Genomic DNA, 144179 nt, shown 5'->3' on the forward strand with positions numbered 1-144179 from the left:
CAGCAATGCCAACCCAGCTGAGGCAAAGCTGGCATATGGGGGAGCCACACGTGGCCAGCTATACTGTGCCTGGTCGTTCACTTTCTCATCTTTTGTGCTTGCTGGTGGGAGTCAGAACAAACAGGTGGGACTGCAAAGCCCAGCCACTCGCACATCCTGCTGTTAAATTATCCTAGGCGCTATTTTAAAATGCTGAACAGAAACAAGTAGCTTCTCATAGTTTTATGAAGCAAGCCTAACTCACTTCGAGTCACAACTGGTCAAAAAGAAAATTAAGAAGTGGTTTGGCTTCAGCCTGTTAGTGCTTCCACAGAGACAAAGTGGAGCGCACTCTGGGACTCTTTAATCTAGCAAGGGATGGTCTAACAAGTTGGAGGCTCAAGCCAAACACATTTAAGTAATGAATTAGATGGGCTTTTAACAAAAGGATTAATCATTATTACTAATGGGAACCAGTTACTAGGGGAAGCAATGTCTTTGTGGCTGCTTTCCTAGAAGGCAGGTCATAGTCAAACCAGTTCCCAGTCCCAGTGCCACAATACTTCTGATTGATGGGGGATGAGACAACACAACGTGTTGTTCCTCACCCTGCGTGCTCTGGGAACCCACAGACCCGTGGGTACACCACTCCCACTCCAGAGCAGCGCAGGAAGGTGATGGTGACGCTTGTTCCTCCACGACAGGACGCGAGGAGCTCCCACTCAGTTCTGTAAGGAGGAAGAGGAGCGCTTTCCCCGGCTGTTGAGTTACACGCTAGCACGAAACTTCAGCGCTTCCCTGGTGTAAGTGTGGTGGAAAAACCTCTGGAACACATTTGCAGAAGAGGCTGGTAGAAATGCTTCACTTCTACAGTTACAAGATGAAAAAAATCTTAAAGTCTGTTAATTTCTGACAATTTGAGTGGCCATGCTCTGAAAAACTAGACCCATTTAAGGCATTTCTGATTGAGTGACCTAATTTTGAGTATTCTGACCACTTTTTACATACATTAATATAATTTCAAGCTGATACCTCTTTCAGAGTGCTTTGACTTCAACTTTTTTTGGTTTCTCCTATGTTCCATTTGACATGTCCAATTCCAGGTTCTAGCATATGCCCCCTTGGTAGGCATATGACCTTGGCAACTGGCCTGTAATCATCCAACCTAATTTTTGGCACCCAGGTTTCCTACAGAACAGTTAATAAAAGTGGGCACCTCTTAAACCATGATTCTTTGCTTCTGTTTCTCAAGTAGTCTGCCCCTTCACACAGAGAAGGCAGATACTGGCGTATAATTTTGGCTGGTATTTAGAATTACAGAAAAGTAAACTTCTTTTGTCCTCAAACCCACCCTCCCCAAGACCTATAGTTCATTCCCAGTCCTCTAAGGCTTTCCACCCAAACTGTGCTCCATGCTACAGAGCTACAACTCAGAGCTTGCCTCTCCAGGTCTTCTTTCCATGAGCCAGTAAAGACGGCTCTCAGGAAAGAGTTACTCCTTCAGACAGGGGTGCACCTGTACACGAGTTAATGTGACTGCTTGGATGTACAGTCATGCTCATACACTCACTTTTCAAATACACCAGCAGCTCTTCCTGCCTCTCTCCACCAGATAACATGGGAGATTCTGATACTATACAAAAGCTGGAGGAGTACAGGCAGGGAGATGGTGTGGTAGGTGCATGTATTTCTTTACAGGAGAAGAGGAATGATTAATGGAACACATAAATATGTTCAAATGGGAAACGAGGGGGCAGAAGCAAAGGAATGGCACAGTTTATTTGTTAAAGGCTACAGGAGGCTCAGTGCATGGACAAGCTGGGTCTGTGGATGGTCTCATATAGGAGAACTGGGGACAGCTTCTGCTGTTTATGTGCAAATGCATATACCCATTGGGGTGAGGGAGAATCATGTTGTGAATAGATGTAATCTTCTGATCCTCTCTGGGCACATCCTCTGTGAGCCTGACAGCAGCTGGATGAGACAACCAACAGAAGATGAGGTCAGGCAAGAACTACTATGCAGACTTGGTTCATTTAACACTTCCTGAAGGCTGGAGTTAGGAGAGTGTGCATTAGTGTCTTTCAGAAATCTAGTAAACAATTTGTCAGAGCCACTGCATTTCCACTGCTTCCAGAGACTTTCTGAAGCTTCTCTCAGAAAGTTGCTCATGGTACAGTTCTTGGAATTTCACCAACAAAAGTATGAAATTGTCACTTCTGTCTTTGTACACTTCACTACAGGAGGAACCAGCAATATGAGCTCTTCGGAGAGCACACAAGTTTCTAAATGTGTGGCTTATACCTTTTCTTGTACCTCCTTTCCCTGCAACATCACTTTCATTCCACTTAATTCTTTAATCTCTCTCTTTTTCAGATTATTAACAATTGACCTCCAGGAGAGCTAACTCTTAGCACATCAGTAAGAATGTGTATGTTAATCTAATTAGACTCAAAGTCCCCTGAAAAGGCAAAGAAGCATCTGAGGGGATTATCAAAAGCTTCCAGGCAATGAAATATCTTAAGAAATCTGGCTTTACTCTTCTGGGTGTGGACTGTGGTTTGTATACATTGCTGAAATCAGCGGCAGGTGTCTTGGAATGCTACTGCAAAGAAAATACACAGTGGGGTCTAGTTCATATCACTTCACATCCCCTCCTGAATTTGCACCTCTTTCCATGTTCAACCACTGGATGTTTTTTATAGCTTATTACATTTTGAACTCGACACTGCAAAGATCAAATAAGCAGCCAGTCATCAATTAACTTTCCAAAGAGAATACTTCAATATTCACAACACATATGCGTTGCAGGCATAAATGTTAGTGTGTGTGTGTGCACATGCAGAAGAAACCAGGGGAATGGACTGCTCATTTAACACACAAGTTTCCAAACATGTGAATTATGCGCTCTTCTTGTACCTCTTTTCCCCACAACATCTCTTTCACTCCAGGCACACGCAGATACACATAAACACACATGCTCACCTTTGACATAAAATTGGGGCTGACTCTTGCTGTGAATGTGATTTTCTTCTGCTCAGTGGCTCTCGTACAATCCTCTGTAAGTGGTCCAAAGGGGCCACAAGGTAAGGAGAATTTTGGCCCACGATGTTTTAAACCTCATCACACATTAGGGCCAGGAGCAGCAATAGCTTCTCATTGTAAATTGTGCCTGTTATTGTAATTTATCAGGATCAAACAGTTGCTGGCAGCCCTTTCCATAAGATCCGGTTGCAGTGTCTATATCAGCATCAAGCAAAATCAAACATGGCTTGCGAACAGAGGTTTAGCGACAAATAAATCACTCAGGGAGCTTTAGAGAAACAAGTCTTCACACACACCAATGTTATGGTACTTGTCTTTATTTCTCTTCCAGCTTTCTTTTCTTTTCTTTCCTTTCCTTTTTTTTTTTTTTTTTTTTTTTTTTAATTTGATTCACAGTGTTCCTATGACATGTGTTTTGCCTTATTCAGCCATTTGGAATACAGGTGCATGACTGTGTTTTTGATGGAGTGTTGCTATTCTGGAGTGCTCCATCCAAAACACAATCCCACACATGTAATCCAAACTGCTGAAGATGAGTCAACCATCTTCCCGTTGCCATGATAATTAGACATATTTTCATTCAAAGTTGCATAGTCTTTATTATTAGTTGCAGATGCCAAGCTTAAACAGTATTGTTGAATCTTAAAAGGCTTTAGCACCGGGCTATTCCATCTCTCGGCATGGAGGAAATGAACAAAAAGCCCAAGCTTATCTAAACTTAAATTAAATCAAATCAAATATTATTACACTGCAAGAAAGCAGTGACACCTAAATACTTTTATTATACATGTAAAAATTGTAGCTTAATATGCTATTAAGTAAACATAGCCGCTGAACAGAGAGGGTTTGTCGTAATTAAGGGATTCACATAACAGCAGCTTCCAGTCTTACTAATCCATGCAGGCCACACATCTAAATTTCTTTACTTTGAAAACATTTCAGTTTCTTATCACATTAAGAAAATGACCACTTCCCAAAAGCCTGAAACAACAAAAAACTTCACTAGGTTTTAAATCCTTAAGCTAGGTATTACTTTCAAGACAAATGCTTGGAAAAGGCAGTTTTCACAGGTCTTAGTATACACTGTCTGAACCTTGGGGCTGCTAGTGTTTATTTCTGGTACCTTAGGAGCTAATAGGTGATTAGTGGGATAGATATGGAGAGGAAGAGAAGACATGGGAAGGCAGGTGTCATGGGCCTTTGAGGCTAAGCTTTAAGGCCTATTTTAGTAGATAGACAAGCTGATCTCTTGGTGGCATTTTTGGTACGAGGTGGGTGGCAGACAGACGTCAGATGTACAGCTGCTGAAAATCTCTAAGTAATGACAGGTCATATCCCTACCTAATGCCCTCTTTACAAAAAATAAAATAAAATACAATAAAAAATCTGCCTGACTGCATTTAAGAGCTTCAGGGTACCGAGGCTTTCCTTTCAGTAGAAACTATTTGTCTGGCTTCTGTTTTCTGTACACAGAAAACATACACGGAACATCAGTTTAGATTATTTTATTTCCAAGTATAGAAAAAAATAAACTGAAAAGGAGGGCAAATGCTGACTCCAGAGAGGTTTCTTGGATGGTGGAATGCCAGATCCCTCTGTAGAGCCCTTCCAGCACAGGACGACAGGAACAGCGGGCTCTATGTTTGCTGTAGGCGAGGTGTCTACCTCCAAACAAAACAACCCCAAGCAGTGCTGGGGATGCAACAGCAGTGGAGACGATCACAGGTCTCCTCGACTCCTCCATCCTTCGCATCTGTGCTTCACTACAAACAGCGTGGGGCCAGCGTGGGGTCGATGGCTTCATGCAAGAGGGGATGACTAGCGAGGCAGTTCCATTAAACTGACACGCACACTCGCTCTGCACAGAGAACAGACTTGTAGCAGGCGCCCTTTTCCTCCCCGTAGATGCTGGTTAACATGTTGCAGGGTTTTTGCCATGTGAACCTAATTTCAGGGGGGGAAGGAGGTGTTACTCCTTCTGTGGCCAAAGGAAAAAGGGTTCTGGAAACGCTCATTGGCTTTTCCCATTCATCAGGGGCAAAGAGCTCCCTACTCGTTTACTTTGTCTGCCCATGGACCAGGTGCTGGAGCAGAACTTTTTACTGGTAACGATTCTTTGCAAGGGTCTAACCTTGTCCCTTTAGCCTATAAGACCCGATACCAAATTCCCTGCGCAGGAATGGAAGACTGAGCCGCAGAGCACAGCCTAAAGGAAAACATAAAGGTGCAGCAGATTAATTTAGGATGAAATTGTAATGAGAAAAAAGCTTGAGAAAGAAGATAATTGGAATAAATTTTACACTCCATCTCTCCTCTCCAAAAGTACACTATAACCACTTCTAGCCTGCTCAAAATACCACAGAAACACCACTAAAAATCTCTTTGGTCTACAGGAATACTGTTTATAACAGACACAAAGTCAGGAAAACTGTGGAATGCATTATTGGTTAAAAAGTTAAAACAAACTTCTGGCAAAAAAATTAACGTACATTCCAAATTTTCTTTCTGAAAATGTAGGCTAGTATACAGCAAAGCAAGTGATCCAATAACAAAGTCATGACCTTCCAAGACAGAAGAGAATCTTGTCCAGTAACTCACTGCTTAATGAAGTTATTCCCTCAGTAGCATAATTACAGCAAGCCTTTTGCCAGAAACCAAAGTCCCGTAGACCCACTAGATTCAATGGTAAATGCATCAGGCTGCAGTGCTTACAGTACAAAAGCCACGCAAGCGTGCTGAAATCCTCAGCCCAGTGGTGTGAAAGGCACTACGTATCCCGAGCTCTGATTACAGCAAAATTCAGCCCTTAAAATGAGACGTTTCCTTTGCAGTATTACGGGAATAGTAGAAAGAACAAAACTGATCCCACGGGCAATGCAACCATGGTGCCTGCTTTTTTGTAGCCAGGCACGGACCGGCTGCCATGCCATCAGAGCAGATTTGTCAGGGCAGAACCATCAGCATCAGATGAGCATTAATTGTTGTGCATATATGCACCTGCCACTATGCTCCACGTCTGTTTGGGAAAGACAGACCTGCAGTTATGGGAGACGTTTCAGGAAGCTAAAGGACAGGCAGGAGCGAGCATTCACAAAATACCATGTGCCCCGGTACAGGCATTGCTGGTGCTGGCACACGTAGCTGCTGGTTTCAAGTAGGAAACAGTCCCGGCCTCTAATAGAGACAAATCTTAATGTCATGGTTGCAAAAGGATTTCAAAAACGCTTTGAGTGATCTTCCTGAGAAGATGCACAAAGCTTTCTTTCTGCCTGTTCATTTCAGCAGACTCTGGCCTGAAATAACCATCCTGCATTGAAAGCAGGAAAAATAAGTTCCTTGGCCAAGTGGGTGTTCCAGGTTCCCACCACTCTAATAACAGATCATTTCTAAATCAACCCCCAAAAACCTGAAGACCTCCCAGTGACACTCAACACGACTGTTTGATCATTTTTCGGCCAGGAGGATAAAATATAATGTTATTGCTAGCCGTATGTTGGTGAGAAATCTACTCCAGTAGTCGTAAGGCTGCCTTACTTTCAAAGGAAAATTAAATTGCAAACCTTTCACTTAAGATTTCATCCTATTTCTGTACTGACAAATGTACTTGCACTTGCCATGCTGAGACTTTTTGGACACTTATTTGCAGAGAAATGATGTTCCCCTAAATAAGCTCTTTAACATAAACACATATGCATGTGCTGTTTATTATACTTTAAAAATACAAAAAAAAAAAAAGAAAAAAAAAAGTTGAGCTCAGACAAAACTTTTCAAACTGCATTTGGAGAGTGACCTAAGATGTGGGAAAGTTGTCTATTGCTTATGTTATTTTTTCACCCACTTTTGAGTGCTTTGAGGCTACATTTCCCCTGAGTTATGACAGATATTGCCACCCACCTTAGTTCTTCCTGCCTCTGCCCTAACAGAACCTCTTTGTTGTTTTATCTAATCAGATTCAGAGGCCCTGCTAGAGTTGGCTCTTTCAGACTGTTCAAAGCTGTTATATTTCTTATTTCCCAGGCTTCAGAAGAACTAAAAATAACCAAGTGAAAACCTGAAATGCAAAGCTAATATTCTTGCCAGTGTGAAGAAGATATGTTGGCAGGATTAACAAGAGATTCTACAGGTCTGAATAATTTTAATAAATGAGCACACTTAATTTTTCCTTGCTGAGTTTTTGGAGCTTAATCTTTGCTAAGCCACTAAGAATTTTTTGTAAAAATATTTATCTTAATTTTTTTCTGAACCAAAGATATGTGGTGTGTCTTCATGCAAAAAGAAAAATTTATTACAGCTTTCTGTATACAAAGCAGAATATTCAAGGCAGATGAGGGTTTGCAGTTCAAACAACTTTGGGGTGAAAGTTTTGTTTCCCCATCCCTGTGGAAAGTAAGTCTTAGATGGGCCAAGCACTGAGGACTCTCACTGGCAAAGAAGGACGTGCAAAAGGCATAGGATGGAATTGTTAAGCTTGTTCAAATGCATTAGGGTTGGTCAAATCTACCATGCTTGTATCTGTCTTTACACAGTAATGTTCCTAGGATCTGTCAAAAGTGAAAGCTCTTAATTGAAGGGATCTTGCTCCTTGGGCTGGATTACGTAGTGTAGCAACATTTCCCAAAAAGTTTAGAGAGGATCGGGAGATGTTAGAAAAAGCAGTGTTAGATGCTTAACTTCTAAGTTAAGAGAGTGAGAAGCAGCTGCAATTACTGAATGCAAACATTCATCCTCTTGAAGGCACTTTTAACTGCTTCTATTTGCTGGCAGTAGCACAGTTTTCTCCATGATGGAGAAAGGTTTACTCCTGCAGCTAGTTATTACAGGAACTTTGTGCTCCCCCTGTTGCAGAGGAACTGAGACGTTGGCAGCACAGGGTGCAGCATTAAGGCAATTTGACATTTACATAAATGAGGCAAAAGGAGGATTCATTTTCAAAAAATCTGAGAAACAGTGCTGTAGACCATGTCTGCAAACTTACAGAAACCTTGAAATGACCAGCAATGTGACAGCCTAGCTTCCAACTTGCAGCTCAGTTTGAGGGATGCACATACAAAGCAGAAATAAGGTTAGTGAACGGTTTAAGCTGCTGGAGCAATTTAAAACAATACACAGTTTATTTCTCAGCTTGTAGAGAAACTGCATGACGGAAAAGACCTGGGGGATGAGATGCTAAGCTGAGTTCAGGCTAGCTACTGTAACACAGTCCACCGTAAATCTGGCCCTGGGGATTTGAGGACTATGGTTAATCAGCAATGGAGCAATGTCAGATCTGCAGTGACACAAAAGTGAAAGCATTAAAAATATCTTTTAATCTGAAATTATAGTTAGATGAACTATTTTCTAACTAATCCTAATTTAACATTTTTTATTCCTCACAAAGAAATACAGTTCCACATAGGAGAGCATAAGAACATAGAAGAACATAATTCTTCTGTTTTCTATGAAACTCTTACTTTTAAGGACGGCGCTTTTTTTATCTGATGCATATAGTGGAAAGATTTTTATTGCATAGTCGTGTAAGGAAGTATTATCACAGTGGGCATGAACAGAGAATGCAGTTTAAAGAAACTTCTTAATTCACCACTGTTTGTTTGCTTTTCATTCAGTATGAAACTGTTAACCTTTAAAAAAACATAACCAAGAATATGGCTAAATATTTATTATCATAATCTCATATTTCACATATTTGCAAGTTCAGTACTGAAATACTATCTAATGCAATGCCTCAGCCAAAGTGGATGTGGCAGACGTTTTGTTTCCTTTTTATTTGATGTCTTTTTCCTCATCGACATTTATGGACGCTATGAATCTGAAATAAGACATGCAAAAACAAAAGTATGGATATTTTATCCCTTTTAATTTTACCATTAATAATTTGAAATCATTATACTAATATGCAAAGCCTTCTATTTTAGCAATCTGACGTAAAAATGTCTAAGTGTACACATGCCGCATTTAAAAGAGAAACCAGTGACTACAGTGGCAAAATCTGATTCCACACAAGTCAACAAAGGTCTCCCACCAATGTCAGTAGAGCCAGAATTTTACCTTGTAATTTGGGGCTCTATCCAGCAGGATCTATTTCAGAATTTGTGACCACACTTCAGCTTTATTAGCATCACCATGCTAATGGCCAAGTTCCTGGCTGAAATTCATGGCTATTCCTGCTCTCAGTTTTTTAAGCTTCACTGTTAAGAGCTCTACAGAAAACTGCTCCAACTGGATGGCATCAGAAGGAAATGAAAATCTTTTAAGTGGCTATTGTGCATGTCACTTGAATGCACTGGATGACATTTCAACACTAGGCAATGCCTCCTCTCCACAACAGTCATCAAGAGTGGTTTGGTTTTTTTTTCCCCCCCATATGGGCACTGAGGTTTCCAACAGCATTGATCCCTCTGCACATTTTTCTATACTTTGTACAAGCCTCTTTGAACATACTTCTGCAAACAGAAAGGCTTCAAATGTGCAACAGTTTTTAAGCAGCTTGCAGGACGACTGAGCCCTTGATGTGATTATTTGATTATATATGAAGTAACTCTCATGATCGATGAATGATGTCGCGGCTATCACTTTGAAGTTAATAGCAAAATTTGCACTGGCTTAAATGTGAACAGGATCAAGGCGCGCAGCATCAGACTGACATATCTTAATTAATTTCCATATTTCTCTTTAAGTGCTCATGCCTCACTCCATGCCTCTTCATGACATATGAGAGAAAAGAGCAAATGCTGGAAACTGATGTTTTCACCAGCATTAGGCTGTCATGCCTAACAAATCGTTCCAGTGTATTAGTTTATATGGGCATCCTGTCCTTGATCAGCTCCCACATTTCCCATAGACAGCAGCAGAAGTTGCACACAAAGACAAAACAAATGACCCATACTTTGCAAATGGAAATACAATACTCCATCTGCAGACAAAAGGCCTGATTGAAAGAAGTGCTGCAGCACCTTCAGCAGAGTAATTTCTACTGACTTCAATGGAAAACGCACAGCCCATATTTCTTTGCTTCTTTGAATATAAACTATAATTTATACTTGGATAAAACAATCTGGGACATATAAAGGCCATATTGGAAGCACAGTCTTTATCTCTCAAACTAACAGGAAATGAGAGACAGTAATAGAATTTTAACTAGTTTCTCACTTGCGATGAGTACCCAATGCTGGCTGAAGAAAACTTCCTTTCAAAATGTTTTCATTCTAAGTCTGCTCAGCAGAGGATCCAAATGTGAGTGTGTGTGTGTGTGTGTGTGTGTGAACAACGTTCATTTGTATTCTTAAGTGAGCTTGCTTTATTTTGCCATTTACTAAATGCTGGCGTAAAAATTCCTGAAGCAACGTGACTCTCACAACAAACAAAACTGACAGACCCTGGCTGGAGAGCACATGCAGGCACAGACTGCAATTGTTCTGTGGTTATTTGAGAGACAGTGGTCAGGGGAACAGGGGTCATTAATTCCTCTGCATATTTTAAACATTTCCAGAGACGCGCTAAAACGCATTAGAAGCGCAGCAGCCAACATCTAAAGCAGAAACACGAGAAAAACTTCAGGAGGAGATTTTTGGGTAAGAACGAGGAGGGATGCTTTGGGTTTGACCTTTGCGTTAGGGAAAGCGATGTACTTTTAACTCATTTTGTCTTGCTTTGGTGAGGCTGAAGGGGTGCACCCTTCTGAACTTTCAGGGAATCAGTGAATATGCAGAGTTTAAAAGGATCTAGGAGGACCACCGAGTGCTAGTCCTGACCCCAAAGAGGGCACTGTAAGGATTACAGGATGCATTAAAGGGTGCCTCCAAGGGCATCCTCCAGACACCACCGGGCTGGGGGCACAGCTTCTGCTTGCCGGTGGCAACATTTGCCCCGAGCCCTTCTGCGAGCAGGCACGAAGCTGCTCCTCGCCAAGGACCCGCCATAGCTGCCACACGGAAAAAACGAATTCCGCTTTAATTTGTGCGGAGAAAAAAAGGGGAAACAAAGAAGGCACAGAAGGGACAGCAGGCTGCCGGGACTGGCGCAGGTGCGCGGGCAGCTCCTGCGCTATCCTGCCGTGACCCCTCATGGTGGAAGCGGTCAGCGCTGCCGCCGCCAGCCGCGCCTTCCTCCCCTCCCTCCGCCTCCTCCTCCTCCTCCGCCTCCTCCCCGCCCCGCCCCGCCGCGCGCCACGTGACCCTCGCCACGCCCGTAATGGCGGCCGGGTGCCGCCTCCCCTCCTCTCCCCGCCCTCGCGCCCGGCGGGCCGGTACGGTGGCCGGCACGGTTGCCAAGGCAACCGCGGCCAAGCGCGGGCGGCCTAGGCCTAGGCCTAGGCCTCGGCCCCCGCCGCCCTCCCGAGCCTTCCCCACGCCCTGGTGCCCTGCTCCGCGTCCCAGCGCGTACCCCTGCCAGGGGCTGCCCCGGATTTTGTCTCAAAGTCCTTTGCCCGCCTCCAGTTTTAAAGGTATGACGGTAAAGTATATTCGCGAAGGGTTGCGGGCGCGTGTATTCCGTTGTGGAAATCGCCTGCCTTGTCCTTTTGAAAAATAAACTTGTACGTTGTTAGCGTTCAGAGCCGCAGCTTTAAGGGAGACAGAAGTACAAACATACGGGAAGAATCGATTTGCTTCTCTAGCAAAACAAATTAATCATTCTCCATTCGTTTAAGTACTTGGCATTAACAGTTTAACAGTAAACTGTTAACAGCATCCAGTGTTTGCAGTGCCCTTTGATGTAAAAATATAAAAGGATAATGGATTATGTGTGTCGTGAGAGGTTACATTCTTAATCTTCTTACCATCTTTTCAGAGATATTGTCCAAGTGCTTACATAAGGATATCTGATTTAATTCAAAGTCTGGGCAGCCTGCTATAACTGTTTTGTGTTTATTTTATTTTATTTTACTTTATTTCATTTTTATTTTATTTTATTTTATTTTTTAACCGCCAAAGCCGAAGTGTCGGGTGGTCTGCGGATGAATAAGGAGTGAAAGCAGGAAGCAGTTGTCACCACTCACCTGTCAAAACCCATTTACTAGGTAGGTAACAGTCCTGTGTACTGAGAGGGCTCCATTTGGGAGAAGTTTTATTTAATGGTAAAAGCATTTCTGTGAGTGTTGAGCCCTTTTATGTTTATGTAGCTCTTCTCAGCCTGGAGGATGCTAAAGTAGTTTAATACTGCAATGTGTATGCGGTTTTGAAGGTAGCCATATGTGTTGAGCATTGTGATATGCAAAAGCTTTGTAGCATTTTGAGTGTGGGGCATATTTTATACCTGAGAAATCAACAAAGACTTTGGGGAATGGGAGGAGGGCAAGTGCTTTTGGTTTTGTGTTTCGGGGCAGATCAAACTGAATGTCATCCTCTAATCTTGAAGGTTTTTATGTATTTGTTATTTACCGAGCCGTGAACGCAGCAAAGACTGTGAAGAAAAACTTACAATGCCAGATGTCTCCATCTTTAGAGAAGAAACACAGAAAGGAATTAAAAGCCCTTAAAAGGGATGGGAAGTATTAATGCTGTGGATTCTTCAGTTATCGTAGACAGAATTCTTAATTGTAGGTAGCTAAGAGAGATGTCTTTTGAAGAAAAACGTAAAGGTGGTGAAGAGACTTGCAATTTCTTTATCCATCACAATGTAAATGCTGAAGCTGATGTTCTGGAAATTAGTATTTTTATTATATGGAGTCTGAGTAATGCAAATATGTTTGCATTGACTCTCTCATTCAGTTAATAATGTAGATTTGGGTTGGGAGGGGAGAAATTTGACATCTCTCTGGAGATTTTTTTTGCTTACAGCCCTGTGAAAGCAGCAAATCTCTAGGTTACCTCTAATTTTAGAATGCTTTTAATTAACTTTATTTTTATTGTTTAGAAGGTAACATCCAGTTGCAGATGATGGCTCATCGATTTTCAAAAGAAGAACTAGATGAGCAGTTTGAAGAGTTTCTGAAAGAGGTATGTCTCAGAGCAAGGTCACATCCATTTTCTCCATTAAAACACAGAAGAAAAATTGAGTATGAAATAGAAGATGCAGCTGTGCTTCTGTCATGATTCATGTAGCTGTCTTATGAGTGGGTCCTTGCAACGTCATAACTCCATTGCTAAACTGAATTCATACTACTCTGCTGTACTGAAATCAAGAGAGGAGTTTTGAGATTAAATATGAGCATTTTGTCACTGCTAGATTATACATTTAGAAAGAGCTGTTGGTTCTTGCTTTTGTTTCGATATAATTGTGTGTGTGCGTGTGTTATTCTATACTTCAAATTGATATTTAACTGAGTAGAGATAATCAGATCAAAATCTATATGTAGCTGCAAGGTGCATTTTAAGAATGTCCTTATTTTTCTGTGTAATACCTAATTTCACTGAATTTTATTTAAACACTCTTGTTTTAATTGTAACAAAATTAAATATGTTGTAGTGACTGGAAAATTTTAATTTGAATCTTTTAATTGCTCATGGTTCTTGATGTTTCTGCGTATAAGCAAAATCACGCACATCAGTGGATTATGACTTTAGCTAGCAATTATCAGACATGGTCAAAATGTTGTAACTTGGTGTATTTTTCATTGGATAGAGCTTTGCAATTGCAGAGTTTGCTTTCTGGTATATCAGACACACTGTGGTAAGCCTAAGATACAAATACCACACATGTAAGGCCTTTACTGGATGCTACGACAGTATGTAAGTGTAGCTAGCGATTGCAGATATTTTTCTTGGGGTCTTTGTTGTAAGCAACGAATGGTTAAACTGTGGATTTTGTACAATGTAATTACTTGTGAGAAGTTTTATGGAAGCTAGCACCTAAACTTTCACTTCTTACTGTGTAGTGGAGAACTGTAGTAATAGGAGGCTTCTTTTCCATGGAGATTTCAGCTTTTCCAAGTCCCTACTTCTGCCTTGACCATCATGCGGCTGCTTTTACAAACACAATGTAGATGTTACTTAATTGGGCAATACAAAATTGAGAGAATAGAGAACCAATATGCCATCCGAATATTAAGATTCACAAAGATCTTAAAGGTAAATTTTGGCCTTTAATTTCATGATGTAATTGACTTTCTTGAATTCGCTGGAGTTATTAATCTAAGTAAAAATAGAAAAGTAGGATTTGTTTTTCTGTCAAAAATGCTTCTTCTATTGTTATGAAGGCAGTTGCTCTGGGGAGGATAAGAGATTTATTTTTTTTATTTATTTTGCGCATCTGACAAAAGCCTGTATATGACCACTTCTCATATTTTATTCTTCATTTACATGTTCTTCTTGCTCGTCGGTTATTGTCCACATTGAGAACAGTTGAGTTAAAATAATTCAATACAGCTATTTTGTTGTGTTTTTTTTTTTTCTAAGTGGCATTTGGCATGTTTCAGAGAAAGCAACTTTTAACAGCTCATATCTTAAACTTATTTTATCGTTTCAAACTAAAACTGTTTTTAAGCAAGCTTAAACACTTTACACATATATACTGTCAACCTAGTCATTACAAATGTTTTATTTTATGTTTTGCTAGCTAGATACAGACCCAAATAATGACATTATTTATGCTGTTACTTTATATTCATACATCTTCCACTCTGTTCTTCCCTGTGGTATTGTTTTTTTCATAAGAAGTAAGCAGCTTTTTAATGTTAGAAAGATGAGAAACTGATGTGCTCCATTGTTTGAAATGCCTGGCTGTGTAGGTGATGTTTTTTTTGTTGAGAGCACTAAGCAGGAGGCAGTAGCGGGGGCTTTGGGGTTGGAAAGTTTCTTATTAGTTGAAGGAAGACTTGCTGTTGTTTAAGCAAATGTTTCAGGGAAGAAAGGGAGCAGGACATTTTTTCCTTTTATGTAACTCTTGCTTGCAGTTTGTGAAACTACTTTTATTTGGGGAGGATTGTATGCGTGTCTGAGATAAAAACACAAAGTTGAAAGATCGTGGATACAATTGGATGATGCAGGTTTAGTATGTGGATTATACTGAAGAAATCTTTTGATCTATGCAGTGAACTTCAGAAACTGCCAGTGACGTGGATTTTCTAGGCTTCTGTCATTACACAGAAGGAAAGAGAATTACTTCATACAGAATTGGCCTTTTAATAATTCTTCTGCATGATAATACTTACTCCAAACTACTTGTTTATACATACATAGACAACGAAGGCAGAAGAGAAGAATTATGGATGGCAAGAGCTTGTTGTGATCCTTCCACTCGACTTCCACTAGCTTCAGTGTACTTCCCCTACTGTCAATTTAATTTCCTTTAAGTATCGCCTGTCATATTGGTGTAGCTCGTGAGTTTTGCGTGTTGGCTGTGCAGTTCCCATGGGACATGCTATGGAAGTTCTTACACCCAGAGCTTTCATTTATTTGCATTTTTTTGATGATACTTCAAGCAAAACAAGGTTAGAAAAAAGCTGTTACCTGCTTCTAGACTTCTAGGTTGTTTTCTGTTCTACATAATATTCATTTACAACTGAGAAAGAAGACTGGAAAGGCTATGTCATCTTAATTAGGAAATCTGTAGAGTAACACAGAATAGTAATATTTCACATTAAACCATGTGAAATGTTTTGAAAAAACATTTTAAATTTTTTATTAAAAGATCAAATATATTAAGATATTATAATTTGGAGTAGTCTTATTTTCTTGAAAAAAAAGACTTATTTCACGAAATAATTAGGGCAGCTGTTCATGAAAGTGTTCTGGATCCAATCCTGTATTTGCTTATCTACTTTCTTAAATTCCTTCTCCTCTATAGGAGATGGTAAGCTGATTATGTGACATAGTGGTCCTAAGTCTTAAAAATGACTTTGCTTTGATTTAAATTGAGATTAAACAACTTTTTTTTTTTTTTTTTGTTACTGTCTCTGTAACTGAAAGGCTGAGAGGCTCTTTTGTAGGGGTTAGGAAGAAATTGGTACCACTTACTGGTACTGAAAATCCATTACCAGTCCAAAAATTTGATATATATTTTTTTTTTCTTTTAGCAAACAAACAAGAAAAATCTAAGTTTCACTGTTGAGGCTGTTGACCTGTTTGAAAAACACTAGCATTTTTGTGTCAGTATTTCATCTCCCAGCTGCTGCAACTTTACTGTCTGCAGTCGACAAGATGGCTGGACATAGAAAGTTTCCAGAACTTGAGAGCAACATCTGGGAGTTTCAGTTTCTTTAGTTACAATGCTCTAAGGAGTACGAGCATCACTGAAGCACTCTGTTTGCAGAGTAGACGATGCTGTTAGTCATAAAAGAAGCAGCAAGTGACAACAGAGCTTGCATCGAGCACCTGTCAGTACTTGCAGACAGACCTTTGGGGACAATGGCACTAGTACTTTGGTAGTGACTAGTGTAAGGAAGTTGTTATTTATAGGGCATTTATTAAAAATGTAAGACACTTTTGTTCTATGTCACTGAGCCAACATAAAGAAATTGCAGTACATCCTGTTGTCTAACAGTTCCATAATTTGCAAAAATTGTTTTTATTAAACTGCAAGACTTGGGGTACTTAAACTGTGACAGGCATTTAGTTTTTTAAGGTGAAATTTTAAACTCTGAAGATGTTATTGTTCAGAGATATTAATAAGATTTTTTTTTTCTTAAATGGTGCTTTGTGATGATTGGTGTTTTATGAATATTCTGTTAGGCACATATAAATTGAAGCATTGGATATCAAGTAAAAGTAGCCTTTTATGGCAATGCTTTTTATGCAATAGGAGTCGGGCAGTGGACTACGGAGGAACGTTTTAATAAAACATCCTGTTGCATTTTACGTACTCAGCATGCACAATCCTGTTGCTTCTAGTATTCTGTTTGTACTGTCACGTTTTCTTATTTGTGACAAGTATAAAACTGAAGCTTTTGAAATCTTCCTGTATGATGTATTCCATATGTGAATTCTTTGCATCCTATGTTTCACGGGTTTTGCTAACTCTATTACTGTATTCTTTAAGTCTCTTCAAGACAATTGATTTCAAAAGCTAGGGCTAAAATAAATACATAAATAAAAATAAACAGTATGCCAAACCGCTTAACCCTGTGCTTACTGAATTTAAGCACGGGGACTTTGTAACACGTAAGCTTGCAGTGCACTTGCTTGATTCTTTTAATCAAAGAGGGAGCCTCTTTGGTGGTGGTAGTGTAGGTAGAGAACATGGGATTCTGCCAAGGAAGGAGAAAGGCTGGAAATGTCATGTTTCCTGTGTAGTTCTTAACTGTTCTTAAGTTATATTTCCTACACAAATATATTTCCTTGTTCAGTGTCTGGACAGCTAGCTAACTGGGGCTCTGATACCACTATAAGCCACAGAGAGCTATACTAAAAGAGATTTTCTTTAACAAGTTGTATCGCTTAAGAAAAGTGCTGTTGTTTTATGAAGGGTTTGTAGGTCTTTTCCCGTTACTGTTTTGTAACTAAATTCCTAGCCTTTCTTCTCCATATCATAGCCTTTTCTTCTCCACTGAATTAAGCCATCAGTCAAATCAGTATAGGTAACTAAAAAAATACATAGCAAAGCTTAATACATTGAGTCAGGTAGAAAGGGATTTGGTGTTTCCATTCATTTCCATGAATACATAATACAAAGTGAGCTTCTGAAATCTGTTTCTGGATTGTTTCTGGATGTTTCTGGGAGCTAGAAAGTTGCTTGTGAAGGTTCACTTTTAGAATATAAATAACGTTGCTTGTATAAAAAGCCTGGCCAAGCAAAACAGCTTGTATGCTACTTTATTTTTTCTTTAATCTTTAGGGATGTAGGCAGGATTTTGTCTGGTTGTTATATGTTGTAACTAATTGAAAAAGGAGGTGATTATACTGTTCTTTCGAACATAAACTCCACAAAGCAGATAACTTTTAACACTTTAAATTCTGGCAGTGGTGTTACACTATAATCTCCAGTATTGCTCCACATGAATATAGTTACTGTCTGTTACTCATTCTTTTCATGCATATACAAAAAAAGCAGATGGGAGGAGTAAAGACAGACATCTGAACCCACAAGTTCAAGAACTGAGTGGCTGAAATACAATTAAACAATGTTAAACGGTTAATGAGAAAAAGTAAAAGCTAACTTTAATCTAGTATGTGATTTGATTCAGTCTCTTTCAGATGATTCACTTGGAAATTCAAAAAAAAAGTCCAGCATTCTTGAGACGTTGGGACAGCCTAGAAAAAAGAAATGAAGAAAAAGGATTCAGTGCCGTGGTGGATATCTGAGGAAGATTCAGATGATGGTGGTAAATAATGTTGTTCTGCAGTTTTTTGGCCACAGGGTGTCAGGCTAGTTCTTTCCCTTCACGCAGGCTTGGTTTCAGATGATGTCAGTGCAACTCAAATACTGTAGAACATTACAGTGCAAGTTTGCAAAGGATAAAACTCAAATGTAATTGTATTTTTTAAGAGAGATCATATTCAAGCTGTGAGCAAGCCTTCTGCTGTTTTTTTTTTTTTTTTTGTGTAGCTTTCAGGTTACTAAAACTTGTAAAGAGTAAATACAGAGAGTAAGGTAATTAGAAAATGTAACTTATGAATTCTACTGAAATATTTGTAGTTATGTTTCGTAACCAACCTGTTCTTATACTGATGGTTTAACAACAGCAGCTGATTCAAAAACGTCTGCTGTCAGTATTTCCCTTACCATAAACATGGCTCAAGGAGAAAAGGGCTGTGATAACACAGTCACTAGTTCAGTATTTACTAAGTCATGTAGTTAGGGAGGGAAGTGTATTATATGCAAGCTTTCCACCTCTGAATTTCCATTCCTTCATTGTTTTCCTATTTGGTAGCAGACCCTAGGGGTAGTTAGTTTCCACAGGGCGATTGTCTCTTCTTCTTGTAATAATCACTGTCCTCTTATTTTCATGATTTGTGTAGCTTGTAACGGAGCTTAACAGAAAATCCCAGAAATCAGGTTTTCATATGATGAAGCTAAGGTACTACTGGTAGTCTCTGATTTTCAGAATATCTCTGTCCTGTTAGTGTTGTTATAGTTCATGTCAAATCTTAGTCAGAAATTGTGCCATTTAGGCACAACCATTAATGGATGTTGTCTGGACTCATGTGTCCTTGGCTTTTAAGATGTTGCTGGAGATCTCCAATGGACATGAGAAAACTCCTATCAGTCAGTGCAGGTAGTTATGAAATATTATGATTTCCTTACTGCTTTTCAAAAAAATCCTGAAGAACAGTGTGGGCATAGCACGAGAATTAAGCAGTTAGCATGACCTCATTTCTCAATGTTTTTTCAGTGAAAATTTTCAGGGGTCTTCAGAAGTTCATCATTCTTCCATGATTTTTTCTGAGATGCTTGAGTCAACCCATAAAGCGCTTTGATGATTCTCCTGCTACTTCAACCAGAAATACTGGAATAGGTACCTAAAGGGCAGCCTAATTAGAATTTTTGGAGAACAGTTCTTATATGGGTTAAGTGCAAAGTAGAACCAGAAGTAATGTGATGATATCAGGTGGTTCCTGTCCAGACCAATTCAATGGTTTTTATTTTTTAAGCTAAGAATATCTTTTCAGCCCTGCAGTTTAACTAGAGGAAAAGCAACTAGAACTGAAACGTGCTTGATCTTCATTTATTGACATATGAAATATAAATAAATTTCTAGTAAACTTGTTAAGGTCTTGTATTGGGTTTATGTGGCAAGGTTTTGGTAGCAGGGGGGTGTAGGGGTGGCCTCTGTGAGCAGAGCCCAGCAGCTGCCCCATGTCAGATCAGAGCCAGCTCCAGCCACCTGCAAAAGGGACTTGCTGCTGGCCACAGCCGAGACAAGGAGCAATGTTCATTGGGTCTCTGGCAGATTTAAGGAAGGGAAAAAACCTGCTGTATGACAGCAGCTGGGAGTGAGGAGTGAGAACCAACCCTGCAGACCTCAGGGTCAGTGCAGCAGGAGGGCAGGAGGTACTCCAGGCGCACAGCAGCAGTTCCCCTGCGGCCTGTGGAGAGGCCCCTGGTGGAGCAGGCTGTCCCCCTGCAGCCCACGGGTCCCACACGGAGCAGATCTCCACGCTGCAGCCCGTGGAGGAGCCCCCGGTGGAGCAGGTGGATGTGGCCTGGAGGAGGCTGCGGCCCATGGAGAGCCCCCGCAGGAGCAGGCCCCGGGCCGGAGCTGCAGCCCGTGGAGAGGAGCCCACACAGGAGCAGGGGGTCTGGGGGGAGCTGCCGCCCGTGGGGGACCCGTGCTGGAGCAGTTTGCTCCTGGGGGAGGATGGACCCCGTGGTACGGAGCCGTATGGAAGCAGTTCTTGAAGAGCTGCTGCCTGTGGGCAGCCCCCGCAGGCTCAGTTCGGGCAGGACGGCATCCCGTGGGAGGGACCCCGCATGGAGCAGGGGACAAGAGGGACTGTGAAGGAGAGGTGGAGAAGTAGCATCGGGGACTGACTGCAGCCTCCATTCCCTGCTGCTCTGGGGGCGGGAGGTGGAAGAGGGTGGATGGGGAGAAGGTGTTTTTAGTTTGTTTGTAGTTTCTCACTGCTCTAGCTTGTTAGTAGTAGGTAATAATAAATTATATTAATCTTCCTATGCTGAGTCTGTTTTGCCCGTGACAATAGTTGCTGAATGATCTCACTGTCCTTATCTCAACCCTTGAGCCTTTTCCATCATACTTTCTCCCACTTTTCCTTGGAGGAGGGGGAGTGAGAGTGGTTGTGGTGGAGCTTAGTTGACCATCAGGGTAAAAGCATCACAGATATCTTAAAACAAACTTATCTTTTAATGTGAAAATATGTAGAAGGTAAATCTACCCAGTTTTGCAAGCATGGATTCAATTTACCCATGAAAGAAGTGAGATTGTTCATATTCATACTCTTCCTGAGGGACTGATATGCTTCTAGAACTGCTCCTTTTTTTCCTTTCTCTGTCTCTCTTTGTGTTGCACGCTTCTGTGCTTCCATCAAATACAATTTTGCTAGGTCTAATATTCTTCAGTAGATGTGTGTTATGAATTATGTTCCTCTCGTGTATTAATAATGGATGAAGGCACAGCAGCATTGCAACATAAGTTACTGCAAGGGATGAAATGAGGAGAAGAAGGTGATCTAGTTTTGTAGCTTTTTGTAAGGTTATTAAATGTGCCGTAAATAGCAAAATAATTGTCCTGCTGAAGAAATAGTAATATTGCTCTGATGACAACAAATATGGAAGTAAGCTGAGTTTAACTTCTCAGAAGTGTAAATTTAGCATTTTTCAAAACTTTGTGCAGTTCCTTGTGAATTCTCATAAGCTTGAACCTCCATGTTGTTTTGCAGATAAGACTCTTATTAACAGGCTGTCAGGTAGTATAATTATTATTCTCTAAGTGTTTTGTTATCGTGAATTAACATTATGTAAATGTATGAATCTCACCTCCACCCCCAGTGCAGCATTACAAATACGTGAGCTAGCTCCATATGAGTTGATGCGTTTGAATGGCACCATGGAGAGAGATTGTGATATTAATGAAGTGCAAAGTCTAGCTAATTAGCTTGAGCTATGCACCACGGTGATAAACGTTTTCCAGTTTGGGGTTTTCATTTTGAGCTGCTTTAGTATCTATACCATGCTTTCCTGAAAGACATGAGACAGGTGACTGGAGGACTATATATTTCTGCAAGTATTTGTTGTGTGAATGTTTTTTCCAAGGCGTCTCATTGCCAAAGTGTTGGGAAATAGGTAGCAATTTGCACTAATGACCTCTTTTCACTTGGTTTTGTAGGCTAATGGTAAACAGTGTAAACTACTTCTGTTCTTTTGGCTAAGCATAGTAAAGTACATTTTAAAATAACTCTGCTTATTATTCTAGGCACGTTTGAACTCTGTTCTTCAGCTTTAAGCTGAAATGTGTAAATTATGATTCAAGATACGGTCTTCCATATTTGACAGGTTAAAGACATATCTCTAACTAATCTGATGTCTACTTGTTTTTGCCATTTAAATGATAAAGAGAAATTGGGTTATAATAACTCCTGTCCTGTCTTGCTTGCCTGTCTATTCTTGCTGTTTGTCTTCTCAAGATTTTCAAACAAGATTTGTTAAAGTGAGAAAAGAGAAGAAAAGGATGGAAAGCCATGCTGAAGTAGTGGAAAACAATGAAAAACAGATTCCACATTCAGATTTCCAGTCTGGTATTTGATTAAATATGTTTTGTTCAGTTTATTCAATATCAGCCTTATATTACTAGTACATTTCCTGTAGAAAATCCTTTGTAAATAGTCCTTTTGACCTAGTTTTCTCATGAAAGCAAGCTGCCACTTAATTTGTTTGTCATTTCCCAAAGAAACCAACAAATGTGTGAACTTTTGCTTAATTGTTGTTACATCATTGATCACTGTACCTAGCGATGTAGGTAGGCAGTCAGTATTGAATGTAAGCAAATGCAGGAGGAAAATAACCTTGAAAGTCAGTATCAAAGATCGGTATAGTTAATAAACAGAAAATATCTTTTCTGTATTTCCTATTCAAGAAATATTAATATTCAGTGTTCTATTTGTTGAAGCTGAAAAACTCCAGTCAGATAAGTATTAATATTATTTTCCCTCTGCTGTGCATGCTGCCTCTGAAATGGAAACAGTGCAGTTGGTATCGTAATGACAAATTAGGTTATTTAATCTGAGGGATTATTTTAGTCAACGTAATTTCAGATTCAGCCGTCTATATGAAGTAACTATTAATGCTATCTGAGAAGAAACTCCAATAATAATTAAGAACTATAATTGTTGCTCTATGAAACACTTTTGTGTAAAGTATAGTAGCAATTAACTTGATATATATATATATATACTACGCTAAATGTAGCTTTGATGTTGAATTCAAACAGATTCAATAATATTTTGGAGATCCATGACAAAGAAATATTTGGCAGTTGATCCTGTTTGTGACTACGAAGTCTATAGATCATTTTCCTTATGGTAGATTTCTAGAGTGTATGTCCTGTTTTCATAAGCCTCCTTTGTGCAAAATAGCTATAAAGCATCTCGGTCTGGGATAAAAACATTAAAATTGACTGTCTCAAATTAAGCTTAACATTTGAAATGTGAGCAATAGAAGAAGTTTGACAGTTATGTCAAATTACCATTTTAAAAGGCACAGGTGTTTGCATTATTTACAACTGAAGGCATGCTGTCAACATTTTTGGTGTTTCTGTAGATGTGGGAGAATGAAGGTAGAGAAGTGATGCCTCATTAGTGGTCTTGGCCATCAGTCAGGGGAATAAAGGACCCATATATTGTATCTGCAAGGGTTTTAGAGCTTTTTCTTTTGACTTTAGCCTGCATCTGTCATACGTTTATCTTCCTTTAATCATCTTGCATATTTCTGAGTTCTACGAGCTTCTGGTCAGATCTCCTCATAGTCCTCCTGTTTGTAGACAACAAGAGTGCTTGACCAGATCCCCTAGGCAGCCTTTGCTCTCTCATGTGTCAAGGTAAATTTGAACAATCTGTAACTAAGAATTTTCTCTGAATTAGCCAGTTTAGGAGCACCCTACCGCCCCTACAAAGCACATACAGAAACACACATGCTTGATGGTTTGGACAAGTCTCACGCAGTGCATCTGTCTAGTCTAGGGTAATATAAAGTGTATAGTTTGACTATCATCTAAGTCTCATGAGAGAGCACAGTTTTCAGCAATGGTACTGTTATCTAAAATTTAATTAGTGGTAAAGTGAATAGGTGTTTGGTTTTATTGACCACTAAGCAAGTCCTCACAGGGGTTTAAATAGGCAATATGCAGTTCTTGTAACTGCCAGTGATAAAGGCAGTAGTAATTCACATCTTGCCTATGTTTTTCTGCTTTTCTTTGAACTGATCTAGATGCTTTCTTTCAAAACCTATAGTACAAAACTTCTTTTATTGTTGAATTAGTTTTCTTAGTTTTCTTTTTCTATGTTTTCAGTTAGTATATACATTGAGCAACAATAGAACAATGTATTTGAATGCAAGGTGTATATGGAGTAAGAACTAATTAGTAATTTTTCTTTTAAAAATTAAAGGAAAAAAATTAGTGTTAGCATTCTTAAATGCATAACTTGTTAGTTTTTATTTATAGCTGCAAAATTTTAGATAATTCAACAAGAAAATGAATTACATTATTTTTTCGGAATTGGCAATCAGAATACTCACACCCTATTTTTCTCTTTATTCCCTGTCCATTGTATATTAAAATTCGTAAATGTTTGTGTACACCTAAAAGTAGTTCCCCCTAAACCTTCTTCCAGTGCATCTCGGAGCAAGGCTTTGTCTAAATTCCAAATGCTGGAAAAATTTCATAAGGACAAGAAAGATTCGTATTTAAACAAAGAAGAAGAAAGCATCGCTTCTGACAGTCCAGACAATTTGGAGGGTAACAAAATTACTGTGTTTTATATGATATCAAAAAGAAAATTGCTCAATTCTGTAAGTCATGGTCAAATTACAAATAACAGAAGTAAGTGTTTGTCATCATATCTAGGTTTAAGCCCTGCGTATTTATGTTCTTAAAGTTTTTTCTGCAGGTGTGATAAAATATTTTTCTAAGTGAAATTCAGGTTCTTACTTTAATTTATTGTAAGGGGCAGTATACCACGTATCATGAGTCTTACAAAATATTGCAAGAATTAACAGTGTAAGGCTATGACTAGTAAAATGAAACTGCTGCTCAAGAAATCATTTTCACAAGAAATAAAAATGCCCCCCCATCACCCTTGCAAGTCCCTCAGAAATCGATAAGACTATTCAAACAGTCAAAAAACACAGTGAAAACATAAACTTTGAAAACCATCCAAGTTGATGTTGTTTTTTTCCAAGTTCAATAGGTTTCTCAGAGTTCAGATTGTGTAGGGCTAGTAAAAAGATGTTCTTGCCTTCAGCAGCAACAGTAGCATCCCCTTGTAATCTGGTGCACATATCTGGGAATTGGGAGTGGCTGAGTTATAAACCTCAGTGGCTGTAAAACAGCATTTGATTTTCAGATTATAGTTGGAAAGTGCTTTTTAAAAAGCTCAGGTCAAATTTGAACGGGAAAATTACTTGAATATTATCAGTTAAAAAAATTGTGAAAACTTCAAGAGCAGTGCAAGTCTGTCAGTTTATTGAGCTTGAGATAATTAAAATAAAATTAAGGAAAATGTTTTGGTTTTTATTATTTTGTTTCATTAAAAATTGAGATTGCAGTTAATCTAAAGTTAATCTAAATGCTAAAGCAAAAAATTTGTGATCCAGCTGAAAACAGACTCCCATTTGCTGTCTTGATAGCTAGAACAAAGTGCCCATCTGGGTAAATCACTTTAAATTACTGCATTTAGCTATCAGAGAAATGGACTATTCATGTTTTTTTTTTAGCTTCTGTACAGCACAATGAGTTTTTCATTTCCTAGTTTTCAATGTAGTAGCAAATAGGTTTTGTTTAGGTAGTAACTGTATAGAGGTGGAGCTTGGCCTTAAGTTAGTCTCCAACATCTATTTGTAGCATGCAAGGTAAGTCAGAGCTCTGTATCAGGGAGGGAACCAAAGTTAGGTACAGGAATGGAAGTCATTTGCAAGATGTAAAATCACATGTATTTAGCCTCCCAGTAAAACATGTAAGGGGACTTTGTCATTGCAACTCAAGGAAAAATACTGTACTACTACTTAACAAGAAGGCTCTTAAAATCAGAATGCACGTGCTAAGGGCTGGCCATTAGGGAAGGAAAAGATGTTCAGACTTCTTTTTCCCCCCCCTTTTTCTCCCCTTCCTCCCCTCTTTGCCTCACTCTGGTACATTTTCAGTATTGAAGGGAGGGGGTTCTCCATTGTCATTATATAGGCAAGTATGGCATTTGTTTAAAGGAACTTAGTTGGACTTGTATATTACAAGGACAGAATAACAGCCTAGAGCTGATGCACTTGATCAGCACATGGGAGACAGGTTTAGTGTTCTTGATGTGCAGGGTTATTGAGGTATGCCTCTCCTGCAGTCCCCTGCCAACAGGAAATGAGCTTTTGTCAGTGTCTTCACCCCTCCTGGTACATTCAGTACAAGCACACAGCTACAGTCTAAACATCCTTTGGAAAGACAGAATAAATTCTGAGTTTATTTTTGCTGACTGAGATTCATTTTGGAAAAGACAGACGTGGTAACAATCCAAGCATAAAAGTGGATGTTGCAGGGGGAGGCAGAAGGGACTTAGTACAGCTTATTTAAGTAGTAATTTACTGCAATATTTGGCTTTTGGTTTTTGGTAAGGAAGTAGGTACAGCAGCATTCTGTTTGAGAGCAGAATTCGCACATAAAGTTAGTGAACTGCCTTCGCAATAATTAAGTTACAGTAAGGAGAGCAACTGCATATTGCAGTTACAAAAGCACACAGAATGGAAGAACTATGTGTTTGTCAGCAACCTCTAAGTTTGGTTACTTTTTTTTTTCCCCCTAAAGCGTTTAATTTGCAACAAATGAAATGTAGCTGTTCAGCCAATGGCTACAAATTTTAGAAGTCTGGTGCTTTCTCGGGGATAATTAATCAAACATAATTAATAGATTTTCAACAAGGAAGTGTTAGTTTCTCTGTTCTTTTAACAACAACAACAAAAAAAAAAGTTAATTGTTCTCCAATTGTTCTCCATGAGTAGTGTTACAGGAAGTCGATAACAGTTGTTACATTTATCCCATGCTGAACTTTAGGCTTGGGCCTAAATATGTAGGATGGGAAGAAAATGTTTATAATAGGCCAGTTAACTCTAAACAAGGTTTTACATATCATAACAGAAACAGAGGTTAGAAGAACACAATTTGTAAGATTGTGCATCTTTGCAGTTGCAACAAGATCAAAAAAGGTGGTTCTGGAACACGACTGAAGTGTCATACAAACAGTTTCTAGGTGGTAGTAATATTGCAGCTTCCTTCCTAGGAATGCTTGGATCAAGTGGAAGCATTGTCAAGATACAGAACGCTTTGCAGCTGATGGGAGGAACTGATGAGAATACGCACACAGAAAAGATGCCTCTTCAGACAAGTAATGGGATCGCTGTCTCCTTAAGTAGAGACAGCCTGGAGACAAATGGTGAGAACTGAGAGTGCAACCACTTCAGGAAGTTAGCTAGATCTAAACCTAAATTATTATTACAAAATGTCCTCTAATTTATTGCAAGTTGAGATTCTTCACTTCTCAGCTGAAGCTTATGGATTGAAAGTTCCTTATATTAATTTGTGATAATTTGATACCGTTAATAGTTTGTAAGTCTGTCTATAGTTGTAGTTAACTGTTATGACTATTATGTGTAGTCATAGAGTGCCAACACAGTTAGTTTATTCTGTTTTCTCAAATTTAGATTCAGTGGTAGCCTCTGGGCCTAATCAAAGTATCACAGGAGTTGGATTGGATACCCTGGAAGAACAAGAAGAAAAAGAGGTCTTTTTTGCCAAACTCGAACAGGAAGCTTCATCAACTATTGATTATTCAAGATTAAATAAAGAGCTGGATTCCAATGATTCTGTAATACTAGCACCATTTGTTCGGTAATTTAGAGGGAAGAAAAGTTGCAGACTATACTAGTGGGCACATATGACCTGGGCGTCTGAATACCACATTTGGGTATCCGTGAGACAAGATCCTGTATGTTTTTCTGGGTGTGGATGGGTTTTGTTTTTGTTGTTGGTTTGCTTTTTTTTTTTTTAAAGACAAAGAAAGTGGGTTTAATAAATAAAGAAGTAAGGCAAGAGCGTGGCTAGGTGATGAATGAACATAGCTACATCATGTTTGTACAACACAATAGTTACAAGTTGATTTAATGTTCTTAACTGTAAGGTGTAGCTAAATGACAAGAGTTAACAACTGATAGTAACTAGGTAGTAGACCAAAAAATATTCTGTTTCCCCCTTGGATGAATATGGAGGAAAGACAGACTAGGGAAATCCATTTATAATCAGTAATGTGAAAACAAGTTCAAATATCTGTGAGAATAATGGAGGAACAGGCAGTTCAGTCTGCATTCATTAAAAATATTAAGTGTAAACATCCAATGTGAGAACAGCTGGAGAGTCAGAGTTCTGGAGAGTTTTAAGCAAGAAAGGGGAAAGAGATGATTTTTTTGTGTTGCTAATGCAGAATGAAAAGGTCAGAACAGGAAGGAAGCCTGATGATAAATGTTTGTGTGAGAATCTGGTGTAGATGTTGGAGGGAATGGAGAAAGGAGGTGATTTTAAGAGTTAGATTGAGAATTTTAAGTATGGAGATATATTTATTTCCATTTCCATCATATTGTATGATAAACATACATATTTATTTTAATAAGTACTGACATTTACCTGACTTTCTTACCTATGATTTGATATGATGGAGAAATTCAGGTTTCTGGTACTTCTTACAATTAGCAATAAATGTGAAGTTTTATGAGTTAAAAAATGTATTTATTTACTCTCCAAGAAGAGACAGTAAATTTTTCATTTTGTTTCTCAGAAATGAAGAAAGTAAAAAAGGAGAAGAGGAAGCTGCACATGAAGAGAAATCTGGTAATACTATCAAGCTGTTCATTTGAAGATTTTTTTTTTTAAGTGCATGTGCTATGAATTGCAATAACCTCATTAAGCAATAACAGAAATAAATTTGTGGATTAGTGCTCCTGTTCAGATGCAAAGTCTTCAGAAGACTTCATAGCAGGGCATCAGAGGATGCCTTGTGCTTTTTATTTTGATTTGGATTTTTAATCTATTGCGACCAAAACGTATGAGACGGGAGGGGAAAAAAAAAAAAAAAAAAAAAAAAAACAGAGAAAAAGGAAGAGAAAAAAAGGGGAAAAGAGTTCTGCCTATCAAAAACTGATTTAAAAAAAAAAAAAGACCCTGATCTTGAAATACCCCTTAACATTTGAGTTACTCCAGTGTTTCAAGTGTCATCTTCTGTATTTTTGTTCTGTCTTTTCCTGCCTGAGCTTGATCTCTGTAATTTGCAGTATTACTCTTACCTGATCTTTTTTTTCCAAGTTTCCATGCTATACTCCTTCCATACTACTTGTCTTTCTGTATTCGTATTTCATTTGCCTTCTTTATTTCACTCTTCATTCCTAATATATGATAAAGATTTAGCTGAAGTTTTGAGGGATACTGAGCTTGAATTTCCCAAATATAGAGAGGCCATATTTGTAAATCACAGGAAATTTCTTCAGAAATATGATTGATCAATAGATCGCAGATCATGGTAGGTGTCGCAGAAATACTATAGCAACTTTGTAGCTTTGCATCATTTCACCCTAAAGTGAGAGAAAATGATTGAATAAAAACGGTCAATTCAAGTAGGTCACAAGGTGACAGAGTTAATTTACATCTGTCATACAACAAACTTCATTTGTATTTGGAGATATTATGTGTGACTTTTACTGTAGTTTTTCTACTATACACAGTATCAAAAACTTTCTGTTTTTGTGTAACAAGTAATAGTGGTAGTAGCTGTTCTTAGCTGAGAGATTGGGACAGAGGAAATAGCTTTTCCCATACTGCTTTATCTTTCCTGAATATTGCATTTGTTTGATGTTTATTTTACTCTTCAGGCAGCTACAGTGAAGATTTTGAAGAAGAAACAGATGCTAATCCTGGCTTTAAGGCTGAAGGAAATCAGGTAAATCAAAATATGATGTCAGGAGTGAAAGTGTTTAAGACAAATATAACTTTGCAAATGTTTATATTCCTTTCATGAACTGTAAAATCTCTCCAATGTATAACTGTGAATATACTAAACCCTTGTATTATATGTACTGTCTGAAAGAATATAATGATCCTAGGACTATATTGTTTTATTGAGGATATACACTTCCCTGTAATGTATCACTAAGCATTAAGTTCTTCACAGGGTTGCCTACCTATTCCTCCTCTGAATTAAGAGGAGCTCTGCTTAGAGCCTCAGCCTCAGGACGAACAGTGATTAATTTCTCCCGTGGAGCTATTAAAGTGGTGTCTATGCTAGCAAGTGACTGAGACCAAAAGAAGCAGATCTGTATGGAGAAGCAGTTCGGACAGAGAACGCAAAATCTACACGGCTTTGGGAATATTGCTATCAACCTGCTTCGTCAGGTCTTTTGAGATGGAGCATGTGTGGCTGGACCACACCAGGTGCATTCCTGGAGCATGCCTTCTGGTTTCGATTTTTAGGAAAGGAGTCTATAGAGCACTGTGTTCATCTATAGTAGATAATTTGTAGTTCTTTTTAAGTTTATTGGAGTAATATTTCTAAGAAATGTTTGAAAACAAATAGAATGGAACTGTAATATACTTACTGCTACATTATTTTATATTCTGAAATTACAGTAGAAGACAACCAGGAAGGTGTAAATATCTTATTTCATTTATGCAGAGTATCATTTAGTTCCCAGTCACTTACAAGAGGGTTTTTAGAGTACAGGGTGTTGAAAGAGGAGAGCTTTAGAAAAGTGCACATGCTTGGAACATGAAGAACTGCTTTAGTTCTTAGGTTTTGGGCCAGCTTTTAAAGTTTGTCCAGATTTTTTTCATGAAATTCCAAACGTAATATTTTCATTTGTTTATTCTTCACAGGAACCAAACACTGGCATGCTGGCTAAAGGTAAGATACAAAATTTCATCAGTAGAAGAATATTAAATGTACCTTTTTGATACTTTTTCATCTGATTGTATTACTTGGATTTTTTATTTTTTTTTTACTTAATTTGGTTGTGTTCTACTGGAAGTCTGTTGGACTGAAATGATTAAAAATAAATCTACGTGTTAGCACTTCAAAGTAATTACTAATTTATTTTTTTATTTTACTAGACAGTATTTTTGATGCTTATATTTAGAGTTACTAATATTAATGGCATTATAATAATCTATATGGCTGCTTTTTTGGCACATTTAGAGCATCAAGATAAGCTTTGGTGTACTCCTAATTCCAGCGTAGATGGACTATGAATAAGAGAACTGTGTTTTCTTTAACGTTTATCTTCTTCGTTTTAGTTGTGTTACTTGATTCACAAGATTCAACTACAGAACTTCAAAAGACTGTTGAAACATCAGATGTAGCACTAGGTGAACATTATCTGCCTCAAGAAGTTAGTGGAATTGAAATGAAAGAAACAGGTAAAGATTTTTATTTATTTTAAGCAAACAGATAGTTATGGAGTCTTCATTTGTTCTTAAGTTGCCAGTGAACATGACGCCCTTGGCTTTTATTAACGTATCTTGAGAAGAGAAGGAATTATCTCAGTAAAAAGGTGTCTTTTTAGCATAAACACACCTTTTTACCCTTGGTTACTGTAAAGTTGCTGTTGACATTGCAGTCTGATTTAAATACAATCTCTTTTAGTTATTCACCAGCTAAAATTCTGCTTTGGCAGTGTTCAACAATAAAATACACTGTTGTACAAAGCTCTGTAAGAGATTGTACCTAGCTGATAACCAGAGTATGGCTCTGATGGCATCTGTTAAAACTGTTGTTTCACATACACTGTTAGCTTTAGTAATGAGACAATAGTGGGGGTAGGGCTGGGAAAGGTATGCAAACTGTAGATAAGGCTATTTAGCTCATACTAATTAACTTGGTAACTGTTTATTTTTGTAGCAGAAATGAGACTTCTTTAGTTTTTCCGTACTTGAAAACACTGTTCTCTCCTGATAATAGTCCAGGCTTGTAACTGAAACATGGGTTCTGGTGATATGTTTCCCACGCAGAAAGTCCTGTAGTAGCTCTTAAGGGCTTGCATTTTTCACAGGCACTTCCTATGGACAAACTACCAGTGACATCGAAGCATTACGCCAGGCATATCATCACATTGATCAGTCTTTGGAAGACACTGATGAGCAAAAAATACATGATTCTGCAATGGCAATTTCAAAGTGCTTATTGGAAAGTGTTACACAAAATAATGATATCTATTCAAAAAACGTGTCAACCACTGAATCAGGTAAATACCTTAAAGGAAGGTGTGCATTGTACAAGCATGTGAGTGAACTGGTAATATCTTTAATATTCAATTTATGAAACATTTTTAAATGTTGTCCTTTTTACAAATACATTTTCTAATCTTTTAAAAATATTTTTATTACTTTGCGCTAATTAGACCTACCTACTGTGGAAGAACTGATGAGACCTATTAAAGGAGACTCATATAATGCCAGAAGATTTGATTTGGAACCTGAAAGGTATTTATTTCAGAACGTGTTTTAAGAATTGTAATAAGTCCATTAACTATTTGTGAAAAACAGCTTACAAATGACTCATCTGTCTTTTTCACATTTTTCACTAAGACTGAAATTTTACCGTTTTGCATTGGCATTATGGCATGTTGCTGTGAATTGTACAATGGTTATACAGTTAGTTGCTTTAGACCAGGATGCCCAAACTTTGTTTAGGTGTTAAGCAGCAACATTTGCCAGTCATTTGGATGAGCCTTCCTCGTGCTGACAACTACTACAAATAGGATCTCTGCTTTTTGGGACTTCTGCTCATCGTTCCCCTCCCCTGTCCATGGCTTTCAGCCCACATCCTATCCTAGTTCTCCGATCTCCACAGTCTGGAAAGAGATCACATCTTCTTACACTGCTTATTACTCTCGTAATTCCTACTAACCTATGCTCCATACCTGCTTTTGTTCTACTCCAACTGTTATGCAGAGAAGAAAGCACAGCCATCAGAAATAGGTTTTGCTTAACAAATTATTTTGGGGAGCTTAACACTTTGCAGAAATTATCATTTGTAGTTTTATTAACGCTGACTGCATGCTTGCGGGTGTTCATCTTATAGCCCAGTTTGGTGCCTTCACAAAAGCAGTTACTGCTGGGAAATGTCTCTTGTTTCACAGTGTGAGAGTGAATCTTCAGCCTAGATTCTTTTTTTTTTATATAACTAAATCTGCAAGATTGTTCTTAAAAAGAGCCTAGTGACTCTTTCAAGTTCAAGCAGTCTTTACAGATGTTATATAAAGAGAAAATGGCCCACTTTTTTGAGAGTCGCAGAAAGGCAAAGGGCAAAAATCTTACTATATAGTGAGTAATTTATTATTTATTTATTATTTATTCCTTTTTCTTGTAGTCCTGTGAAACAGACAGGCAGCACAGGAAATGAACTAGTCAATCACTTGCCCTTTAAAGAGCACCAGAATAATACAGTTTGGGAGACAAACTTACTTGAAAAATCTAACAAAGACGAGAGCATCTTTCTGCAGATGGGTGCAAATAAAAGTAACCTTCAGAGGGTGACTGAAAAAGAAATTCAGACCAGTGAAGTTCAGCCTGATGTACTAAATGAAAAGATGGTAGAAGACTGTCTGCTTTCACAAGGCCGCAAAACTAACCAGGTAAGTGGTATCAAATAGATTTTTATTATGTGAAAATACATTCAAAATGTATACGTCTTTAGACTGCCTGTTATTTGATTATGCTCTGATGTCTAGAAATTAAGCTTGTTGCTGTTTTTTCTCGAAACCTTCATGTTATGATTACTATTGTTAGAGATATCCACATCCAGTGGACTTTGGGACTGGCAGGACAGAAAGAATCTTAGCCCAATACATGCGAGGCTGTTGCAGTTCCGTATCCCCACCTCAAGCTAGCAGTGAGTCTGAGCATGTATTCCCATTGAGGGGACTGTGTGAACACACACAAGGCTCAGAATGGAGAGTGTACCCACAGAGTGGATAGTTAGAAATACAGCTCATTAAGAGCGTAGATTAGACTGTTCAGATGTAGGGCTTTTAATCAGGCTAGCGTGGTGACTAGCAAACCAGTCAGCTTCTCTAATCTTGTTTTCTATTTCCCACACTTGTTTCTACCTAATCCATGTGAATCCTTCCTTTCACCTAATTTGCCATTTGTTTAGTTGATTCATTCTGGTGGGCTTCACACAGGGCCAGTAAGCTAATCTTTCCCATTTGCTGTTCCTGAGAGTCAAGGGCTCTGTTTTTAATGATGAGGTTTAGGAGGTTTCTCTACCTGCCTCTGTTTCTATTCCTTGCTTGTTTTCTTTGTTCACTGTGATTTAGCCTTTAGTCAACCTGATAGCTACACGTCTCGGTAAACTGAAGATCCTGTAATATAATAAAACTTCCAGAACAATGAAACAGAACCAGTGCAAATACTTGTTTTATATAAACTTCTGAAGTAGGAAAGCATAATAAATTCTGCAGGATGTCATGCTACTCACTTGGCTAAAATTAAATCTTAAAACTAATTCCCTTGTTTTTTTCTTCCCCTCCCACTCAGTAGTCTTATTGCTGTGTAATTCTGGTAACTGATTCTATGTTTTTCTGGTAGCAAAAGTTGCCTTCAGATCACACTAAACCCTAAATCCTGTTTTTAAATAAATGTGCTCTGTCATAGGCTCTTCAGTCACATTCCACGAAGAATGAAAGATCAGAGTCAATGACAACTAAGCAAATGTTGTACAAGAATAACAGAAGTGCAGCACCTTTACATAAAAAGAAGTCTTCGTATGGTACTCAAGGAGTGGTTAGAAGTTCTGGGTATGGGAAATCCACTTCACACTCAAAACAGTCTTTTCCAGCTACTGAAAGGAAAATGCCAAAAGAAACTTTCAAGAAAAACACTGTGAAAGCCAGAAGTCCTTCAGACAGAGCCAAATCTAAAGGTAATTCTATCTTAAGAGGTCTGAATTTTACTTTTTAGAGCCAGAGAGCTTTGCTGTTCATGCTTCACATCCTCTTTCTCCCCTAGGTTCCACGCGCCCCCCCACCCCCCCCCCCCCCCCCCCCCCCCCCCCAAAAAGTAACGTTTCAAAATGGTGTAGAATCCAAAGCTAAATGTGATTAAGTAATTATTTTTTTTTCTATATTTTTCTGTATATATATCACCACTATATTACTATATTTAGGATTTAGCTATTGTTCACCAGTAAGTCCAAAACAGCTGCTATTCAAAAATGAATCTCTATACGTTACATTTTTAATTACACTAAATGCAAAGATTTGCTAATAGACTAGCTTCTGCACATGATACTGAATTTATATTCTTAGCTTCTTTTTTCATCTTTGTTTTTCTAGAAAACAAAACACTCTAAAATAAATAAATGAATGTCCTCTTTCCTGTTCATGTCTCCTGTTGTAGCACTAAGGAATGAACAATACCTATGTAGTCCTGTAAATGCTGAGCTGCAAGTAGAGGACTTTATTTATTTATTTTTGATGACTGACCTCTTGCTGGAAGGGTTTTCTGAGATAATTCAGCTGGCCATCTTTCACCAGGCCACATTTGCAGTCTCAGAGGCGTGCGAAGATAACTTTTTGGATGCCGAGGTTTTAGCAAACTTCTACCATGTAATGCTTTTGAAAACCCTGCAAGTAGTGTTGGGAAAACCAGTTGAAGATTAAGTTGCCTGCCTTAAAGAGATGCTTCAGTGACAGCTGTCAGACTAAGAGACCTTGTTCCTTACAGCATTGCTGTAGAGCTGGAGATGGTGCAAGTGTACAGGCAGACAGAGGTGATGGAAGTGAGAGACAAGTCCTAAGAAAATGAGGACACTAGCCTCACTCAAACATGCTTTTCTCTCTCTGTCTAAACAATTCTCCCACAGCGGTTTCAGAAGTTACTTTCAAGAGAATGCATTCTGCCTCTGTAGCTAAGAAGAGAAAGGCGTTGAAGCAAACAGTTCCCTAATCATCAGTGCTGAGGGAGCACCTTTGTGAGAGGAGAGTGTGGAAAAAATGTAAAAAGTATTAAATTTGGAAAATGATAATTGCCTGTTTGTTTTTAGGTATGATATTCCTAAGGAGAGCTCTTAGCTTAAATCATTAAAGGCAGAAATGAAGTGGCAGTTGTAGTTAGTACTTGTTTTCCAGAAGACTAAGTTGTGCATAGTTCCATGTATGGTAGTTACTTTCTAGGGGGAGCTTCCTTGGTTTTTACTTTGTGGTCAGGTTGCTACTTGATGCAATAAATAGATATTGCATCTCTTTGTGTGCTACCTGCACTCCAAATTTTGAAAATAACTGTGTCTTACCTTCACCATAGCTTTCAATATGTTTTATTTCTGTATACATAAATAACTGGTCCCTTCCCGAACAGAGAACTGAGGTGAATCTTGTTTCATAAAGGATTTATTATCCAGCTATTTATCCCAGTTGATCTTGTGTTGGTTTGTTTTATTGTTTGTTTGTTTTTTACCTTAAGTACAGAACTGATGCCTGCTACATTTTCTGTAGTGTCTCATTGCTCTGAAGCTTCTATATTTAATTCAAAATACAGGTTGTAGAATGCTTCAATTGCCTGTTAAGGGTTGGATCACGTGAATAGATTTTTTTTTTCAAGGACTTTAAATTCTAAGTTTTAATTTTGTTCTGTTTTCCTTTCTGCCTGATGAAGAAGTCTTATTTGCTACAAGGATAATAAGATCTGCAACAAATGAACCAGCTTCTAAGGAGGCTATTAACAGAGTTATGTCTGGACAATCAGCTGTTCATAATCTTGGGCACCAGGTTGTGGATTCTTGCAGAGAGTATCAGCATGTAAGTAGTAATTAATGATGCTCCTAATTATAGCATGTACAGCTTGGTTTGCAAACCTATTTTGTCAAAACTTTAATAATATTCACAAGATATTGAATAAAAACTTTTTAGTCAAATGCTTGGTTTTGCTTTTAAAATCTGTAAGAATAATACTGATTTTCAGTTGCTTGGATAATTTGGTTGCTTTAGTAATTCAAGGTACTTCAAGTTTTAAAGCTTATTAATTTCTTTTAAAAATATGCTGTAGAATTGGGCATAGTTTAAAATAATTTTGTTTTCTTTCTTAAAAATGTTCTGCTAAGGATCTTAAACAGTACTTGTATTTGTTTTTCTACCTGAGTTACACTGAATATTTAATAGTATGTTTTGACTCCTCTAAGATGACTGAACCTGCAGTACCATGTTGGATTTTCCTTCTTCCTTACAAATTGTATGAAAATGTACTGAATGCCTAAATCATTATTGCTTTTCAAAAAAATGTATAATGGAATACAGTGGCTGTGTAGTGGCTCTCATATGAGAGGTGTTTGTTTCTAGCTGTTCTTTGTTTTGTTTTCCCCATGCATTTTTAGGAAATAAGAAAATAGCTCATTAAAGGAAAAATTTGCGGGATGTTTTGATACTAGAATGGTGTTTTATTTTCCCTTCAAGTATCCTATGTGGTTTCCAAGAGCCAGATAAGCCAGTTAAATAAAATTGATGAGAGTAATTTTCTGTAAACAATCAACTCAGTTTAATGGTTCCCTGAATTTCTCTCTTCACTAGCATTTGCCATTTTCTCCTGTCAAAAGTTGTGAGAGAGAACTATATTTGCTAAGACGAGCACAAGTTGCTGAGGAGGACCTGAACAGAGCTCGTGATTTGATTCAACAGCTAACCAGCACAGTTTCACAAAAGGAGAAAGAAATGGAGACAAAGATACAAGAGTTGAAAACACAGCATGAAAAAGAGCTTTCTCAGTGGGGTCAGGAAAACTATGTTCTTCAGAGCAAGGTACTTTATCACTTTGTATCCTGCTAATATAGAAAATGAGAAACATTACTTCTGAAAGTTGTTATTCTGAAAGCATGTTATTTTAGATGAGTTGTTAATGAGCAGAAAATCCACACATACAAAGCAGTAGTGTATGTGTTCAAATGTTTACCCAGTGCTTCATTTATTACCTATAGGACATGATCTTTTTCTCTATAAACTGTCTTGTCCTGAATTCACTTATTTTGCTATTTTGAGATTTCTGCAGCATTTTTGTTTGTTTGTTTTTCAAAGATTTAACTTGGTCTTATGTGTTTAAAAAATGGGTAAGGGTAATAGATACCACTTGTTGAAAAAGCAGAAAAGTATGATATGTTGAGATACTGTTTGTTTATTTGATGCACATTTCAATGTTGTGTTTTATCTATAAGGCATATTTGCAGGGTTATTTCACTATAACTTCCAGTCTAAGTAAATAAGAATAGAAAAGGGAGGGTATAATTAAAAATAATAAAAATTAAGAATTACCAAAATTTTTATACTTTGTTGCTGTTTTGTATTGCTTCTGTTAAACTCCAATGATAGCATTGGCTCATTGATCTACTTTTATATCTCAATGTGTAGTAACCTATGTATAATATAAAGTGTAGCATTGTAGAGGATTTCATATGACTAACAAATATGCATCAAATCATTTCTATTTCTTTCTGAAAGTTGAGAAGCATGGAAGAGCTGACTAAAGAAAAGAGGTGGATCCATCATACAGCAACAGTTCCTGTCACTGAAGAAAAATTGTCACAAATACAAAAAGAAATTGAAGATCAAGAGGTCATTATTCAAGGTTATCAGCAGGTATACCACACAGCATATCATGTTGTGTTCTGGCCAGTTTCAGAAAGAAAACTATTTAATGGTTACTACTGTTCTGTTGAAAATAGTTACCTTTCTATCTAAAAAGTGAATGAAATTTAGATGTGAAGGGCACAGATAAATTGCACGTTAAGTGTTTTCTACATGTCTAGTTTGAACTAACCTTTTTGCCCCAAATGTAGTAGAAAACGTATACTTACAAGTAATATTGGAAGTCTGTAAGATTCTGTTTTAAGATGTTTTTCACAGAATATGAACAGCTGATTACAAGGAAACCTTGTAAGTGTGCCTGATTTATTACTTAGTCAAGCATAGAAATAGATGAAGCAAGCTTAATGATCCCTTTGAATACTTGCAGCTGTAAAATAAGTTAGTTTAACCAGCTTCCAGCTGGTGCTCAGCAGCATTTCTTAGTATGTTTTGCGTGCAATGTCATCCCATTGTGGCTGTAGGTATGGCAAATCAGTAACTAGTTTTGTTTACAGAGCTGGAGCATGGGCAGGTTGAACTTTGATCTATCATCACTCATCCATGTATGTGCTTTCAGGATATAGTTGGGATAGATTTGCAGAGGAGCTAACCCAGGAGGACTGGTACTCCAGAGTGAGCAGATACTTGGGCAAGATTTTAGAGGTCACTAGATACGACTTCAGCGTAAAGATAATGAAAGTAAATAGCCTTTTTGGAAATTTGGTAATAAACATTTGCTGTTTGCTTCTGTTTCAGTGTTTCAGGAGGGAAACTTGTTTTTGAACTAGGTAGAACAGTAATTTATGAACATTCTTTATCAATTAACATTAGCTTTGTCTGTTTCATCTTAGGAAAATGAGAAGTTATACAAACAAATGAAAGAGCTGCAAATCCAAAACAAAAAAAATGAAGAACAAATGTTTAAGGAAAATCAGTGTTTAATGTCTGAGTTAATAGCCCTAAGGTAAGCTTAATTAAACATCTGACCTAAAGTCTCTAGATTTCTCAGGTGACTTTATTATTTTTGTTTATGAAGAATCACTGCAAAGTCTGTCAGATGCATGTTTTGTGGTGTTTCTTGGATTTGTGATTTTTTTTTTTTCTTTTGAGAAAATTTAGATTTATACTGATTATGGGCATTTAATTCTTGGTATTTTTGCTGATCTTGCAGACCTATGGGAAGACTAGAGGCTTCATTTGAGGAATATTTCAATTGTAAAATTCAAATATTGTTATTCAAATCAGAATGTTTAACACATATACTGCACTTGTTCTGGTATTTCAGCTCTGCTCAAATCTGAATATGTTTTGATACTGTTGTAAGATAGACAGTAGATCAGGAGCCACAAGGGATCCTGGTAGTGGAGGAAACATTAGATTCACAGCACTGTAGGCCCTGTAAGATTCATGTCCTATGTAAGTAACGAGGAGGAAAAAAAAACTGTCAACTGTGTATATTCCTAATCTATAAATCTTTGCCTGGGAGAGGCCCATAGATGAGTTTCATTGATGAAAATACGTTTTCTTTCCTCCTCTCATGTAGCAGATTTCCCCCATACAGGTAAATTTTTTTTGGTATAAGGATGCACTGTGTGGTTGCTTTTTTTTTTTTTTGAGCCTGCATGAATTGACATTTTATAGTACCATTTGGAGGGTTCTGTGTTTTGCTTTCAGTATGCCAAGTCATCACATCGCAAAATTGGCCTTTTTTTTTTTTTTTTTTTTTAGAGAAAAGATAGAAGAAATTAATATCCAGTCACGAATTGTGCAGGATTCTGAACCACCCAGGAATCAAAGTTTCACGGAATTGATTTCAGAACTTCGAGCAGCACAGGTAGGTATATGCCAAGCCTGTTTGTCACATGGGGGGAAAAAAAATCAATATTGTAGGCTAACAATATAAATGAAGAAGGTAGTTGAGCATGCTTCTCTTTTACACTGCTAATTATTTGCCATGCTTCTGAGAATTCGTTTGATACATTTGTAATATACAAGTAATCCCTTTCTCATCAACGCACTCTCACAAGTAGTCCCTTAAAACACAGATTGACTGAAAGTGTGGTGCTTGTGTTTACTGACAGTCCTGAAATACCTTGTGTGAGATGTTGCAGAAAGTAGCAACACTTCTGTAGGTTTCACCTAAGACAAATCCGGAGTACTGTTTATCACTGCTCTCTACCAAGAAGGTTTTAGAAAAGAACGTTGGAGAGAAAATGATCTGTTATAATTTGCTCATCTCACTCTTCTAGTACTCCAGATGCTTCTGTTTTTGAGGGAGAATGTTTTGTACACTTCACATTAAAATGAAAGGCTTCCAAGAGCTTTGGTTGCTCTATGTACTGCAAGAGGAGGGACTGTTATAGTACATACTTGCTCTGATGATCAGGCCAGAAACTAAAAGGAGTTTTGTTTTGTTGTTGTTTTGTTATAAAATGGTTAAGTCAATGATAAGGGAAGCTGGATCTAAAGAGTTTCATAACCAGTGGAATTGTTCCTGGTCCGATACAGCTGACGTTGAGCTCTAGAGACTCTAAGGGCTCCTCTAGTTTCAATACAGCCGTAGTGATTTAATCATTTTATGGTGAAAAACATGTTCATATTGATGTGTATTTAGTTTTCATGTCTTACCATTTTCTCTAAAACTCAGAAGGAAGAAAATAAATTACAAGAAGAGATAAAACGTCTTAAACAAGATAAACAAGCTCTTGAGGTAGACTTGGGGCAAGCAAAGAAAGAGAGAGATTTAGCAAAAGTCCAAATTGCATCTACATCAGGTAAAGCACCTGCGTTTTATTGAGTAATTGTGCTTATTCTTTGCATGACTACACAAATATACAACTAAAACTTGCTTCTCCATATAGTATGACTTTGGAAATGATCTGGATACGTTTGACTAATATTGTCTAAACTTGCAATAGAAGTATACAGTGAAGGAGAGACAACTGTACATTTGGCATTCTATTAGAAAGCCTTTTATTGTATCCAGCCAAACTCTTTATTGCATATTAAGCTTGATTTCTTGCCTGTCTCTCAGTGGACATGGAAATCATACAATTCCACTTTTACGACAACTCTGTTCATAAGAAAAGATTGACTATGTTGCCTTATTCTAGTAGGTAGCATAGAAGAGTAGATCCCACTGGGATTCTGTTTTCAATACATTCTATGGCAAACTGTGAACTACTGACTACTACAATATATGAAATAATTATTATTCTATGGTTTGTTTGTTTGTTTTTTTAAATATTGTTGCATTTAAAGTCCTAATTTGCATCTGATTTTAAAACTTTACTGCAGTGACAGGATTGTCAAACTAGTAAATGTATGAAATGTGCTGAGAAGAATAGTATTGACTGTCCAACACATTCAAATACATTGAATTACGTATTCTTCAACACATAATTACTAATAAAACAATAATAATGGTGTTTTATTCTTGTAGGTGAGAAGTCTTACGAATTTAAAGTTATGGAAGAATCATACAAACAGGAAATTCTTCATTTAAAAAGAAGACTTCAATGGTATGCAGAAAATCAAGATCTTCTAGATAAAGATGCAGCCCGTCTTAAAGATGCAAGAGAAGAAATTGAGAAACTAAAACTAGAGGTGATAAATATTTAGCTTTATTTAAAGTGCTGAAACTTAAAATGATTTCTACTGATGCGTATAATGTAACTTTGTCCTTCATAACGCTCCCACCTTTTTGAAGAAAAACCACATGAAACCTTCATAACCTTTAAATCAAATGTGGATATCTTTATAATCAAAATATGAATTACTGCATATGCAGTCAGAATTGCAAGTGCATATTGCTTAAAACTGTTTTTGCTTGTGTTTGACACACTAATGATACTCCTGGAAACAAAAGTAACGTGACTTAAGACTTGCAAATTTCTTGGCTAAGAAAAACTGACCCTGAATTCATGTACTATAATGTAGTACGTTATATTATTTCATATTAACCAAGCCTGCATACTGGGAGAATGGGAGGAAAGGAAGCAAGTTTACTGGTTTGCAGTCAAGAATTGTTCCCGAGTGAAAGTTTTCTTCTAGATTTCTGTGCCTAGTTTCAGTTTTAGCCCCATGGATCTTAATTGTCTTCAAGAAGCTGTAACTTAGTTTAAAAACATAAAGAAACGATTAGTGTAGAAATAACTATTACCAGTTCTTAAGTTGTAGAACATTTCTATGATTGTTTTTATTTGAAATGCTTACTTTTGTACTACAGGAAAACTTCTCTGAATGTATATTTCAGTTTTTCTCATAAATTGGATAGGTTGAGAAGCTCAGAGCTGAAGCTGGAGACCAGTGTGTGCAACAGAAGAAACGTTTGAAAGACAGAGCAGCAGATGCTAAAAGAATTCAGGACCTTGAGCGACAAGTATGCCATAATATAACTGTGTTTCACTTAACCTTTATTTTAGATAAGGTCACTTACAAGGTTTACTAGCCCTTTCATAAGGGTAAAGCACTGAATGAAGCCCTGTGACAAAGTTATTTTTATACTGTAGAACACTCAACGCAAAAAGCTGCAATTATTTAGTTACAAAGGGCTCTCCTGCTACTGTGTTCTAATAAGCCATTTACCGACAACCCGTTTAAAATCCTTTAATGTTAAATTACTGTTCAGATTTTCTTGGAAAAGAGCAAGAGGGCAAAAGCACATGCAAGCTTCCTGTTTCTCTTCTGAGACTCCCTCTGAATTTAGTAAATCCTTAATATTTTAACCAAGTTGTTTCAAGAGAAGACATTGAAATTCCATTGAGTTCCTACAAAAGCCATGAAAACTGGGAAAATAGAGAACTTAAAATCCATGTTTCTACTGAGGAAAAAGTCAGGAAGAACTGCACCTTCCTCAGTTTTTGGAGGCGGCGGTTGGTTAGCATTTCACTCCAAAATCGTTCAATTTGCTGTGCTGGGGGAGAAGCAGGGATGTAGGAAAAATAGGAAAGAGCCTCTGCAGTATTCTAATGCAAAGAATGCAGAAACCATCTTACCATAGTTTTAAAAAAAATAAATAAATAAAACTTTTTATTAGTCTTGCACACAAGGTTTTAATTTATTTTGGAGTTTGCAATGAAATAAAAAATGACATTTAATCTGTTACTGAGAGAATTTCAATGCTGTTATGAAATCTCTCTGTAGCAGCTAGAAAAGTAGAGTTGAACGTGAAATTGTGAATGGGAAATCCAAAAGAAAAGCAACTATTTGAACGGCATTAAGAGCCTTATACAACTTAAGTGCTAAGAAAATAAATAAAAGGTATTTGACGTAAGACCATCTGATGACCAAATCTATTCTGTTTAAATCTGTGATGTTGTATAAGAAGTCAGTTACTAAGAGATGTTTACAGACAAGCAAGACTCATCAGTAACAAATGTAAACAATGCAAAAAAAATCATTATAACAAAAATTCTCAAAACACATCTTCTCGTTCTTATCACAGCTTAAATGGATCTTGTTTGTCAATGTTCTGTCACTTATTTCAGTTCATTTTTCACTAGAACTTTCTTCTTTTTGACTTCTGACTTAATTTTCTTCTGGTAGATCAGAGAAATGGAAGGCATTCTAAAAAGAAGGTATCCAAATTCTTTGCCTGCTTTGATGTTCGCTGCTGCTGCTGCTGAGAAAACTAACGATCTTTCAGCTAAAACAAACACAATTGATTTTTTGGAGAGAAGAATAAAAAAGTTAGAAACAGAACTTGAGGGTAAAGATGATGAAGCTAAAAAAAGTCTCCGTGCCATGGAACAACAGTTTCAAAAAATAAAGGTAAAAGATGGATGCTTGTTGAGTAGTCTGCTCCACAAGTAACAGTCATAAGGCTATTGGGGTCTGCCACAGACCAGTGGTGAAAACTGAAGGCCAAGAACACAGTGAAAAAAATATTAAAAGAATTTATTGCTAGAACTTCAGCAATTTGGGCATCTAAAATGTAAAGAGCATTTAAAATTGTTAGGGTACTATCAAAACTGAGAGGACAAGTTCCTGGGGCATAATAACTTAGTTCTTACAACTATGTGGATATCATCCTGTGGGTCAGAGCTGCTGCTTACCTACTTCCTTGCTGCACGCACAGCAGGTTGTGGTTTCCTTCTGCAGGGAACACTAAACGTTCTGTCCAAAATCTATATGATAGCAACTCTTTAAGATTTGTGTTACGAAACACCGAAATTTGGCATTTTACTTCACAGAAAGGTAAGCTTCACAGGTTCTTAATTAGCAGGAAAATTGTACTTCACATCTTAAAAATTATGTTTGCAAGCATGGCAAACAATGGTAGATTTTAACAAAAATAAAAATTTCTTGACATATTATGATATTATTTGTCCAAGTTGTTTACACCTGAACAGAACAAAATTACATGAAAAATGGTTTCTTGTCCATTTAATTTTCTTTCCAATAGCAACTCTGTTCACTGTGAGTAGATGAATTTGTCGTAAATGTCTTGAGTAATTCTGTTCTACATCAGACTTAGCTTTGCTTCACATTTTTTTCATTAATTTCTGAACTGTTTGAGTAGTGTTGTTAGTAACACTGTGTATCCTGTCTTAAAAATCTTGCGTCAGACACGCAAGAACTTTAAAGAGTAATAGAAAGAGGTATTCATAAATGTACAGTTAAAGAAACTACTCCCCCCCACACCTTCTCCCACCCCTACTCCAGATACAGTATGAGCAAAGACTTGCAGAGCTTGAGCAGCTGCTTGCCTACAAATTCATGAGTGAATTGCCAAAACCGAATGTTGATAAAGCCAATTCTACCAAACTTGAAGAGGAGCTTCAGAATCTGAAGAAGAGCCATCAGATCACCGTTAAAAACCTCGAGACAGAAATTGAAAACCTCAAGAGTCAAAATTCCGAATTAAAACTCAGAAGTAAAAAGGATAACAAAGACTTAAAATTAACAGATTCTCAAATGAAAGAAGGTAACACAAAAGACAGACTGTTAAAACTAAATCAAGAACTGGTCACAAAAAATAAAGAAATAAGAGACCTTACAAAGACTGTAGAGAAACTTCAAAAAGAAAGGATGATGATGTTGTCTGATAATAATTTGAGAAATAAAACTGATAATAAGGAAAATTCTCAAGAGATCTTGAAAAAGAATACCTTAGCAACAGATAAAAGGAATTCCAGCAACAGTGAACCCTTTCTGGGCATTTTTCATGATGACAGAATATACCAACCTCATACCTTTTCTGATCCTAATATCTCGGAAGTTCTGCAAGAAAATGCACAGTTGAAAGAGGAGCTAGAAAAACTGTCTCTAGAAATGAACCAGCAGAGGGTGAAGTCTCAAGCAACGCTGGCTTATTCTGAAAATAATATACGAAGGTAAATGCTCAACATGTTCCTTTAAAAACCTTGTTAATGATGGGTGATGCAGGATCAAAATGACACGTCAGCCACGTGTGAAGCCAGGTTATACTTGACCATCATTCTCTGTAAATTTCATTTTTGCTGTTTGATTTTTCACAGCAGTGTACAGACACAATTATTCCTGCAGGAAAACCTATCTCAATCCTTTTTCAGTACTACAGTTTGTCATGGTTCTGAGTACAAAAGATCTCAGTATAAATCATTGTATCATAAATGCTTTGTGTTGCATAGTATTAATGTTTGGTACATATTTTGGTACTTTGCCTCAAACTGAGGCATGCTTTCACTGGGAGTCACTTGACCAACAGTAGAAACTTTACACTTCACATAGTTTCCCTTAGCTCCCTTCATACTCAAGGTAGAGGTAATAAGCACGTTTAGGTAGCAACCCATTTTATTCTAAAATAAATACCTGAAATAGCACAGCTAAATTGTGATTTAACAGCATCTATTTTCTCTCCCTTGATTTTTATAAGAGGAGCCTAAAAAGGTGATTGGCTGTGTTTTCAGTATTCTAGCTGCCTCTAGTTAAATGAAAGACATAGCTAACATTGTAGGTTTCCCACCCTCTCATCTCTCCAAAGTGGTGGAAGTACTGGTGGTGGTGCCTCTTGCAAAGTATTATGAAATATCTAAGATGTGCTACCTTTAACATTTTTTTCGTATTTTGTGTTCAAATGAGAAAATTCACTGCATTTCTGAAGAACTGTCTAGCTGCTTTACTACATGTTTTGTTCTTCTCTTGTCCAGGATACAGGAAGACACAGCAGAATACATTGCATCTCTGAAAGCTTCCCATCAGAGAGAAGTAGAGAACATCCTTTGTCAGTACGCAAAGGAGCATTCTGCTTCCAAAGTAGCTGAACTTAACAGCAGAATTTCAACACAAGAGGTAAGATACAGTAGATACATTCATTACACATAGCAATCTAGAAACAAATAACTTCAACAGGTATCTGTAACTTTTATTTCCCTTTTAAGTAGGATGTATTGTTTCAGAAATGGGCCTGTGCCACTGTATTCACAGAATCGCAATGGGTGAGGCTGGAAGGGACTTCTGGAAGTCATCTGGTCCAACCACCTGCTCAAGCAGGGACACCCAGGGCAGGTTGCCCAGGGCCATGTCCAGGTGACTTTTGAAGATCTCCAAGGATGGAGATTCCACCACCTCTCTGAGCATCCTGTGCCAGTGCTCAGTCACCTGCACACTAAAGAAGCCTTTCTTGACACTTAAAGGGAACCTCCTGTCTTTGAGGTTGTGGCCACTGCTTCTTGTCCTGCCACTGTGCACTGCTGTGCCAGAGCCTGGCTCTCTCTTCTGCACACCTTCCCTTCAGGTGTTTATATACATTGATAAGATGCTCTGAGCCTCCTCCAGGCTGAACAGTCTCAGCTCTCAGCCTTTCCTTATTACAGAGATGCTGCAGTCCCTTCATCATCTTTAGTTGCCCTTTGCAGGACTCTCTCCAGTCTGTCCAGGTCTCTTGCACTGGGGAGCCCACAGCTGGATACAGCATTCCAGGTGTGGCTTTACCACTGCTGAGCAGAGGGGAAAGGATCACCTCCATTGACCTGTTGGCAACACTCCTTCTAATGCCCTCCAGGACACCATTAGTATTTTATTTAACTTGGTGTCTACCAGGACCCCCAGATCACTTTTTGCAAAGCTGCTTTCCAGCTGACCGGCCCCCAACATGTACTGGTGCTTGGGGTTGTTCCTCTCCTGTAGACAGGACTGCGTAAGTCCCTTCATGGAGGGTCCTCTTGGCCCATTTCTCCAGCCTGTCCAGGTCACTCAATGACAGCGTAGCCATCAGCCACTCCCAGTTCTATATCCCATCAGAAAACCGGTGGACAATACACTCTATTCCACCATCCAGGTCACTGATGAAGATGTTGAGCAGGACTGGACCCACTATTTATCCCAGGGGTACACCTTAGTTACCGGTCTCCAACTAGTCTTCATTCCACTAATTACTGCCCTCTGGGCCTAGCCATTCAGTCAGTTCTCAATCTCCCTAGCTGTCTGCTCATCCAGACCTTACTTCATCAGCTTTTCTATGACGGTCTTATAGGAGACAGTGTTGAAAGCCATACTGAAGTCAAGGTAGACAATATCCACAGTTCTCCCCTCAAGCTAGTTGTTTCATCATAGAGCATTATCGGGTTGGTCAAGCATGGCTTCCCATTTTTGAGTCCATGCTCACTACTAGCAATCACTTTCTTGTTTTTCATGTGCTTGCAAATGGTTTACAGGATTAGTTGCTCTGTCACCTCCCCAGGGATCAAGTTGTGAGGCCAACCGGCCTGTAGTTCCCTGGGTCTTCCGTCTTGTTCTTTTAAAGGAAGAAGTGACGCTTGCACTCAGCACTCACGGTAGCACCCCATCAGGGTCCATGGGTTTCTGTATGTCCAGTTTGCGTAATTATTCTCTAACCTGATCCTCTTCCACCAAGCGTACATCTTCCTTGCTCCAGACTTGCCCCCTAGTCTCTGCAGCCTTGCATTCCCGGAGGCTAGTCTAGCTAGGAAAGACAAAGGCAAGGAAGTCACTCAGTACCTCAGCCTTTTCCTGTTCTGTATCACTAGGGTGCCTGACCCACTCAGCAGCAGGACCACATATTCCCTAGCCTTCTGTTTGCCACTTACATACTTACCGAAGCTCTTTGCCTTTGTTAGTCCCACCAGTTTCAATTCCAAGTGGGCTTAGGCTTCCTTATTCACATCGCTGCATATTTGGATAGTGTCTCCATATTCCTCCAAAGTTACCAGTCCCTGCTTCCACCTCCTGTATGCTTCCTTTTTGCATTGAGTTAGGCAAGGAGCTACTTGTTTGTCCATGCAGACCTGCTGATGTTTGACTTGCTGCTTATTGGGGTGGACTGTCCTCATGCTTGGAGGAGGGTCCTTGGCTATCAACCAGTTTTCTTGGGCCCCCCTTCCCTCCAGGGCCCAATCCTTTAGACTCATCCGAAAACATCCCTTCAGAGGCCAAGGCCCGCTCTCGTGAAGTCCAGGATTGTTACCTTGCTTTTTGCCATTCCCTGGTGGATCCTGAATTCCACCATCTCGTGGCCCTTGCGGCCAAGGTTGTATTTGGCCTTCGCATCCCCAGTGAGTCCTTCCTTGTTTGTGAGTTTGATGCCCAGCAGAGGATCTCTTCTAATTAGATCCTCTCTCACCCGGGTCAGGAAGTTGTCACTGATGCTCTCCAGGCACCTTCTGGGTCACTTATGCTGTGAAGCCGATATTGGGGTGAGTGTTGTCCAAGAGGATCTAGGTCTCCAATTATATTTGTGCAATAAGATTTAGGGAGAAAATGCCTACGGTATGAAGGTAGGAAGCATTAATGGATTCAGATTCTCTCTCAATATTTTTTTTAACTGAGGGAAGTAAACTGAAGAATGAAATTTGTTTTTGCATACTGTATATGTACATGTGTGCTGTGTAACAGTTCAGGTAATTTTAGAGTCAACAGTAGTTTTTAATATATGCATTGCTTGTAACTGCAGTACTACAACACTGTGATTATATTTCTGGTGTATTTTTCCTGTATAGGTTTTCATATGTTGTCATGAGAATTTGTTAGTTAGACCACGATACTTGGTCTTTTTTTTTTTTTTGTAGATATTAATAAAACATCTCCAAGAACAAATCAGTGAACACCAGAGACATCAGGAAGCCCTTCTAGTTTCACAAATGCGAGAGGAACTCCTACAAAAAGAGGTATATTTAAATTTGGATTCAGGGTACATTACAAAATTGTTTTCTTTTTCATCCTTGTAATGAAATACCTCAAGTAATATATAGTAAAATGAGCCTTAGAAACAGTATCTTTAACAGTATCTCCTACACCAATTATATCTGAGAATGCAATTTATTTATTTTTTGAAGAGGGTTAGTGCTCAGATATTGGATAAGGGGACCTAAGGTTTATGATAAAAGACTGTATAACACTTTCACTTTAGTTTACTCATACACATTAAGAAAGTGAACAAAAAACCTTAGTATGTTAAAAGAAAAAATATCAAGTTGAAATAGGAAAAGAATAAGAATAAAGCAATAGAGCTTTATAAGAAAACATACCTAAATTTCTGGAGGCTTTGGAAAATCAATTGCAAGTCATCGGCTGAGCTGATTTGACCTGCCGGTTATTAGACCAAAGGGGTTTGATCGTGTGCGTTAGCAGCATGTTTTTTCTTAATTTATTCCTTAGAAATGAGTTTCACTGATGCATTTTATATTTGATCTTTATCCAGTGTGTATGAGGAGAAGAGAGTGTGAGAAAGTTTTAATCATATTATCTATTAATTTTTTAGTATATTTAGAAGTATAAAAATTGACTGTGAATAATCATGACTCATTACAAACAGGATTGGATTTATCAAAAAAGGACTAGACTTTCTTATCTTTAGGCCACTTCATACAAATGAAAGATAAAGTCCCTGAGCCCCTGTTTAAGCTTTCAAATAAAGGAGAGATTTCTCTTTTAAGTCTTCCCTTCTACAGCTTTTGAATAGAGTCATTAAACAACACAAATACACTTTGAAAGGCATCTGTTGTTATCACAGTGTTAAATACTGTATAAAATCTTCATCAATTATCTGAAATTTTAGGTGGCAAAATTGTTGGAAGAACTGAGAGAGGCAAAGGAGAGCCAGAGTCCCGAAATGAAGCATTTCTTGTGTCTGGAAAAGAAAATCAAGCATATAGAGACCAGACATGCAGAAAGAGAGCAAGAACTTCAAAAGGTACACCACAGCATATTCTGCATTTACTGCTCGAGGGCAATTTATTGTTTGAACTGTAACTTTATGGTATGTGCACGGGCTCATATACCCCATAGTGGAGATGGGGGCAACTATTTTTTGATACAGTCGTGGTTTGGTCTGCTGATGCAATTAATGTGGTGCTAGTCAGCAATTCCTTGCTTCAGTTACACCATGAAAGCTGGCCATTGAAAATGTGACAAGAGTTTGTAATTTAGTTTATTAAGATGTGATACATTCCTCAACTAAACTCTTAATTTTACTATCTAGTCCTAGAAGTCCCCTTCAGGAAAGCTGCATATGAAAGTAGAGAAACATCCTGCAGCTGTCCATTACATTTACAACCCTAAACAACAACAACAAAAAACCCTTTATCATTTACACACTAAAAATTCTGGGTAATTGTCTAATGTTTGTTTGACAGTTAGCTCTTTGACACAGCTCCTTGTGTCTGACACTTGTATCACCTGAATGGGCAAAACAGTTCTGCTTTTTGTTGTTTTGTTTTTCAATTTTATGTCATAGCCTCCAACCTGATCTCTCTGTCTGGGGGGAGCTGCTATCATCTGGAGACTGTTTTCTAGTCCATGTAAATTTCTCAACACTTCCATCATTTCAATGTTTGAGTGTCTTTCATTATTGTTTTAACTTTGGTTTTACTTAATTACATGAAGTCAAAGGCCAGTTGAACTAGGAGACAATCAAAACTGTAGCAGTTCATAGCTTGTGGAGTTTGTTCTACAATTTTGAACCAGATTTCAAGGAATTCCCAGTTACGTACGGAATTGTTCATGGTAGAAGACTTTTTTTCTCACACATTTCTACAACAGATCTTTAATTCCAAAAAAGAACTGTGCATAAAACAAGCCTGTAGATCAAGAACAAACTCTACAACCCCTGATGACTTTTTGTTTGCATTCTGTCCTACTAAGGCAACTGTAATGCAGTTACTTTTTTACACTATTCATTTGCTTTTGTATACTGTGGTAACTTCCTGCCATTTCTGTAAAATACCATCTGCTGTCTAGTCTGTGATCCATCCCTTCTGAAATCCTTACGATCCATACTGTTTACTTTTTTTAATGTATTATTTAAAAAACAACAACAGAAACACAGAAATGATACTATGTAATACAACTACTACTAGGTAATTTCATCTTTTCTGCTGTTATTAGCCTTGCTATGCATGAAGCTTTAGGTTTTATTTGCTCTAGTTTTGTACCCTTAATCACATGCAGTGGGGGAATCAAACAGGCCTCAGAACAAATGATAACAAACCTGAACTGAACAATGTATGGAAAAACTAATTGCTGAACAATGCAGTAACAGGTTGTCCTTAGTATCAAACTACAAATGGCCTTTAAGTGATAGAGCTTTAAGAATCTATTAGAGTTCAATAGTGGTGGGTAGTTTCTGATTTCCTGTGACACTTTATGTTGGGTAATTCAATAGGATCATGCCATGGATTCATGTGAAAATTAATTCAACCTTGTATCTGCAACAGCTTCAGACTTAGTCACTGATATTTTCTGGTAATTCATACAACTGGTGGCTTTTAAAAGCACAGCAGTAGCACAGAATATGTAATTCAGATTTTGTTTGTTTCTGCTGCAGTGTTCTTTAATTAACACATTTAAATGGCAATTCAAAAAGCTCATTTTGATTACAAAGGGCTCTATGTTATGTGATCAATTTTGTCTAATGTATTCAAACTTTTAATTGCTGCTTTGGAGAGGCTAAGTCAAATTCTCCTGAGGCTCATTAGTCAGTGATGGCTTCTACCCTTCTGTCATCAGTGCAAATATCTAAAGGCATTATATTGCCATGAGAACAATTTTTTGTAATGCTTGGAACAACTTGTTCCCACTTAACATCAGCACTGGGCTTTGAGACTGAGCATCAAATAAAATGAAGTGGTATATTTTTGCAAAGGAGCAGTGGTGACTGAATATTTGACTAGAAAATCCCAATGCTGACTTGCTTGTAATTTGCAGGCAACACAACTAACACAACATATTACTGAAGCAAGGCAAACCCATGAAGCTGAGAAGTGGAGAAAACTTGCACAGCGGAAGAATCAAGAACTGGAGAAATTTCGAGTGGAATTGGATTCAATTTTAGATGTTTTACGAGAACTGCAGAAACAAGGCGTTGTTATTCCAGCACCTAATTCCAGCGGATTCAGCATAACAGATAACTGTTGGAAGACATGATCAGATAAAATTCTGCTTGTGTAATCAACTTACAATGTTCAGTTATATATAGGAAATGTTATGGGAAATCAGTGATGTAATGCTCGTGCATTGAATTACATTGATCTTATCTGAAATCTTGCTGCTTCAAAGGGAGAGCTTTGAATTAAGCTACACTGCAAAGTGTATGTCATATTTTGTTAGTAATAAAGTTCATGCATTATTTTTTTATAATATGAGGAACTTTGAGGTTATTCTATTGAAAAATTCCATGCGACCTTTTCAGATGCTATAGAACATTCCTGAATATTCTTAATGCCTGTATTTTTAGTGTATAGTGTTACCAATAGTTTTCATCCAGCAGGGCATGGAATTTTCTTCCACAGTTTTGCTTCTCCCCCTCTAACTTATAAAACTTTCCAGTTTCTTTAAGATCCCTTTCAAGTTCTTAAATGCTTGAAGTGTTGCAGCAGAGTAGTCATTTTCCATTGCCATTCTGCTGAAGTGGTAGACAACATAGCAGGTAAGAAGCTGAACGTTAGAGATACCACCACACCTTCTATCCTGCTGGTGTGCACACACCTAAGTGTACTTACTGCCTGTAAAATAGGGGCTAATGTAGGAGGCCTTCCTGCCGTATCACTAGTGTGTAACACGGGCTCTCCTGCTCCAGCAGGAAACGGGGAAGGGAGGAAAAGAACAGCTGTTACAGTTATTGTCTGAAAAAAACAACAAAACTCTATCTTGATAAGAGGGTAGAAAAAGTAGAAGAAAATGAAAATACAGTAAAGAAAATTGAAGGTAGATATTTAGTGGCTGGAAGAATGGGGTTTTGAACAATAAAATCAGTAAATTACTAGTTTGATAATGTGAGTACTGAAACTCCTTAAGAATTACACAGGACCTAATCTAAGGCTCTAGCTCAATCAATGATACTTATTTAGAGCAAAGACAAGCTAAAAGCTAGAATGTACACCTGAGGTCCTCTCCTGTAATTGCATTCATTCTACACTGTATTTTGTGTCATTGATTTTACCTTATGAAGCTAAGCTTCAAATCAAAAGTGAAATTGTTCAGACCTATATGTATTTATATGTCACACTTCATTAGGGACCAGTGGTAAGCATGCAGTTTGGCTTATACAAGCATGTGACAATGCATAAAGCACAAAATAGTACCACTTGCACCGTATAGGCACAGGCAGTTATTTACAAGTCACAATTAACAGTGCAAGATTTTTGAGTACACACAAATCTAAAATGTGTGCACATATATATTTAAAAAAAAGTCAAGGATGAACATAAAACAACCGTAGTTAGTATACTAAGCTTTTTTCAGTATGAGTTTTTTCCCCAAATAATGAAGTATTGGCCTATATTCATAAGATGTGTAAATACAGCACTATTTATATATAAAATATCAGCTGTATATATAAATATGCTGCCTTTCCTTGATTTGGGACTGTTTTGCAAATAGGTAAAAGTGAAATAATTTTAACTCAGCCCTTAATAGTGTTACATGTACAGCAAATAGTGTGTAAACTGAAGTGAGATTTTCAAATCATAGCAATTCTTGGGTTCCCAAAGAGGCAGAGTACTGGAGGTAGGTATGGCTAAGGCAGGGGCTAGGAGAGGTAGGTCTAGGGAAACATTTCTAGTTGCTGGAAACTCACCCTTCCAAACTGTTGCTTCCAATAATTTCTCAGAAGTATAATCTCCAGGTTGTCAAGTGTTTGTGCAGTTCGTTCATGTACCTTTTAAAATTCTTATATTCAATTCTCAGCAAGTGCTGGTGTCTCTCTTATAATGTGAAATTCAGTTCAAACAGTAAGTTCTCTTTCAATTTTTACCTTTACTGTAAGACAGAATATGATTTATACTATGTTCTCATAGGTGTTTATGTAGTTGTGCATTCACTGAAGCTTGTTTTTTAATTTGTAAGGCATTTACCATGAGGAAATCAAGCAGGCCTTCGGTGACTCAGTGACCTGGATTATAGATAAGACAGCTGCTTTGATAAAGGAGAACAGCACGTGCAGAAGAGTCATAGCAGAGGTGGCAGACACACAAGCACTGTTCTCTTTCACATTCTCTGAAACACACCAAAATTACTCATGTAACAAATTAAATAGGTTATTGTCATGGATAAAGACTTTATTTGATAGTACATAATACATTTTCAACTCTGCCCCTCTCTCATCTTTAACCTATTCTGGAAAAAGAATGAAAACTAGACTCCTATTACCACTAAATATTCAAATTTTGCTTTACTCCAATTGTGCCTGGACTCTTTGAACAGTTGTCTGTCCAGCGTGAATTGTAATGTTTAGCTTTACATACTGTTAACTATATTCCTATTGTCCAAAAAAATCAAGAAAGCACAGGCCTCCAACTCTTGCTGGAATAATGCATGGTGAAAGGCTCGGTGCTGTCCTTGCCTGTCAGTACCTGAGGCTATAGCATGACTTCAGGTGAGATCACCATGGCTCCAGGTGACCTGGCTTTATCATCTGTCATTGCCAGAAGGACAGGATTGAGTAGAAGAAGAGCACAGTTTAATACCTCCTTTGCCACGGGCTTGTGAAGGGTTGTATGGGGTTCTTTTCCTCACAGAATGACAAAAATGTCAGTATTAAAGAATTCAGGAGCTGCAGCTCAGATGTATAAATGTTAAATAGAATACCATTCACATCACTTACTTTGCCTTTTAGCCTCATAGACAGTACATCATTAGGTTTCAGTAGACAATTCATGGTTTTACCTTTCCCTTTCTTTTCTCTGTCAGCAGATGTCTCCTGATTTCACTTTTAGTTAGGTACCCGTAAAAAAAATCAAACTTGTTTATACACAAAAACAAATATTCACCTTTGAAAACTGGAATACGTAACTTGCCCTAGTAAGAGTTGTTACACAATACAATGCATACTTAAGCAAACAAACATACACAATTTTCCCTGTGAAGTTAAATCTACCACAGGTGCTGTACTTACAGTAAATTTTGAGAATAGGCTATAAAATGGACAGCCCAAGCGGTTAGAAAGCTTTCAATAATTCCATTTTCAGACATGAAGATGGGAACACCATTAAGTTCCAAGTATTCCTTTCGAACAATTACCCTGGTCAAAACACTTTTCATTTACTTTGCCTGATGCTGGCTTTCTGGGGAAGAATGCGCTTTTCTTAAAAAAAAAATATACCATACAAAGCTGATTATTATACCAGTCCCTTTTCTCATGAGAAAAAATCATGTCTATTAGTTCTTAAGAAGGAAAAAGAAAATAAGAACAGATTTAAAATAATTGCTTTTGAAGACCACAAAGTTTGTATTTGTTTTTGACTGTTCTAATGCACAAGCAGAGCACAAGCCTGAATCAGAGTGCATGGTTGCCACAGTGCTTCTCAAGTCACATCAGAGCTGTGCAGAGTGCAGACTGCCAGGTTGTTTACCTGTAAAAAGGACCTTGAAGGACATTGTAAAAAACAGAAAGGAGGTACGATGAAGAAGTAGAACAGAAGCAGGATCTGAATGTTTAATTACTCTTACAGGATTAACACATGCTTCAAAAGGACACTAAGAATGCAATTCAAATGTGTAGCATGTCCAGTTGGTATTAACCCTCGGTCATTTTATTAAATGCCTTTCATCAAGGCATTAAGTGTCACCATCTTCCATATACATGAACACTTTTCCCTTCTCCCCAAAAGCAGCAATTATGCTCCAAAAAAAAGGCTTGAGGATTTAAGGTGGGGGAAGAAAAGCTTAGACCACAGTGAATAGCAATCTTTTCTTTTTCTAGAGCCCAGCCTGCATGACTGATACCCAGCTTTCAAAATAAGCTTCATTTCCCAATAGCAAAAGAGATGGGTAATTTCTTTTGCACAGGTTTTCCCTGTGCAAAAAAATTGCTTTAAGCAGCAATTTGTTTTCAAGATTGGCAAAGGGGGGAAGAAAAGACAAATTTCACTGCAAGCAGCTCACTCCTCCAGAAAAAGGTTATAAAAGCCACATTTAGAAGCAGCAGAGTTTGCTAGCAAGACCACTATTCTATCACATTTGAGCTTGAGTTCAGACAAAAGCTCATCCATTAGACAGGTGAGATGCTTGAGCTCCCTCAGCAGGAAGCAGCTACCACATTCAGAGCACAGCCCTTTTCCACTCACCTTGAACAGTTGAGCGAAGAGGAATTACACTCTGGAACCACCTAGGGTTTTTCTGCAGAGAAAGACAGTTGATTGCCCTAGCTAAGGTGATTTTGGCAAGGCACGTTTACACATATACAGGCTACAATGAAAGTTTTGGTCTATTCCAAAACTGCATTTTAAAACATTTGGGATTGAAAGAACTATACTCTGCAAACTTTCTGACTTCATTGGAGAACACATTTAAGAACAGCTGTGTGAGACAGCTGTATAGATTTTTGTCTATTTGTCAATAGATATATTGACAGGACAGACACACTTCCAGTGCTCTGGTGCTTTGGGGACATATGCAGTACCAATGCTAAGGAAAGGGACAGGAACTAATCTGGGAAGAAAAAAAGAAATGGAAGCCCACAAAAGCTACAGCCTCTGTACTCATGGTTAAGTACTTACAGCGAAAGGAGGCCTTTTCTGCACTGTAAGATACAAGACACCTCTGTTGCAATCTGTGCAGCTGTGCTCATTTAATACAGACTTTGCTTCAGGCTTTTCTTGGGAAGTATTTTCAACGATAATCTGCCAGTTTTAAATAGCCCATGCTTTTAACCCCTACTTAACGTGCAAAGAAACAATGCAAGAAATTACATTTGAAATCAGGAAGCGTAGGTGTCAGTGGTTTGTAATAAAGGCAAGGGAGATGGAAAAAAAGAGGCTTCCCCCACTACCTATATTCTTTAAATGCACAACCCATTCATTGCTTTTTTCCCCTAGCTGTCATTTGAAAGAATGAATTCATCAGAATTTGCATCTCAGAAGAGTGTATCAGCAGGCCACTGCTACATTTTCACTTGGACAAAACCATGTTGTATGCAAAGTAGATTACTTTCAAAAGAAAAAAGAATCCAGTTAGGCTGGGATCTTGAGCCCCCTAGTTTGATACACATTAAGAGCTTCCTGCAAAGCACTGTTACTCCAAATCCAGCAAACCCGGTTCTTCTGCCCTCCAAGTGCTTGCTCTAAAACCATTGAGCCTCTAGCTAACCATCTCTTCAAGAAAGCTGACAGTAAAAATGGCTAAGGTTCAGAACCTTATTTCTTCTCTAAAAAAGAAACAAAGATTGAAATTACACCTATTTGTTTTCTTAACAATCCCTTACCTGGGAAATAGCTGCAGTTGCAATACCATCCCAACTGAGTACAGACAGATGGAGCAAGTACAGCTCAGCTATGCTTCTGGAGCTGGCCCCCCAAAGCCTCCTAGCCCTTCACTAGCTATCTGGTCAAAAAAATGCAGTTTCTAGAGCCAAAAAGCATAGGAAGGTTCAGCTGATAAGCAAAGCATGAATTACATACAAGTAGTGGTGGTATGTTAACTCTGTTGGCAAAAGAAGACTTTTTCATCTAATTTCCTGTGATCTAGCTACTGAATTCTGCATTACCCAACTGACAGTTCACATCAACAACAAAAATCAAATTAATGCGTGTTGGACACTAATTCCAGGGCATCACCGTGCACCTGACAGAATGTCACTCTGAAGTACCGTAACTACAGGCACCAATTTGCTTTTACCAGGCAGCAGGTGGTGGTAGCAGTTTGTAAACACAGTAACCGAACTATTTAATATACAAGGTATTCCCTCTGGAAGCTTGTAAACTGGGTCTCACCTGCACCTAAAAGCATTTAGGCATTAGAAGTACAAATTAATGCCATGCAGGTACCCATCGTGCTGCTGTTTCAGACGTCCTTTTGGGGAGCAGCAGAAGCTGCAGAATCTCCCCAGCAGCTGCCTGCTTACTCCTTGCTCCAGCTGTAGTTTGAGTTCACACTTCTCTTGGCGGAGGAGTTCTCATACACCTCCCAAAGCCAGGCTCTGGCCTTCACAGTCCCCACAAGTCATGGTATCTTCAGAAGCTGGACATAAACAGTTATTTAAAACCAAACTGAACAAAAACCAAACAAAAACAACAGGGAGCAAACCCAATACTGGACAAAAGGCTTAGATGACAGAAGGCATTGGAATAAGGCATTCAATGTTTTACTTCTCATCTAAACTGTTCTGTCAGCACAGCCATTCTTACATACAAATTAAAGAAAAAAAAGAGGGTCTGAAATACCTTCTCCCAAAACAACCAGAAGGCTTCCAACTGGACAACATCAGGATTATTTTTTTTTTTTTTACCTTAAAGTAAAAATTTTCAGTCAAGGATCCTATGAGAAGATTGCATGACTGATTTGCTTTCTAAAATGATAGGTGGCTCTGAGATAAGGAGATCATCCTCACCTAGTGAAGAGTTCTGCTCAGTGTTCACAAAGTTCGGAATATTAAATTTTGTAAGACAATTCAGGTCCTCCTCAAACGTTCCACTGCTCCTGGGAACTTCCTGGAAGCGGATATTACTTTCCAGACCTGGACCTTTCTGACTTGGTTTTGCTTTGTCTAAGTGTTCCACTTCATTAATGCAGAAATGGAAAAGTGATCGGGATTCTTCAGCTATTTGATGAGAAAAGACTCTCTCAGACTCTAACGGTCTTCCAAAATCTGCCACAAAGCTATTCATCCGGAATCTTTTTTCAGAAGGTTCTGTATTGCTAGAGAAAAGACAAAGAAAAGTGAGAGCATGAAAGTAGAATTATTGGTATTCTTACCATCAAATCAAGTTTCAGCAGCCATTATGATCAGGAAGAAAGGAAACCCTACAGCTTATCTACAAGGGACTTAAAAAGCCAGCACTATTTATTTTCTGCTGAAGCTATTTTAAGTCTTGATTTGTAGTGGTAATTTTCCATGGGAGTAAGTTATCAATACCCGTACTCTTTAATGGCACTTCTAGCAAGCAGTATACTTTAATAACCAGCTCAGCTCACTGAATGAGCCTACAGAATTTCCTCTTAGGTAGCTAACAAGCAGTAGCAAGTTCAAGAAAAAAAGTTCCATAGAATGCTTTGAGAAAAATCTTTAATAGTGAAAACCTTTGAGAGACATTAGGTAACTCTGCTGTCACTAAAGGAGTGATGGGGTGGTTGGTTGTCCAGACATCAAACCATCTTTTGCACTGACCTTGGTCAATGTCATTCAAACTTCCAAATTTAAACAGATTACTATAAAGACTGGAAGGCTTAAAGAGTCAGAAACATAGTCCAGGAAGGAAAGACATCTTGACATTTCTCTTGGAGTTTTCTGTAAGTGTTAGCTCAGAACAACTCCAGTCTACACAGATTTGTGCACGAGCCACAAACAGCTGAAGGTAAGAAAAGCTCAACCCAGACAAGAGTTAATCCTAGAAATCCCCGCTTTCCAAGTGCTAGTTTACTTTTATGACATTACACAAGAATTAGAGCCTAACAAAGTCAGTTACGCTGGCCTTCAAATCAAACCAGTCCTCTAGTTTGTCAAAACAATATTGGCTCATTCTGCATTTCAAAGTGAAGCACGCAGAAGCAGCTTAATGTTTAAACTGATGCAGGACACAGGATTAGCTAAATAATAATCTACTGGATACACAGCAGGAGGCAAACACCCAGTCACTAAATATCCTGGGTCAGAAGGGACCCGCAAGGATCATCGATTGAAACAGACTGGAATAATGCCACAGTAACCTTCAGAACAGGTAACTGACATTAACATATTTGTAATGCAACTGAAAGCACCACTGAGCTGCATATATGGTTTTGCAGAAAAGGAGTTCCTCTATGGTTTTGTGGCACAGAGTAGAGCTAGCAAGCACATTAAGAATAAACATTGTAAGCCTAGGAAGAAAGTTTTAAAATGTATCCACTCGAGAAGCAAAGTTAGCTTATAGGTGCAGAAAGTCCTTTATAACACAGCCAGGTATGAAGTAGCAAAGGCTTCCTGCACAGAAGGGCACCCAGGACTGGCAACAGCAACCTGCTCTAAATGGAGGAATAGAAGATGCAGAGAAATTTTACAACGGCCAAGTTTTTGAGGACTTATTATAGAGAATGATCCTGTGCTGAACAGGGAGCACATGATCTAGTAGTATACAGTCATATATTGTCAGATTCTGAAATTCACCAACACTATCTTGCTGTATTTTGGGGAAGACTTTTAAACTAGACTAAAAACTTTTATAGTCTTGCCCACTACAGTATCCAAGTATACCTCAGTGTACATCTTTCCAGAAGACTGATAAAACAAGAGAAGCAGTTTCAGAAATCCCAGTTCTGTATTTGGAGAGCCGTGGCAGAGAACAACCTACTTCTATTGCAGTATTTGGGCCAAGAGGATTCCGAGTCCCAGAAGCTGCCACTAAGAGCGGGATGGTGAACACCAGACACCTCGAGCATCACACTTCAGGAAAACCACTCAAACAAGCAGTCACCAGTGAACTAATGCAGGAGAACTAAGCTCCCTTCTGGGAATTTTCTGGCCTGTGATACTGGGTTCTGGTTGCAGCACTGAGCTCCGGCCTCTGCCCAACGAACTCAAGTGTATCGTCAGGGTACAGTTTGTAGTATACCCTTCTACTGACTTGGGACTGTCACTTCAGATTCCTCTGTAGCTTAAGCAACCCTTCTCCCAGCACCATGGAAAGGAATAAATAGCCAATCCTCCAAAACAAGCAGGGTTGGGCAGCCTGAAGGGACCTTGTGGGATTTAAGCAGCTCCTTAGTACCCATCTAGAAACACTGCCCTGAACCTGAGAATCTTCCCTACGTTTTTCAGCAAATGTACAAAAACATCTATAGGTGTTTTTGGTTCAGTGAATCAGTATTTCTGAGTGGATTCCCCCCAAAGAATCGTTGCCCCAAACCAATTCTTTTCTTGGGAAACAAAAAAAGTCATTTCACCTTTACTGCAACTAATTGTACAGCCTGCCTCAATACCTACATGAAGCCTTGTAATCGTAAGGCAGAAATTTCAGAAAATTTCAGGCAGAAATACAGAAAATAGATCAATCTCTTTTTGGACAAGCTAACGTTCTACACCTACTAATACAAGTGAACAAAAGAAAAGTACAACAGGTATCATTTCCGTTACTAATTACATTTCTGCCTCCTCATCCGTGTCCTGAATCTCCTTCTCTTGGGCTGAGGATGTACCCAAACCTGAACATTTTGTACAGTTTTAAAAAGAACACGCTATCATACCCCTTTATATTGAGCTAAGAAAAGCATATTACTAGAAAAATCAGAGCATTCTACTTTGGATCCATCCATCTGAACCCAGTTACACTTCTCTCTCACATTAATGGTACTTTAAAGAACAGCCAGAATGACTTCCTGAAGTCAGAGACACGTCCATCAACCAGGATGGCTTTCTCCCAAGACCTAGGGATCCCATTAACATCTATTTCTAAAGGACAGCTGCAAGACAGCCCACTAATGAAACTATGAGTCATGAAGAATCCAGTGAGCTGTAAAGACAAAATGCAGGCAAAATAAATCCACAGTCTACACTGTTTTTGCAAGTAGGTATTTATTTCTCCAGTTTTTATATATATGCAGCAAAAAAAAGATAAATCAATAGTATTCGCTGCCCTTAGTGTATTTCTGGATGGTCTTTTTCCAGTACTGTACACAGCACGTTATCAGACGTCAAAAAAAAGCTTAGATTTGTTAAAGGCACCAACTCAGCATATGAAATAAGAGGACAAATATTCCAGCACACAGCTCTCAAAGCTGCCAAGGAATTTTAAAGTAAGTACAGAAAAGAAATGTCTAGGCTGTGTTCAACAACTGAAGAAAAAATATATTAAGATTTAGGATGGACGGGACCCCTGAAGGTCCCTAGTCCAATGCCCTGATCAAGGCAAGACCAACTGTGAATTCAGGTCAGGTTGCTTGAGGTCTTATTTGGACACAGAAGTTGACCAAAGTCGGAGGTTTCACAAACTCTCTAGACAGCCTGTTCCGAGAATATTGATGAAGAAAGCAGAAACGCATTGAGATATATTAAGCAGCCCTCTGCTACTTCAATGTACACTTTTACAAGCGCACAAACATTTTGACAAATATCCATGTAAAATTCTCATTGTCGTGTACTTGACACACCATCACTGCATCCCCCACCTTGTATTACCCACATATGTAAAGACTTGGATGTTAAGCAAAGAAAAAAAAAAAGATCCCCAGGGAAAAGAGACAGCACACCAGTATTTACAAAGCCTTTAAATACATTTGGGAGCAGAGCATGGCTTTTTTGTTTGTTTTGACAATACAGAAGGGAGGCAAAAATCCCAGCTATGAAATCAAGTCAGTTGCGGGAAGCTGAATTCTTCTGCCTGCTTCCTTCTCACAGGAGCAAAAATGCAGGAGCAGAGCCAGGAGCTCACCGTACCCGCAGGTCCTCCCTAACACGCACCTGCCTCTAGAGATAAGCTGTTACAAACCGTCAGAGGCAGCCTTCATACGAGTAACCAGCACAGGGCCCTCAGGAGGCAGAGACAGGCCGGCTGCGTCAGGAAGCGATAACGGCAGACAACTGCCTTTCACAATCAGCTTCTCATCACTGCTACCTGCCTGCGAGCCTTCTCACCCTCCGGAGAGCCTTGATTTCTTCTTGATGACAAGCAAACCTGGGAGGAGATGTGGGCTCAGACTTTCTCAGAGGGACACTGATAGCCTGCGTGCTGCACAACTGCTTTAAGTATCAGAATTGCAGATAAATGCTTAAGCCAAGACATGGTCTGCATATACAGATCAGCCAGAAGGAGGTGGAGAAAGGCTCCGTTTGTGACTAAAAGGACGCTAGTGCAAGGAAGTAAGGAGCTGATCGGGACTTCCCCATCTACTGCAATTTTTCAGCAGAAACTAAGATGCTTGGAGTCTCGGTGAACTACAGGGTTAAGGAAAGATCTTGCAAGTATTACCAACATCTACGTTTTGGACTTGAATACAAACATGCAAAACCCTTCAGACTTCAACATTCTTAAGTCAGTATCTGCCTTGTATTTAATTTGTATCTACCCTGTCAATACTCGCGTCTTTTTCAAATGCTTAGAACAAAAGAAATATTTTAAAGGCACGCAACAGCCTTTCCTAAGAATGGAGTACAAAAAAAAAGTGCTGAGCCAGTGCAACATCAGCACTGCCACTGGTCGTTCGTGGGCTGCAGGACACCACACGGGACACCGAGGCTGCACTTGTTATTCCAGTTTTTGGACTCACTCTTGATGTGGCGCTCCAGTCTTCGTCAGCAGAGTCAGGACAAAGAACATGAAGATGACAAAGACTGCAAGACCAACCCAAAATCCAATCACAATGGAGTCTGGTGAAAAAGAGAAAAAAATACGATCAGTATTTTACCTGCACTTGCAGGAAGTCCCCTTCCACACACAGTATGGGACTACAGATCCCCAAAAACTTGGCATCTTATTCCTGATTGGCAAAATGGGAAGAATAAGATTTATTTTTATTTTTGATTGGAAAGCTGACACTGAACCTCTCATTTCTAGCCCAAATTTTACTCACATCCAGACAAACCAGAAACATGCTGAAAACAGGAAGGGACTGAATTCTCTGCTATTAAACTAAAAGCAGCTCCCTTTGTTATGCCTGGCCCACGTCCAAGCCCACGTCCAAGCACTGCTTTGGAAACAATTCAATACTAGAACTCGGATAACAGGATTATTTGATTTTCAGCAAAAACCTCTGTCCCTATATAGCACAGAACTCCTGCTATTTTTGAATGATTTCTGCCTGACACCACTGGGGTTCCAGGTTTTGACGGATCTCTTTGGCACAACAGGCTTAGGAAGATTTAGCTGTCTTTCAGTGGTACAAGTGGGGCAAACAGTTCCAAGCAATTAATTGGTAACCACAGCCCAGAGTTACAGAGCACCAAGACAAAACATGACTTGGTCTGGGACCTGCAGTCTACAGGTGGTTTTTCACCTGTCCTTTCAGTTGGTTATTTTTAGTTTATGCAAATAGTCAAAGCCTGCACTGTAAAAGTTTAATAAATTAACATATAGACAAGCCAGAGGAAAGTCTCAGGCAGGACAAGCTCTCATCACACAGCCACCACTGAACCTCAACAATCCCCAGTGAACGTAGAGCTCCTCGACGAGCTGTCTGAGCCCGTGCAGCAGGCAGAGCACCGAACGTTTACCAGTACCTTGAACACTCAGTCCCCTACAGGACTGACTAAAGACACCAGAAAACAAGGAACCGGCCCTCCTGCCTGGTACTTGGCCCCAGTGATTAATCACACTCCCACTGTGAAGCATCTTCCACATAAAAGGCAGATCTGGAAACTAGAAATCAATTGAAACCATTTGCTCTTTCTGTGCGTAGAAAAAATGCCTGCTGCAACTCGACATTTTCTCCCTGTAAAAATACTCCATCATAATCAAGTCACTCCTTAATCCCATTTTCTGGTAAACTAAGGAGGTTAAGTTTCAAGTCTCTCACTGCAAGTTTTTTTCCATCTCTCCTCAACATCCTTTAAAGTAACTGGAGGTAGCTCAAGTATAGGTCTTCGTGATGAGTAGAAAATGGGGGGAAAAAAAAAAATCACCCCATACTGACACTGTACTCTTTCCAAAGTTTGGAGTATTTCTTTTAGCTTCAAGCATACTGGTAAGAGTTTATTTCTGCAATTCTGTGCGTTGTGAGCCCTAAGTTATTTTCAGAATCATTCTGTATGTATAGCCTGTACTCGGTGTTTCAAGATCCACCGTGCATTTCACCTTATTAATACAAGATAGTTCATGGTTATTTATCATCTTATTAGACTTTGCAGTACCTGCAAATTTGATCTGAAAAGAAATATTCCCGTTAAGCAATTTACTACTTAACCAATTGCATTGGTAAGCAGAACAAAATACGATCAAATAGGATGCCTTAGAAATACATACATAGATCATATTGATCAAGTTGAAAAAATGAATATCAGATAATCTTGATTTTTCTTAATTGACAAATCACTACTTCACACAAAAATCACATCTGCTGGCACTGTGTGCTCCCATAATTCATGATTAGCAAGCCTTCCTCAGGGTTTGTTTGGTGTTTTGTCCCCTGGAAGAGAACTCCTGCACTTACTGAGCATAAAGCTACATGTTGCTTGCTTCGCTGTGGCTGTTGGCACTTCTAACCCTCTGCTGTACCAATAATGTTCTTTGGGTTTCTTTAAAATTAAAGCAGCAGGCCAGAAATCTCTTCAGTATTTCATGTAGGTCTCACTAAGTGAAATTATCCAAACCTATTAATTTCTAAACATTTATTCAAAATAAGTGACACGTCAAACTACTCGTATTCAAAATAAATGCTAAGACTACATTTATAATACCAGCCAAGATCCAAATAGATTAGGAAAGCATCCCACCACCTTTCTAACTTTTAGTATCAGCCTTCCTAACACAAATTCATAATCCTCTGATCACTCCTACCTACTTTACCTCTCTCTGATGTTACCAAGGCTTCTTCTGTTCCAAACGCACAAAAAATTGTTTGCATCTCTATCAGTCACAGATAACTCCTGGTTATCTTTGTCTATTTACTTTAGAAAGTTTTAATTTATAAAACATCTGATGCCTACATTTCTGGATTTTCTGATTTCCAGTTTCTGCCTTCACTTCTGCTCAGGCAGAATGTGCTTTCAGCTTTTGAAACAGATTTTTTTCATATTTGAAAGGTCATTTGGAATTTAAACAGCCCTTCTTCTCACCAACCCCTTTTTTAATTATGATTTTATTAAGTGTTTTCTGTGTATTAGATTGTTTTGTCAGCTTTTCTCTCTACAAATCACTTTACATAACTTTTTCTCTGCTTTCAGAAAGCAGGCTTCTGAATTTCTTTTTATGTACGCTGAATTAGTAGGAACCTCCATTTGCCTGTAACTAAGTCAGCATTAATCCCAAAGAAGCCTCCAACTTTCTCTTGCAGAATTCATCCTAGCTTACGGTTCACCACAGTGCTTTCTCACATTGGGTGAAATAACTTGGTATATCAAAAATTCAAAGAAATCACACACCTCTAAGTTTAAGAGGGGACAGTGATGTTTTATAGCTGGCAGTGTGCCACTGCCAGCCTGCATCACCTGAACTGGAGTCCACCCCTAAGTTTTTAACGTAAGTTACAGACATAGATGCCCTCTCCAGTTGGACTGGCTTCTTTTCCTGTGGACTCATTTCTGGACTTTGGTGGAATTTACCTTCACACATCTACCAGCATTCAAGGACTGTTGTACCATAAAGGTCCTTCCTGTTCTCAGTGCAGAGTAATAAGAAGGGCCCTTCTCAGCCACTTCTGATTTTCAGTGCTCCAACCAGACGAGCAGGTGTTTTCCACATGGAGTGGCACCACAGACATTTTCTCCTTGCACCACACACCTCCCCATCAACAGTTCAAGCCATTTATTCCTTTGCTTTCATTACAGCTCCCTGTACAACATACAGATAAGCCCAGAGCACCATTTTAACTTTACGCTGTAAACCAGATCACCAAAGCAGAGCCTCGTTGCTTTCACATTGGTTCTTTTATCACTGATTTTGATTCTACCTTTACTGCAAAAATCTTAGAATAGCACGGTTGAGGAAGATGGAGTATTTCCAAGTGGGAATACGTCCACAAAGCCCCAACCTCACCATTTATGATGCTTGCCTCTACAGAAATTTAAAATTCTTTGTTAGCAAAAGCCGAATATCAGTCTGAATGCAGCTGTGCAAAAAAAAAAAAAAAATGAGATTTAAGATTTCTTATGTGGCTAAAAAAAAAGAAGGAGAGCCAGCAAATAAAAAAAGTGAGGACTTGTCAGTATTCAAAGTCTCCATGACAATGTAGCCCTAACATAATCTCCTCTCACACATTCAGATTTCAGTGAGACTAAGTGTCTGACCACGTTGCTTCCACAATACTCAACAGGCCCAACTCAGCCGGAATTACCTAGAACAAGGAATTTATTGAAATATCATTGCATACACAACAAAGACAGACTGTTCATTTACTCACACACCTTTACTAGATTAAAATCAACCCGTTGAGAATGCAGTAACACCAAGGTAAACAGAGGCCACTCCAATCTATCAGTTAAAAAAGTGGAAAGAAACACAAAAACAGAAGGGACTTCCTAAGCAACTGATTCAATACTGCTGTTAGCCCCTCTCTTTCACAAAGATATCAAGCTCCACCTGAAAAGGTGATGTTTCTTCTGTCCCATTCTCTAACAAGTGTTGTCCAGAGCCCTCCTGCTCTACAAACGGCACAGCCAGACAGCAAAGCCGAGCTGCCATACCCAGCACGGCAAGCAGCTCAATGGCAATCCGAGATTCGTTTTGCCACTAGACCTCCAGCAGTTCAGAGGTAAGTATCATTTATATTTGTTCTCCCATCACACTGACACACAGAGCTAAGAAGATAGTGAGTACACACATGGCAGCTCATCTCTGTAATCAGTGATCTCTGTAATCAGGTTTGGTCTCTGATTAAGTGGAGGGAAGGAATATAAATCGGAAACATGATAAAAACTAACCTACATTTTTCAAGTACCTAACATTTGTAAAAACAGAGAATAATCAGCAGACTTCTATAAAAAATTAAAGGTGAAGTATAATTCAGGCCAAACAGTAGCTTCTGGTCTAGCTCTTGTCTTTTAGAAGTTGTAAGAACTTCTGTGAGTTCTTCTGAATCTCCCAGTGCCTCCCCAAAGCCTCACGACTGTGCAGAAGCAAGGCAGATCAACCTTTCCGAGCTACTGATAGCCACGGCAAGCACTCCTCCTTCCCAGTCTGAATCCCCACCACATTTGAAGAGGCAGGAAGCATGGATCCCACCCTGGACCAGCACCCCAGTACTGGATGGTGGGGACCCTGCCCCGCTACTTCAAAGACTAGCGCTCAAATATTTGCACAGTGAGAAACAGTGGGACAAGATGGTTTGCTTCTCTTTAGCAAAGTGCTTGCAAGACACATCCCAGAGTTTTGAGTTAGTTTGTTCCTTTTTTTTTTAAAAAAAAAAAAAAAAACAACTTCACCTTCCCCCCCTCCCCCCCACATAAATTTTCTAGAAGTCCAAGTTATTGTCACCAAGTTTATTGTAAAATAAATATCGGCCTGGTTTCACTAGCTTGTCCTAGCTAAATTTCCTCTTGGTTCCTACTAATAATTTTCATCTCTCTGATCTCTATCCTCCACTTTCTACTTGTACTGTAATTAAACAGCTCCAGCACTAGTACAATGCTAAATTAACACAAGCATTCTAGGCAGAAAATTCTAATGATAATAGTTTCTTCAGAATAAGAAAATTCTTCTTTCAAGTCTCTTGAAAGCTTTATACTTATTTTTTATAAAGGAAAAACAAAAGCAGTAAGGCTGCCCACCAATGTCCTTTTCACATTACTGGGAACAAGAACAGAACATGGATTGCAGCAAGTAGGCACCAGAAGCAGCAGGGGCTGCACTTGCTGTTACAAACAGTTCTTAGTAGTCTGCTATTCTTTAGTACTGAGAAATTCCTACTAGACTCAGGAAACCCATGGTGCTCCTATATAAAAGGAAAGCAGTCAACAAAAAAACAGAAGAAGAAACAATTATAATAATCCAATAAAGAGGCTAATAACTAATTGTTGAGAAATCAGAAGGTTCAGAGAGATTTTTGTACAATAATCGGTTACAAGTGAGGAGCAGTGAATAAGATGGGGAAGCTCAGCTGAAATAAAATATGTCTGTACTGAACTTACATTTATGAGCCTTCAGGCCTTCAAACGACACCGGTCCGTACTCATAGTACTCGTACTCCCAGGTGTAATCAGAGTTAGACAAGGCCTGCTGGGAGGTTCTGTTAGAAATCAACCTCAGGGCAGACATCTTGCACTACAATAAATATGACCCTGTGGATACAAAACGTGTTAGTACAGAATACATTTTTCTAATACATCTTTTGATTTCACCCAGCACCTTTTCTTACTTACAGGATTCTCTCTTGCCACTGTTCCCAAGATGAACCGCTCATGCTTACAAAGATGCTCACACCATTAAATCCAGTATCACTGCCCATCAGGCAAGGCCATCACAAGCCCTCTCTCCCTTTCCTCAGTCTTTGCTGGCCAACCACCAGCCAGCACAGCTTCTCTTTAATGGATAGAGAGAAGCTATGCTCACCTCCACAGAGATGCTTGTAAGTATAAAAAGCATCAAAACCAGGCTCCTCAGAACGTAGCTTTCATAGCTGAAAAAAAAATAGTAAATACCAAAGACCTCAGCAGCTTAGGATGAATGCTGCCATGAAAATGTGGGCACAGAACTAGCTAGAATGCCAGGCTCAAAGGGTTACATCACTCGAAGTCCAGCAGGCAGCTCGTTACCAGTGGTTACCAGTCCCTTTAGGTACTGATGCTGGGCTAATACTGTTTTAAATCTTTCTTAAAGAGCTGGATGACGAGACAGAGGGCACTGGCAGCAAGTTCACAGATTAATGGGGGGGACAGTCCAAAGACTGGAGGGCAGACTGCTATTCAGGACCCAGACAAGCTGAAGAAATCAACTGATGGGAACCCAGCTGACTGCTGGGGAGCAGCTCTGCAGGAAAGGACCTGCGGGTCCCCCCAACAACAAGCTGAACACGAGTCCCCAGCATGCCCCTGTGGTAAAGAAAGCCAACCATTTAGTAGCCTGAATTAACAAGAGCGTAGCTAGCACATCAGGAGAAGCATTCCTTCTCTATTCAGTGCTGGTGAGATGGTATCTGCGGTACCACATCTGGGTTTGGTGTCCTCGCGAGAGGCTGAGGGAACTGGGTTTGTTCAGCCTGCAGAAGAGAAGGCCCAGAGGTGACTGCAGATGGCTCTGAGGTCTAAGTTACAAGACGGCATAGAGAAAACTGAGCCAGACCCTTCTCAGAGGTGAACAACAACAGGACAACAGGCAACAGATACAAGTTGAGACGCAGAAAATTTCAGTTATATAGGACAAAAAAGACTTACCTGACCTAGCTGAACATGTTTTGAGCAAGAGGTTAGACCAGATGACCACCAGAGGTCCCTTCCAACCTAGATTTTTCTGTGCTGAAAGAGTTTCAATATGCCACTGCAGAAGGAAAATAAGACAGGAGTGATTTTCCCCACAGATCAACAAGACCTGTAGGGCAACATTACTGATTATTAAAGTTAGCCTGATAGATATTCTGTCATTCCAACACTGCGCCAGGGATTTGCATTTTGCAGAATAATTTTTCAGTATTAGACGATTCTACACACACCAAAAGAGAGCACATCTCTGCGCAAAACATCTGCTGCAGCAACTGGAATCAGAACATCTACCCCGAGGTTTATTACAAAACAGCATTCCATAAGAAACTGTTCAGTGCTTTTCAAAAAGTAAATTGAGCTTGGGTAATTTTGCATTCAATTCAAACCCAGCAGGGTGAAGACTTCATGTGGTTTGTAAAACTATTGCAATTAGCTGTTCTGTGGACATTGAAACTCCTTAGAGTACAAAATCAAATCCAGGTAAAACTTCTTGGGGGAAAAAAAAGGACCCTAAGTACCCATGTCACTCAAATTAGCTGTAACTTCAGTCTTCTGTTAGATTCAATAAGACCGTATGCAAGTAAAAGGCATTGCTCAAATGCTAGGATGGCCACGCGTAAAGACCAGGAAATCAGGCAAAGTGAGAAACAAATTCACCCCAGAAGTATGAGCAGCCTTTCAAGTTCATAAAAAAATCAAAGTTATCTTTCTGCAAAAAGTGATAAACCATTTAAAACAAGAAACTGATCTATTTTTCAAACTCCAACCAGCTTAATTTTCAGGATTAGCCATTCACCCATGTGGGGATGTTAGAGGGGAGGACACTTGCTTGAGTAAGGATCAGGTGCTTCGTTACCCTCACCCTTCTTCAGCCACTCACAAAGCTCCCAACTAGACTAAACAGCCTAAAGCACAGAAGGTGAGGAAAAAGATGCTTTAGTGGCTGCAATGTACAATCCAGTTCACAGCTCAGGATGTTTCCCATCCTCTACTTCCTTAAGGGTCTGGAAGAACATGACAGAAAAAGGTTAAGTAATTTCAAGTGCTTGTGTTAAAGTTCCTCCTTTGCTTTCTCAGTGACTTGAAAACTTTCCTTATTTCCTGGAATAAGAGAGAATGTCTAATTAAGCTTTAGGCAGAGTTTTTCATGTTTTCTAAAATCAACTAAGGTAACTGCTGCCTTCTGGAAAAAGCAAATGGCACAGAGGAAAAACTATGATTCTTGTCCTAGTTTGCTCCCAGCACAGCTCTATCAGCTGTCTCCTACAAGCTTCTGCATTTCATTTTTGTGACTGACCCCTGAGGGTTCCCATCATCTTTTTCCCTTCTCCTCAGTGCTTTCTTGATGATGCATCTCCTGTCAGATTTTATCAGCACGTTCCTGTCTAAGCCTGCTTTTCTCTTTTGCAGCCCTCTAGAGGAGTCTCTTATTTAGGTATTTCTCATACGGCTTCAGCATTCATTGTCACCGCCTCTCTTTTAGCATAATTATAAATCCGCAGGCAGAAAACTTCCGAGTAGGATATAGGAACAGTCCAAAAAATGTTTCTTCATCTACCTCAAATGCAAGGAGATAGAATCATAGAATATCCCGAGTTGGAAGGAACCCACACGGATCATTGAGTCCAACTCCTGGTTCCGCACAGGACCACATAAAAAAATTTAAAAAAATAAATAAAACCATTTCTGAGAGCATTGTCCACAGGCTCAGGGCTGTGACCACTGCCCTGGGGACCCTGTCCCAGTGCCCAACCACGCTCTCGGTGAAGAACCTTTTCCTAACAGCCAGCCTGACCCTCCCCTCTTTCAGATCCACACTGTTAACTGGGTGTCATGCAGATCCCTCCCCGCAGCCTAGTCACTAGTGTCTACTTATGACCTACGAGGAGAAGAGTCACAAAAGAATTTGTCCTGGTTTAGCTGTAGGTTCAAACTCAAAATTCCAGCATATCACCACTGGCTACAGGCATTTCTACACTTACTTCAGGTGTGGATCAGCCACTATCAGAGGCACAGGTGCTTACTGGAACTTTGGCCCCCCAGCTCCCTGCCTAATCTGTTACTCAGGTTTTGCAGGACATAAAGCATGCCTTTAAATGATCCAGTAGAGCTAAGCATAAGCATTGTCCCAACCAAGCGTGCACCTCACTTGTAAGCTTTGTCTGTCCAAATGTCTCTAAAACCTTGGCCTGAAACACATTAAAACAAACCTTCTATTCTACATGCCTATCTGTTGACTCTGATGTATACGGCTCACACTGGCTCTTTTTCTTTCAGAAACAAGTAAATGAGCAGTAAAAGTTTTATTTTGCTCATTCAAGAAAACCCACAGCAGGGCTGTGCTCAGTGCTACCAACCAGGAGGTCCAGGCAGGTTAGTCACCTGTCAACTAAAAAGGACAAGCCCTCACGGCTTTCTTCTGGAGCACTGGCTTGGTGTCTCTGAAGCCTAAAGGTTGCCAACAGGCAGCAAGACACTCCCCATGGAGACTCAGCTGCGACTCCTGGAATTGAGTTATACCTTCATGAGAACACGTTCATAACCTTTGTGAAAGTCTGTAAGGTCACAGCTGCTTGCCAGTGGTACCCGTGCAAGGTAGTTTGACTCTGCAGCGCTGAGTCTGCACAAAATCCACATCTCTGAATTGCAGCAGTGGGGTGCAGACACCACTAAGGTTCGACTATTTGAACATCCAGAGTGTTTATCAGCACATTTGCTCTGCACAGCCACTTACCTTTCAAACTGACACCCAGTCGCTCTAAGGGCAAAGCTGGGCACACGCCATATCTGAAGCACAGCTTTGTGGTTCACACTGCCACTGGGGCCACAAAGGCAAATCCGTTTTTGTGTGCATCTGGAACTGGTCTTGGATGTCACCTGCAACAGCCACCTCCAACTCCGACCTGCATGCAGAAGAGTAAATCCATGCGGACTGGTCAAAGTAGTGTTCATTTCTGGAGCAAGATAAACTACCAATATGGTAGACACAAGCAAGGAGGTAAGTTTTCAATCAAAAACCACATTAATTTTCCACTTTTCCATTCTGCTTACTTCTGTAGAGATCGAACACTTTACAGACTTCATAGACTAAACAAATTGTTGGTCCCTTGCAAATGGTGAAGATCCCATAATCCATGCAGGAACAGAAATCAGCAGCATTTCAAACTGATAAATCTGAGAAAGCTTAGCACTGCATCCCAATGCATCAGCTCCATCGTCTAGGCAGTACAATTAAACCAGAAGTGCTGGCCACAAGAAAGTAACAAACTCAGGCTGTTCCTGTGCCCTCTCAGTCCCCATACTACCAACAATATTCTGCTTGCTGGGGGCAAGGGAAGCAGCCATCACACCACTGCATTGCTTTTTGCTCCATCCCAAGGCAAAGTCACAGAGCAAGAATTGAATGAGGAAAGCAAGCACAAATCTGTTTACTCTGCACTGCAGGAGCTAAAACATAATAGAGATCTCATCTTTCTACAACCGTACCACACAGCTATTGCTTCAAACAAGCTGTGCCACTTCTGAGTACTGATGAGAAAGGAGTCTGCAGCACACACTTGGCCAAATGGTCCTTGCTTCTTTCCAGTTCTCAAGATCCTAGATGTACAGGGTTTGAGATCCAGCTTGAGGTCTTGTACAGGGTATACCCAATCTTCTCACCTGCAATAAGAGAGGAAAGCAAGCAATACAAAAGCAAAATTTAGCAGGAAAAATAGCATGATAATTGAAAACTGACTGTACAATTAAAATCAATCATACACGCTAACTTTGAGTACATAGCACCTGGGACTCTTCTTGGAAAGAAGAGAAAGTACCCATATTAACAACTCAGAACAGCATCATCTGCATGAGCTACTGCACTACAACAGCAAGAATAAATTTAGATTCATCACAAAAGGGCTTTATAACAATGGTACGGAAAAACACTAATTTAGTCTAGGGGAACTCAGGACAAGAAATGAAAAATCACAGGCAGCTGTGCTGCATGTATTGCTGCATGTATTACACATCACATAACATACATTTTAATATCCTTGCAAATGTAAACTAGACTCCAGCACCTGCTTATCCAACATGCATATGAATTCTCACGAAAACATCTTATTTTCCACGAACTAGCACTTAATGTCTTATGCTGTTCTGCTGCAGTGTAGAAGGTCTCCACACCATTATGTACAATTTGCATGCTAATTGTATGGCTACTGTTTGTGCCTAGTTTAAAAGAAATGACTTCATGAATTTAAAGTCAAAATTAACAAATAAAAGATGAAAACAGTTTGTCAAGTACTTTCCTAAGACGTCAATCATACATGCAAACATTAATGCCTGCTTAGTAGTTCAACTCAGTCGGGGCCACCTGAAGCTTGGCAGAAACTAATATGAAATCACATTGTGCTATGAGTTCACAGACAACTACATGGGTTTGAAAAAAGACAAAGAAACACTACGTATGCTCGCTTTTAAGTCTTGTCTGGGAAGAAAGCTGAATTATACCTAATGGGACATCACAAAAGCTATATATTCCTTCTATTCTGAAAAAGTTTCAAACCTGAGCTGACAACAAAGGGACAGGGAACTGTCAGTTAGTACAGAGCTACTGGAACTTGCTCCCAAACCACACACTGAAGCAACAAGCTTAGTTCAACTCCAGTATCAAAAGCCTTTAAAATTACAGGCAGAATATACAGTCCTAAGACAGTATTAACTACAAACAATAGAGAGATATTAGCCATAATTCCATTTGTTCTCTGCAGCTACGACAGAATTACACAATCAATCAGAGCTCAACTTTGAATCCTGAAAACAGATCAGATTTCAGCATCCCAAACGTCCAAAAGGAGTATTATGAGCACACACACTTCCACTCAAATAATATGTCTCTACAAAAAACACAATTTGACAGTTGATGTAGTCATTGGAGAAAACAAGGCCAAACCTCCTCCTAAGCAAAGAGGAAACAAATAGAGAAAAACATATTTGAAAAACAGGTTCTCATCTCTGAGCAGCTTTAAAAGGAAAAAAATAAAAAGGGTAGCTTTTGCTCTTTACTAAATATTTTTTTACTAGCTCCGTTGCCACAAAAAGCTCAGTGCTGAAATGGAGATCTGGATTCCTTGCTAACCCTGAAACCTGTTAATCCAATGCCTTATTCTGAGCAGAGAGAAAGGAAAGATTCCCCCCTTTCCATACTCTTACTGATCAGCCCACCCCAGGTCAACTGCAAGGAGCTAGCTACAAGAGTTGTTTTTAAAATGCCTTCTCTATGTGTTATTACGTAAGAACTGATAATAATAAATGATAATAAGAAGGCAACTTCAGTAGTAGGGCTAGAACAAGTGTTTTATTTTTTATAACCCAAAGATGATATTATATTTGATAGGAAAAAAAATCTCTGTGAAGAGAATTTCTGTCAATGCATATAACTCTATTCATAGGGTTACTAGACTACAGATTTACTCTAACAGGCTAGTTTGCAAATCTCAAGGAAACTGCAAACTTGATGCTGAGTATGGCCAAAAGAGCAACTGAATCCAAGAACAGGGGCATCAGGGAGAATTTCAAACAACCACATCTACGCTGACTGTTCATAGCAGGGGTGAGGCTTAAAGAAGGAACTGTTCTCGCATCACTGCATCAGGGAACTCGGCGCTAATTAAGGGACTCTAATTAAGGGACTCAGCCCCTTTGCCGAGATGCAGCACTGCTGCCTGTAGGGCTGCATATCTGAGGAAACAGAGAATTGTGCTCACCCTTCATTTCACAGCTCTCTGTCAGCTTTGCAGCAGTGAAAAAGCCAGGATACTGCAGCTGAAAAGCAGAGTGGAAACTGAGGCCACCTCCCCTCCTCTGTAACAAAATGAGCCCCTGACCTTCACACAGCACCCATCGGGTGTGAAGCACAGCCATGCACTTCACTGCTCAGCAATTCTGTCCACAGAAACATTTCCCCTGCACAGCTCCTGTCTGCCTTCAAGGCAGCAGAAGATAAACTGGCAGAGCCGAACAAAACAGGTATGATAAACCACTCGCTCAGAGTTGCATCCACTCTTGGATATCTCACAGCTGTGGTTTGGCCGTGCTGAGGTGGAAAAACGTCTACAGGTTAAGATCACACCCACAGGGTCTGTAAAGTCATAATCTTTCAGATGCGAAGCAATGCTTGAGCTTTTCAGTTTGAAGAGTCAGCTGTATATTATGTTTTCTCAAGAACAAAATAAAAAATACAGCTTTTCCTGAAAATTTCCACACTGCACAGGTAAATGTTTTCTGAACTTTTGCAAGTCACTTACAATACAATCAGTTCAGCAAAAACTTTGAATAGCTACTGAAATAGATCTTTACTAAAAGGCAAACTGGTTTGGGACTTTTCCAAAACAGAACTGATTTTTTTTTTCTCCTGCCTTTAGGTTTAGTTCTTGTCTCTACTGCTGTGGAAGAAGCAAACAATTTATTTCAAATTTCTTCCCAGCAATACACTACTCATAAACACACATCTGAACACTCTCATCCTTAATCCCTACCATGTCTCTGTGCTACACGAGGCAATAAACAGGCAACGAGGGACCAAGGAAACAGTATTAACAACAGCACAACCGAGGCCCATTGGAGTGAGCACGCAGAATAACACTTCACAGGTACTAAAATTTTGCTCACAGTATTGGCTTAAAGATTGGAAATTTGATTTAAACTGTTTAACGAGCTGCAAGAGCATCATCTGAGCTTCACCTTATAACCTCTTCCACCACAATGTGTACGCAAACAGTGAAAGAATAAGCACAGCAATAAACAATTTTGACAGCTCTTAACACTCTGGATTTTATTTCTTCAGAAAATTAATTCTCTGGCAATAGTTTGACTTTAAACATCTTTTCTCATGATTGATGCAGCCAGAATGTTTCATTATTTTAGGCAAGAAGGGAGCCAGACTGCCCTCAGTCAACGGGGAGTTACCATCTAACTAGCATCTTGTCATGTATTTACTCCTGCGGCAAGAATTTACCTTAACTCTCTGATTAAGAACCTGAATAGGAAATCGCAAGGGGACCAGAAAAACAAGCAGCATTTGAGACAATTACCTGATTATCTGAGAGCGGAAGCCAAAACATCTATTTATTTCCACACCGGTTACATAAATCTGCATCTCTGAGGAGCTCAAAGGAGGAAAAACAGAAAACAACAGAGGCAACGGCTCTGAAACAGAGCGGCAGGTTGGAGAACACAACTGGCAACAGAAGCGCCCTAATGTTGTGCCAAACAAGCCCTGCCCAGCCTTGCTGGGGCAGCATAAGCCAGCATCGCCACTGCTGTCCCATCCCTGTACAAGCCCTGCCCAACACAGGAGTACTGGCAAACTATCGGTGTGTACCCACGCATCCAGTCACCACCCGGCATTGCAAGCACCTACCAATGCGGACACGTCAGGACGAGCAAGGCAACCATGGGGGAACGGAGGGAAGCTCTGCCAGCTGGTCTCGGAGGGGATGAGCTCCAGCAAAGGGAAGGGCAGGCAGCTGAGGACAGGGACCTGGTCCTGCCACCGCCAACAGCCGCTGCTCACCAGAGGGACCACTGCGGGATGGTGGAAGAAAGCACCAGGCTCCCCTGGGAAAGGAGGAGGGCAAGGCTGAGAATGGGTAAAGCCATCCACGGCAGAGAGCCACACGCCACCTGGACAAAAAGAGAACAACAACAACAAATTTATTCTGCCTTTTTTTTTTTTTCCCCTTGCAAAGGTTTTTAGGTTGGATTTTAAAGTTCGCTCGAATGCACTGCAGTCAGGGCAGAGCCAAACATACAACCCCGGGGAGGGAATAAAAAGTTTTAACGCCTTCTAGACGAGCCACAGCAGGGGTTTAAGGGCTGGCTGGGTTGCTTTAGAAGACGTGTGCTCCGGAGCACCAGAAGGAACCCTTCAATTAAATACCGAGGCAAGACGCAAGCCCCTTTTGCAGGCAACAACCCCCCCCCCCCCCCCCCCCCCCAGCACCTCAGCGAGCCCCGCAGCCCCCCTGTTTATTAACAGCCCACAGAAGCCCCGCAAGCACCCAGCCCGCCCCCTCACAGCTCCGTCCCCCTCCCGCAGCCGCCGCCACCGCCACCGCCCTCACCTGGCCGGGCACCGCCCCGCCCGCCGAGCGGAGCCCCGCGCCGGCACAGCCAATGAATCAGCAGCAGCATGGCACAGCCACCGGCACGTGACGCCGCCGCCCGGGCCAATGGGCGGCGCGGGCGGGAGCGGCGGCGCCTGGTGGTGCTGGTGTTACTGCTGCTGCTGCTGCTGTTACTGCTGCTACTGCTGCTGCTGCTGCTGCTGCTACTGCCGGGGAGGCTCCGGCGGCGCGTGGGCGGCCGCGGGCAACGGCCTCGGCGGGCGCTGAGGGGGCGGCGGCCATTTGCCGTTAGCTCAAGGGGGGGAGCGTGGGGCTGGAGAGACCTCTGAGAAATCAGTGTGAAATCGATGCTGCGCTCAGCTGCTTGTAGTTATCGGAGCATGGGGAATGACAGAGTCGTAGGGCTCCTGGAGGCTGGCTAGTCCTCGGCTAGAGCACGTTGCTCAGGACATACGCTGTGGTTTCAGTACCTCCGTGGGTGAAGGATCCATAGGTTCTCTGTGGAAGCTGTTCTGGTCTTTGACCACCCTCACTGCAAGAATTTTTCTTCTGCTTAATGGAAGTCCTCCCTTTCAGTTTGTGCCCTTTCCCTCATGTCACAGAATCACAGAATCATCTATGTTGGAAGAGACCTCCAAGATCACCTAGTCCAACCTCTGACCTAACACTAACAAGTCCTCCACTAAACCGTATCAATAAGCTCTACATCTAGACATCTTTTGAAGACCTTGTCAGTAGATACCACTGAGGAGAATTAGCTCCTTAATTCCTCTACCAGGTGTTTATACACATGGGTGAGAAGCCTCTGAGTCTTCTCCAGGCTAAGCAGCCTCAGCCTCTCCTCATACAACAGGTGCTCCAGTTCCTTCTCCATCTTTGTGGCTTTTATTCATCGTCAGGGCAATTGGGCAGTGTCCTTGAGCTGCCTCACACACCGATCCAACAAAGCCATTGGCCTGCTGTGCTACCCGCCCTCAAGTGTTATGTTTACCCTTTAGCATCACCTTTGCCATATGGTTCACGTCCATTTGTCTTCTTCCACTTGAATACAGGTCATGTGCAAGTAAGGGCATCAGTGAAACCACTCTATTTCATCTGTCTCTCTTCAGCCCTTGGACAGGACTGTCTCTTTCTATAAACAGTCATAAAAGCTCTCAATGTTGTCATCTTCATCTCAAAAGTATTAAACTGATGCTTATGTATCATCATAATCAGAAAACTGAATAAACAAAATGGAAAGTCAGGAACCTGCCTTCTCCTACTAATTCCATTGATGTTGAAAAGGCAGCGTGACTCAGACTTTTTGTTTGTGTTTCTTAGGTTTAAATAAAATTTAGTGCTCAAATTCCCTCTTAAAGAAGGAAACCTCGTGTAGCTTCCACCTCATCTCCTGTGCTTTCGTCCTTTAAGGAAAGATTAGAGCTGTCTTTGATACCGTATGCAGCAGAGACCAAACAAAACCAAATCACAGCTAGACTAGTGAATCAGAATTGTATCTTCTCAAGACTCTTAATGTCAGTTTCTAACACTTATTGGTGAAAATGCAGAATTGGTGATTATGTAGTGCTCTTTCCAGATAAGCTGTGGATCTCTGCAGGTGCACAAACTCCCAGTGAAGATAAAGATATTTAATTATTATTTTTTTTTTTTTAAAGGATCTTTTCCCCATTGCTCCTGTCATTTCATTCTCTGTCTCTTCGTCCAAATCATTAGTGTGTCTTCCTGCTTACAGAGCCAGCGGTGGGAACTTGCAAAAGGCAAAGGAATTCAGCTGAGGGAAGTGGTGAGCAGCATGCATTCGCATTGCAGCTGACCAGAATGAGGATGGAGCTTCATCTGCAGCATCTGCTCTCTTCTGGCTCAGCAGCTGTGGTGTCAGCCCAGAATTTAGTGAAACACAGCTAGAGACTACATTTACAATTAAAGCACAAATTCTGCAGAGAGTCATTCTACCCATACTTCTTACTTGCCAGATCTTTAAATTCATGTAGGCAGTAGCTGCCTGGGTTTTAGCAGCCAAATCAAAGCAACTGCAAACAAAAAAACCTCTTCACTGTAGCCAAGTCATAATAGACCACACTCTCACACATCCCCAAAAAAATACAGTTTTGAAAAGGAATACTATTAGAGTTAAGAACCTTGCAGTTCTTACATATCTCATGTGGTTTAAATGGAAGGCAACAGAGGGACTTGCCTATACCACTTAAGACAAGTAGAACTATGTTGCAAGAATAAAGTTGTTGGGTTGCACTTGTACCTTAGTAAAAATGTTATAAAGACACAAACTTTGAACATATTTACCATTTTTCTGTACTACATTCTCACACTTCTCAAAGTTGCAGATCTGTAAAAAGGCTGCCCTAGTGAGCTTTCCAGTGCTGTTGATGGCTAAATGTACTAACAAATTCAGCATTCAATGTCACAAAAAAATAATTTTGATTTTTCTCTCAAACAATGCCGAGCTCCACAAACTGTCATGTTTTAAAAGAAATGGTATTATAGGGGAAAAAATATTTTATCCACCTTACAACATATAACTAAAGTAAAAGGTAAAACTTAAACATTCAGGAATAGATTGAAGTTTTAACATAAGCCACCCATGCATGTTTGATTTCATTCACATTAGTAGAAATTAGGTGTAAATCTACAGATAAATGTAACAATAGAAAAGCGGTTGAGTAACGAACTATATTTGTATCTTTTAAAAAAATATACCACTTTCTTAAGTGATTTTTTTAATGAAATTAGTATTAAGTTGAGGTTGCAGGAAACTATTGGGAAGCCTTGTACTACGCAAGTGGAATAGCTTTCTGAGATACACTTCATGTCCACAGTAGCATTAGGAGAATTCACTTCTTCCATTGTACCACGTCAGCACCCTTCTGCTCACCTGTTACTGAAAACGCTGTCTCCCTTCCAGTTTGAGTTTGAAGCTCTTAGTACCATTCCTCTGTTAGAATAAATAAATTAATAAATTTCATGGTATATTCTATTACAGTTGTGTATTTACAATTAACATTCTTTGGATAAGTTTCATTGTCTTGAACATTGCATCTGTTAGTGATGTTTTCTTTTGGTAAAGTAAATTTCCCTCCTATTATAGGTAGATCAGAATTTAAGCATTATTCTAGCATCAGCGACATAAAAGTTAAATGTCAAGTATCAGCTGATCCTGAGTATTTCCCATTTAAGGAAGGCATAGAGCTGATAAAGTTCTTTCATAACATCAGTTATGTCCTTTACTGATAGTTTTGCCCTATAAAATTTATTCAAAATGACAAATTTCTAGCATATAGTCCTTTTTTCTTTGTGTGACCTTCATTCTGTGTTCCTCTCTCAAAAGCCTGAATGTTCTGAATTACCATTTAATAATTAAAAAATAAATAAATCAAGAAAGATCATGCCTATGCCAGTTTACCACCCGTAGCTGTTTAAAATCTGAACCAGCTCAGACCCCATCTAAATGCTTATTGGCTTTTTAACGTGAGTAATTTTCTTACCTGAACACAGTGTAGATGCTACATGTAACTTGCAGTTATTTTTATTCACCAAACTTATAATCTAATTCTAAAAATTCTTTACAGTTGTTAGACATGCCCTAATTCCCTTAAAAATACATTGTGATATTTAAGTTTGGAATAAACTAATGCTTTTTTTTTTTTTTTTTTTACTGTCAGTGGTTAAAATGCACAACTCTCTTTGTCAGCCAGTAAATATCCGTAATCAAATTCTTGAACAGTTGTCCCGCCTCCAACACTTGCAGTTACCTCTCAGTCAATTTTAAATTCTGAAAAGAATAAATTGCCTCCAATACTTAGAGTCTGTCCTTTAATTTGGTACCAGATTAATCTTGTGACAGCCTTTATGGTCTTTTGCACAGCTGTGGCAAGCTACCTAGCCTAGATTTTCTCATCTTGTCCTCTTGCTAATGTGTTAGCACAGCATTGCTCTTCCTTGGTGTGTTGATCACAGAATAAAATCTTTACATCTGGCATGTTTCACCCTAATTTATGGAGCACCTTCCCTTGTTCCCAGCACAGTTCCTGTTTCCCAAAGGAACAGAGTTGCAGAGTTAAAAAAACAACAACAAAACAAAACAAAACACTCAAAAGATTTGCAGTTTGTTATTCTATGCAAAACAAGGAGGGGAGGGACAAGAAGACTTCGCTCTAAGAAATTCTGGGTACTGTATTCTAAGCATGTTAGTTATGAGGCATCTTTATTCCAGCAAAACTATTCGTAAATCACAGGCATTATATCCTAGTTTATTCTACAGATTACGATTCTATCATTTTTAGCAAAATACTCTGCAGCACTTGCATAGCACAGCATCTCTAAGTAACAACACAGAAATGTGCTCCATGTCACTGAAATTTGATAAGCTACAGCATGTAGTTCAAAGCTTATCAGAACGTCATGTTCATCCCCTATACTTGATATGCCACAGCAACTGCTAGAAATCACAAGTATGACTAACTGCCCTAAGCAATAGCTCTTCCAGGTTATGTATTGTTTATTTTACAGACTAAGAAACAGATAAACATAGATATAATTTACTCTGACTGCACTGAATCTGCTGTGCTGTGCAGAGGACCAGTGTAGTTGAATTTGAGGCAGTTGTATCTTTCTGGGAACTCCATACTGAAAAGGAAGCAGGGACCCTAACTTCAATTCTCCCTTTGGATATCTGCTCAGGCTCACAAGTGCTCACAGACCCTGCCACTGAAATTCAAGTGTCCCTGAAGTTGTCTGTAAGGAACTGACTGTGGTGAAGCTGGAGGAAAGGAAATCTTTCCACTGGAGGCATCACCACACATCCAAGTGCAGTTCTTTCTGCACCTCTCTGTTCTCCCTTCATATATATTCTTCACTTTGATGGGAAGAGCTGCCTAGCATATTAATATTCGAATGCCTTGCAGGTATTAACACAGATAGTCTTTACTTCACCCAATTCCCTGTTCAGTCCATGTTCTGCCTCTTTGAACTGAAGTCATAGTTCAAGCAGGCCTGAAAGTGGTGCATTCTCTTCTGAGAGGATAAATGGGAATGCGCTCAGACATGTGGATCACTGCAAAGACAGGAGATGAAAATAATTCTTCACTCTCAGACATTGCAGAGATGATGTTCAGTCATTCATTTGTTGGTCTTATTAAAAAGCTGTCATATTCTGATTGCTCCTTACTTACAGTAGGTTGTAAAGCTTCAGTCAAGCCCAGAATCTGTAGTATTACCTGTTGGCTATTCCTTTTGGCTTCTCCTTAGTAGTGGAAAATACATAACCTACAGCATATATCACTCTCTGCCAGAAACATGTTTGCTCATAGAAGATTCACAATAACATGATCACCGCTGTACAGAGGATCTTTACTAACCAGGGCTGTGCCTCCTGAGAAATAGCATCATTTAACTACTACACAGTTCACCATACAAAATTATTACAATACTTTCTGTGAGGCATCTTAAGCTGCGTGAGAATTTCTTTTGTTAGATAAGCAGATATAATCAGAACAGGCAACCTAACGTGCACAGAGCATTTCTTCTGGTCTGAAATAGATAGAAGCTACATCAAATCTAACTACAAGCTGAATGAGATTTTACCTTGATTGACGTTAATCAGTTAAATGGTTTGGAAGAAAAGGTGACTGATACCTGTGAAGTAGAGATGGATACTACAAAGAGATAAGGTTGCAAGGTTAGTAGTTCTAAAAAAAAAAAAATATATATATATATATAGTATTTACTCTCTGGTAGATCTATAAGGGATAAGACAGGGGTGGGAGGTAGGCAGAAACAGTATATACCACAAAACCAATGTTCTTTTGAGTCAGTGGTTTTCAGCGTTCAGTAGAGTTATGAACTACACTCGCCAGACTCATTTGGTTAAGGTAGATAACTTGAAGGTCATGAAAGAGGTGAAGGGAGCACTTCTTTGTGAAAATATTGACAAGATGAAAATATTGTTCTGTACTGATTGCACAGTAGCAATTTGGTCCCTTTAAATTTCATACACAAACACAACCACTTCTATAAAAACAGCAACTGGCCAACATAACCAGTACAAAACAGTCATTGTAAAGACAACATTAATGTAAGAAGGAAATGCATCACATTTTGGGGGAGTCCCTTAAATACAGCTTTATTTAAATACAGCTATACTGCAAAAACAGACCCTGTTTATAATACCTGTGCAATTGTCATCTAGAACTCCACTGGCAGGTGCATGGAAAATGATGCATTCAGAAGTGAATCACCATCTCTAGTGAAAGAAAAGATCCTTGAGGGGAAGAAATCGCCTCCCTACCTCCAGGTGATTCATAGGGACTCCTAAAATGTTAAGGGTTTCCATTTGTTTTAGACACTTACAGTACCAAACATAACTTTAGAACTCATATCTCATTTAACCTCCAATGAAAATGTTGCTTTTTAACAGGTTTGCTGTTTTTATTTTTTTTAATAAATAAATAAATAAATAAATAAATAAATCCCCAGTTGGTATAATACCACAGCACACTGAATTCTGAATATAACATTTTGGCTTTTAGCCACCTTCAGCTTTGAAGAAGTTTTCTTTGATAGAACTTCAAATATACTTCCACAACGATACTTTTTTTAGCCTTTAATCCTTGTGAGTCATGTCTCTTCAAAGAAATAATCTTTCAGTTTGGACTACGATGGTTCTCAGAAATAGCTTTTAATACTTAAGTAAGTGGTATTTGAATAGCCAAGTATCTTTCATTTGAAAACTCAAACTTTCGGCCAGCTTCAAATCTGACTCTTGATTTCAGCAAAGTGTTTTTAAGCTGCTTACCATGCCAGAGAGAAGACCACACTGTTTTATCTTCTGCATGATGAGAACCAGAGTACCCCAGAGGCCAAACAATTTCAGCAGATGGAGAGCGTGGAGAATAGGTATGATCAATGTAGGAAAACTGCTGGCCAGTAGAAGGGCAGAAAGTCAGAACATTTTACCAGTAACTAAGTGATAAGTATTCATTCTTGCTCCTTCAAAAAAGGCTGCTCCCATCATAGAGGGCTTGTTTCTAAATTGGAAATGCTGAATGTGCTAACCTGCAGGCCTTTCTCCACTGAGGATTTGGCACTGGGATCATCCAACCGTACAAATATGATGTATGGAAAAGTTCTGCCCTGCAGCATTGAAAACGTTGCTGTGCAACAGGTAGCATGAAGCCTTATTTCAGTTAAAGTATCTTTTTGGTCAGAGACTCTGCAAGTACAGAATTTAAAAGTCTGTATTCAATAAAAAGATTTTGTGTCCATCCGAGATCTTTCTTTGGTAGGGAAAGAAAGCTCATTTTGGTCAGTCCACTGACTTTGCCGGAGCTAATAAAAGCAACACCTTTGTGTTTCCAAGTCAGTAGTGTTTCTGCAGTGCTCACTGGCCACTTGTTCTAAACTGGAACTTAATGGAGCAGAAGAGAATGGACAGAGGGGGATGCCGCAAGGTTCAAGAACAATTCAGCCCTCTGTGTGTTCCAGACAAACACATCCATAACCCTTCCCAAGAAAGAGTAAAACAAAAACCACCACCACCACAGGAACATACTATGGTCAAATGTACGGTTTAGAAAACTAAGCTAAAATGTGAATACCAGGTATGTTTAAACTGTTAAATATTTAAAAGCCCTCCTGTGACAATAGGCATGATATGCTAATTCTCATGCTGGGTTGGTCTGCAAGAAGGGAGTGAAGTTCAAACTGCTCAAATAATATAAATAACAGGAAGCTTTATGGAATCATACCATACACCCTATTAATCAAAAGAAAATCAGGTTTTAGTACTTAAAAAGACATTATTGTCCTAAATTGGCATCAACTTGACAGGGATACAATTGTGAAACAATTCACAGTGCTGGTTTTATGATTAGTGTGGGTGGAAATGATACGCCTGAAGTCTCCTTGTGAGAGACACGATTAATGTTGAGGTGCTTCTCACCAGCAAGACCTTATTATTAGCTTCTTCTCCCTTTTGCTTATCTTCAGGAAGAATAGTTTTTGAATTACACGAGAGGAATTGAAAACAAAACTGTTAACAGCCCTAAGTCATTCTTACAACTCAAGTTCCTGGCATATGTAAAATGTAATAAGTAATTACCTTTTAGTAAGTCTGTAATGACGATAATCAAAAGTGGTGGATGTCCTCTGAGCTTGTAGAATACAACGTTTAGGAGAAAGCTTCACATCCAAGAAAAGAAAGCCAAGGAACTCCAAAAAAAAAGTTGAAGAACTTCTGTTCCTTTTTTTTGTTGTTGTTGTTTGGTTTTCTGTTTTTTTGTTTGTTTTGTTTTTAATATAAGCCTTGGCAGTAGTTGCAGATTTTGAAGTTTCATTGTGTGAACATACTACGAGTCCAAACAATGGGGCAGACCCTGTCCTGAAGTACACAGAGATTAAATGGGGCAGGGGAAAAGTTATAGCATGATGCCCAAATAGAGAATGAGAAGGCCAAAGTTGAAAAATATAGTCGCATTTTGTGTTCAGGGAAAGACAGACAGACACCCCAGCTATAAATCACAAAGGAGAAGTATGAAAATGTACTAGAAAGTCTCTACCTAAATCTTACCTTGTGAGTATGATTAAGCCTTCCATCATTAGCAGTGAGAAAACAAATTGATGATAGATGTATCCTGTCAAGGATTAGTTTAATTTGGTATCAAGTATTTTTCTGACTTTCCAGGAGGAAAAGCAAGTCCAATATAGAAATACAATATTTAAACTTAATTTTCTTACCATCTTTACAGAAGTAACACGGGCACAAAAGCATGATATGCTGGGAGAGCAGAAAACTGAAGATACCAGCACAATCCCATGGCTAAGAACACCTCCCAGATTTTTTAAGGGCAGATAGACTATCCTTTCTTTCTCTCTCATCTAAACTATGATATAGCTGCCTTTGCTGCAAGCCAAGCCTGATGTTGAGGAAGCCTAACTACCTCAAACCTGTGGTCACAGACATTTACACCCCAAGTCTGAAGCATCGCTTCAAGCTCACTTAAGAGTCTCTGCACTACGAAAACTTTGGCTAATCTGTAAAATGCTGACTTGAAATTTCACTGCCAACATTACTGGACTGAAATGGCAGCTTCCACTTCAAATCAAGCTGTGTGAGTTTCTGAAGCACTGGCTGTACATGCCAGGTAAGTGAAACAACTAGAAAGAAAACAGAAGCTAACAATGTTGATCCCAAGTTACAAGCTCTCCACCACTATGCTTACACTGTTCATAATAAGCATATTTCAGCTAGCAAAACCTGATCTGGTAAGTACACACAGCACTAGTTTCTATCCCCAAAGTTGTGTCTGTGTGGCATTGAAGCTGATTCATTAGCCTTGTCTCTTATGTGGCTCATAATTCCTAACACAGAGCCATACCAGCATGGCTGCAACATTTTACTGTCACAGAGGTAACTCATTCCACACATACCTGTCAATATTCTCTGCAACATCTGATGGTATACTAATCCCTAGCATGTATAAATAGTGTAGCAAATCATAAAACCTGCCAATAACTCATATAGGACTGGATCTTACCAGTACAAAGATGGTACAAAGCATCTGTCTTCAATAAAAATCATGGAGCTCATGAAAATAAACAGGCATGGCCACATATGCAGAAGTTTGGGTTCTAACCACAGCCGTGAACAGTGACTCTCAAAGCCCTGGTCTTCAAGTGCTAGCTGCTTTGGGATGACCAGTCTAGGGATGCCAACATGTAGGTCAGAGTCATGCAGGAAAGAACGTTTTCAAGTACTGTCTGTTTTCGGTTTCTGGCTTAGCCATGGACTACTTGGGCAAAGCACTTCAAATCTGCGCCTCAGTGGGAGAGCTCCACAGTGAGGCTTAATATCAGGCTCAAATAACTTTACAGACTGTAACTACAAATCATTTTCTTCTGTGCTTTGAAGATGACTTGCCCAAATTGCATGCTGAATGAGGGAGGAGAGTGAGATCTCTATCTTTTTTCCCAAGTCCAATGATAAATTTTCCCCCTATGGTTTCATTTTTAAATTAAGGCAATTTTAATCCATCAATTTTCCTCTTTCTATTTCATTTCCAGCCTCTTGGCATTTTCCTTTCATCCTTTTTCTATCTTCTTCCAAATTTGTTATGGTTTTTACTGTCTGATTAAATTTATTTAGGGCTCCACCTATCACTTGTTTATTGTCTGACTCACTTGCTCTCTTCACTCTCCTATTATTTGATGCTTAGTACACATTGTACTTCCCAGCTTCAACAATCTTTTCTCCATCTTTCCTGGCTATTGTCCAGTATTTTGCGTATGAATTGTTTTCATTCCATAAATTTTCCCAGTGTCATCCATTAGTGTTGGAAACCTTTCAGTATGCTAAACTGGATAGGAAAACTGAAGAGTCATCATAGGATGGCTGATAAGATTCTCAGCCAAGAAACAGGCTTTGTACAAACACTCCCCCAACTTTCAGTATGCCAGTTCAGCCACTACATTTGATTCTTTTCTGATACCAAACGCAAGATTTGAAAAGACTTATCCCAAATATATATATACGTATCTCAAAAGATGCAAGGAAAATGGGAATAAGTTCAAATCAGGTCTCAGTGCAAGAGAATTTTAGTGGATTATATAACTGGCTGTATCCTTGCGTGGTGGTTTTACCCAGCTGGGGAGCTGAGCTCCACCACAACCACTCTCTCACTCCCCCTCCTCAAAGGGAAAAGGGGACAAAATATCCCCTTGGACTGGGAGCTCAAGGGTTGAGATAAGGACAGCGAAATCACTCAGCAGTAATCATCACAGGCAAAACAGACTCAGCATAGGAAGATTAATATAATTTATTACCTACTACTAACAAGCTAGAGAAGTGAGAAACTAAAAACAAAAAACACTTTCCTCCCATCAAGCCTCTTCCACCTCCTCAACCCAAGCGGCGCAGGGCAATGGGGAATGGGGGCTGCGGTCAGTCCCTGGTGCTTTGTCCCCGCCGCTCCCTCACGGTCCCTCTCTGCCCCTGCTCCACGCGGGGTCCCTCCCACGGGATGCCGTCCTGCCCGAACTGAGCCTGCGGGGGCTGCCCACAGGCAGCAGCTCTTCAACAACTGCTCCCACACGGCTCCGTACCACGGGGTCCATCCCCCAGGAGCAAACTGCTCCAGCACGGGTCCCCCACGGGCGGCAGCTCCCCCCAGACCCCCTGCTCCTGCGTGGGCTCCTCTCCACGGGCTGCAGCTCCGGCCCGGGGCCTGCTCCTGCGGGGGCTCTCCATGGGCCGCAGCCTCCTCCAGGCCACATCCACCTGCTCCACCGGGGGCTCCTCCACGGGCTGCAGCGTGGAGATCTGCTCCGTGTGGGACCCCTGGGCTGCAGGGGGACAGCCTGCTCCACCAGGGGCCTCTCCACAGGCCGCAGGGGAACTGCTGCTGCCTGCCTGGAGCACCTCCTGCCCTCCTGCTGCACTGACCTGGGGGGCTGCAGGGCTGCTTCTCTCCCATTTTCTCACTTCTTTTTCCCAGCTGCTGTCACACATCAGTGTTTTACCTTCTGCTCTCCCAGAGGCCCATCCAGTGTCACTCCCTGGCTCAGCTCTGGCCAGCGGTGGGTCCCATTTGGAGCCAGCTGGAGCTGGCTCTGCTCTGACATGGGGCAGTTGCTGGGTGCTTCTCACGCAGGCCACCTCTGCAGCCCCCCTGCTACCAAAACCCTGCCATGCAAACCCAATAAACCTTACTGAATACAGGTGTCTTGAGAACTATGAGAAGTGGTTTCCTCTGCAGGGAAAGGGGAGGGAATCGTGGCATTTAGTGCCTAGTGGAGATGTGTCTGTCTGCAATTGGGTGAAACATGATCCGCAGGCACCATTTCCCATCCGTTGTCCTTTGACTCTAAGCCATGATTACCTGAACACCCTGGAATTGGTTTCTGAATAGTTGAGGAAGATGAATCATGCCTCTCACCTTTCTGTCACCCCAGCTACCTCTGAAGATGGAATACCTTTCCATTCCTTGGTGATTTACTTTGAAGGCAGAGCAACAATGGCAATCTACTGAAAAAAAAAAAAACAGATGCATGGGTGTGGGGAAATTCCCTTTCCTACATTGCTTAACTATGGGCATAGTCCCAGTTTTGGGGCACTCTTAATTAGAATCTGAGTAAAAAATTCAGGCTTACAAACCATGTGATAGCAAGCAGACTACATTGCTATGCAACAGATGAAGTGTTTCAGTTCAAACTTTCCTTATAATTTTTCTTACCCAGAAGGGAAGAGTAGTATTAAATTTACTTCTGGATGAGGTGGGATTTTTTGGTTTGGTTGGTTGGCTTTTCCCCTTGCTGTTAGGGATATTATAACACTCATAAAGGAACAGGGAATGTTGTACAGCTTACAGTTTTCCCCTCCCAGTGTGAGGGAAAAAAAAAATCTTAAGTTGAGATGTAAGCAAAAAGAAGCTGCAGTTCTGTTAAATTATTGCTTTGTTAACAGCAAGAGCATCCTTTTTGCCTACCTACTGATGCCAAGTTTAACTCACAGATACTTAAAGTTTACACTCTGGGCTTTTCAGCTACTAGACTCATACACAAAGATATTCTGTCTAATTTAACAACAAATAGCTGTCTTCCACTCATCTGCTTGGTGAATATGGTTATTTATCAGCCAGGTTAATGGATACTGGTGTAACCCAAGCGTCTGAGTACTGACTAACATATAGCAATGGCAGATTTGTGTTAGTTTTTAGAAATAACTACAGCATACAATTTATAATAGATCAGAAAAGTCTTAAAGTCAAAATCACCTGATGAAAAGGTTGTGTGTGTGTCCTGGTGCTCAGCACATTTTTCACTATTTCAGCCTTTCCTTGCCATCACCCCATCTCTTTGTCCAGACTCCTTTGCTGTGTCTGCTTTGTCCAGACTCCTTTCTCCTTTGCTGTGACCCTTTTCAGTCTGGAGAAGGTTGTTTCAATTACAAATGGGAAGGGAACATAGAAATCAAAATTGATAGCAGTAAGTCCCAGGAAAACGCTGACAGCTGCATATCTACCCCAAACTAAGGGTCACCTCATCACTGAAGGCTCTTTGGGGAACAGTATTCAAGAACATTTGGCTCCAGTTTGGCAAGACTTTATAAACACAATTTCAATAGTCTGCACTACAGGAAATGATCACTTTGGAAAAAATATCTCATCTTGAAAGAGGACAGCTAAAAGGAAAACTTCCTGCAGATCTCTTCAGTGGCAACCTACCACAGTTTGATTTACCAGGAGTATCACACACTGCACAGCAGATGATAGCGATTTAAATATAAATATCAAGCTGGTGTTTCCTGAACAGCAATAATAGCAATTCCAGCCAAGTAGTTTTATTTACCAGATGTTTCAGAAAGTGTCTTGCACACCTAAGGAATAAAACCTACTATCAGACAGTGAGAAGAGGTGCATAGTATCAGTGATAAAGCTGTGACAGTAGGTTATGGAAGCAAAGAGCAACAATAAGCAGAGTCTTGACACATTTGATCTGTTAAGTACCTTACTGAGAGAGAGTAACAAAACAGAGTCATGTAGAGCAGTGGGAATAAATATAATACAGCTTTCTGGGAGGTATGACTGTACCTCAGAAGGAAGACATTTGGAATCTAGCCTCTTGCAGAGGCATGGAGGCTATTAAATGAGAAAAGGAACAATTGTAGGTGGACACGTTGTACAAGATACACACCTTAAACTTCCGGGCCATTTAATAGATCAGAGCTTCTTGACAGCCAGTATAAAACAGAATGTTGAAGAATAGATGTAAAGGTAAAGTAGAACCATACTACAGGAAGAAATCTTTCACCTCTCAGCCCAAGCATGCCTTACCACTGGCTGTGGCTCTAGGTTGCTTACTGTCTCTTCTCCAGCTGAACATAGTTTAATATGATCTCAGTGCAATAGCAGAGACTTCGTTTTAGAAGACGATATACATAGAAACTGCTTTCTGCAGGTACTGTATATACAGCTCAGATTCTTGCACCTACCTGCACCAAAGCTGAAACAAAGGTCCCACACCCACTGCTCCCTGGGGTTCGTGCAGATGGTTGTGTGTATGCTTGGAAATGCTCCTTGGGGTGAGAGAATTCACTTGCCACCAAAGAGCTGAATTCATTTTAAGAAGTCTGTGCTTCCTAGGTAATGGGAATGCTTTTAATCATTTCTTCCTTTTCTTCCATGAGAAAAAGGACTTAAATTATACCTTTCAAAGAGCATCTGTGGTAATTATACTTCTGCAATACAGAACAGATTATTTTTAATAAAAACTACCTTGTCTGTGAAAACAGTTCTAATGTTTGTCTTCAAGAACAACCTAGACTTGAAAAAAATGCCACTCTTAAAGAAGAAACAAGGAAGATTTCAAACAAATTAGTAATTTGATTAAATTCTTTCATGCCAAAAATCTTTTTCCCCAATGGCAAAAGGGGAGGAAGAAGACATGCATTTATTGCTTAGGTTCATCAAAACAGTCCTTTGCAGGCCCAGATGACAGCAAGAGAATGTGCATTCAGGGCCTGACCTCAGGATTATAGAAGCTGAAGGAGAAAAGAAAAAGCTAACATTTATCACCTTGGCATCACCCCTGGATCTGTGCAGGCACATTACAGGATTACATGCCAATTTATTAATCATTTATTAATCATTTTATTTTAAAAGCACTTCTTAGGGCATCACATTCATATCTTTAAACATCCTTGTGAACATGTCAGCGAAATAACACCCACTGGTCAAAACATTTGCATTCATTTCAGCTCTTTTCTCTGGTTATCAAGCTTGGCATTTTTTCCAAGAAATGCTCCGAGGTTCTGATTTCTGTTTTCAGACAGATACTGAAGAGCCTTAGTCAACTTCAGGTAAGTGCACTGCAGCTCTCTTTGTTGTATCGGGCTAGTTTTAGCTACCAGCCAGCCTGCTAAGTACATTCAGTGCCAGCACAGACATACAGTCGATAGTGTTTCTTCAAAAAGGATTCACCAAGATCAGTGTGCTCAGCAGGAAACGAGCTAGCTGATAATGCTATAGATGCACACGAAACTGAGCCCTCTCAAAAGGCACTACATGAGGGAACACCATGTACCCTGAGAGTCACAGCCATGATACTTCACCTGAATTTAGTTCTCCGTGTCTATGCCAGCACAGTCCCAGGACAGAAGCCCTACTTGCACTGCCTTAAGCTCATGGGCTAGTCACTGCTGCTCTACAGCTCTGTGGACACAAATGCTTTGAGAAACAGGATATTCCAACCCTGCTGCTACACAAGCAGAAGAGACTGAAGGATGAAGCATTTAAGAATGATGCCCTACTCACTAGTGGCTAATAGGTTTCTTACCCCACAGGAGTAGCATTTTCAGACTGAGCAGTGTCACAAGTACTAGGACAGACACTAGCACAGGGCCAGCCAGAAGTAGTTTTCACCAGTGCCTAGGAGTTGACACTCTAGTTGCCTGTGTTGCTACAACCATTTTCACTGTCTTGCCTCACACAAACCTGGGTTAGAAAGAAGAGTTCTCTCACTGAACCTTACAGTCAGGAGCATCCTTTTCAGTTTTGAAGGGATGGATGACTAGTGGACATAGAACTAGGCTAAGGCAGTTATCACTCAATTTGTTCTTCCAAAAGTCTGAAACCAAAGCATCTGCTGAGGCACAAGAAACATAGGTTGCATTCTTATTTGGTCAGGATAAACCCTTTCTGAAAACACTTCCAAACCTCAAGCACACAATTGTAAAGGAGAAACCCCTGTGCCTGAGTGATGGGTTTATTCTTCATGAGCCATGCTCACCTATCAAGCAGCACATGTTAAGAGATACTCCCAGATAGCCCTTCTTTTCTGGGTCTAGTTCTGTCAGCCCTTTCTTGTAGTGTTCAGGTTGTGCTCATGTCCCTGTGCACAATTCACAAGTATTGCTGCCGTGCTTAGAATTAGATTAGCTCTTAATGGCTTTTCCAAGAGGAGATTGCACTACACTCAAATACGTATACAATCATTAGTTATTGATTAAAGTTTCACTCTTTGGCTTTCACTGTACACAGCTTAGAAGAATAAAACTTCTGAATTTACCTTTCATGCATACTCCCTTGAGTAAATAAAATTTATTTGCACACACCACCACAATACCAGCCTACGTGGAAGAGAAAACAAAAGCAAACATGCTTTTACTTAGGAAGCTGCTTGGACTGCCAAGAACACTGCATGTCATTAGCAATACAACTATGCCCAGAATACAGACAAAAATTGCACTATGTGCCTCTTTCTGTAGGAGTCTGCCCACCTGAGACATACTCTGGTCTTGGCAGTGTCCTGTTCAACTGAGCACAACACGCTTCTTTTGACTTTATTCCCAGCAAGAAGTATCTAAAATACGCGTTGTTCTGGGTGGCAAACAAACCATTCCTGGCACGTTCCAGCTATGTTCTCTCTTAAGGTGCCTTAAGACACCTTAAAACCAAAAAACTCTGGTTTGTACAGTCTGTCAGATCAGGACACCTCACTGCCATGCCCTGACACGCTGTTTGGCTTTCTAATAGATCAACCTGTTTTAGTATGATCAAACCTGCCCCGCTGCCTCAGATTATGGCTTCCAGCATAAAAACTGCAGCTCAGTGACACCAGGAAGCCAACCACTGTGACGCAGCACAGACAAAACCAGGAGCATTAAATCTGCTGCCCAGTTTTGCTGGAGGACATGTTGGACTGTCAAAGCAGAGTTCATCTTAAGTTCTCTCAATGCGAGCTGATGGGCTGATGGATCTCAACAGGGCTTTGTAGTAGTCAGTATTCATCAAAAGCTTAATAACTGATGGAAATTTGAGTATTTCAAGCAGTTCAGTTATTTTTAGTGGTCCTTAGCTAGCAGTATAAAAAAATCACTTTTTTTCATCTGACTTGAAGAATGAACAAAATTAGATTTTCTAATTGAAAAACAAGCAGTTATGCACAGGATTCATGGGCTTTATTCACTTCCAACAAAGAATGAAAAGGGAAAGGGGACACACTCAATTCCTTGCAGTTAATCTGAACTACTCATAATAACAATAAGAAAGAGACTACATAAAAATTTGGTCTCTTGCAAGTTTTGCTATCAAATCTTCATTAGTTATGAAAGCCTAAGTCATTTTTGAAAGAAACAACATAGTACTGAGAAAACTCCTCTGTAGCCATAGATACACACTGACATTTTATTACAATATTTTTCTTATTTAACTGAGAGAATGCTACATGGATTTAAGTGCTTACCAAGATGTTTTATCTTCATTACAAGGTGTTATCAAGATAGAGATTGCCAAATGTCTTCCTTATACAGACAAGACACCCCATTCTTATGTTCTCAACATGCAACAAAGGGTTGTTGTTTTTTGTTGCTGTTTTGTTTGCCTCTTTTTTTTTTTTAAATCTTAACAAGACATGGTTTGCTGGAAGAGTGCAGATGTTTGACGTTTTCTTCCACTACTGACCACCTTTCAGTAAACACGAGAGGAGGTGCAAACATTTGGCAGGGTCCATCTTTATTGTATTCACCAAGACCAAAGGTGGGTAGGTACCACTGCCATAGCACCAGCATCCCTCACACTGAGAGCTTGAACAGAGCCAAAGCAACCCCCACAAAGCTGCATGGTTTCCAGAATGCAAGACTGGGATGGCTGACAAAATCCCTGGCTGTTACTGAAGAAGAGGACACAGCACTAGTTTGCCAAATACTGTTTTTAACATGTAGACTCTGAAGCACTGATGGCAAGGTTTCTACAGCTTGTGAAAAGAACAACAGGGAAGATACTAAATTATTAAGCTTGTTTCACTGGTTTCAAAATATGTAGAGGAATTTCTGCATATAAGTCCTACTACCCAGGTAATCTATTATTCAAGACTTCAGTATTCAATATTCTCTACAGGAAAATAATTTCCTAGGACTGTCTGCACAGAAAAAGAACACTGTTCATTTAGCAAGTGTACTGGAGACATCCTATTAATAGACATATTTGTCGTAAGAGAAATGGCATGGAATCGATAGGACTGTAGATGGATTTAAAATGTTATTTAAAAACTTTTTTTTTTTTTAATTTTTCTACTTTAACGTGCTACCTTATAGGATCTATTCTGCTTTTACTCATTCATCTTGCTGAAGAGCCAAAGGTGGTGGGTAGGGAAAGACCACCTTACATAAAACTGCTGGAGGTTGTGGCATTTAGGAGCAAACCCCTCTCCTCCAAACAGTCTGAGATACCACAGGCATTAGCTGCACTTCTGTCAAGTAGTTCAGCCTGCTATGGATGTAGGACATAGCTGTTCCTTTAGGCACAAATGGCAATTATTCAAGCTGGTGGGCACTGAGATGGGCACAGATGCTCCTTTTGTGCCTCATAGAGTTAGCTTTTATGCCCTCCATACTCAGGCACCTACCTTCAGGTTCCTAATTTTTAGAAATCTTGACCCAAAAACGTAAAACACAGTTACATTTTAAGTATCATTCTGTCCTACCAGTGATCTAAGGGCATCTGTGGAGTCCTTTAATTATTTACATCATTAAAAAATTGCATGAAGCGTTCAATATAAAGGCTTTTTTTCCTTTTCATCTCCCCAACTTTTTACATTTAGAGCAGTTACTCTTATATCCCTCGTTGCCAACTTGGAGTATGCATCTGAGCAGCCCTGTCTTGGCTTTTCCTCGCAGCGGTCACCATGCGGGGTGTAATTATCACAACTTGAACTGAGGCAGATGACTCCTTTCTAAAGCGTTCCGTCTCCGGTTCATCTTTCTTGGAGCTGATGCTTGAAGTTGCACTCTGTGTTCTCGCGTACTGCCCTGCAAGTCACGATGAACAGAGTTAAAAGCAGGGGAAGCAGGACTGCTCCCTTCCTTCTGCCAGCCGTGAGCCGTGCAGTCAGCTTAGCAACTTTCTTGCCTCTTTAGAGGGAACGAGGCAGGCATTTCTTCTGACTCTATGAGGAAAATGCTTTCATCATGCTGTGCTCACAAAAATGTACCTGGTTTTAAATATACATTACCAAAAGCTTCTCTTGCATGACTAAGACTCCAGTCACTTTGCACAGCATGCAGTTATTCCTCTGCTACAATCTAGACTGTCATTCCCCTCTCTCCTCCTTCCCTTTTCTCCCAGGTGTATATATACATATACATCTCTCTGTATTTTCCCACAACCGAGTCAATCTTCTAATTTTACTTGCTTTTAAATTCACTATGACTCTCAGCGCATTTTATATGGGTTCTTTACTTCAGGGAGGAGAAAGCACCTCCAAAAGGACCTGGTTTTCTCCCTGCAGATACGGATAGGATTGCCAGCACATATTTCAGTTAGAAACATTTGCAAGTTGACTTCAAAAAAATGAAATAAAAATAAATCAAAATAAAATTTCCTCTTTAACTTCTACAAGCCCAATCATCAATAACAGAATCAAGAGATCTACTGAGAAGTTACAAAAGAGGACAGACATGTGCTCTTCATGGTTAAAAGCATAAGGATATGAAGCTGGGGCTTGGAGGAATATTTGTCCATTTTAAGGGTGAATACCCTTAAAATCTGTGTCCCAGGGAACTCTTCACTCCCTTCTGGGGCATCTGGCACTGGCTCCCATCAGATGCAAGGTGTCAACTTCCCAGCCGCGCCAGCTCGGCACTTTTCTGCACCTAACAGAAATTCTTACCCGTGTTTCCACAGCAACCCAGCATGCCCGATTTGTTTGGAGACAGTAATCTGTTTCCATAGGAACAAAGCATCCAGGCCTGCCTTGAAACTTCAGCTTAAAACATGAAATTCTGCTAATAAAAGGAAAACCAGAGAAAAAACTCCAAGGAGATGCATCCAGACTACAACTGCACTAGCAAACATCTCTGCTTCAGTTCACACACTTCTAATCAGATATTTTTATTTTACGTTACTAGTGATCAAAGACCTAAATAATGAGACAGGAGTTTTAATGATGTTGGAAATTTCATTTCCACACAAGGAGGATGGCCGTACATCCAATTGTTTGCAGGTTCGGCAACAGCTTATGGATATTTTTGAAAAATTTTTCTGTCAATGATAACAAAATACGGTGGGGAAGCTGGTAGTTCATCTCGTCTCAAACAGAACGGGGCTGCCACATCCCTCCCTCACTAATGCTTAATCCTATTCAAACTAAGAGCAAAACCAAACCAAACCAAACCCCCAAAAGCCAACCCACAACGCAGGACCCACAACCCAGGACTGCTCATGTTAGCCTAAAAACTATGGAATTAAGGGTTGGTTATCTCAGAAACATGAGTAGCTCAGATTAGCAATCCAGTTATTCACAAATGCTGCATCACTGCATTACTATACCGATCAATCTCTGGTAACTGCATTCCCATACAGAAGGGCTTTTATACACATGTAGAGGAAAATAAAAGAGTTCTGAGGCAGCCAACTGTGCTTCAGATGTGTAGAAAACATTGTCTGACAAGCATGACCTGAAGAAAAAAGAAAAAAAAAGATCACAAAGCTTCCACTCCTCCAGCAAAAGCATCATGTATTAGATTAACGCTTAGGCTGGCAGCGCAACTGTTTGACACTGAGGCAGCTCCAGAATAAGCCACCAACATTTGGGTGTCTACAATCCCACCAGCATCCACGGAGCAACCCAGCTGATTCTGAAGACGACCCCTGCACAGCACAGATGATGCTCAGTACCTTTGCAGGCACCTGAAATACACTCTGGCCTCCAGCAACCACCCCGGCAGGGTGGAGGCCTTCCAGCTGCCCTGCGAGGTATTTGTCAGTCCTGTATGCAGACCTGGGGCACCACACAGCATCCCAAGTGGCACCGGGGCCTCCGATCTCAAACTCAACAGCTACTGCTCTGAAACGCACAGACTGTATTGATTTAAGCTCCACTTGCTTCAGAGGCAGTTCAGAAACTTCTCTCAACTGCAGACGCCTCCGTTTAGGCATCTCAGTTTCATGCTAAATCTTGCCCTGTGGTAATTCTTAAAATACACAGCCAAAACCTCTGAACCATACGGGATGTAATTTTTTAATGATTTTTTTTTTCTGCCACCCCCAATTTTCCATGTAAATATTTAACATATTGTAATGTGTAGGAATAAAAGAATGGGAAAATACCTAACCTGGACAAAAACCAGCTATGGTACTTTCAATAACAACCTAAAAAAAAAAAAAAAAAAAGAATTGTTCCAACTTAATGCTTATATGAGCCAAGGTAATTGCTTTGTGTGTAAAACATGGATATTCATCTAACTGCAGAACACGTCACACACAACTTTCATCAACTGGAGCACAAATAAGAGGCAGAACATGTGTTGCTTTTGTCTTCCTGCTGCTACTTTTCTTGCTGCCTATTAAACTGCCTGGGCTCATGCTGGATCAGCCAGAATTTGACTGCAGAACCTGCGGCTGGAAAGGCCTCAGAGAAGCTGGGCATCTTGCCTAAAAATCAGCTTGCAAGATAAAAGGTTCAATGTGAGCATAGGGTGGCAAGAGCTACAGAGCTTCAGTTCTGAGTTGTAAGCATGAAAATCAAGTTCACTTTTAGTTAAGAGTTGTGGCACAGCAGGGCCGTACCTAGGTGCACGCCCAGCATGCTAGGACTCTGTAATTGAACCTTCACAATTAACTAATTGCCATAGCAGCTCAGCAGCTGGGAATTTGGGACAGGTTTTGAAATTCTCCCAAGCGGCTCCCACTGTATTTCATCCAATTTGTGCTCTTAAAGGTGTTAACATCCAGGGTGGACCCTGCTACAGAACTGATCGAATTGTACATAGGTAAGATTTTGTCAATGGCTAATAGAAATTCTTCCTGCAGGAACAGTTACATAAGACCAAGGAATAGTATTTTCTGCATAGGTAGAATATATAGGAGATGTTTTGTATGTATGGAAAATATTCGGTAGCAATGCACCGTGCATGTTGTAGTGCGTTCTCACAGCACCGGGGGCCAGCTGGACTACCAGAACGGAGCAGAGCCACTTTCCAGGGTCTCACCTGGTCCAGCAGACACCAGGACTGCAAAGCTCACTGCAATGCAGGCTCCTGTCACCACCCAGTCGGCGACTGACTGTCCCGGTCAGGAGATCTGATGCCACATGCAAGCATTACTGTGGGCCGAGATGCCACTGTCCAGGAGCATCTGAGCAATCCCAGCTTTTCCTTTGCATCAGCCCTAGTATTCAGCTCACTCCTCCTGGCAAGTTGCATCAACTCAAACTGACGGAGGACTTATCTAGCTCGAGAAACAGATGAAAAAGCATGTATTTGAGGAGACAAATGACCTCCTGAAGGTGCAGAGCAGCATACCACATTTTCCAGGAGAAGGCACAGGGGACAGCACCACCTGTTTCCACAGCACCCAGCTCAGCCTCTTGACTAAACAGGGGCAGTTCAGCTGTTGTAGCTAATTGCCATGGGTTCCTGCTAATGATCATCTTTGGTTTGACCTACTCATTATATGTGCAGACAATTTACCCTTCACTGCTTTATCAGAGGAAAACTGTTGATTCCTGTGCCTTCACTAACATGACTTTTCCCCCCTTATTTGGAATACATGCATACAGTTTCATGCAAAGTAAGACATTTCTTTCCAGCTATATTATGTTTACTATTGGCTCTGTAGCTTTCCTCTGTAATCTCTAATCACACAGTTCTAGTCTACTTGGATTTCCTTTTATAAACCCTTTCAGCAGTGTTTTGCCATTTTCATGTATTCATAGCCAGGACCTACACTCTATGACTTTCAACATAGAGAAAAATGCATACATGGTGAATTAAAAAAAAAAAAAAAAAAAGGCATCACTGAAGAATACTTCACTTTCTATTAGCTTTTTATTCAAAACATGATGGGCAGGTTACTATAATCTTTAACAACAGAATCCGCATGAAAGTGAAATACAGATTAACGGGAATTGTTATCAAGGAAAAAGTAAGGTTTTGGAAACATTCACAGAATTAAAGATTGGTTTAGGTGTGAAGCAACCTGAGGCAGTCTCTGTCCAACCTGCTGCTAATAGCAGCATCAACTGAGATCAGCCCAGGCTGCTCAGAGCTGTATGCAGCCAGGTCTTGAAAGCCTCCAGGAGTATAGACTGCATGACGGGCTCTCCCATCCAAGGTATTGGCAAAATCCTAGTCAAGAGCAGTGCTTGAAACATTCACCTGAAGACAAGTGCTTTAGTTCTCCAGCATCTTTTCTAAAAGTCACAGAAGCCACTTGGCAATATGCTTAATAAACATGAGCTCGCACAGTAAAGGGGGACAGTTGCAGGAACGTGCCTGTTGGATCATATAACCAGCAATAAAGAAGTTTGATTACAGCAGCAAACCAGACTTAGGCAGCTCCATTTTAACAGCCACGTAAGGCTGTGATGCTACCTAGATACGAACAGGCAGACCATGAGCATCTCTACCTCAAAAAAAGAAAAAGAAAAAAACATTTTCATTTGTTAAGACAAATTAATCTTGATTTTAGACATTCAGACCAATGTTCATCACTTCAGAAAGTTATAAAATTTATAATCTGCAACAACCTCTTCAGGTATTTGAACGACAAAAGTAAAACTTCGGCCACTTTCAGCACTATATCATGCCTAGATTAGAAAGCTGAGATAATGTCAAATTGCCAAGTGTTGCTAAGCTACTCTGTGCAAAACACGTTGTGAGTAATGTGAGCTCTATTCAGAACTACAAAGGAAATCAGAAGATTTTAGAAGTATGACGATTCTTCCTAAATTACATCTTAAAAATCCTTACAGTGCCTGAAGTCTTGAGTGCCCACCTTGGGTGAAACAAGCAACTCTGCTTATCTGACCGGGAAGTCCACTTGCAAATGAATGTCCTTCCACTTAACTCCAGTAAAGATAATAGATTATGACTGCTCTCAACTGTATGCTAGGTTGTAATCTGGATTTCAATTGTTGCAAAAAGATGTTTAAATAGGTATTTTCCTAATTGGAAATTCAGATTGCCATGCTTAAAGACGCCCTCTTGATGAGGCCCTCCTAGAAGGGCTACCATCACAGTAGGGATATTATCCTTGACAAGATCAGAGCAATGAAGACTGTAGGTGAAACTGAAACATTTGCAGATTGCTCTCCTTTTTGCAAACCACCCAGCTCAAAGGACCACACATTACAGACCCACCTACAAGAAAAGCATGAGAGTAGAAAATTGCATTCTTCTACAGCACTATTTTATGAAGTAGTGGGTTCGTAAAGAAAAGTTTCTGAAAATTCCCATTCAAATTCTGATTTAGTGTGCAGCCTTTATGCCTGTACCTTCCACAAATTATTATTTTGTTGTTGTTTTTTAAAAACTACAAAACCAGAATATAGTATTCTGATGTAAAGGGCAGATATATTTCCAGGATACTGGTAACATGCCTTCTAGTGCAGGACAAACTGTTCAATTTAGAACAAACTGTTTATTTTAACATCTTGTAACGTGAGCCACTGATGTTAAAAGGTCACTGATACAAAATATAAAATGTGTGTCTATCTTAAAATAAGGCAATTGCTGCACAATTTTATAATGCAGGAATTTTTCAAGAAAAGCAGCTAAGGGTTATTATGACAAAAGGTATACTTACATGGAGGCTTCTGTGGCTCCTCCAAAAAAAATCAATTTTGCTCAGAAAAAAATGCATGAGAGGAGAAAACAGAGCAAATTTTTCTGCCTTACCAGAACCTCCTCCAGAACAGTAGGAACTACCGATGCTCTGAAATAAGCAAAACATTGTGTTTGTGCAGAATGTGCTTTGTTGTTGTTGTTAATGAAGACCTACTGAATGATTGCATTCTTCATATCCCTTATATTTTACTAGGTGGTTTTTAAAAGATTTTTTATTTTTTATAAACACTTCTCTCCTAATGAACATACAAACATTTCTTCGAGCAGCACCACAGAAATAATCAACTATGCCACTTCATATTGGTTCTTCTGAGCCTGCTTTAATCAGCCTTAGAATATGGAAGTATTCCAGAACCAGAACTGATTTATGTGCAAATCAGGTTTTCCTATAAAAACTAAACAATGGTCTTCCTCACATGTACTAAATGCAACAAAAGCCAAGCAGCTGAGTTTTTAAAATACAACTCACAAACAAATTATCATTACAGTTTGTCATTCCTTTTCACTATCAATGGTAAACAGCAGCTAACTATGAAACACTAGTATTAATGGATTAAAATGTATAATTGGAATTTCAATTGGAATATCTTCAACAACAAAATATGATGTAAACTTCTTACACACCTTCTTACATACCTTCTAGGGGGAGGTGTACCTGCCCATTGCGGGGCTGTTGGAATTAGTTGATCTTTAAAGTTTCTTCCAACACAAACCATTCTATGCTTCTATATTGTATAATATTAACTATTTTATTTTTCATGTGCAGATGAACAAGTATTTTAAGAATAGTCTCTTGGCAGATTATTATTATTAATATATTACACTAGAGTATTTATTTCTTCAAGATACTATTCTGATTAGGAAAAACATATTTACGCCTGTACATACAACAAGAATTACGTAAGTCTATCCAAGAACATGTTCCAAACAAAGAGCTGAGAGACTGCAGAGGTCCCTTTTTCCCCATAAAAGATTTTCCACAGAAGTTCCTTGTTTGAGACTGACAACACAGAGATTAAGTCCCTGCCTTTTGATAAACGTTTCAAAGTTCCTTTTGGTAAACTAAAACAGGTTTGTTTCTTGGTGAACTACCATCCAGAGATGGCACTGAGCAACACTGATTTCAGAGGCTGTTTCTCTGACATTAACCAGGTCATTGATATAAAAACAGTATAGGATAATACTTTTCTGATGTCACCTTCCATTTCTAGTCTTGTTTCCTAGGAAAATGGAGCTCTTCTCATCAACCTCTGCACAGCACACGAGAGCCTCTTCCCTCTCTCCTTTTCCCATCCAGTAATTCTGAATCTGCAGGTCAGCTTCAACAGAAACTGGGTAGTGTTATCATTTTGCTGAGCACAAACTTACTGTAAAAGTCAATTTAACCAACTGAAAGCTTAAAGTCCATTCTATGTCATGGCAAGTCATTTAAATCGTGCAAAAGGACTGAAAGTCATATCAGTGTTGGACATACCAAAAAAAAATCCACCTTTCAGGAAATAAACCTGTTGCAGTCCCAGAGATGCACAAATTCTTAAAATTATGTCATAAGGTAATGATCCAGCTAAGGAAATATCAGTTACAAATACTGCATTTATTTTATGTGCTTTGACAATATATTTTTTTAAGCTTACAGAAAATATCAAAGTATTGATCTCTTCCTCTGTAACAATCAGCCATAGAATACAACCATCTGAAGTTGCAAGATGGCACTTCAAGTACTTTTTGAGAACTAGATGCCACTATAACACAACTGTAGTGTGCAGATGTTTGAAAAAAAAAAACAACACTTCAAACAGATGAGAATAAATTAAGTTACCCACAATAATTCAGTGACTGTAACTTGCAACAATTAAAATGCCAAAGTATGAAACTTTGCATAAGAATACTAGTTTTGTATTACTTAAAACAAGTCATTTGACAGGTCTATTCATTCATCCCAAAAGAAAGCAGAAACACTCTCACTATTTGATGCTCAACATGTCACACCTTGTAGGATCATCAGCTTTTTTCTCTTCTGCAGTGGAATGCGATCCCCACAGTGCATTTGTCCAAACAGTAAAACTGGTAACTTGATATTTATTCATGAATGATCTCACACAGGAATCTCCAGCCTCTCCCCTTCACTAGACCAGCTTTTGATATTCCATTCTTACCACGAACAGAAACACTTCTGAATTTGGTGCTTGATAGTGACTGCCAATGAATGAACTATAAAAAAACTACTGAAGGCAACTGTTCAAATGTTTTCCAAGGTAACAAGTTTGCATATTGAAACCTCCAAGGACGTCACAATATTTTTTTGCTCCTCATTAGTAACATCAGCATCTCAATATTACTCAGCTTTGATTAATGATATTTCCAGGAAAAATACACTCTCCACAAGCCCTAGAATTAGACTGGTCTTTTTCATGTGGACAGAAGCAGCCCAAGATCCGGGAAGTTTACTCCAGCCCCATGATCTGGAAGAACCACCACAGCATAGTACTTCTGCACTCAACCACTTGTTGGACATGCAAGAGCAGCTACCCATTTGGTTCCTTTTCCTGCTTAATTATTACTGCAGCATTCAGATCCTATAAGCCAAGGGTAAAGACATGATAGCTCATTTCTTCTCATACAGCTGCTAGAGGTGTGCAACAGCCCTCAGCAACAAGTATACTTTAAGCTTGCAAAGAAACCAGTTCTAGACAGCTTCCTATCACGCACTGTACTAGGGCACTAGTTACTAGTACTAGTAACACTGGGACCTGCATGTTCCCAAAGCCTCTTTAGAAACTTCCATATTCTAGCATTGACCTCTTCAGAGTCTACTTCCTCATCCTTTCTGACAGCCCTGAAGTCTCCAAGAGCACGATTTCCTTCAAGAGGCAACTGTAAACAGCAATTCCCAGTAGTACACCAGACTGGAAACAAGCTTTCAGAAACCACATACAGTAACTGCAGACTTCCCAAGCTTCTAGACCTGTTCTGAAGTAGTTCCACATCTATGAACACTAGATGGACTGCACAAAGCCTTTGGGAAGTCATAGCCTGAATACAGGTCCTAAGTCAAAGGATAAAAATCACTGAAGCACCAAGTCACAGCAGCTACTTATTCAAAATATTTTGCCCTTTTGGATTAACGTGGATGCAGACAGTGAGAGCAGAAAAGGCATCTTTTTGGCAAAGTAACCTGTTACAACCAGAAAGCCCAACAGGGAGGGAATTAATGAAGTCCTTTTACACAGGTAACAGAAAAGCTTCCTTTAGCACAGCGATCCCATCAGATCTTGAGCGATGGGAAATTAGGAATCCTCAGTATGCTATGGAAGATGTAAACTTTAGTCATTAACACCAAAATGTAATTTTTGAAGTCACCACACTAATCTTGCATCTGTGACAGAAGAAAAAAAAACTATAAAATTTAATTTTATAAGCATTTTGTTTTTCCAATGTAACACTGATGTTTCTGCTCAGAGGAAAAGAAACCTGTTCAGAGCACCTGGGCTTTGTAATACAAATCTCCACAAATGCAAAACTGTAACTGAAAACTTTTAGATCCTTCTAGATGACAAAACAATGACTCTACTACTGAAATACGCTGTGACCCATGGGCAATGACTGACAGCCATATCCTTTTCTAACTTCAAGTCTAACACATGAGAGGGCACTAAAGAGATGATAGCTCAGTTTAGGATAGTCAGTCACTGTCAGATAGCAATTTAACCTTTCAAAAAGGCATTATTAAGATATTTCCCATGAAAGCCAAATTATAGATCCCACAATCACAAGTCTGCTTTCTTAGGAATAAACACCCATTCAACACATAAAAGGAGGATGCAAACAGAAATAGTGAATGAATGTGTACAGATGTTACTGACACATCTAGAATGGTGGTAGCTGCTTTACTACTTTTTTTGTCCAAGCTGTTATTTGACAGCAAATTACAGGCTCATGACGTACTTTCAATAGTGGTATTAGAATCTACGGGTTTCTTTTATTACATTATGTTTAATAATACTGTAACCTGTCAAATTATTTTTAGGTACTTCCATGGTCCTTACCATGGTGTCTGCAGGCCACAGGCTATCATGTTTTTACCCTCAGAACAGCTCAAGATAAGTGATGAATAATATCAATGTAGCCACACAGAAAACTTCATGGCAGACCAAGATTATGCCTCTGCAATGAGTTCTCAGTTGGTGTCCTAAGCCTCTGGAAATCCTTCTGTATCACATTATAAACTGAAAATAAAGAAAATTTACAAAAATACATTTTGTAATGTAAATTTTTTTATTATTATTATCTGAGATAATTTTTTGTTTTACCAAAGTTACTTTTATTCTTTGTTTACAAAGCCAGAAAACATAATTGGATCACCTGCAAGTCAAATAGAGATTTCAGATGAAAACGAACATTTTTGAATAACTGGTTACCTGAGTTACAGTGCAATTTTTAAATTTGGACAGTATTGCTCTGCAGCCTTTTTACAGTAAGAAATAATAAGCTTTTCAGGTTAAAACCTAAAATCAGTGCTTGCAATAAATTTAAGAATATTCACAGACAAACAACATGAAATACCCTACATAATGTATACTATACACTTCTGCTTCCCTCTACAATAAATTAACATCCTGGATGACTAAAGTATTAGCAAAAATATTTACAAAGACAAGATAAAACACAGTATAAAATTTTTTGTCAAAGATGTATTTCCTCCAAGAAACAGTTTGGTACCAAGAGTGAAATTTCAAGTCTTTACAAAATTGCTTCTCACTTATTTAAATTCATGAAGGTAAATAAATAAGATTGTATTGTACAAACAGACATTGATATCCTCATATGGTTTTATGCAGTAAAAGCGTGCATCTCTTCTTGGGAGTATCCAAGATCCCTCAGGTATCTGAAAGTCAGAAAGTAAATTTGTAAGAACAGTATTTGGAACCCAAAACACACCACAGACAGTGATGAAGCACTGCAGCTATCTAGCACTATCTTGCCTTTATTCAGACATGAGCAATTAAGTATCTCAGATTTCTCAAAAGATAACGATTATTGGACAACTCCACCCTCCATTAAATCCACAAATTTGACTTCAGTAATGCTGTGACATCAATATTGGTTCAATATTTTGAAACTGGGCAAGAAAAAGTTAGAGAGCCCTTTATCCTTAAATATATGGCATATAATGAAAGTATTGAGTACAGATGCAAATAAATGCATTAATAAAAATGAAGAAAACTGCTTGTGATAGAAGAGCAGCTTTGAATTTTAGTAACTCAATTTCTTAACCTAACACCAGCAAGCCATTTTTGAAAGACTTCCAAGTCAGAAACATTCTGGTTGGTTAGGTGATCAAATTAAAAAAAATCATCGTTCTCTAATTCATCATCTAAAATACTCACTCTACTCCCTGTTCTGTAAAAAGTGTTGGACCACAGATACAGATAAGCACTTTGGAGTCTTTTCTGCTTCTTTTCACACACTCAGAGAGAAGGGATAAAGAAATCTTCCCCTGTTTACCGCCCCAGTCCTTCGTTGGTTCTGAAAGAATAAATTGAACCTCAAACCTGGAAAGCAGAAGAATAGTTCAGAAACATCACCTTTGATTGGAAATCTGCTATACAAGATATTAGTGAGACACTGATGTTTTCTAGGTTTACTTTCTTGTGCTATACTCTCACTGCACACTATCAGTTCTCACAGACATTTAGTTGTTCCTACCAACTAGGTCAATCAAATCACCTCCAATATTGGATAATTAATTCTTAAATGCAATCCTCAAATGTTCAAAATTTTAGTTGTGTATTCCTTTAAATAAATAAAAAAATAACTGGTACCATTCAAGATACTAAAGCACAGATTTTGTTTTTCCATTATTTACCTATACAAATGTTGGTGTAGCTCAATACATCAACGGGGAAATAAGAATGTTTAGCCAAACTTATGAAAATGTCAGCACAATTTCATTAACGAGAAAATACTCTAACTGGCTTCAAAAATCCACTAAGAGTAGTTATTGAGTGAAAAACAAGCACTTGTGTATCTAAGGCTCCTATTGAAAGGGAGAAAGGGATTTTGCTGTAAAATTGCAGTGTCTAGACTATGAAGCTTTGAAGGTGCCAGACATCACTACGTTTGAAAGAATACTGATTTTTCACATCAATGCTAGGAAGGAACAATGTAAATTAGCTTGTTCATACAATTTCAACTAAGAATTAAGCAAGCACGAACAAAACATACTTCTTTCACCTAATATCTAGGCATTGATAATTTAGCTAGTCATAAAAGCAAGGGTACTGAAATTAAAAGGCAACCTCATATATATTCCTACATCTCCTGACAGAACTACGGCCTGGTAAATGAATATTACCTATGCACTAGCGCGTTTTAACCCATAATTACTTTGTAACAGAGAAAAGTAACAGCAAGTAACAATGAAAGTAGGGCCTAATTTGAACTTGGAATTTCTATATCAGTATTTTTGCAACCAAGTGACACCAAAGAGACTTTTCAAGACACCTCACTAAATTGAAAATAATCTTCCAATGGTAGACTATCTTTGTCTATTGTTTCCATCCCTCTCTTTGCATATCTCTATTTTCTATCACTAAGGCTAATTTTCTTCACCTTCTAAATGCTTCTCAGCTAACATCTCATCTAACACTCCATCTTCAATAAACATCTATTAAACACTGTCATATCAAACAAACTCTTTGCTTCCCAGAAGGCAATGACATACCCTGCTGATATCTGTGGCACATATAACCAAATCTCCTTCCAATCCCTATGTCTCATTAAATTCTAGCTAAAAGTTTCCAGAAGCAGGATCTATCCTTGTGCCAGAGCTGTACAGTTACTACATGCCCCAAGGTTTGTTCCCCTATACATTGGGATGATACAAGAGTTGTAAGTACCTTTTATCTTTAAGAGCTAATTCCTCTAGTTGGTTTCTCCAAAGTATGTCATCTTCCTTTTTGTTGAAGAAGATCAACTTCACTGTCCTTAAAAAGAAATAAATAAAATTTAAGCACAAATTGTTTCTGTATTTAAAACACTTGTTAAAGAATCAGAAGTTACTGGATTATACAGAAGACTTTTACAATGACAATGTAACTCTTCAATTCTCAAACCTTTTTGCTTCTAACCCACTATAAGAAATTTCTTGCTGTACCTGAAAGCTGTTGGATTTGTGACCTCTCTTCTAAATGCCACAACCCTGTGATTGCAATCTCTACTTCAAGAACTGCTGTTCTAAGAAAAATAAAATCTCTTAAAGTTACTAAGGCATGACTGAGAATACAATATACTTATTTGTCAGGTTTTATTTAATGGTCTCTTGATATTATTTGAGCACTACTACTGCAATTAATAGCCGGTTTATGAACTCTGTACACCCTTTTTATATTATGTACCCCATCTTATAGAGAAGTGGAATTTCAAGAAGTGTCATCTTAAATAGGAAAAAAACCTGCATAGATATTCTTTAAAATGAATACTTCAGCCAAATACAATTTGGCCTTTAAGAGAAAAAACAAGATGAACAAAGATCATTATGGCTTCATACACAGAAAGATATTGCAGACAGGGAAATAATAAATTGCTTTTCACATTTATTGTAGACAATAACAGACTTAAAAAATAATAGGGAGACGTAGGCTAAGCAGTAAGAATGGGAATCCAATGATGCAAGATAGTCACAAAAAAAACTATGTAGGAAAGCTGCGGGTTCATCACCGTTAGCAGTACTACCTCAGAGGTTCAGTTACCACTGGCCTAGAACTAGACAGAAACTGCTTCTGCAGCTGAAGCGCCCATTAAGTCATAAAGTGACCATTAAGTCATTATCCAGATCCTTCCTCAACCTTCTCTGCAATTTGTGTTCTAGCTTACACAATCCAAAGGTAGGGCAATTGTTACTTTTCATGGTAAGATAATTTTTGATGCAAATTATGTTTACTTTGTTTATATATATTAATGTACATGAGGTGCATACATAACATAAATACATATATAAATATATATACACACACACACAAGATACTTTTGCAACATTTTCTAAAAAAAAAAAAAGTGGGTAAACAGCAAAAATAATACCAGAAAACATATGCCTAGAGCAGCCAGAAACACAAAGCTTTATGCTTGTACTGGATCAAGAGATTCTAACACCTAACGAGCCTCCAAGACAAGAAGAAAAAACTCATTTACTTTGACTAGTAAGAAAACATATGCTGCTGCAGCCTGAACTAACTGCTAGTACTGAGTACCCAAGAAATCATGCTGAAGAGTTAAAATAAGCACTTCTGGTCATCCTTCAATGACAGAGTAGATATGAGCACTGTCTGTGGTGTAGAAGTCTTTCACACACGTTACCTACCATGTTTATTCTGGTTATGGACAAAACGTCAAGATTTGCATCTTTTACTACTGTTTTTTCTGTCCTTGGTTTTGCTTTCATGTTATATTTACCTCACATACTAGTTTTCCACTCAATAAGTTAAAAAAACAAAATCCAAATTCACTCTGTAGTATTTCCCAAGCATTGTGTCAGGTGATTAATTTATTTCACAAAGCCAGGCAGCCCCATATCATTTGCTACTGACAATAAACCATGCTTTGGAAGAGCCGTGTACGCAAACAGCACATACTCTCTGTCCTCACAAAAAAGGATTACGTGTAATTACTGGACAATAGCAATACAAGAATAAAGTATGCTTTTAGATTCTTTTCTAGAAACAGATTATTGCAGTACACGTAATCCTTTTTAGTTTTACTAAGAAGACTGGCCTCCAATTTAAACCCTTTATACTCTTTCAAAATGTGCTTCATAAAGACATAATGAGCCAAAACATCCTCTGTTTATATTGAATAAAACCCTGTATTACAAATTAATATCTATTATGAGAGTCTGAATTCAAAGACACAGGAAAACAGTAGCAAGTCTGTAAAACTGTCCTCTGCAACAGCTTTAAAGAGAATTAAAGGTCAGGCATATTTTCCATTTTTGTAATCTCCCAAACTACAACAGTTCACATCGACAAAAATGTAATCTATTAAGAAAATCTGCAAAGCATGACGCTGGAGGCAAAACATTGCTAAAAGCAATGCAAACACAGCTCATCTCTTTCAAAACATGCCCCTACAAGTAATTCTTTGCATTTCCTTTTAAAGCTGAGCTATGGCGTACTCTCCTCAGTTAGGACTTTTTACACTCACTGTCACATTTTGGTTTACATTACAGTTTAAATAAAGACACACATGACAACGCATTCTTTTAGAATTCATGTTGCTCATTTTTTTTACAAGAGACCACACCCAACACAAGCAAGAATCTCTTGTATACTCTGCATTTATTCACACATGAGAATTGCTTGTGGGTCTGCTTGAATGTAATCAAAATCCAAATTCAAGATGCCAGCATGGTCAGATCTCAAAAAAAATATAACTATGCTAACGGATCAAAATCTGAGTATTTTTAATTTAGGCTCCTACTTTTCCCAGGTTATTTTTAGCTTAACGCATTTTTCTCCTCTCAAGAAAAAAGATTTTCCTCATAGATGCTGCAGAAATGGTTGAACTCTAATAAAGAGTGCTAGTGTCTGTCTCACATCAAACCATAGCACAGTTTGCTATTTACTGAGAATGGGACTGAGAACTGTACCTAGGGATTTGAAAAGCTGAGGAAATCTCAAAATTACAAACAGTAAAACAAATGCCGTAACTACTCAAAATTTGTCCATTACCTAGATGTATGTCTACACTGAAAGTTCAAGCCAAATGAAATTAGGCAGTTTCCTGCTGAAAACAGGAGAAAGACAGTATATACAGTTACATTTGTAAAACATAATCAAGTGGTCTGTAGTAACTAAATGGTAAAATAAAGGGTGAGAAAACTTGAGCAGAGATACTACTAAAAGAAGAGGCAGTCTGCCTCAGTATCTCTATGGTTACGCAGTGAAGATACTTAAAAATACTGGACTACCACTTCATGTACACCTTGGTCTTTTTTAGAAGTTAGTAACTAACCCAAAACCTCTGTGTAGTCTGAAAATTTTCGAAGAGTTATCCAACAGCCTGGTTCCAAAGAGATTCCTGCCCACAGAGGGACAGTCTTCAACCAGTTGCTTCAAGTCTTGAAAAGTCTAGCAATTCTCAAGTGGGTAAGAGACACCGATAGGTAACAGAGGAAGAACACATAACTGTTACTGAATATGGAAGGATCAGTGTGCTGATCTTGTGGGAGAGGTTAAAAATGCAGTAGGGCTTCCAAAGCTGTGATTCAAAAAAGGCTGGTAATTTCTGAGTGAAGCACTGGGTCCATTTGTTCACCACAATGGAGCCTAGAGGAAGATTAGAAACGATGCAACCAAGTCTTGAGTTAACTGATCACGTGGATGCTCAGTTGCATGTATTACTGCTCCAGTTTTGCAACCTTCTTATGGCAATGTTTCTTATTTCAAAGATTTCTGTGACCACTTGTCACAGGCTTCAAGCACTAGAGCAGTTCAGGTCTCTCCAGCTGTTGGCTGTATTTACTTTGTTGTATCTCTAGACTTCCTGAAAGAGTCATCTCTTGAAGCCAACGGACTTAAGTCACAACTCAGGGACGACTTCAGGCACAGAAAGGGATCTGTGTCTCAACTTATGCTTCAGTTAATGAAGTAGATAGTAAATTTATGCTCTGGTGTCTTTTTTTGGTTTGAGCACAAAGGATGAGAAGAAGAAATTTCCTCAGTGGCATTAGACAGGAGACAGACATGCAAAAGAAACAGCCAGCTAGCAGTTGTTCTCCAAGTTTGAAGCCTCAGCAATGGTAGGTTTAATAGTTACTCTCCTGGCCCTCAAAGAAAACAAAGAGTGACAAACAAAGAAAACAATCAAAAACATGCCTGAATGAAAACAGATGGAGCAATACCTGAAGAAAGATACATATAGAAGACTTTAAAGGGGCAGGTTTCCAAAGCAACAAAACCATAAATTAAAAAGAAATGATTTTGAGAACTGATATCAAAAAGAAAACAACTACAACTAAACACAATAAAAAGTTTGACTGATGCAGTGAAATTGTAGCAAGATTTGCCTAAACCAATGAAAGGAATGATATTGTAGAAATGTACTTTCGGCAACACACACTTGAAGAAGACATGAGTACGTTCTCTCCACATACAGCAAAGAATAGGATTTGCCAGGCCAGGCCACACATAAGTACATTCAGCATACACATGGACAATCATGTCAAGCAGAAGTACTAGTTCTGGGGTTCTGAAGGACGTAAGTGGCCAAAACAACAAGTTCACTTCAGCAAGAAGTATTGTTTCCTTTTGGAGATTTTATGAGCAGCATACAGAACATATCTCCAATACTCACATTTTTATGCATTTGAATAAGCTTAAACCCATGCTTACATAAATTGCTCTTTTGTGACAACTGGAACTATTCCAGTAAAAAATATGTTACTATTGCTTAACAGGTGAAAACAATATAAATGTATGTAAGGTATTATAAAAGGTTAAACAGAAGCCATAACTAAACAACCATAATTTCTCAATTAGAAAACAATACCTACATCGCAACTTTCAACATTAGAAAGCACTCAAATGTAAAACTAGTTTTAAAAAAGAAATCAGATTTTCTACTTGATGAACTCATTTATATCATAACTAAAATCCAAAATGCAAATCAACCCCTTTTGTTGACAGTAGCCAATAACCAAATGTGCAAGTTCCCGAAGACTCTGACAGAGTATTCCCTAAAGCATTCCAGCTTTTGGCATAAACCAAAGAAAAATGCTTTCATGCTTTTTCTTTTTTTTTGTTTTATTAATACTGAGATTTGCCTCTCACATTTCATCTCATTCTTCTTATAAATTACAGTAGCTTGGTGCTAAATCATAAGATATGTACATACCGGAGACAACTAACTTCAGTCAGAGCAAAATTCAGCAGTTTAACCATTGGTGTGAAGCCTGTGCCTGCTGCCAGCAAAAAGAGGTCTTCTGAAGTTTGAACCTGTGACTTCTTGAAGTTACCTTCAGGATTGCTGACAGAAATATAGTCCCCTGTATAGTCAAAACAGAATGGTAAATCTTAATGAGACGAACAAGCTAACTAGCATTCTGATTTTTAAAAGGTTCCTTTATACTCCATCTTTGTAGCATTCGTGTTCTTTACAGAAAAGTATTATACATAGCAAATACTGATTATTTTTGTTAAAGGAACAGATGTTCAATTAAAATGTCTTGTTTTGATGGATTCTACATTATACTAGTACATAAACATTTGTGAAGTCATTGTTAAAAATCTTCCTTATATCTGAAATAGAAAAGGAAGTATATCTTAAGTCTAATAAAACAGAACTAGTTTTCTTTAATTAAAAATACAATAAGACTTTCTAAGATTATATCTACTCAAATACAAAATGAACATATTTAGAAGATCAGTCCAGAGAATGTTATGTAATGGACAGTTCCTAGTTACACTGAGGATAAGCCTGTACATTTGGGGCATGGAGAATAAGTCTTAGAGAGAGCTATAAGTATGCCCCAGTTTAAAAGGAGGTAAACAATAAGAACATCACAATACCCAGACAGTGAAACTGAACAGATAAAGCAATTGCTGCAAAACAAAACACAAAACCCCCCAAACCATATACTCACCAATTTGTAGGTGGTCAAGTGCCTGCGTGAACAGTCCACAGGAATAAATTTTGATCATTAAATATATATGTGCACCATCATGGCAAGATGGTTGTTTGAAATCCAGCGTTAAAGAAGGCAATATAGGTGTGTATGGTTTTACTACTTCTGTCCCTAAACAAAAGACAAAAATGTAGCTGAAGAATACAAAAAGTATTCTACATCCAGCAAATTTAATGCAAACAATATAGACTCAAAATAGAGATTTATGTTAATATATCCAGGTCACATTTTGAATTTTTCTTACCTGCAATGATTTGTTTGAGGTAAACATGTTGTCCAGTGGGAACCTGGAGATGGGTGCTCTTAGGCAACATTAAGCTGAAGAGCTTGGTGTCGTGGGTAACTTCTGTCTTAGAAACCAGCTTGCATTTCCTGTAGAACAGTCCTAAAAACATGGTTTTACTTGTTACTTAAGCCTCAACCTGTGTCCTTCTATTCTTACACATCTTTTAATGAGAGAGAAAAAGCCATGTATTTCACTATATACTGTTATAAAAAGACTACAAACAGATCTTGTATCTTGTAGCTTCTTGTATCATTACCTTTTCTAAATAACTTTTCTAGTTCAGGAATCTAGCTCAGGAATCACCTATAGGTGCTTCATGTTAGGCACTTTACAGACCGAATCTGCATGTAACTAGTTAGCATTGACTAAGAAGTAGAAAAAACACCAGCTACTAGCAGAAAGCAGAACCACTTGTACCACATTGTATCTGCACTTAATTCACCGTAACAATTCAGCACGAATACACATATGCAGATTAAAAACAGCTTGGGTGATGCAAATGAAAAGGAAGTGAGGCACAGCACCATAGTCTTCACTAGCAGACTACCTAAACCCACCCACCACCTTGGGTATTTATTCACAGAATCGCTGACTACCCTGCACTGTTGCAGCTTCACTGCTGTTAACACAGCCAATATTTCTGACATAGCTACCTATAGGGAAGTATCTTTACAGTTCTTGTGGAAGGATGGTGTATATTGACTAAAGAGTATCCTTCAGCATGGTTTCATCAGCTACTACCCTAGCTCGGTCTGCTTACAGTAACCATATCATTAGTGCCACAGGATATCGGAGCACCTTACAAATTCAGAACATCCACAGGAATTTCTGCCATGTTGCTCAAAATGCAAAACAAGTTACAGCAGAAACTTAATTATTGACAATAGTTTGAAAATGCAAGTGTCCACATTCATGTGGAATCTCTTTACCTTTAGATATACAAGTTTAACAGCCTAGAAGCATTCATTAGCTAAGAGCTTTGCACCTTTTTTTTTTTTTTTTTTTCTTTTAGGTACACAATACCAATGCTTAAATACTTACACTTGACATAAGATAAAACTAACATACATGCCTATATAGGCAAAGCACACTTTAGCATCATCATTATTTTGGACAGGATTTGTTGCCCTTTAGCTACGTAGAAACGATGAACTCCAGTTATACGTTCACATGCTTACTTAAACCAACTACAAGGTCATATGTAAAGTACAAACTTCTGTCGATACAGCTGTTTGTGAAGGCAAATACAGCAAGATATTCCTTAACTGCAATACTCAGTTAACTGACATAGGCCTGTGCCATTGCCATAATAGATTAGCATTTGACTATTTGGGGACAAGTGTCCTGGCTTTCCTAAAATATCCGCAGGAATAATAATTGCCACATAAGGCAAATTAAAGCATATTGAAGAAATCTGGATACAAAACTGGGGATGTAAACTGAGGATGACCAGAAGTCATTTTTCTACTTCTACCTGAAGAAGAACATTTTTCAGCTAAGCCCTTGTTTCAGTACCGCAGTATTTTAGCTCTAACCTAAAACTATTAGCATGCTGATAGTACCACACTGCCTAAATAGGTCTGTAAATATGCATAGTTATGCCTGGAAATACACATCCATATTACTAAACCTCAGTTGTGCATGAAGTTTGTGCATGGACTAAATTAGTATCATATTCATTACATACCACTATTGTCACAGTAGGTGACCATGGTGCCTTTCTGTTTACCCTTGTTTTAAGCTATTCAACTATCTACTAGTGAGTTATACACCATAAATGCTTGCAGAGACATGATGTAAAGCCTCTGACAAGACATAGACCTTTTTACATTAATATTTACTCATCATCTTTCATCTAACATCCTAAAAACTTGCTTATTTTCAACGAGCAAACATTTCAGATGTACCAAAAGAATTGCCTTGAAAAACGAAAGGCAATAATACAATTTTATACCAATCTTGATGTATAGCAAAACAGCAGCAGCTCTCTAGCTATAAAAGAAATTTTATAAAACATTTGTTGTAATTTGTTCTTCTATCATTCTTCTGAAAACCAATATATACTAAGATTGCTAAGTATACATTTTGTATATTATATTTGTATACCATGTCTTTTACAGTACACAAATAATATATAGTAGAGCACACTTTAGCATAACGTAAGCTCAGATTGCCGTCAGTTCTTCAGACTTAAGAATTATCTGAAAGGATATGGGTGGTTGGCAGTATATCCCACAGTACTCATCAGTTAATATTGTACCAGATATTTGTAAGGAAAGGGAGAGAGAGAGAGGTTAAAAAACTGATTCATCAACTGATTCACCATTTCTTGACCTTTCTGATCTGATGAATTCCAGCCTTTTCTACATGTAACAAACTAACCTTTACCTCCCCCTTTTTAATTTTCCATACAGAACTTCTGTTCTAAATCACTTGATCTGACTTTTGAAAATTCAGACCTTTCTAGGACTGAGCAAACTCCTTGTTTAGGTTGTCCTCTTTACTGTATTAAATGAAATTAGTGGTCCCAATAAAATTTGGAGTCACAAGCAAAAACAGTTGGCAATGTGGAAAAGCCTTTCGCAACACCAGCATCTGATAGCAAGCTGGAGAACAGTTGCTTTCAGCTACACATGAAGCCAAGTTACTGGCAGATGCCAAAGACACAGGATTTGCTATTATACATAAGCAAAAGGCACTGCTCTCACAATTCTGTAGCATGATGAAAGTGCTTAGCAGCAATTTCTAGTTTTCAAAGTAGGATGTTTGGCTTCATCAAGCTTTCCAGGATTGTGCAAACATTGAGTGTCAGTGTCACAGCATCAGGTCTTCTCTAATTCTATGTTAAAATTAATCATACTGTTTATTGACAGCATTAAACTTTTCCAGCAAAATCCTAAACACTTTAGTTTTCAGAATTAGTTTTTTTTGTGTATGGCCATAAAGCTGCATTGCAGAGGTTGGACCATTCACTCCTAAGCAAGTCAAAAGGACGAAAGAAATAATTCAGTACCAGTATTTGCTCAACTGGAGTCCTTCAATAAGATTTTGTTTCCATGGACATGTTTACAAAAGAATAATCCATTCTGTTCTCTTAAAGATCACGGCATCAGGTTAGAGATGTCACTCTGTGCTGAAGATCTTCCTCTGCTGGAATCAATAACTAGAGCACCTTGATCCACACACACGACATGAGTTCTATTAACACAACTGGAAGTGTGGAAATACTCTGAGTAAAATTACTGATTTTATTAGAACATCAGCAACTTATCAAAAGAACTACGAACCTACACAAGCTGAATAAAATAGAAAAAAACCCACATGTAGAATAAATTTATAACTACTTTTCAATTTGCTCCCAGATTTTCAGATGCTTTTAAGCAGTGGAAGAATTTATACATTATTAGTTATATTGTCTTCAAGCAAGACTCTCATACTCAAGGGAAGTAAAAGGGCATGCTGAGGGAAAGTAGTAGAAAATATGTAAACCTGAGTGGAAAGAAAAACAGAATATTTAAGGCAATGCATCTGTGCTGCCACACACATACTGCAGAACAAAAATGCCAGATATAAAGTTATAAAATAGCTTTAACTAGACAGCTCAGGTCTTGGAAGCAAAGCAGATCTCAAGGCCCTACTTCAACATCAGTGCTGCTTCTGTTGCTCTAGCCTGCCTGCTTGCCTAGAAGAGGCACCAGTCTGCAGAGTTCTGTACAGACATGCCACACAAGTCACTATATACCTCACAGCAGTTGTTCCACCTGCTCTCCTCAGCCATGACAAAATTTGAGGAACTCCTCTCAATAGAATAAGAGCAAGTTACTGCACTTATGGCACTGACTGATTTTTTTTAATGCTTATTTGTTTTTTATACAGCAAGTGATACATCATGTAAGTACAGCTGTTTACAAAACCAGTACGTCCTTCCTCTGCCCTTTTATATTGTCCTTGCAGACCTTTCTCAGCTATCTCACAGCTATGCACTGGAGTAGCTTAAGAGGCTATGAATATATAGTAAATTGGACTCTAGTCAGCAGCATACACATTTATGTTATCTTACTGCAATTCTTCACTCAGAGGGTGGTGAGGCACTGGCACAGGTTGCCCAGAGAAGCTGTGGATGCCCCATCCCTGGAGGTGTTCAAGGCCAGCTTGGACAAGATTCTGGGCAACCTGATCTAGCGAGTGGCTCATGGCAGGGGGTTGGAATGAGATGATCTTTAAGGTCCCTTCCAACCCAAGCCATTCTATGGTTCACAATACTACTTGACGTAACGTTCTGTGTTAAAAGTGCTCCTGGCGTGGGCATAGGTAAACAGTCAAACTGCATGTGTTTAACCCTGGTAATATTACTATCCCAGAATGCAAAATAAACCACACTACACTGTAGTAGCATTAAGGAAAACCTCTGTACCTGCAACACACTTCGTACTAACAGTTTCTGCAGTCTATTAAAGAAAATAGAAACTTCTCTTCAAAGACCTGTTTAACTCCACATATAAAAATGCATTACTTCACTTCTGAGGTCAGAATTACTTACCAGGCTGGAAGTCTAGACTATTTTATTTCCAGGACAGTTTCTATACTTCAGAAAAAGTAGTTTTGTATACAAAATTAAAATTTCACATCCAGTAAAGACAGGAAAAAGAAAATCTAGAGTTGTTAATTACTATTTCTATGCTCTCAGTATAAGAGGTATTTCTCTACATTTAACACTATTTTGCTCCCATGGAAGTGGAATCAAAACTGAAACCCTGACAATTTAGAGACAAGGGGACACAATTATAAGCACTAACTGGGAGGGGCTATGTAAGACGAAATTATACAGACAGAAGTTATGCAAACATGTTGATGTTGAAGGCTCCTGTTTGCATTATTTAGTCTTAATTATTATGGCTGAGCTGAAAGTGCAGAGATGGAATAAAAGAAAAGTACTTAAGACTGAACATTCTGTTTCTGTAAACCTTCTGGTATATTCCTTTTTTTTTTTCTTTTGAACATTGAAAATTCTAACGTTAAAGTGGACTCAACAGTTTCTGAAACACTCATAAGCTAAACTACAATCTGCACAACCTAAGTGTACCTAAGAGGTGTGCTTTTATACAGTCTTCCTTTTTTTGGACTACAGTAATCTCTCAACTTTAAAGGCCTAATTACCTTAACTAAGAGACAGTAAGAGGCATACAACACGGTGATCAACATTTAATTAGCTCTTTAAGTGTACGGCTTTGCTCTTACACATAAGGCAGACTAAAGTCAAAAAATCAGTTTTTGAGCATAAGTAGGCAGAGGGCCAACAGAGCTTTTGAGAAACAGGGGAAGTTGCAATAACATCAGGAACACCTTTATATTATATAATGTAATTGTGTAGAAATTCCTAATTTAGCTGTAATAAAAAAAAAATCACAGCGATCAGGGTAATGCACTTGAATGCTGCTTCATGTTCATACTATTCTGTTACCACAAAATGTATTCATACAAACACAGTAGCTTATTCAGAGCTGGCTTTAAGTGCCTCATTTAAGCACAGGGCAAGGTACAAAGATGCAAGCTGCTGGAACAACATTACAGCATTGAAAATGCATCTGTAGTAACAGTTGGAAGCAAGGTTTTTTGTTCTTTTGCTACAGTTACTACTACATTGATTGACACAAGGCTGTGCACCATCTCCTCAGGGTCTAATGAGGTTTTCATATGGAAGAAGGGATATTATGCACACAGATAGCTGTAAGATGTCAACAACTCTCAAGCAGTTTTCACCTTCCCCTGTTAGGTTCTCCCAGTCTTTCAGCAAACCTGAAAGATCTCCAATTCTACTGTGGGACAAAACAAGCAAATCAAACCGAGGGAAAAAAATAAAAAGAGGCTTCTATCCTGAATCTGTTCAAGAAGAATACCTGAACAGCTTTCAACAAGACCAGAAAACATTCTTGAAAGAAATGAAGTATGACTACAGAAAAGAAAAATCCTGGGAGAAACCAAGTATGCCTAACTTGCCCCCAGAATTCTTAAAAGCACAGGTAACATGGCCATGAAACTGTTTACCTCTGTCTGTGCGTTTGATAAACGTATTATGACTCTCCAAGGGCCGTCCCAGAACTTTCCAATGAACATTATCCTTTTTCTTTAAGATAATCTCTACCTTGCCAACTTTTTCAGCAATATTCACTACAAAAGAAAATTGTTTCATACTGTTACTTTTACTTACATTTTGTGCAACAAAATTTCATTCCTCTATTATAATTAAACTCTAGAAGGATTAGTCATTTCTCAAGACACAGAGAATTAATGCATTAAATTATAATACTAAATTAAATGCACTTCCAGATATTTCTGTGTAATGTTTTAAATGCACTTTAAAACATTACTAGCTTAACATGCATAATAAATAGACCATATTTACTAAATACATTGTGACAATACTCACAGCCCATCTGGTCAGAAATAATGCTCATGAATTCAGAATCCTTATTTACTGAAAATATTAAACTGCCATTATTTACTTACTCCTTTCTTTTAAAGACCATCTGAACGAACAAATAAGCTTAAGAAAATCCCACTTTAAGAATGGTTTACAAATACGCAGCTGAAAAAAATTAATTATTTTAGCATTTAGTGATACTTAGAAGGATCAGAAAACCATCAACATATTACTTTTACAGACCCCAATGCCAAAACGAAAAAAAGAATTTAATTTAATGGATTAATTTGGTTGACAGTGTCAGAAGCTGATGGTAAGAAAAACCGCGAAGTATCTGATAAGTCAGAAAAATAAACTCAAGTTCTATATTCTGATGTTAGAAGAGATACGGAAGAGTTGCAAGAGACAACTTACCATCTAAGTCTTCTCGAACCGCATGATCCAAGTCTGAAATAAAGAAAAACAAACTATTCTAAAGCAAAAACATTACCTTCTAGTCCTCATACACATACAGCTTAAAGCTAGAAGCACTTAGTGAAGAATGAGCCTAGAACCCTATGCATCTTTATCTGGCCCTGACATTTCATTCTTGCTTCATATTAGGCTCAGTGACTTCTGCAAGCTAATACTTAACATTAAGAACAGCATCATTTTTCTTCCTTTAATAAAAAACACAGTGACTCCTGTGAAACTAACAATCTACGTTCATCTAAATCGTTCCTCTTGTCCTTGTTGAATAAGGGCATTTTAAAAACCATCAACAATATACACTTGCAGAAAATCCTGAACAACTTTTACACCAATTTCTTACTACATTTTATTCTATATGGCTTAGGACATCAAATAAGAAACGGGATTTAAAAAATTACATACATACTAAACATGAAAATGCTAGTCAATAATGTAATTCCTTGACATTAGGCTACTTTTAAGTAATCATCTCCAATAAAACGGGAATAAAACGTTAATTGGTGTATCTATAAAACACATATGGTCTGATGAGAAGGTTTCAATAAAGCAGAAGGAAAATTCATTATTTTCAACTGCAAAGATACTGTACCTACCAAGTTCTATAAGATACGAGTGGTCAGCCAGGATGAACTCTCCCCTTAATCTTTTGTCTTGACAGTCAACTATCACCAACTCTGCATTCATATCCTTTCATAGGGAAGGAAAAGGAGCATTTTAATTAAATTCTCCCAGAATTCAAGCTGGATCACAACTGGATCTTGTAATCATCTCTTTCATAAAATACATTTACCTTCTGCTTAGTATATATGACAATAGTGATCAAACCATCTGTTTGGAACCAGTCATAACTGTAAAACAAAATATACAGGAAAGAAAGAAAATTATACTTTTTTTTTCAGCACACCAAAACGCTTAACCAGCAGTTTTCAAGTAGAGTTTCTTTCACAAAGTTACCAGCCAATTACATTATGTACTATGTTTTCAAGAAGTAATCCCAGAGCCAATAATTTTGAAAAGACAATTAAAATAAAAGCAGTCTAATTACCCATCCTGATAGTCAGCACATTGTAGTTAAAGTTACGTGACAGTGGCTTTACTTAAAAAGCATATGCATCCTCTCTGCAACAAATGAATCTTCCTAGAAAGATGGTCAAAGTCCTTGGCTCCAAATGAAATTACTAAATTGCCAGAGTGGGTTCCAAGAGTTATGGATTCCACGCGCATATCAGAAAATCACAATTCCCTTCATCTCCCCAAATCAAGGTTTTACATTCCCATGTTCCCAAGCAACTCAAACATTGCAATTAATAAAGGGTAAGGTAAGCAGTTCAAGGGCATTCTTTCTGATTGCTTGCATTGCCTTAAACTTGCCAGGGTTTCCAACATCTCTTTGTCACAGTAACTTGCCCACCCAAACCCAGAAAAGCTTTTCCTTTCTCTTCCCGTTTTCGTGGGGTCTATCCATCTGACTATCTTACTCCTGGCTCTCCACTGTGTGACACCTACAGTTCTGACCTGACTCCAGCATCATGAAGCTGCAATCCCAGTCCAAGTCAACTCTATCACCACAAGGTAACCCCTCCCATCTACATTACTACTGTCTTCTCCCTTCCCCATTACCTAACTACTTTTGTCTACTGTTTGAACCTCTTGGACCCAAAAAGAAGGGATGGTTGCACGTAACTAGTCCAGAGATTACCCATTCACAGGAGATTTTGATGCAAAGTCAGAAACTGAACCTTGAGGGCTCAAGGAATAATGGAGTAGAATGATACCTCAGTGACAATAGCAGACGTATCACAGTGTTTTTTTAGGGTCTGCTTTGTTTTACATTTGCAAATTGCAGAAACCTGGATAGCACTATTACATCTTAAAGCATTCCAGCCTGAAATGAGGCACTTTTCCAAGGCACGCCAACTCATACTTTCACAGACAAATAAGTCAAAAAAGTAATCAGCCCAGTTGGAATCACTTCCCAGGAGTTTTCTCAAGCAGTAAGGCTGAGGAGCCAGTGAAAATAAACCGTACATTTATATGCAATGCAGGGCAGTAAAAGTGTTAGAAACCAGCAGACCAAGCCAAGAAACATGCGTTATGATTATCTTGTAAGGTCAGTATGACCTCTGGCAAGTTGTTTAAACCTGAACCTCTACCATCCTCTTATAAGTAGGAAAGTTATGATGCATACTCCTTTAGCCAAAACACTGAGATCTAAACATGTAAAAAGTTGCCTTCATTTACTAAGAACTGCATAGAGTTATTAAATAGAATGTGTAAAAGAATGAAAAATAAAAGCTTACCTTGGAGTTAAATCTCTAGCAGAAGCACCTGGCACGTTCTTCTCAGAAACCATACCTACAAAGGGCAGACAGTCATAAAAATATGTGCTGTGACACTCATTCAATAAAAACCATAAAAAGATATGTATATTTATATATAAAAATATTTCATATGCAAAATACCCCTTCTCAATATATGTTATTTTCTTTCCACAGAACTGCTGGAAGTACTCGTGCACTTCTTAAAATTTTGCTATTATTCAGCACTCGCTCCTGGAGAGGAGGCTCCTAGAACATGAAGTTCCTTTTCAGAAATTGAGTTCCATATAGAATCATAGAATATCCTGAGTTGGAAGGGACCCTTAAGGATCATCAAGTCCAACTCTTGATACCGCACAGGTCTACCCAAAAGTTCAGACCATGTGACTAAGTGCACAGTCCAATCTCTTCTTAAATTCAGACAGGCTCGGTGCAGTGACCACTTCCCTGGGGAGCCTGTTCCAGTGTGCAACCACCCTCTCTGTGAAGAACCCCCTCCTGATGTCGAGCCTAAATTTCCCCTGCCTCAGCTTAACCCCGTTCCCGCGGGTCCTGTCACTGGTGTTAATGGAGAAAAGGTCTCCTGCCTCTCGACACCCCCTTACGAGGAAGTTGTAGACTGTGATGAGGTCTCCCCTCAGCCTCCTCTTCTCCAGGCTGAACAGGCCCAGTGACCTCAGCCGTTCCTCGTACGTCTTCCCCTCCAGGCCTTTCACCATCTTTGTAGCCCTCCTCTGGACACTCTCCAACAGTTTCATGTCCTTTTTATACTGTGGTGCCCAGAACTGCACACAGTACTCGAGGTGAGGCCGCACCAGCGCAGAGTAGAGCGGGACAATCACCTCCCTTGACCTACTAGTGATGCCGTGCTTGATGCACCCCAGGACACGGTTGGCCCTCCTGGCCGCCAGGGCACACTGCTGGCTCATATTCAACTTGCTGTCAACCACGACCCCCAGATCCCTCTCTTCTAGGCTGCTCTCTAGCGTCTCATCGCCCAGTCTGTACATGCAGCCAGGGTTTCCCCGTCCCAGGTGCAGGACCCGGCACTTGCTCTTATTGAACTTCATGCGGTTGGTGATCGCCCAGCTCTCCAACCTATCCAGATCCCTCTGCAAGGCCTTTCCACCCTCATTCGAGTCAACAACTCCTCCAAGTTTGGTGTCATCAGCAAACTTGCTCAAAATACCTTCTATTCCTACATCCAGATCGTTTATAAAAATATTGAAAAGTACCGGCCCTAAAATGGAGCCTTGAGGGACCCCACTGGTGACCTCCCGCCAGCCTGACGCAGCCCCATTTACCATAACCCTTTGGGCCCTGCCCGTTAGCCAATTGCTCACCCATCGTATGATGTTTTTATTTAGCTGTATGGTGGACATTTTGTCCAGTAGGATCCTATGGGAAACCGTGTCAAAAGCCTTGCTGAAGTCCAAAAAAATCACATCAGCTGGTTTCCCTTGGTCCATCATACGGGTGATCTTATCATAAAAGGAAATCAGGTTAGTTAGGCAGGACCTGCCCTTCACAAACCCATGCTGGCTGGGACCAATGACTGCTTTGTCCCCCAGGTGAGCCTCAATAAGTTCGAGAACCATCTTCTCCATGATTTTACCAGGCACTGACGTGAGACTGACAGGCCTGTAATTGCTAGGGTCTTCTTTCTGACCCTTCTTGTAAATCGGCACAACATTTGCCAGCTTCCAGTCTACCGGGACCTCTCCAAATTCCCAGGATCGTTGAAAAATAATTGAGAGAGGTTCCGCGATGACGTCCGCCAGCTCTTTCAGCACCCGGGGATGAATCCCATCCGGACCCATGGACTTGTAGGGATCCAGGTGGAGTAGCAAATCCCGCACACGTTCAGGGTCGGTTGGGAGTTTGTCATCCCCACCGTCCCAGTCCTCTAGCTCAGGGCACCCTGGGTCCCGAAGCCCATCATCGGCATTGAAGACAGAGGCGAAGAAGGCGTTAAGCGTCTCTGCTTTGCCTATGTCATATACCACAGAACCTGTGCATGCAGGCTTCCTGGTACTTGTGAGTTGGTCTCCATTTCATTAGGTATTAGCTTGTGCTTTTATACTTTGTGATAGCAAAGCAGAAAAAAACATTATCTGAATAAATTTAACAGAACTATTTGTTCAGCCTACATTGCTCTACTTTGTGCTTTGCTAAGGATTTTCACAGAATTCAGCTACTTGCTTTAATTATTAAACAACATGAAAACCTGAGAAAAGCCTTTACTTGGATACAATAGTCGGTCAGCCTTCGCAAAAGTCAATTGGACTAATCTAACTAAATGGAAACAACATATCTGGCAACAATTTGAGCACAGATAACAGGTTAAAGCAGTTGCAATCTTTCATCAATTTCAATACAAGGAAGCTAAATAAAATCAGATAGAAGATGCTGCACAGGCTTGAATATAATATGATTTGTAACACCACAGATAGCAGCAATTTCACTGGACAATGGTTAGGCAGAAGTCTAAGGTAACAGTTGGTAAGTGCTGGACAGCTGGAACTGGCTTCAAGTACATTCAAAGGCAGACCTGGGAAAATTAAAAAGGCTACGAATAAAATAACGATCTAAGAAAATGAGAATTCACACATGAATTATCTTTTATAGGCCAATTAAGTTTTGTAGTTAGACTACAAGTTTAAACACAAGAATTATATGGCTTTGCTATGTGGGATGTAGATAAAACAAAGAGGACCATTCTGGTCTAACCCAATCTGCCAGAACTATAAACCGTCCAGATGGGGAATTAACCCAAAACAATTAATACAGGCTGGAACTACTTATTCTTTTTCTAATTACCCCTATGGACGCACCATCTGCAGCTGCCAAGGAAGCTAAATGACAGAACAGTCAGATCACTGCAAAAGAAAACCAATCATCTCATGATAAAAGCCTTCTCAAAGGCTAAGTCTTTTTCAGGGACTATATTGGACTAAAATAGCAAGGTCTTGGTTGAAGGGATGGCCTCTGTGAGCAGAGCCCAGCAGCTGGCCCATATCAGATCAGAGCCAGCTCCAGCCAGCTCCAAAAGGGACCCGCTGCTGGCCAGAGCTGAGCCAGGGAGTGACGCTGGGTGGGCCTCTGGGAGAACAGATTGAAGGAAGGGGAAAAAAAAAACTGCTGTGTAACAACAGCTGGGAGAGAGTGAGGAGTGAGAACCAACTCTGCAGCCCCCCAGGTCAGTGCAGCAGGAGGGCAGGAGGTGCTCCAGGCAGGCAGCAGCAGTTCCCCTGCGGCCTGTGGAGAGGCCCCTGGTGGAGCAGGCTGTCCCCCTGCAGCCCACGGGTCCCACACGGAGCAGATCTCCACGCTGCAGCCCGTGGAGGAGCCCCCGGTGGAGCAGGTGGATGTGGCCTGCAGGAGGCTGCGGCCCATGGAGAGCCCCCGCAGGAGCAGGCCCCGGGCCGGAGCTGCAGCCCGTGGAGAGGAGCCCACGCAGGAGCAGGGGGTCTGGGGGGAGCTGCCGCCCGTGGGGGACCCGTGCTGGAGCAGTTTGCTCCTGGGGGATGGGCCCCGTGGTACGGAGCCGTGTGGGAGCAGTTCTTGGAGAGCTGCAGCCTGTGGGCAGCCCCCGCAGGATCAGTTCAGGAAGGACGGCATCCTGTGGAGAGGATGAAGCATCAGGGACTGACCACAGCCCCCGTTCCCCTGCACTTTTCGGGGGAAGGGGTGCAAGAAGGTGGATGGAGAGAAGGTGTTTTTAGTTTGCTCTTAGGTCTCATACCTCTCTACTATTACCAACTGTCAATAAATGAAATTTATCTTCTCTACACTGTGCCTGTTTTGCCCATGAGAATAATTGATTTGCAATTTCCTTGTCCTTATCTCAACCCTCGAGCCATTTTCAATTGTATTTTCTACCCCTGTTCCTTTGAGGAGGGGGAGCAAGAGAGTGGCTGTACAGTGCCTGAGTACCTAGTGGTGTTAAACCAGAACAGAGACATATACTATATGCTTATACTGGTCTCTATGGATAAGAGAAATTTATGAGAAATAATTAAGAGAAATTCATACACACTCCTGTATGCTTTTGCGGGGCAACAGAAATATACAAACAGCCAGAATAAGACAGGACATTCTCACAAACCAAGTTAATTTTGAACTATTCTGAAATACTGTAAGGTTGTAAGTGAAAACAAGAAATCACATTGTAATAAAAAGAGAATGATTCAGGTGATCAAAGACCCAATTAAGACCCCACTGATCACAGTGGTCATAAATAACGAAGAACTGGACGTGAATCCAAAGGCTGACAGCAAATAGGAAATGAAGGTGTTTAAGATACCGAGAGAAGCAAGCACCTCCGCACCTCATGAGAGCAAACTTCAGCTTGTTGAGTGAACTTGCTGGCAAAATCCCACAGAGATCAGATAGGAAGGCTACTGACAGTCTCTCTCAGGTTCTCCTTGTAGCCACACTGGAGAGTTTGCTAGGTGGACTAAGATCTAGACAGAGCATTAGCAGGGCAGCCAGTTACAAAAGGTGCTGTCAACAATACGAAGTCCAACTGCTGGCTAATTACAGCTGGCATTCCCTAGGGTATGCCAGGGCTGTTCAACATCCTGATTAGCAGCATGAAGCACACGCCCTGTCCCACTGTCAGGAATTACGTAGATGATAACAAATCAGTGAAAGCAGTTGAAACACTAAAGGTCATGGCTACAATTCAAAGGGACCCTGAAATAGGCTGCCAGAAGCTGCATGAAGCTCAAAAGCAAATGCAGAGTTTTGCACCTGGGACAAAATAATCTTATATAACAAAACGGGCTGGGTGCCTGACTGGATAGAAAGCAGCTTTGCAGAAAACTTCCTGGGGACCTAACAGACAGCAGGAGCCAGGACAGATACTACACCCTTTTGGCAATGAAAGCCAATTGTATCCTCAGCAAAAGCATAGCAATCAGCTTGAGGAAAGCGATTCTTCCTCTCTGTTCAGCAATTGTGGGACCACATCTGAACTACTGTGTCCAGTTTTGGCTCCCCAGTGCAGGGCAGCCATTACTATGCACAAGCGAGTCCAGGGAAGGGCCACGGAGATGGTCAGCAGTTGGAGCACAAAATATATGAGAGGAGGCTGAGGGAACTGGGCTTTTTCAGCCTGCAGAAGAAATGGCTAAGGGACAAGTTTCAGTGCGATCTTCAACTACCTAAAGAAAAGGGGGTGGGGAGGAAGAAGTACAGAAAAGATAGCCAGACTCTTCACAGAGGGAAACAGCTGAAAGCAACAGACAAGTAGTGTCTAGGAAAATTCTGTTTATATTATTGAAAAACAAAACAAACAAAACACCACCACAAACCTCTTCCCTTCCCATGATCATGGGGCTGCTCATGAGCACACTGATCTAGCATCAAAGTTCACCCTGCCATGAGCAAGGGGAGTGTACCAAACTAGCTCCAGATGTTTGTTCTAGCCTAAATTACTTTAGAATTCGGTGAAAACTTTCCATATCTATTGTTTTCTTTGTTCTTTGAAGGCCCAGAACAAGCCCAATCCATATTTATAAACTCCAAATATTATTAAAAAAATAGGAATGCATATATTACTTACACTAAAGAATTCCAGCTGATTGAACCACGAGATTTAGGTTTCTGTACTTGAAGCCCTAACTCAAACTCTCCTCCCACCACCCTCTTCTATGCCATATATATTTTCAAGTTCTGATGCGTTTATACTCAAACACCTGCTTGTTTTCAGATGGCAGAAGTGCCAAAGCCATTTATTTTACCATTAATATTACATAAATATTCATCTTAATAGTTTGGGTACAAAATAAATTCACTTTAGCTTGAAGGTGCAAGGTTGGGAAGATCATTTTTAAAGTATGTGCTTGATGCTAACTCGCTTTCAAACAAATAGGAAGTTTTCAAGTATGCCTTGGGAACGGCAGTGTTTTGAAATGTTGGTGTCTTTTGTTTGAAACTCATACATGAAGAGCTGTCCAGGAGCACATCCACCTTTGAGACTGTTATCATTATATTCTGGAAACTTCAGCTTTCATTGTCCCTTACATTATACAGAATTGATGTTCACAGAAATCAAGGATATATTTGATTGATCTGAGCATACTACACAATAATCATTTATTTATTTTAGATCAATACAACAAAAATGTCTTCACTAGTGCCCAGAACTTCCTAAAAAAATTTAAAAAAATAAAAAATTGGTGCCCATGTAGGCTCCTCTTTCCACATGTCAGACAGCGCTGCTTATTTCTAGTCTCAGTTTGATTTAAGTTTACAAGAGCTTAAGTTTACGCTGAGACACAGCAACTGAATACAACAAACCTCTTAGAAGATAAAATAAGTATGTCCACGACAGTCAAAGTCAGTGCAAAAACCCCATGAACTGACCTTTACTACTTTGGAAAAAGTCTTGCCAAACAGGTAAACTGAATACAAGAAGCAAGCATCAGTATCAGGCAATTTCAAAATCAGGCAGTTTCACTGGAAAACACAATCAGAATAATTTCCTACATCTCTTGACAAGTCACATAATCTAGACAAAAGTTATTTCTGGAAGCACAAGGGGAAGCAAGACAGGAAGAAAGAAGGAGTACTGGTTATTATTCTTTATCTGCATCTACTGTGAACATGAAAGAAACATAGGAAAGCTCCAGACAGCTAGACAAGCACAAAAAGTACGGATTTCATGAACAAACATAACCGAGGAGATGAACACTGAAATAGATGCTGCAGTTAGTCTTCTACTTGAATCAAAATACTTATGGTGTATTTAATGACTACTAACCGCTGCCAATTGATATAATTCTGATAAAATAAAGCAAAATTTGTTTTCTAATTCTCCCTGCCCTTCAAAGCAAGATTGATACGCTCCAACTTGTCCGTTCCAGAAGTCAGGCAGAAAACCCTGTCACAAAGTTTAGCTTAACATCCTACAAGGCTATATAGCAAAACAGGAACAGATAAAATCAGTCTTGCTTACTTTTATATGGTGTATATTTACTTGTAGGCATTATTGTGTAGCTCAAGCTTGTGCATACTGAGAAGTAAACTGCCTTTTATTAAAAGTCAAATACAACATTCACAGAACACAAGAGGATAGCAAGAAAGACAGCATGAGATCACAAGAAAACAAGATTCAAATTCATCTGACAAAGCATCAATGAATACGTTTCCTCTAACCATGCCTGGACTTGCGGGCACGCCACCATGAGAGCTTCTCTGGCTCTATCTCCAGTCGTATCTGTTTCTGCTCCTCCTGCCATTCCAAAATTTGACTGTTCCAGGCTCCTTTTCCTAAGATTCAGCCTAGACTTTTCCATGACCAATTTATACACTTTCATGCTAAAAGGTCAGCCTTCAGCACAAAGTGTATTACTTCCCTTCACAGGTATTCATCTTATTTCCTCCACCAACACTCCCCCATCACACCTCATCTCACTGGACTTCATAAGCTGTATTATTTTAGGCAGCCTCTTACACCAAGATGACTAATCGCTCCATAACTTTTCCCTAAAAAGATCAAAATCAAACAAACAGTTCTCAATCACTAGCAACCAAAGCGACCCCCAGCGATCAAGGAGGGCTCGGTGAAAGCTTGTGCAAAGCCTGAATACTTTCCTATCTCTGCAAGGACTACTGTCATCCTCCTCATGTATCACAGGACTTCATTTGCTCCTCTTGGAGCTACATCAATTAACAGCCCAGTCATTCCCACAGTTACACCTCAAGTAGTTCAGTCACGCTGCGCTCAACTAACACACCTCCATTTCAATTCGTTTTCCAGTGACAAATTTAATTCTATGTGTTACCCCAGATTTTGTCACATCTCTGCTACTCCAGCTGCAGGGCCACCTAGCATTTCTGATACTGAGGATTAAAAAGCCTGGCACTTTTGCAGTGGTACATTTCAATAGCACACAGTTATTTCTGACTTACCTTCTCAAGTAGAAAGCTCGTCCATCTTCTACCTCCCTTTTCTATACTACTTTTCCATACTACTGCACAGCCATCTTCTAACACTTTTATTCACTGAATTTGCAATGCCTGATTAGGATTTTGCCTTCCATAATTCCCAAAGGTCACTACGGCCTCAACATCAGATTCAAATGTAAAGACACAGAGAAGCCTGGATAAGCATCATGCATTAAACAACACTCAGGTAAGTTTAAGATTCACTCCCCACCTTGCCCCAGGTGAATACTTACCATTAACCTGTTTCTTCTCTTCAGACAGGATAGAAGAAATGTCTACAAGCATTAAGAAAAAGGAGCACGACAGTAAGAAGTTGCAGCACAGTATTTGCACACATCATACTAAAAAAATAAGCCGAAGTAAGGCTCTCCAAATAAATCTTCCAAAACATTAACAGATTGACCAGGATGCTTCAGATATCAAGTCAGCAGAATTAAACGCAGCACTGATTACCATTCCAAAATATTATGTGTAATTAAAAAAAAAAAAGTTTAGAATGACAAAAGTTGCACAGCACTAAAGGGTAGGAAACATAAGAACTTCTTTGGCTCTTCAAAACAAACAGCACAGATTATCTTGTGCAATTATAAGCTTGATAGCCAAGAAGCTCGCTAAGTCTGTCAGACTTTGAAAGACACTTGTCTCAAGACAACACATAGTAGACACTGAATCTGACCTACAACTATCTAAATCCAATCTTTGGCAGAAACCCAGGAAAAGGAAAATCTTCCTTTAAGCTCATTCTGTCAAGCAGCTTTATTTGACAAGTTATCTTCTGAACTTTTCATTATGCCCACAGTATGCTGCAACGACCTCCAAACAACAAAAAACCATAAATACTAGAAGAAAAACAAGCAGATAAAGACCAAGTAGATGAATACATAGTGCCAATTCATCTACATGGTTCTCATCTCAAGGGCAAAGGCATAGTATCTCTTGGCCACATATCTTTCTTCTTGTCCTCTGGATGTACCCAAGCCACTTCTGCCTTCTCTGTATGCATATCTCAAAATTCCCCAGTATAAAGACCCCTTTTATATTTGCCTTTATTAAGAGACAGATTTGGGGAAGTGGGAGAATCCAATTTGTTCTTCCTGCTCCCTTTCATGAAGGTTAAAAAAAAAAAAAAAAGATGAATGTTTCTCCCCTTACTATGGGCTTCTGAACCCCTCCCACTGCTCTCCATCACAGCAGCCAGTATTAGAGGGAAAATGCCAGTACAACAGCAACAAATAAAAGGTTCCTGGAACAATCTGCCAAGCATACAGTATTGCAAAAGGACTTCAGAGTTGATCAAGAATTGCCCTTAGAGTCTTTCACGTTGTGCCACTGTGAGGTGAAAACACTCCACGGGATGAACGGGCCAATTTCCCCAAAGCCTTTGTTTTAGGCTGTATTTCTTCGTGTATTGTGCTATACACCACTTCAAGCTTTCTGCCAGGATAGGCAAGTCAGTCACAAAATCTCATTTGTGATTAAAGTGTATTGTTTGAGTTCAAAAGTATTCTCTCATTTCACTATATTTTAATACACTGCACTGAAACAGGCATTTGCAGATTTGAGGGTAATTTTTAGAGGCATTTCCAAGACACAGCCCTACCTCTCTCTTCCTTGGATCATACTATAGCTCCCAGTCTCATCTCCTTGACTCAATACAAACAAACACATTCATTCCAACTCCCAAGTTATGGTACCAGTGAAGTTACATACAGACACATACTTACGTATGTCTGTGAGAAACATCAGCAATAGTAAAAGGTACAAAAGCAATGTCTGTGCTGATGTTTACAGCCAAGTACTCTGAAGGAAAGGCAAGCAAAATAATGGTGGAAAGCTTAAAGCTGTGAGGAAGAGGAATAGATGAAGAAGATAAAGAAATTATTGTCCTTTGTTGCGGAAGATAAAAGGAGAAGGGAGATAACTGAAATAATAAATCTCTTGCATGCCTGATATGCATGCATGCATACTTGCATGCATACTCTAGTTACTGCCCAGGCCTTCTCAGCAAGTACAAACACTACACATTTCAGTGCACAGCTCCACTGCCCTGTAACATTAAAGAAGGGGCACTTCAGAATCTCCTGCTAGTTGTGTACGCAAGAATAAGCTTCAGCTTCCTTAAAAATTTCAGTGAATACATAACTGTACTATCTTCCAAAGAAAATCCAGAACATAGGAAACAAAACTAAGCTGAACAATCATAAATCTTCCAGCAATGCCCCAACAAACCTACATCTGACTTACTCTTATCATACAATTGCCCTAATGCCAAAAGCTCACCCTCTGCCATGAAGAAAAAGCAAATTAGGCTGTTATTTGAAGTCCTCTCATCCCTCCATACATATGGGCTCATTTAATCCTATATGCAAAGACATGCACCTTAACTGTGTTTTGTTCTTCTATTTTCAGATCCAAACTTTGCCAAATACAGTTTTCTGGAAGGACACAAGATAAGAAGTATCACTGTCTGATAGTGAAGCTGGTCAATCATGCTTTTGATAATTTACCACTTAAATGAGGATACAGAACCCACCACAAATCACAGCGCACGTTGAGAATTTTGCTAGGAAGAATTTCAGCAAATACAGGCTAATCAGTTGTATTCTTCATTAATAAAATAAAACATTTCAAGCCTTAAAAGGCCAAAAGAGAGACAGGCAACCAAACCACTTCCATACAGCTGGTAACCTTTAACTTGCAAGTTTTACTACAGCAAAGTGTATAAAGCAGTCCTACTAGAGAAGAAAGCAGAGAAAAAGTAAACAGCAGAAAATGGACTGTCATAGCTGGCAGGAACAAAGATATGTTTATTTCTTTACTGACTTGCTGTCACAAAAATTCCCTCCAGTTGCAGAAAAGTCAGACTAAGGAGATCAGTAAAAGTCAGGTTTATTTTTAAATTTCTAGCTCAGCTGACAAAATGGCAGTAACTTCCCCATAACACCTCAACTCTATGAAGCTGTTACACTGTCAAGGTTTCTCCATACATTGCAGCACTCAGCTTAAAAACTCTACAATGGCATTAGCTACCTAGCAACACAGATGTAAAATCCTCTTCCGCCCTTCACAAACAGCCAAACTCAACCTAACTGCTTGGCAAAGTGATCTGTGTGCTGAGCAAGTGCATCATGCCCCTTGTCAGAAGTTGAAGAGCTGAAAGAGATGGCTGAATTTGTGAACTACAGCATGCCACAGAATCTGAGAAAAACAGTTGTAAACAGTAATTCTGTCATGCTTTCAGAGCAGATCTGTTAATGGCCTCCATTCAGTGTCTGGTTTCAAGATACTGTGATTTTTCACTGCGACCTACAAACCAAAACAAACACTGGAGTCTTTCGAAACCACCACCAGCATTTTAGGACAATATGCTGCATCTCTTGCTGTCTTGGCTCAGAAGAGTCTGTTGTATCAGCAATTCTTTTCTCTAAGTAAATTCAAACTCTAACAGACTCAGTAAAGTGTTCTGGAAAGGATAACTGTCCATAAACTGTATTCACATATCTCAATTCATACGCAACTTTTGAGATCTGTGTCTGGTGCTGAAATCACCAGAATGAAAATACTGACTTTTATTTCAAGTTGTTCTAAATCACATCAGAGGGCTTCATGTAAGAGTTTGCCCCCCCCAGGACCTGAAGAAGAAAGAGCAATCCTTGGGAGAAAAAAAAAAAAAATATATACACACATATATATATATACACACACACACGTCTGTTTTCTGATGACTTAGAACAATAGACAAAAATTAGCAGTACATTACGTATAAAAGTCTTCATTTATAAAATAGTTTCATCTTCAGGCACATACCATCAAAAGACTGAATACATGCAACAGCCTTCATCTCTATGTCAGAATACAGACTACCCTTGTAAATACGACAATTCAGGATTTCTCACAACTTTTATTCACAGCTTTGGAATGAAGCATATTAGAAATTATTTCGTTCTAAAAACCCTCACCTTTTGGAGCAGCAATAGGCTTGAAAGCCATTCTCCCAACAAGACATTCCTTCAGCATCGATTCATAATTGACCCAGCGATGAACCTATATTAACAAAATTGGTTTTCACAACATTTGTAATTCTTACTACGTTGCTTGCTCTATGCACTAAAATACAACGACCATTTTTGTACAGTGGCTAACATCATTCATTTTGTAGGGTTTTATTTTGTTTTCTGTTATTTACCCAGACAACAATTTCCCAAATTTTCAGTACTTATTTTTCACCGCTACTACGGAGAACATGTACTTAAAAACAAACAAAAAAAAGGACTCTGAATGTGACAGTAGTTTAATTTATTCAGGTTATGTTTTGCAGTATCTGAACATCACAACCTTGAGCTACAAGAAAGATTTCAGAAGTGTGTTTTTATGATGCGTGCTATATAATTAACAGAACTTGTCCTTACCACAAAGGAAACTAGCCTTGTTTAGACACAAACATGGGGAAAGAGGCTGATGAAGGAACCAAAGATAGATCATAGTAATTTAGACACATCAACACCTCCTATGAAGTTGGTGTATTTCTGTTTCTGTCTGACAACCCCTGAATTATTGGGAAATAATCTATTTTAGGAAGTCAAAGGGAAGAAAAAGCAGTAGCTTTACAGACCAGAACTGAAGAACTTCCATAGGAAATGGATGGCAGAAAAGCCAGTTCTGATAGGGCGTTCAGGACAACACCGCAAGAAGAGAAAAGGAAATGGAGTGCAGCATGACAAATTTAAATGGTACATAAAGATTTAAAAACAAAAACTTTAAACTTGACAAGCTAAGCAGACAAGATAAGGTAGTTCACAACTTGTAGTTGCCTTTTACACAGATAATGTAAAGAAGTGAATAATTTGAATGACAGTTACATTTTTCAGATAATTAACACTAGCAACCAACCAAAGTCTTAAATAAATCAGCATCTGACAGACACAGAATGCTAAAGCAGAGGAGATAACAAGAGAAGTGTCTCCAGAACAGGAAAGACGTGACCCAGAAATGAAGAGGTGAACTGGTTGTTTTAAAGATCTGACCACTGTTTTCTACTCTCATGACAAAACAAACTAACAAAAACGTACAAGTATGTATCTGAACTTGGTAACAATTTGATGGGTTTCTGGTAATATTTCTGCTGCCAAGATTCCTGTTTCTGAGTATTACCGTACGATATTTGACAGTGCTCCAGCTACAGAATTTCAGGCCACAATTTCATACTGTATGTACTTGCACGAGAGAAAAATACAAATTTCTGTAAACCAGAGCAGCTCTGTGACCAACAGAGAATTATGCCCAAATCCAAGACTTCATTTGTGAAAGGATTAACCGAAGATAACAAAGTTAAAAATATCATCTCATCTTTCCTTTATTTACATTCATTGCTAAGTACATTTTCTAAGTAAAGGCATAACATACAGTGATGCAAGAAATATAAAGCTCTAACAATTTCCTCTCAGAAACAGAGGAAATTTCCTTTCTGCTCTTTCCCACTTTCTCAGGAAAAACTGGTGAGCCAAGGTTTTTAGCATAATGTTTCTAAAAAATACCAACTCAATGAATCATCTTTTACAACACAAGATCTGCAAGCGATTCCTTACAGAAAAGACACCCATTTTGCAGACCTTTTCTTTTCAGCCTTTTCAAAACATTTAAAGAAATGGGGAACAAAGAAGAGACCAACTGTCATTTTGTGATTTGTTCACAATCAGTTAAGAGCAGCCCCAACACTTTTTCTTAGTACTTTGTTTGCTGATAACGCAGTAACCAAGTTAGCAGACAAAAGAATACTGCACGTATTTGTCAAAAAAAAGTTATCTGAGAAGAAAATGCTTCTCAACTGACAGCAGTTAGCGAATGCAGCAATTTATTAAGGAAGTAGTATCTCAAGTTGTTGCAAGTTTAATTGCTATTTCTGCTAAAAAATAAATTTAATAAAATGGTCAAATTGAAGCATAATCTCAACAGCATAAAGGGACATTTTCATTTTTGTTTTTTGATACAAAATTTAAATTACATGCCTCTTTCAGCACAGGTAAGTGGAATTCCAAACAGTAACCTGCTACCTTCCCTTAGACTTCAAAAGGTTTAAATCACCATTTCCACTGGAATGCTCTAAAATAATCAGAAAACATGCATTTTTTCAATATACCTTTTAGTGAGCAAGTGCCATTCGCTGCCAGTTGTTCTCACCTGATCAAAAAGATCTGTACCATCAGTTCCTGCTGCTTTCATTAGTTCATCCTCGCCACCAGGATGATACTCCATGTACGGTGTGACATTATATACAAGTCCTGCAAAAAACGGAATATAAAAAAACATGAGTAACATTTCCACAACCACTGCAACTACTCTCCCAGCTCCAAAACCAGTGGAAAGGTTTGTGTATATTACACAGTGTAATGTCAAGCAACAGACATCTTCAGAACAAACAGCACGGCTTTCCAAAACCAGAAACAGAAGTTACACAATCTAATAGTGCCCAAGACATATCTTATTAAACTGAGGTGTCAATTCTACTGCGCCATTCCACTTATCCCAGTGAACATCTAGCAAAAACGTGCACATTTAAGAGTTGAACAAAACAAACACCTGAAGGTGTTACAGTCTAGTTAATGGGTACGAGAGCCAGAGGCCAATTTGAGCCAGTTAGTGCACAGAATTGTTTTTGCTATCCCTTCCAATTAAATTACCACTGATGTGCTGTCACAGTGGTTTCCCTGACACCCATCACCTATGGAATAAAATGCCTACGGGAAGAAGCTGTCTTCTCCAAAGAAAAACTGCTACCATCAGCAGCAAACTTTCCATTGTACAGATTCAGCAACATAAAAAACTAAACATACTCTATGCTTATTAAAGGCTGATAACACTTGTAACAAATCTGCCCCAATAAGAGGACTCAGCATTCTTTCTAAGCAAGTACTACACTTAGTAATTCTCGTGAGATAAAAAAAATGCTTCATAGGTCTGAAATAATGAAGTCTAATTAGTGTTGCTATGCAACCAGAGTAATTAGAGCTTGGAAAATGCTGCTATAAACATTTAACTACAGATTTAACTCCAGACACATTGCTGCTCTTGCAGGACTATCGCAGGTCTACCCAGCAGAATATTTCAAGAAATACAACATTATCAAAACAGGAAGCTACCAGAAGTGGAACTGTACCAGTGTTTACGTAATAAGTCTGTAACACATTAAAAAAAAAAAAAAGTACATTACTTCAGAGAAAGAGGTAGGCATTCAGCACTGGGTTGGGGGAGACACGTACTTGGGACAATCCTAGTTTGCAAGACCCCTCCTGGACAAAGAAAGGACTTTTGCATTTTACAGACCCGATCTTCTGATGGATGTATCCACTGTGCCATCTTGTGTGCAGCATTGACTACTGCACACAAGAAAACACACTACGGAAAATCCAAACAATTAGGAACTCCTGAATATTAGACAAACGTTCAATTTACCACCTGACTTGCACAAGCAAAAGAAGTCTCATTTGTATACCCTTCACACTTTTTTTAAGCCCCCTGCCATCCCATTATATATACTTGCACCCTATATGACAGCTGTCTGATGAACAGCCTACTGGTTTTTGAACAGTTAGCTCCTGATTTTCTTCTTCACGTTCCTCTCAATTTCTGCTCTTTCCTAGAGAAGCACAGCTTAACTACATCAATGCAAAGACTTCATTTAGCTTTTCCACAATGGTGTTATTTTACTACTTGTCCTCATATCAGAACTACAGGTAGTCTATCAGGATTCTCAGATATGCTGCTTTTATCTTCTTTAGTAGCTCCAGAACAACAAAAAGGGGGAGATGTGAAAAATTAGAGACAGATACAGAAGCAGTGTAATGGAGTTCTTGTAAAAAGAAGCCTCAGAGATGCAATCTAGGGAGAGTAAGAGATTAAAAACAAAACTGAGGCATTTTTAAGTGGTGATTCTGCCCTCAGTAGTAAATGTGTGTTTTTTTGAAAAGGATACAAACAAACCTCTACAGTAAAGAGGCTTTCTTTAGCTCTCCTCCCACTATAGTTTTGCTATTATGTGCAAAAGCAGTACATGGAGCATTAACAATGCTATTATTTTGCTCAAAAGCTAGCACTGAAGGACATTTTACTCGTACTTTCACTCTCACCCCCCTTTTTGACCCAACAACAAGAGTCACCTTTGTAAAGAACTTCTTAGCTTAACTTTGCTGGAGTTCCGAGATGACATTATGTTAAATTGCTTATCAGATCAAAGAAGTTAGCAGTAACATGAAACACTTCCTAGAGGCGGTCACATTAGCCATCCTGATTTTCTTAATCTATTTTCATAGAAGTGTTATCTCATAGCAAATTTAAAGCAATATTAATGTATTTTAGCCTCTAAATGATTAAACTGTAGAGCAAGTATTTTCCTACTTCCTCTAAAGACAACTAGGAACTTCATCTTCAGTACACAAAATACTCTTCTAGCCAGGGCTATTGCTTCAAACCACCTTTAGCACATTGTCATTGTACACCACGTAGTAATTCCAATTTTTGAGCTAAAATTTCATAAAAGTAATAACAAATAGCATGAGTCAATTACCACAGATATTTGCTATGCCAGATACAAGCAACAATTGCTCTGTATGGCAATTGTCGCTCACCTTTCTAAAATTGTTCTGAAGTAGTACACACATTGGCCTACACACACTTATTTCCCAAAGACCATCCTACAGATCTAAACATCTTTTTAATACATTTTTATCTCTAGATGCTTTAAAGCAAAAATCTTCAGCTGCTAAGGATAATTAACACTCCAGGACTGAAGACTGTAAGTACGAGTCAGCATCTTCAGCATCTTATTCTTGATGAACCCTTGTTGCCTGAGGCATCACCTTGTTTTGTTGGTTGTTTGCCGTTTAGTTATAAGTACAGCAGAGAGGTTAAACAAAAAATGCAGAAGCACCATCAGAGCAACCAACCTCTTATACATATCCAGCAGTCCTCCTTTTTGTCGTGTTTGGCAAGCTCATCTTCAGTCACTTCAATTAGCCTCCCCTTTAAACCTGTCAAGTCCTTCCCACTTTTAGTTAATCGAATCCAATCCATAAGGCTCCTTCCTGGTTTTAGAGGTACCTGAAAAATAACAAATGAACCAATATTATTAAGCTCTCAAGGAAGAAAAAGCCATTCAACACACTTTTCTAAGCTCCCAAGGAAGATGGGAAAAACAAGAAACAACACAACCCATAACCTTTACTGACATTTTGGAGCCCTATACAGCAGTAAGGCTGCTTAAGGAAGCTTCCTATCTCATAACCCAAGCAAGGGAATTCTCAAACATCAAATGTTTAGACAACTCTTCCCAAAGCAAACTTCAGGTACCCAGTCTTCCTGCGGCGGTAAAATGTTTTATCAGTGTCTTTTGGGTTATGGTCTGGAAACCTATGAGCTACAAAGAAGGGACATTTGAAAATCATGGCTAGGTAGGAAAAGGTTGGAAAGTTCACCTCCACTGCACTTAAGAAGACTAACTGCAAGCCCTACAGCAACTGGAAGTCTCACCCAGAGAAAGGTAGGGGAGAGATCTACTGGCTTACCAGGGACAGAGGCAGAACAAGACCTTAAGGATTTCTATCACCTTCCTTTCCAGCAGAATCAGAGAATGGGCACCCCTTTGCTCCAAACACTAACAGCGGAGAACAAGGACAAAGAATTGTGGTCTTACAAAACTTCAGGAAGATCAGAAATGAGAAGAGTTAAAAGAGCACGGGCACAAGTCACACAGTGCTGCGCGGGTCTAACAGTTTGGGTCCCAAACTTATCGAGCTGGCTTTCCAAGCGAGGCCCACAGAGACCAAGTGCCCTCAGAAACATAACCAGCAGTTACACACAGTAACTCCGAGCTGAAAAGGCCCTGTCTCCTCAAGAGAGGAAAATGGCTGTGACCTGGAAAGGCTGCACAGGAAGGGTTTTACCACCGGCAGCCTTTAAAAGGAGAAGCAGGAGGCATTTTCCAGCTACGCAGCTGAGCCGGGGCCGCTGTCACCACCTCTCCTTCCTCCTTTAGGGCTCGGAGCAGCCCGAGGCGGGGCGGCAGGACGAGCCCTGCCGGGCTGAACCTCAGCGGGGACCCGACCGGCAGGGGAGGCCGCCGGGGCGGCAGCTCGCAGCCCCGCGGCCCGGCCCGGCGCTGGGCCCGCAGCCCCGGGGCCGAGCCGTGCCGCCGGGGGGAGGCCCCGGCCGCGCCCGAGCCCGCTCCCTACTCCCTGCTCCCCGCTCCCTACCTTGGCTCGGCCTCCCGCGGCCACCCGCTGCTGGGAGCTGGGCGCCGGGAAGGCCCCCGGCGGCACGTTCAGCATCCTGCCCGGCCCCGCCAGCCCCGGCGGGCGGGGGGAGCCGCGGCAGGGCGCAGGCGCAGGGCCGGGCCGGGGCGGTGTGAGCGGGACGGGGCGGGCTCGGTGCCTGCGGCGGGGTGCGGGCGTTTGGGGTGAGGGGCTGGGGTTGTGGCAGCTCCTCAACAACTGCTCCCACACGGCTCCGTACCACGGGGTCCATCCCCCAGGAGCAAACTGCTCCAGCACGGGTCCCCCACGGGCGGCAGCTCCCCCCAGACCCCCTGCTCCTGCGTGGGCTCCTCTCCACGGGCTGCAGCTCCGGCCCGGGGCCTGCTCCTGCGGGGGCTCTCCATGGGCCGCAGCCTCCTCCAGGCCACATCCACTTGCTCCACCGGGGGCTCCTCCACGGGC

General features: G+C 39.5%; 3 protein-coding genes across 15 annotated transcripts in view; 1 reads left to right on the plus strand and 2 right to left on the minus strand.

Annotated features, from left to right (window-relative positions):
* Positions 1-11263: 11263 nt before the first annotated feature.
* Positions 11264-52767, plus strand: CEP162 (centrosomal protein 162). The gene is given in 31 exon segments (XM_066994581.1): positions 11264-11464; positions 11952-12037; positions 12874-12956; positions 18080-18158; positions 18161-18217; positions 21978-22088; positions 24155-24304; positions 26826-26978; positions 27247-27433; positions 28374-28426; positions 29461-29528; positions 30461-30488; positions 30878-31000; positions 31633-31824; positions 31981-32062; positions 32952-33216; positions 34238-34505; positions 36236-36378; positions 37144-37371; positions 38065-38202; positions 39042-39154; positions 39919-40024; positions 40838-40964; positions 41633-41796; positions 42467-42571; positions 43738-43962; positions 44857-45527; positions 46323-46464; positions 49200-49298; positions 50189-50323; positions 52336-52767. Coding segments are annotated over 29 exon segments (4494 nt in total). The 5' UTR covers positions 11264-11464; positions 11952-12037; positions 12874-12893; the 3' UTR covers positions 52555-52767.
* Positions 52768-54661: 1894 nt separating this feature from the next.
* Positions 54662-78849, minus strand: MRAP2 (melanocortin 2 receptor accessory protein 2). 9 transcript variants are annotated; one of them, XM_048079839.2, is made up of 8 exons: positions 78709-78849; positions 78006-78268; positions 74158-74260; positions 73335-73503; positions 70556-70658; positions 69314-69463; positions 63802-63901; positions 54662-59262 (listed from the first exon to the last, which is right to left on the minus strand). In XM_048079839.2, the coding sequence occupies exons 6-8, from the start codon at positions 69438-69440 to the stop codon at positions 58869-58871; spliced, it is 621 nt and encodes a 206-aa protein (XP_047935796.2). In that variant the 5' UTR covers positions 69441-69463; positions 70556-70658; positions 73335-73503; positions 74158-74260; positions 78006-78268; positions 78709-78849; the 3' UTR covers positions 54662-58868. The 9 variants fall into 9 exon arrangements, with proteins under 9 accessions (XP_047935796.2, XP_047935798.2, XP_047935797.2 ...); XM_048079841.2 differs by lacking the exon at positions 78709-78849 and adding an exon at positions 78663-78690; XM_048079840.2 differs by lacking the exon at positions 78709-78849 and adding an exon at positions 78525-78565.
* Positions 78850-107598: 28749 nt separating this feature from the next.
* The window catches only part of CYB5R4 (cytochrome b5 reductase 4), a 100227-nt gene continuing 63646 nt past the window's right edge, over positions 107599-144179 (minus strand). Inside the window, exons 1-16 of one of the 5 annotated variants that reach the window (XM_066994605.1) lie at positions 143718-143871; positions 142413-142566; positions 139651-139751; positions 137433-137517; positions 133707-133748; positions 125500-125554; positions 123990-124047; positions 123793-123886; positions 123143-123175; positions 122353-122475; positions 116266-116406; positions 115980-116132; positions 115232-115382; positions 110242-110328; positions 108730-108894; positions 107599-108227 (exon numbers count right to left, since the gene is read on the minus strand). In XM_066994605.1, the coding sequence (XP_066850706.1) occupies positions 108173-108227; positions 108730-108894; positions 110242-110328; positions 115232-115382; positions 115980-116132; positions 116266-116406; positions 122353-122475; positions 123143-123175; positions 123793-123886; positions 123990-124047; positions 125500-125554; positions 133707-133748; positions 137433-137517; positions 139651-139751; positions 142413-142566; positions 143718-143792 (1572 nt within the window). In that variant the 5' untranslated portion in view covers positions 143793-143871 and the 3' untranslated portion in view covers positions 107599-108172. Of the gene's footprint in view, positions 108228-108729; positions 108895-110241; positions 110329-113350; positions 114165-115231; positions 115383-115979; positions 116133-116265; positions 116407-122352; positions 122476-123142; positions 123176-123792; positions 123887-123989; positions 124048-125499; positions 125555-133706; positions 133749-137432; positions 137518-139650; positions 139752-142412; positions 142567-143030; positions 143052-143717; positions 143873-144179 lie in introns of those variants that run through there. The other 4 variants (XM_066994608.1, XM_066994607.1, XM_066994606.1 and 1 more) reach the window with 4 other exon arrangements.

Source organism: Anser cygnoides, chromosome 3, assembly GCF_040182565.1.
Source record: "Anser cygnoides isolate HZ-2024a breed goose chromosome 3, Taihu_goose_T2T_genome, whole genome shotgun sequence".
Classification (NCBI taxonomy): Eukaryota; Metazoa; Chordata; class Aves; order Anseriformes; family Anatidae; genus Anser; species Anser cygnoides.

Excerpts from the sequence above, each read along its gene's own strand:
- MRAP2 (XM_048079839.2), bottom strand. The coding sequence starts at position 69,440 with ATGTCTGCCCTGAGGTTGATTTCTAACAGAACCTCCCAGCAGGCCTTG. Across the intron at positions 63,902-69,313 it reads AGGCCTGAAGGCTCATAAAT|ACTCCATTGTGATTGGATTT; the intron begins GTAAGTTCAGTA and ends CTTTTTCACCAG. Across the intron at positions 59,263-63,801 it reads ACTGGAGCGCCACATCAAGA|CAATACAGAACCTTCTGAAA; the intron begins GTGAGTCCAAAA and ends TCTTTTCTCTAG.